This window comes from Myzus persicae, unplaced genomic scaffold (assembly GCF_001856785.1).
Source record: "Myzus persicae strain clone G006 unplaced genomic scaffold, MPER_G0061.0, whole genome shotgun sequence".
NCBI classification, from domain to species: Eukaryota; Metazoa; Arthropoda; class Insecta; order Hemiptera; family Aphididae; genus Myzus; species Myzus persicae.
Window position 1 is genome coordinate 1 of NW_019104177.1, and position 125,817 is coordinate 125,817.

The 125,817-nt window shown below is 30.2% G+C and overlaps 9 protein-coding genes across 16 annotated transcripts; 5 read left to right on the plus strand and 4 right to left on the minus strand.

Moving 5' to 3' along the window:
• The first annotated feature begins 1,162 nt into the window (after nucleotides 1-1,162).
• Nucleotides 1,163-4,399, plus strand: LOC111039635 (CCR4-NOT transcription complex subunit 10-like). Its single transcript, XM_022323225.1, has 12 exons — nucleotides 1,163-1,644; nucleotides 1,723-1,873; nucleotides 1,959-2,152; nucleotides 2,234-2,362; nucleotides 2,438-2,541; nucleotides 2,613-2,764; nucleotides 2,841-3,046; nucleotides 3,111-3,223; nucleotides 3,288-3,551; nucleotides 3,646-3,889; nucleotides 4,131-4,209; nucleotides 4,277-4,399. Exons 1-12 carry the CDS (start codon nucleotides 1,387-1,389, stop codon nucleotides 4,333-4,335), a joined length of 1,953 nt encoding a protein of 650 aa, XP_022178917.1. The 5' UTR covers nucleotides 1,163-1,386; the 3' UTR covers nucleotides 4,336-4,399.
• Nucleotides 4,400-4,608: 209 nt separating this feature from the next.
• Nucleotides 4,609-62,185, minus strand: LOC111039641 (uncharacterized protein CG43427). 4 transcript variants are annotated; one of them, XM_022323238.1, is made up of 15 exons: nucleotides 61,765-62,184; nucleotides 29,452-29,606; nucleotides 28,574-28,719; nucleotides 16,873-17,699; nucleotides 15,135-15,643; nucleotides 13,564-13,677; nucleotides 13,359-13,470; nucleotides 13,149-13,270; nucleotides 12,272-12,425; nucleotides 11,236-11,432; nucleotides 7,192-7,247; nucleotides 6,530-6,638; nucleotides 6,250-6,455; nucleotides 4,792-5,048; nucleotides 4,609-4,691 (listed from the first exon to the last, which is right to left on the minus strand). In XM_022323238.1, the coding sequence occupies exons 2-15, from the start codon at nucleotides 29,596-29,598 to the stop codon at nucleotides 4,669-4,671; spliced, it is 2,979 nt and encodes a 992-aa protein (XP_022178930.1). In that variant the 5' UTR covers nucleotides 29,599-29,606; nucleotides 61,765-62,184; the 3' UTR covers nucleotides 4,609-4,668. The 4 variants fall into 4 exon arrangements, with proteins under 4 accessions (XP_022178930.1, XP_022178927.1, XP_022178929.1 ...); XM_022323235.1 differs by lacking the exon at nucleotides 4,609-4,691 and having other exon boundaries at nucleotides 4,725-5,048; nucleotides 61,765-62,185; XM_022323237.1 differs by lacking the exon at nucleotides 4,609-4,691 and having other exon boundaries at nucleotides 4,725-5,048; nucleotides 16,888-17,699.
• Nucleotides 62,186-66,303: 4,118 nt separating this feature from the next.
• On the minus strand, nucleotides 66,304-79,691 carry LOC111039636 (5'-3' exoribonuclease 1). Of its 2 annotated transcripts, none has more exons than XM_022323227.1 (31): nucleotides 79,575-79,691; nucleotides 79,384-79,515; nucleotides 78,832-79,305; nucleotides 78,569-78,730; nucleotides 77,523-77,643; nucleotides 75,685-75,839; nucleotides 75,537-75,599; nucleotides 75,342-75,466; nucleotides 74,913-75,279; nucleotides 74,715-74,826; nucleotides 73,807-73,985; nucleotides 73,567-73,739; nucleotides 73,371-73,496; nucleotides 72,887-73,007; nucleotides 72,549-72,825; nucleotides 72,340-72,491; nucleotides 72,101-72,273; nucleotides 71,828-72,020; nucleotides 71,649-71,769; nucleotides 71,371-71,585; nucleotides 71,220-71,252; nucleotides 69,712-69,798; nucleotides 68,942-68,995; nucleotides 68,760-68,828; nucleotides 68,623-68,697; nucleotides 68,392-68,556; nucleotides 67,779-67,955; nucleotides 67,134-67,699; nucleotides 66,957-67,075; nucleotides 66,782-66,891; nucleotides 66,304-66,718 (listed from the first exon to the last, which is right to left on the minus strand). In XM_022323227.1, the coding sequence occupies exons 1-31, from the start codon at nucleotides 79,647-79,649 to the stop codon at nucleotides 66,584-66,586; spliced, it is 5,106 nt and encodes a 1,701-aa protein (XP_022178919.1). In that variant the 5' UTR covers nucleotides 79,650-79,691; the 3' UTR covers nucleotides 66,304-66,583. The 2 variants fall into 2 exon arrangements, with proteins under 2 accessions (XP_022178919.1, XP_022178918.1); XM_022323226.1 differs by having other exon boundaries at nucleotides 68,383-68,556.
• Nucleotides 79,692-80,181: 490 nt separating this feature from the next.
• On the plus strand, nucleotides 80,182-82,345 carry LOC111039639 (O-glucosyltransferase rumi homolog). The gene is made up of 6 exons (XM_022323231.1): nucleotides 80,182-80,563; nucleotides 80,685-80,841; nucleotides 80,908-81,109; nucleotides 81,196-81,474; nucleotides 81,545-81,777; nucleotides 81,844-82,345. Exons 1-6 carry the CDS (start codon nucleotides 80,473-80,475, stop codon nucleotides 82,034-82,036), a joined length of 1,155 nt encoding a protein of 384 aa, XP_022178923.1. The 5' UTR covers nucleotides 80,182-80,472; the 3' UTR covers nucleotides 82,037-82,345.
• Nucleotides 82,346-82,610: 265 nt separating this feature from the next.
• On the minus strand, nucleotides 82,611-88,021 carry LOC111039637 (STE20/SPS1-related proline-alanine-rich protein kinase). 3 transcript variants are annotated; one of them, XM_022323229.1, is made up of 10 exons: nucleotides 87,515-88,021; nucleotides 84,885-84,997; nucleotides 84,572-84,822; nucleotides 84,338-84,503; nucleotides 84,000-84,235; nucleotides 83,824-83,938; nucleotides 83,608-83,715; nucleotides 83,426-83,526; nucleotides 82,830-83,016; nucleotides 82,611-82,767 (listed from the first exon to the last, which is right to left on the minus strand). In XM_022323229.1, the coding sequence occupies exons 1-10, from the start codon at nucleotides 87,669-87,671 to the stop codon at nucleotides 82,690-82,692; spliced, it is 1,512 nt and encodes a 503-aa protein (XP_022178921.1). In that variant the 5' UTR covers nucleotides 87,672-88,021; the 3' UTR covers nucleotides 82,611-82,689. The 3 variants fall into 3 exon arrangements, with proteins under 3 accessions (XP_022178921.1, XP_022178920.1, XP_022178922.1); XM_022323228.1 differs by having other exon boundaries at nucleotides 84,329-84,503; nucleotides 87,515-88,016; XM_022323230.1 differs by lacking the exon at nucleotides 82,830-83,016 and having other exon boundaries at nucleotides 82,629-82,767; nucleotides 84,329-84,503; nucleotides 87,515-88,019.
• An 11,128-nt stretch (nucleotides 88,022-99,149) lies between these two features.
• On the plus strand, nucleotides 99,150-103,436 carry LOC111039640 (uncharacterized protein PF11_0213-like). Of its 2 annotated transcripts, XM_022323234.1 has the most exons (3): nucleotides 99,150-99,193; nucleotides 100,458-100,549; nucleotides 101,930-103,436. In XM_022323234.1, the coding sequence occupies exons 1-3, from the start codon at nucleotides 99,188-99,190 to the stop codon at nucleotides 103,398-103,400; spliced, it is 1,569 nt and encodes a 522-aa protein (XP_022178926.1). In that variant the 5' UTR covers nucleotides 99,150-99,187; the 3' UTR covers nucleotides 103,401-103,436. The 2 variants fall into 2 exon arrangements, with proteins under 2 accessions (XP_022178926.1, XP_022178924.1); XM_022323232.1 differs by lacking the exon at nucleotides 99,150-99,193 and having other exon boundaries at nucleotides 100,285-100,549.
• Nucleotides 103,437-107,737: 4,301 nt separating this feature from the next.
• Nucleotides 107,738-113,107, plus strand: LOC111039633 (D-3-phosphoglycerate dehydrogenase). The gene is made up of 8 exons (XM_022323223.1): nucleotides 107,738-107,995; nucleotides 108,968-109,131; nucleotides 111,011-111,076; nucleotides 111,970-112,123; nucleotides 112,193-112,325; nucleotides 112,390-112,496; nucleotides 112,567-112,707; nucleotides 112,873-113,107. Exons 1-8 carry the CDS (start codon nucleotides 107,852-107,854, stop codon nucleotides 112,969-112,971), a joined length of 1,008 nt encoding a protein of 335 aa, XP_022178915.1. The 5' UTR covers nucleotides 107,738-107,851; the 3' UTR covers nucleotides 112,972-113,107.
• Nucleotides 113,108-113,228: 121 nt separating this feature from the next.
• LOC111039632 lies at nucleotides 113,229-121,715 on the plus strand. The gene is made up of 13 exons (XM_022323222.1): nucleotides 113,229-113,453; nucleotides 113,558-113,680; nucleotides 113,793-113,956; nucleotides 115,302-115,499; nucleotides 116,025-116,143; nucleotides 116,415-116,605; nucleotides 118,392-118,602; nucleotides 119,935-120,188; nucleotides 120,274-120,528; nucleotides 120,581-120,725; nucleotides 120,787-120,938; nucleotides 120,998-121,165; nucleotides 121,268-121,715. Exons 1-13 carry the CDS (start codon nucleotides 113,342-113,344, stop codon nucleotides 121,645-121,647), a joined length of 2,472 nt encoding a protein of 823 aa, XP_022178914.1. The 5' UTR covers nucleotides 113,229-113,341; the 3' UTR covers nucleotides 121,648-121,715.
• A 17-nt stretch (nucleotides 121,716-121,732) lies between these two features.
• On the minus strand, nucleotides 121,733-125,377 carry LOC111039634 (U2 snRNP component IST3-like). The gene is made up of 3 exons (XM_022323224.1): nucleotides 125,174-125,377; nucleotides 122,524-122,676; nucleotides 121,733-122,451 (listed from the first exon to the last, which is right to left on the minus strand). Exons 1-3 carry the CDS (start codon nucleotides 125,185-125,187, stop codon nucleotides 121,770-121,772), a joined length of 849 nt encoding a protein of 282 aa, XP_022178916.1. The 5' UTR covers nucleotides 125,188-125,377; the 3' UTR covers nucleotides 121,733-121,769.
• Between the last annotated feature and the right edge of the window lie 440 nt (nucleotides 125,378-125,817).

Consider the following 125,817-nt stretch of genomic DNA (forward strand, 5'->3'; position numbering starts at 1 on the left):
CAATGTCTATAGAATAAATGCTATATATTATTCTATATATCTGTGACTCTATTATGACAATTATACGGGACAGTCAATGATAACAAACTTCGACACGGCTTTCCGAAATCGTAGTGGTTGCCTATCCGGCTATCGTGTAAATAAGTTGCCTATATAAATTCCTATTTCTACTCAAATATCCCTCCTTTATTCGAAATACTGTTTCGAGAATTACTTTCGAAATAACCTAAATTATTAATTGAATAATTATACAAAAAATCTGAGCTAATAATAAATACTTTATGCATGATTTTGTGTTTTTTCTTTTAATTATGGTGGGGAGGATGGTATTGTTTATATTGTTTATTATTTATATCTTTCGATATTTATTATTTTGTTATTAATATCTCTTTATGATTATTTTACTACAAACATTTTATATTTGAAGTGTTTTGTTTTGTATACTAACCATTATAAAATGACTTCACACAAGAGTTCTTCTTTTTGGAATTGTAAAAACAACAGCAGGAAAAATCCGGAATTAACATTTCACAAATTTCCTACAAATGATCAATTGAGTTAAATTTTTTGATAGTTAAGTTTTGAATCCATTAATATGTAATTGTGACTTATCTTCAATGACATTACCAATGTCGCGAAGACGTAGAGTAACTAACATTAAGTTTAAAGGTTAATACAAAACAATTACTTTATAAGTAGTTTATAGTAATTGAATCAACTTTTATTGAAAGAAACTTATATATAAGGATAATTATTTTACTATAACAATTCTTTGTTACTTTTTTCCCCAATACGGCAATACATTTAAGAATTAATTGTATTTATCGTAATTTTGGGTCTATCACAATTTTAAAGGTCATGGTTTTATTAAAAAAAAATAGCAAATATAACATAACAATTCTGTGAGGTTAGGTGTAGTGGTGTTGACTGTTGAGTATGTATCTGTATTAGCTTGAGTGTTGTGAATATTAATAAACGATGTCAGCAGAGGAGTAGTATTGTTCACACAGAGCATCATCCTCTGCTGTCGGTTTAAACACTTTAAACAGAAAAAAAAGGCGCCTGGCAGAATATGTATAGGCAACTACTACGATTGTGCGGGGCATATTTACGTCGTGTTTCTTATCATACACTGTCCCGTATTGTCATATAGTCATCGAGAGAGATAAACAATACAATAATATTGTTTATCTATCTCGTTGTATAGAGTATTTGGATTTATTCAGGAATTTGAAACGTTTGAAACGTTTGATAAAAATTACACTATCGACCGTTTTTATACTTAAATTAAGTTCCGAAGTAACACGACAACGTTGCGTTGTACTGCTTTGTAGTGAGTGTGTACATTTTTTACATAGTACCTATAGCTACACAACAAGCGAAAGAATGTCCGACAAACAGGAACCGAGCAGTAAAGGGACCGCGGCCAATATAACAGACCAAGAACGTGATTGGGCTCAGCAAGCATTGGCTGAATATGAAAAAAAAAATTACAAATCTTGCTTAGAACATTTGCAGCGAATTGAAGATTCGAGGCCCAACGATCCCAAGGTACTGCTCAATAAGGCCATTGTTGAGTTCTACGAAAACGGCCTGTGCACGGCCGACAAGTTTCAAAAGTCGTTTATAGATGTCTGTAAGCAGGTAATTTGCACTATCATATGACTATTTAATTGGTTTAAGTTGGCTCGTTTTCTTTTTCAATCATGCCATTGTTTACAGGTGGAATTAAATTTAGAGCGGTTGGATTCTTTAGAAGATGTTGAAAACTGTATTTACTATTATAACTATGCCGTGTTTTTGTACCATTTGAAACACTACACCAAAGCACTGGCTATGATAAACAAAGTCTACTCATTTATAGAATCTCTAGGTAATTATTTATTGCACGCGATATTTAATTATTGTGCGCATATAATAATCAATATAATATTTTGTTAATTTTGAATTTGTTATAGAGGAAAGTTTGGCTCATAAAGTATGCCTACTAATAGTGCAATTACATATAGATACTAACAAACCTGCAGAAGCACTGAAATTGATTACATACATTGAAAGTCAATTCGTATCAACAGATAATGCCACTAATATATTGACTGGTAGTGCAGATCAAGGGGGTCCTATACACACTGAAACTGAAAAAACAGAAAAAGTATAGTATACATTAATATTACAGGGTTATTTATTAATCCAATTTTCAAATAATGATGTCTTAATTTTTCCGATTTTTTAGAAAGCTAATTTAGATGCTGCTACTGATGCATTTAGAGTCAGTCTCATTCAGTATCGAGTCAGGTGTTTAATGGAGCTAAATTTATTTGATGAGTGTAGTCAACAGTTAAATACAATCAAAGATAAACAAGTAAAGTATTCGCTTACTATATTTATAAACAAGTAAAACAGTTTTGTTTATACATTTTCTTGTATACTTTTCCAGGACTCGACAACAATGTTTTTAATAGGAAAATTAGAATACCTCCGTGGCAATCATAAAGAAGCACTGGAAATTTTAAAAGGAATCCCTGTGAAGGACGACTTTTTGTAAGGATATTTGACATTATAGATTTTAATCTAATTATACTGTTTATCAATCATCAATGTTTCTGTTATAGAGAGACTGGAGAGTCTTCTTCAGTTTTAATAAACAACAACGTAGCTTGCTTGTACCATTACGCGAAAAAACCTACCTTGTCATTCACATCTATTTACAAAGCAATTGTTCAACACCAAAAGAACATCTTTGATGTAACAAAACCTAATCAAGGTATGGAGTAAAACCATTTGTAAATCGTATAAATGATAAACTATTTATTCAATGATGAATTTTGGATTTTGAGTAGCTGAAGGTAGTCTATCGGGTCAGCCACTTCATATAATTAGTGCGAGCATTAAAACTGAGCTTATGTTCAACTTGGGCATAAGTCTCTTACATGCTCGAAAACCCGAAGAAGCATTTGACTGTCTAATTGAAGCTGTACAAACTTATCACATGAATCCAAGGCTATGGTTAAGATTAGCAGAATGTTGTATTATGACTCACAAAAAAGTAAATAGACATGCTTACATTAAACCATTAAGTATGGCAATGCATGTGTATATTTTTATTTTAGAGCAACGACAGAGACTTTGATTTCAAGAAACCTTATATTGAAGGTGTTGTTGGCTCTGGTAAACACAGGAAAATTATTTTGAAATCACAGTTGTTTCCAGACACAAAGTACAGGTAAGTTTAAAACAAATTGAGTGTTTTAAAATTGTTGAATTTAATTATTTTTCAAACTTAACAGTTGCGAAGCAGTTTCTGCATCCATTCCAATGCCTAGTCTCGAATTTGGCTCATTGTGTGTTCGTAATGCAGTTTTATTACTTCAAAATGAAACTATTGACTGTTCACCTTCACACACACCCATCAATACATTAGACAAAGACTATCTTTTTGGCTGCATTCAATCAGCTGGAGCATATATAGCCTTATGTCTAGGAGATCCAGTGGTTGCATTAAAGTATTCACAAGAGTTACTTAAGTCTGACAAAATCAATAAAGTTCATAAGTAAGTTAGCCAGTTTTATATGATTTTATTATTGTCTGTTTAAAATAACACGTAAGCCTGTTACATTACAATTTATAATATTTTTTGTTTGTAGATTTTTAGGCCATTTGTATGCAGCTGAAGCACTGATATTGTCAGATAAACCAAATGAAGCAATAGATATGCTAAAAGAGTCCAATGCTTTTGATGATATTGAACCTGAAATACACGAACAGCTTAAAATTGAACAATGGAAACCGGACAAACAGAAATCTGCCAAGGCTGTTCTTTATTATAACTTAGCGGTAGCACTGACATTAAGAGGCGATCTTGATAAAGCTGGAGAATTACTTAAACAAGTAAGACCACTACTAAAATTCTGTTTCCCATTTTCTAATCAAATTACAGTATATGGAGAATGCCATATTTTAATATAAATTATTTCTAATAAATGTCACTTGAAATACATGTAAAACAGTTCAATTACATAAATGTACCAAACAATTAAAAATGTTTTGTTTTTAAAAATCTGGCATTTTGAATATAATCTATTTAAATATTATTATTTTATTGACTAATATAATATTATGGCCCTTTCAGATATGGCTGTCAAAAATTGAACATGTTTCAGTACCTGTTCACGTTGTCATATTGGCTCTATACATTCACTTACGATTAGGTAAGAAAATTCAAAACTGTTCAAAGTTAATTCTTGTTCTTCAATATTTTCTTAATATCTGTTTCAGGCCAAAAAGAAATTGCAATAACCCTAATAAAACAAAATTGCCCTCAAGCAAAACGATAGGTAAAATAAAATTTTTAATTACTATTTAACTGTATTATATTATTACTAATAACAACAATAATATACTTGCATTTATTATATTTTATTTTATATATGTAAGTATATGATAGTATAGATATCAATAAAAATTGAAAAAATAAATTGTTTACATTACTTAAAAAAAAAAAAAAACACAACAACAACAAAATACAATTTTACTCTCTCTCTCTCCTTCTATCTCTTTATAACATCATAAAATATTATATTATTATACATAAATAAAATATTTTTTAAAGATTTAACACTTGAATTCGCATTTTATATGTTTTAATACTATTTCACTTAACGTATATCCTATACGCAACTGAATTTTACTCCTGCAAACACATCAATGGCAAAATATTATAATCACGGTGACCACTTGATTACTGGATAATTAAAAGTAGGTGTGATTAACATTTAACAAACAAGACGTACCATCATCACTCGAAAAACAATTGTGACAATGCAACTTTTTGTTCCTGACTCGTACGTCAGTCCCCATTAAGCCGTCGCCCAATTGCACGCAACAGACGCAACACTTGAAGCACTCAATATGATAAAACAACTGCAGGCTCTCAATTATCATGGCGGCACCACGACCCAGTTCCACTGAACAGTGCGAACACTTCTTTTTGCCACTGACGCTCAACATTGATTCTTGTGGAGCAGCGTCGCTGGTGATGTGATCGTGTCTATAAGAGTCGCACCCAACAGAATTCATAATAAATATAGGTGTTTTAATGTCTTTTTAGAGACAAAAGTAGGCTGTATACATTATGTTAAGGGCCCTTGTGTATTTTTGAGGATAAATTTAGAAATCTATTTTTTTTTTTTTAATAAATATTTGATATGTTAAATTATAAATATTTATTTTAATATTAATTTTAAGCTTTATATTTTTACGAGATTTTTCTTTGTAAATGTGATAATATACTTATTTTTAGCTCAAAAGCTCAAAAAAGATTGTGGACAAAGACCTAAATTGAAGATGGGCAGTTTTAGAAATTTTTAATTAAAACCCTTCATTTTTGGACAAATCAAATTTAATTTAACTTCTATAATATAAAATAAACTTGAATTTACTATTTAGCATAAATATTTAATGAACATATAAAAAAAATTGAAATTCCAGAAGGGCCTGGTAGAGTGTATTTATTCCTAAAAGTATGTACACTTGGTTATCTATTTAACGCAAGACACTCAATGTCAAAGAAAACACTTACGTTATTGAAAATATTCATTTTACATAGTTGTAAGTTGTTATAAAACATTTTTGAGAAAAAAAATTATATTTTTACAATTTTTTTTATCATTTTTTAAAGTTTTTTCATCTTTATAATAACAGCATATCTTTTAAGTTTCAGAATTTCAAGTAGAATATTATTCTGAATATTTTTAATCATAACAATCAAATTTTGGAAAAGTAATTTATTAATTCTTACTTATAAGTACCTATTTAAAGTTTAGATAGAATAGTGGACCAATATTTTGCGGGTTACCCCTTACCAATCCACACCACTCATCTAAACTTAACTCATAAACTACTCGTCCAAAGTCAGATCAAAAACAAAATATAATAAATAGGTTATATTGGAATAAAATATTCTAAATTACATGCTGCTTTGAAATCAGCAATTTAAAATTCATGTTGTCACAAAAAGCGAAAAAATGTAAAAATGATAGTAAAAAAAAAATTATATTTAGAAAAATGTTGTTTTTACTAACAACCGAAATTTATATAAAAAAAATATATTTTTTCAAAGACTTTAATAGTCTCTGAAGTAATAAGTGTCATACACATAGACCTTATACTAAGACCTACTACTCAGTATAAGGTCTATGGTCTTACGTCAAATGGATCACCTGGTATTGTCGGGATTAAACTGAAATCACCTGTGAAAATCGTTGAATGACAAACGATCTTGCACGCGCTGAGTCAGGGTGTTAATGACTGAGTCGGGCAGAGGTTTTTTATTGTGCGCCGGTGGTGGAGGAGGCGGAAGAGACGGTCTGGTACGCGAACGCGGTTGGTTTGACGCTATTGCGCCGGGCGGCACTTGACGGTTACACCGGTCAACCAAACGGCGGTGTTCTGCTTCCTAAAAACAAAGTAACAATAGAATATATTTGTACCAAGAGTGCATTTGGTGTGGAGAGCTTGGGTTCGACTTACTTGAATTAGCCAGTGTTGGTAGTTATATTTTTCCGGCTGGCTGTTAATCGGCTTTCTTTTGGCGTAGACGCTCTGTTGGGTCGGTCTGGGACAGCCGTTCTGAGAAGACCTGAAATCAGAAATACCATATTACGATGATTCCCTATGTCCAATAGATTCGATCCAATCTGGCAATCTGTATAATATTATAATGAATATAGTGATTAGGTTTACTATTATGAGAATTTCAAGCGTACGGGCGTGCGGTGGTCCTAGGTATGTACGATCACGCGACACACAACAAGTGTGATCACCGAATTGTGATTCATAAATTAAACATCCACCGTACTTCAAAAGTATATTCAGATGGGACAATATATGACTGCAGCGCGCGCGTGTGAAATTATATACTTATTTTTTCGAGTACCTCGGTATCAAGTACTAACTCGTTTTTCGTTTGAATCGTGAGCGTGTTGGCCGTTTGTTTTTAGTACGAGGCAAACACCGAACACAAGGCATCAAACGTATAGGTTGCACATAGTGTTCTGTACGCAACGTGGCTTTATACATGTATATCGTGTTCGCGCCGTTTAACAAGTTAAAGTATTAAGTAATGAAATCTCTAGGTATTAAATTAATAACAAGTAAAAACACTAGAAAAACAATACGAAAATCATACGCACCAAGTGAAATCTTCGGGTTGATGGTGTTGACTGGTGCTGTGGACGGGCTGCTGTTGCTGTAAACGCATAAATGTGACAGCGATTAATGATTAAGTAAATATATTTTGCATTTTAAATCGTAGGTATAAAAATATATAATATATGTAGGTACACAATACTATACACAAGTATGTGCAGTGGGTCTAATAACCCAAGTGGCCGAGTATACCTACTTGAGTCGTTGGCTTTGTTGAATACCTATCTCCAGTGAAATTAATTTTATTTGTACCGGATAAGACGAAAGATTAACAGGTTAAGCGCCACGTAGGGTCTGTTGACCTTTCATTCGACTTGTCAAAACTATTCTTATCAAATTCAGTAGGTTTGTCAAAATAATTTTTTACATTTCACCGAAAAGGAAGACAATTATCACTTTTTATCACATATTAACTATTTATTAAATTTTTTACCTGAATTGAATGCACGCATAAAAAATGTGATGGATCTTAGAACCCTACGTGGCGTTAATGACAAGTGTAGGGTCATTAGATCCTTTATTCAATTTTTAGTGCTATATACAATTATGTAAAAATACAATATTTAACTTTTGGAATAATTACACATTCATACATCAGATATAATAAATAATAATAGGAACTTTTTATTTTGAAAAAATTAAATAACATAATATATGAATTATAAAATAATGTAAATTATATAACCAAATGGTTATAACTGTAAAGAATATCTACAATACATTTTTGTGTTTTTTTATAAAGCAATCTCTACACATTTGTAGTTTACATCCTTCACAATAAGTAAATACTTTTCTTGTTTTGTTTTGAGCTTCTAATCTACCAAGATTTTCCGACTTCTGCGCATAACACGGCTTACACATTCTTTTTTGTCATGTTGTAACTAGTGAGTGTTTTAAGCCTGGTGAAATAGGTTGAGGAACATTTGGTTTATATAGTAACTGCTTGATAATTTCTTCTTTGAAAGTAGTTATTGTAATGGATTTATTTTTGGTAACAGACTTAAATAAAGATAATGCATTGACCGATGATGTGGATAGAAGAATATCAAAGGCAACTTTTTTATACCATTTGATAGTTTTCTTCAAAGGTGTACTGTAAGATGACATTTGATCAGAACGGTCTATGTACGATTTTCCAGTATTATAATCCTCGACAACGAGTGGCTTTTTTATTATCTTGTTCCTTTTTTGTATTTCTATAATTTGGTCAGAGTGTTTGGTGGTGATTAATAAAATGTCACGTTTATCCCGCCATTTAAGAATAACTACATTGTTGTTGCTCTGTGAAGCGATTATCTCTCCTTTTTTTAATTTTTTTTTAACTACATTCTCCGGGTTATTTTTACGATTGGCTCTCAGAGTTCCCACTAAATGTGTATTTTCTTGGTTAAGTTTTTCAGCCAACTTAACACTCGAATACCAATTGTCAGTATACAAGGTTCGTCCAAAGTTAAGATACGGCTCCATCAACTTTAATACAATTTTATAAGATACGTCAGTTTCTCTTACTACTTCTTTTCCAGCATAAATGTTATAACGCAAAGTATAAAAATCTTTCGAACATAGTTTGAATATCTTAATTCCATAACGATGTTTTTTGTTTTTAAGATATTGTCTAAAGACTAATCGTCCTATAAAAGGAACCACACTTTCGTCAATACACACTTTGTCTTCAGGAATGTACCATTTATTGAAATTGGCTACTAACATATCGACTAGGTGTTGTACTTTGCTTAGTCTACCGTGCTCAATAATTTCATTATTTCCACAATGAAACATTCCTAGAATCAACTCAAATCTATTACGACTCATTATTTCTGGAACTCTAGTTTTATAAAGAAAATCTGTTCTCCAATAATCTCTTAAACTAGGCATATTCACTAATCCCATCCATATAATAAGTCCTAAAAAGTTTCTCATCTCGGTACGGTCAATAGGAGTCCATTTTTTCAAACGAGAACATTTTGATAATAAACGTGAATTTATTATTTGGTGTGCATAACGATTGGTCTCAGAAACTAGAAAATCTAGTACATCTTCATCAAAAAATAAAGTATAAAAATCTATTGGAGCGCAATCTTTCATAGAATCAGTGATATCAGGATTGATACCAACGTCTAAATTAAGGGGGTTGTAAGGTATTATATTTAGATTACCAGTTACTGGTCCCCATGTAATTTCATTGCTCGGCGTATTAGCATCATCTTCAAACTCATCGGCTGTGAGTTGAGCATTTTCGTCAATATCATTTTCAATATCATCATTGTCACAATTCCCTATATATTGTTCTTCGTTGTGCAGTTGGTTTGGGAAATAATCCGGATCAATATCGGAATCATCGACATATATTTTACAAATAAATATATTTTATTTTATTTTACTATATTTTTAAACAGTACAATGATTATATTATTTCTTACCTCATCCTCACTATCATCTGAATCAAACTCAAAGTCACTGTTATTCAGCCAATTAAATATACGTTCGTCCATTTTAAATGTCGATCACGCAGCACTTTCATCAACCGACTGTGTTGTATACTTGTATCGTAATATTATAATTTGTTTACCACATATTTATCACAGTAATAAATATCATGATTAATGATTATTATTATTAAAACGGACGAATTAATAGTGCGATTACAAATCGATAACGATAGAAATTTTCCAAACATATTCTATTTATACATTTGCCCATATAATTTCAACGCCTGAGTATTTCAATGAAACATTTTACAAACTTACCCTACAGGCCACGCTCTGTTTGAATTCCATAAGAAAACGTGTAAAATGAAGGTTTTGGAGACCCTACGCGGCGACAAAGACAAGTACTGCATGACGGGCTTCAAAACCCTACGTGGCGCTATTTACAAGTTACATCGACGGGTCAATAGACCCTACATGGCGCTATATTCAAAACTTAATTTTTTGGCTTGGCGCAGACAAAAACTGATGACTTACAAAATAAAATTCAATTTATGAATATTTGAAAAAAAAACAAATTATTGCAAGCTATAATAAATTATAATAACTGTCGTAGGTGGAGACTATAGAAAATATTTTTTGAGGGCCTCTGCCTGTGCAGTAAGTATACTATTGAGTATATCAATATACTTAGGTAGTAACTTTATAATATGAGGATGAGGACAATTTACAATAATTTATCTAATAATATTAATACTTTTACTGTAAATACTTGCATATAATATACGTGTAGTCACATAGATCAAGTTCATGTTCTTAAATCATTATAAGACGACGAAGTCACTTTATACCACTATACGTTTTCTAGTAAAAATCTATATGTAATATGTATAAATGTTATTGGTTTTTTTTTTATTATTAAGAGAGAAAATTGTATATTAGTATTTTAGCGCGTTTTGTGATTTGATGACTCACCTGGGTGGGTCGACCTTGGTAAGAGAATTCAACCAAATAATTGTTTTTTTTTTTTTTGGTGACACTGGGGATGTGCAATGTGTACCTACCTATCAACTGTCAAAACGTGCAGTTGAGTTATTATTTGATAAGTATTAAGACTGTAGCTTATTATATCATTATTAGTAATAATTACTGTATTAGATTAATGACTTCTTAGTCTTTAATTTTTAATTTACCTAAATTCCAAATAAAATAACTAAAAATACTTAGTGTTTTATGTGTTTCTACGTGCTTATTGAGCATATTTTAAATGGTCAATTTATAAAACTGAAAAATGTATTAATATTGTGTAAGTTGAATACATTTTTTGTTTCCATCAAATATTCACAACGTATTACGAGTTGATAATAAACTTCTGGCAGATGTAGGAATCATAATAAGAGAGTTTCGCACACGGCACACATAAGGGCTTATCTATTACTCGTAACGCGCATCACCTTAATATGGTGTTTAGGGCGTTTGCTAAAAGCCCAACAGTCGTTATACAATTTATAATTTAGGATAAGTCAAAGTGATACGTGGACAATTTTCAAAACCGTCGGGAAAAGTACCAAGTGTACCAAAATATTATCAAACGGTGCTCACCTCCAAGTTTGGCATGGACTGAGTGAGGTCCAGTGCCGGTGGTTGCGGTCCAGCATTCGCGACCGAGGCAGTTGACGAGATGTCCTGCATGGAGTGACGAGTAGGCGGTGGCAACCAGTGTGCCGATCCGACCCGAGCGCACTCTTGATTGTTCAGATCCTCTTCAAGTTCTTTTAACTTTTTCACTAGTTTTTCGCCTACAGAAACCAAACAATATTAATATGTTAAGTCACGTTGAATATAATATTCCTCTTCTATAACTCAATATTCCAGTGGGCAGCGATTATAATAATATGACATGCGTAGGTTAGGTCAGGCAGTCCTATTGGTTATAGATTTAGTGAATTCAGGTCAAAATATTCTGTAGGTATTAAAATATCCAACCTGTAAAAATCCAGGGTTAAAAAACTAACGCGTAGCTCGAAAAATCCAACCAATAATCAAATATGGGAAATAGCTGTTTTAAAAATAATTTTAACAACAATTTATTACATTATTTGAGTATGATTGTCAAATGTTTATAGTATATTATGTTATTATTTTGGGGCCGTTGCCGATTATATCATTTATATTTTAGTTCCCACCTTAATTATAATACTTTTCCATTAAATTATACTGCCCGAATGCCCGATACCTAGTTATAGGAGGAAGTAAGTACTACGGTTTTTTATAGAAAAAAAATTAATTTAGAGGAGCAACTATCAGGCCTCACACAATGATCAGACTTAGATAACTATTTTTTATACGAAAGAAGAAGAATTTCTACAGGACACATTGAACTGCAACTTTTTATATTTTATTTCTTATAGTGGTATAAAATAATTTTTAAAAGGCTTAAAAAAGTCTTTTTGAAAGACATTAATATAATGTTAAAGATTCAAATATTTAAAAACTGAATATTTTCTTCTAAAAAAAAAAAATAATAACAACCTAACTTGGTTAATTCTATAGGGCAAGACTTGTTATTTCCGTAAAGCGTATTTTTTCCAGATACCATATTTAATACATAAGTCAAGGAGTTTTAACCATCGTTTACCTATGTTATTTTGAGCCGCTTTGTTCTTCAACTGATTACATCGACTCTGCTCTTCCACCTGCAATATGTCCCTCATGTACTGACTGCTCTCGCTGTCGCCACCATCGTCTACGTAGACGTTCTGCGACGGAATGTTGTTAACGTTCTCGTAAATCTGCAAAGACGCAATTTTGTTTAATTAAACAAAAGATCATATTATATGCTACATTATTACTTATAATATGCTACATTATTTTATGAACACAAGTGTCTAGATAACCGTGATTAAGACGTAAAATGTACGACACTCAGTGGCGTGGTTAGGATTTTGCTCTCCCGGGTACACATTTTATTTAATGCTTTCTTCCCTCCCCCCTCAGTTTTTTTATAGTGGCAATCTTTCTCACCCGTACAAAACGTACAACACTTGTGTGAAATTTGATGCTCCCAAAAAATGCTGCCCGGGGCAATCGCCTCTTATTCCCCTCTTAAATACGGCACTGACGACACGATAAAGTATAAGTGTACATATTATATAGCAGGTGCATCATGCAATTTTCAAGTTTCCATTTACTGCAAAGTTCGCAAAACAACGAAATTTGCGTTTTTTTGAAACTTGAAATTGATATTTAATTGGAGATTTCATTGAAATTTTTGCACACGTGATATTTTTAAGAGTAACTTCCCACTTACATATGATAACTTTAAATCAGGAACTTAATCAAAGATTTCTTAGATTATTATTTTAAAAATAAAAATGAATTCTAAGGCTTTTTTTTGTTTTGTTCTATAATGCTATACGGAAACCCCCGAAACATCCTGTACGGCTGTAAAGCACTCAAGTGTATATTGTATATTTCCTGTACTTTATTATGTAATATAAATATAGCACACTAACCCTGGTAGTGTCGTGTGGTTGCCGTTCGGGTTTATTCTGATTGTACAACAGTTTTTCCAGCCGACGTTCCTCCTCCAAGAACGACGTCAAATCGGGCGGTTTTGACTTCAAATTTTCCAAATCTATAACACGTAGTATACACCACAAGCATGAGATACACGGCTAAATGGGATTGTTCACAATTCATCTAAATCATTTCATCAGATTTACCGTGCTCGTAGCTGGCGTTGCCGTTCGTGTATTCTTCCAGGCCAAGGAAACTGGAACGTTTCATCCACATTTCTTTCTTTATGCGTTTGGCCGACTCCAAGCTGTCTACAGCCTGTGCACCAGCACGCAACAATAATACACGGAATTCAGTACCATATATATATGGATATCAAATTATAGGTGATAAATAATGATTAATACTTACGGGTTCTAGCGGTAATTGCACCTGGCCATCGTCGTCTGGATACGCGTCTACGGGTGGTGGAGGTGGTTTCTCTTTGGGGGGTTCCAGTGCGTTGATGGGCGTCAGTTCGAGTACCTGAAGAAGACAAGCACATCGACACAAGTCAAAAGTCTGATTTAATGTACTTAAAAACACCGGACAAAGGAGCGGTTAAGAATTCATTTGATCACAAAAGAAAAAATGTAAAACAATATAAATCACTATCAAGTCTACCTGCGAGATGGCAATTCGAGCGAACACATATATATATATTATATATATATACTTAATGTGTCCGTAAAAATATTGCTGATCTACTATATATAGTATGCTAAATCCTACGAATTTGTGGTTAAAATATAATAATGACAATCGATGGCGGGACATTATCGTTTGCGATCAAATCTCGTAAGCGATCCGTTAAACCACGCGATGCGGTGTATAATAACATGTAATAAACTCGGGTGGCGGTTTTTGTTATATTATATGGTTGCAAAGCACGTACGTCATTACTCATTAGGTATATGAACCTAATATATATATATATATACGTATATTACAATGTTAATCCAGCGGTTTTCCAAACTCTCATGATTCGCGTCTTCCTCATTATAGAAACACGGTCCACACCTTCCATCAATAATATTACATACACAAAAGGTAGAAAAAATTCATAACTATAGTAGTGAACTATAAAATAAAAATATAATTGGTAGGAACATTTCAATTGGATGTATTTTATTTATACAGTTATAGGTACTGTGTATGTCGCGTGTGCCAACAATAAAGAATAAGGAAAGGAAAGAATCGCTCCTATCATAATATCACATTTCCGAAACCTTAAACCCAGACCAACGCAAAGTTAGGACCACTCTAGAACTCGTGCTGAATTCAAAATTTCTCAGCAAAATTTAATATCCATCATAAATTTATAAATCTGCTTCTTCTGACTTTCATTGGGGTGAAGATCGTTGGTTGTAAACCATAACCTAATGCAACCTGCAGTATAGGAATGCCGGGGCAAGTTTGACACACTCTGTACTGCAATATACCGAACCGGTATGCAATATAGTAAGGCTGATGACTGTATTTCAGAATACCGGTATACCGTAATTCAGTAATTACCACTGTTTCGGAAAATACCGTATACATTTATAATATAAATCCGTTCACCTTTTATCTGATATCCTAATACTCGGGATATAAACAACTATTTTTAGGATTCCGATCATTCGAAGAAGGTATTATCTTATCATTTTAGTAATTATTCCCCCACAGCATTGCAAAATATTTTTTTATACAAAAATGAATAATGAAAATATAATTATTAAAATAGATGTACTATTTTCCTGGTCCAGTATAAAGATATCTTACAGGGTTCTTGGTATTTACCATGATATGGTATTTTTCCTAAGTGACTAACGTGATCGGACACCGGTATAGGAAAATTTGAAATACCACCAGCCCTACAGTATAGTGCAGTACTGCAGTGTCAAGTATATAATTCGTACCCAAGATATTATTGTAGGTTACATAGTATAACATAGTCTCACCATATTGTACGTGTCGTCGACGTGCTGTTGGACGACATTCGGCGGCTGCTGCAAAAGCACGGGGCTGGGCTGTAAGTTGGACCGTTCCTCGTCGTCGGCTTGGCTCACGCAACTCGACATGTCCTCGGTGTGCACGCCGCTGTCTTCGGCGCTCAGACACGAACCCGGGTAGTTACCGTCGTCCGGGTCTTCGACCGTGTGACCACACTCCTGGTCCAAACTGTCGATCGAGTGCCTGCTGACCAGATCGGAAAGGGACGAGAGCTGCTGATGGTGACGGATGTGCTGCAGGTGATGGTGATACTCGTCCTCCACCATGCAAACGCGTTCTTTCTCCAGTGCTACTATAGGTTTTTCCTCCTCGGCCATCATCTCCTCCTCCGCCGACGCTGTCGTCGTTTCGTCCTCCACTTCCGAGTCGACCGCCAGACCGCGGTGCTGCAATATTTCTTCTTCGCTACTGTAAGTCACTTCCTGTTCGCTTTGCGGCTCCACAATCTTAGATGGATCTATTCCTTAGAAAAAAAAATACACAGTTAAATAATATACGCACAACACACAATATACATAATATTATATACTATTTATTATGATCAACGTTGAGATTTGAATGCTCTTAAGATTGAATAATCGCAAAAAATAAATTTAATATGTACATTTCTTATAGTTTAAAATTATAATAATAGAAACGAGTCGTGCAATGATGAATTTTTGTAGAGACACTAAAATAGTATAATTATTCTGTATACAAATGTCAATAAATATAAATATGAAAATGATGATCCACGAGTGTTGAATAGTATATATTATATACTATATAATAACGTAAACTATCTTACCACTACCAATGTACCACTATCCAGTATAACATTTTTTATAGCAAATATACCACCTATAACCCTTTATACCATTTGTACCACTTATAATCTATTTTCGCTTCAAGAATAAATTATTGTGAAAAATGTATTAAAAATATGAAAAATGTTCTAAAAAGTTGAATTTATGAAAAAATGCGTAGTGCCATACAACACATTTTAAACTTACGGACAACATAACATTGTGTCATCATATAATATAATATTACAGTAGTATGATATGATATAGATATCGCATTTAAGTACAATACGAGAATGTAATATATAATTTCGACCAAAATGAAAATAAATGTATAAAGTCTTAAAGCTCATCGTTTCAACCAAGTACTGATAATAGATGTTGAATTTCAAACTATCAGATGAAAAACACCTTTTTTGGGTACCTATGTGTATTTTATCACAGTGCGATTGTTAACTTTTCTAAGTACCAAATAACTATTATTACGGAGTTAACAGAAGGACGAATAATAATATGCGAATACATGAAAATCTTTTCATTCACTGCAATGTCATAGTAATTTGTACATAGAATTTATCACATCCATATATATATATATATATATACAATATACGATATACCTATATATTTTTTAGATTGTTTTGTAGGTATATTTACAAAAAATAACGGCATTGGCCCAGAGCAACCAAACAAGCCATAACTAATTATACGAGTAGAATAAACCATTCCCGATTTTCAAAAATCACCGTGAAATTTGTATGAAAGATATGTGTATACTTGCATTACATTTATTATTGTTTATCTTTAAACTAAAAAAATATTAGTTAGGTGCCTATATATTATAAATCCGATAAATATATCTACAATTTATTAAAAATCATGTCACAACACGTGTGTAACGTACGTTTTAAAATCTTACCTCGCAACGGCGACTCGGGCGGAGAAATATCTTCGACCACTTGTTGCAGGGAAACGTCTGTGGTGGTAGCGGCAACACTTGCCGGTGGCGATGGCGTCGGCGACGTTTTGACAGACTTTTTTTTCGCGAGCGATGGTTGTCTAGCCGCGATAGTGTGCTGCACGTCGGCAGCTTTCGTCTCCGAACAAATCTTCTCGAATATCTCTCGGCGTTTACCAATGTCCACCTTGGGCAGTTCACCGGTGGCTGAGGCGTTCAAGTCTCTCGTGGACTGCGATCGGGTCTTGAGCAACATGACTTTCTCCTCGATTTTGGGGGCCGACATCCGACGCCTTATCTCGGCCACGGCGGGCTTACGACATGGCAGCGGCTGCTCTTCGCACTTGGCCACGGAAGTCCGCTTGGACTCGGCGAAATCAACGTAGTCTTTGATAGCCCTGTCGTATCCGTTTTCGGCCACCGCCTGTTCGGTCACCGTTGGAGCGACCGCGGCGATCGTCTGTACCGTCGCCACTCTGACGGCCACAGCCACGGGTTCTTCGGCTCCACGGAACACGTCTTCCTCCTCGTGGTCCTCTTCAGGCAGGTCTTCAGTCCGGCTACCAAACTGGTGCAGGACTCGATCCTTAACACCGCCGTCCGCCGAACGACTGCGATGCTCCTCCGCCACGTGATCCCGATGCACCTCTTCTTCATCGTAGTCGTCGACGCAGTTCTTCTTGCCCGTGCTCAAACCGAGGTCGCTGAGATCGTTACCGTCGTCGTCATCCTGGTACAAGGCGGGCAAACTCCTCAATCGGCCGCTTCTACCCCTGCAGACACAACATATACAATAACCTGATTAGTAAATATACATACGAATGTATGATTAATGAAACATTAACTGTCGATGTATTTTTTAATCGAGACGATTCGACGGATAAAAAATGTGAAATTTCGGCGCAGGGCGTTAACGTTTTAAAGTTGAGTGTTCCCCAAAAAAATATAGGTAATAGCAGGGCGGTCTAAACTCGTTTTGGATATATTATTATCGCATTGGCACGACAGCATATTATTATATTATAATATATTATGTTAACATTCGTCAGTTTCGCGCTCGACGCACGGGGGCTGACCGATTTATACTTATATTATACATGCGTACCTATACTGCTATATTTAATATTATTATGTATGTGCATTCGTATTATGTGTGTATCGTCGTGCGTAGTTGTTATTATTATTATTAGAACGTGAGTCGTTTTGGTTTGTGAACTGCAGTTCTCTCATAATCCTGGATATATCATAATACAACTTTCACCTGGCCAGTTTAATTGGCATCCCATTGTATACAGCACTGCAGCAGCGCATATGTCCCGATGTAGTAATACAACTTTACATAATTCAATTCCCATTATCGTTTTCGTTAGCCTGAATATCGTCGTATTCGTCCGTTGTCGCCACCGTTCGCAGCCCCGATGTCTTTATATTAAATTAGAAAAAAAAGCGCTTCTTTTCTCCCCCCATCAATACATAACACATTGATTGTCACGCCAATTCAAAAGTAATTTGCCACCGACCGCTCGCTATACGCACGAGGCGCCTATACAATATAACAGCTACTGCCTGTATAATATATGTAGGTATATATAATTGATCGCACTTTTTTCGAAAGCGGGGTCATTCATGTACATGGGCATTATATTATTATATTAATACATAATATAAAGGTATACCTACCGTGCGTAAAGACGACGAAATCCGCCAATCAATAGACATATTAGTGGCAATGACTAAGGTGGTAAAGATGTGAAAATATTCGATTATAGTGAAATACTTAGGTATTATACCTATCTACAGCCATCACGTACTGATCTCCAGCCGAGAGCGAATAGTCGCGGATAATGGTGATTTCAGAAGTATTATATGAAGGTGTATGTATAAAGAAAACGCATATTGTATATAATACATATATATATAGAAAGCACCGACCACACTAATTGAACTTATTGACATTATCTGCAGATAGTTAACGCTTAAAAACGGCTACCGGCGATCAACTGTGCTCAACAACTGCGCAGAATTGAGACGTGAAGACATTTTATTAATCTCTCTTCTCAATGTACATATTGTTGAAACATAATATCGCAACCGGAAATATTAAATTTCATGTTTTCGCAGACTCGATGAAACTTTATTTTATAGAAACTTTTCAAACTAAAACGCAATTCTTTCTTCGTGATATTTTAAAAGATTTCAGCGAGTATAAATATTGTTGTTAATCGTAGGTATACTTACACGAGACGATTTTTTTACGTACTCTCCAGTTCCCAACATATCCAATACCATATTTAACGAGACACGTCTGAGCATTGACAAGTTGATAATATACAATAGAAATGGATTCAAAGTCAATTGTTTTCAAAACTTTTGACATAACTATAATTTGCTAACTATAACTGACTGGACAAGTTATTTTTCACTACAATAAATGTATTACGTGAACACATTGTTTTAAACGGGTTTTTAAGTGCATTTAGTAAATAATAATAATATACATGCGGTGGTCGATGTAAGAAAATAATAAATATTGACCCGACAGCGTATAGGTATATACGTCGTCCTTGAAATTGTTTAGTTTTGAAAAGTTCTGTTCGAGTGATATTTTAACGCGTCGAAATCGTGTAAAACGACAATACCCCCCAACACACATCTCGTCCAATGAAAAAATATGTATTGCATGCTAATGGACTAAACTACGTATATAGACTGCATATCCAAACGAGTCACCACCGCTACAGTATTTTGTCGCGTTTCGGTCGATTTTTCCGAGTGATCGGATTAATAATAATAATATTATATACGTCCCGCACTGGTGGAAAGTGTCACGGCCATAGGGCGGACCGAGAGGATTAACTCGCTATATATATATATATATATATATATGTGTGTATTCGAATAATCATTCGGTAACGAGAATATATTATAGGATATACGCGAGGCTCGGAGTTGCGGTGTTTTTCATTATGCGTATATATACGCGTCGGCATAATAATAACGAGCGAGTACAATAATGATAATATTATATACATTCGAATGAGATTGAAAATTAAAAACAAGGCTGTATGTTGTTATTATTATTATTATTTTTTTTTTATCTAGCCGTTCCCGCGTTCGATTTTCGTCGTTGTTGCGCACTGCGGCCGATATAATCGAAATGTTATATGCACTGCACAACGAAAACGAACGACCATTTCGCCATAGGTTTACACAGCCGCAATGCGCGTGTGTGTGCACGGGCCGACGGTTTTCGTCGAGAAAAAAACCGTACGAAAACACAATGGGTGAGAACCAAAAAAAAAAAAAATAAAAGGAAAAAATATATATATAATGCTAATTAATATAATATAGAGACGCGCGCCGGTCAGAAAAATCAGAAAGGAGACGATGATGTGGCGTGTAGAACCGCACGCGATTGACCGTACTATATATTATAATATTACACAAACGCAGGACTCGGAGATCATATCATTACAGGTCGGTGCGGACTAGGTACGTCAATCGTACCAACGATCTCCGAGGTATATAATAGGTGTAATATGTACGTGTAATATATCCGACAACCGTCATTCAAACTAGACGGATTAAACATATAGACGTGACGTTATATAATATAAAAGCGTAAGCGAAATGATTGTGTTTTTCAGTTTTCTAATTTCCATTCACGAGACCACCTATACATATTGTGTGGTACTGACACAGCAGCTGCACCGTGTACCTACTTATATGCAGAACAGCACCGACGACGCCCCCGCAACCAAGTGCGACCCGCCTGGTAATTTAAGGCACGTATAAAGTTTTCAGAATTAAACTCTGATTTTCAGTTTCAATTTTTCAGAAACATTTTTTCGCTTTCCATGTACAAGAAATGTACACGGTTTACCGGAAGATGTTGACGGGTTCTGCAAATAATACAATGGTTGAACGTCACAATATCGGATATCTGAAAAACGAAGTCTGCACGGCCTTCTCCGTTGGGTACGTCGACACTCGACATCGATGCACATACGATCGTGCGAGATGGTTTTTCAGTGCTCCGCGATAGTATATAATGTTATTTGATCGGCAGACATTGTAAATCAAACATATGAAAAATGTAATACAACGCTCAACATACGTTGTTCTCACAGAAATTAAAAAACATCTAAAATACAGTAATAGTTTTTTTTTTTTTTTTTGAAAGCGTTTAAAGTTCAAATCACGAACATTTGCAAATTATTTTGTAGTTAAAAACGTATAGAATTATCGATTTAAGTATAGAGGCTGACACTAACCTCAGAATCGTTTTTCTTGTGCAATATGTTTATCGTTTAAATTTGAATTGAAATTTAACGCATCCATTACTGCGCAGTGACCTACTCGATGACGACAGGTCCCACTCGAAATCTTCGATACAGCTAAGCGACTTCCCCGGTTTTTGTTATTTTGTAAGATACGGCATAATACCGTTACCTAGTCTATCTGTATTATTGCATCATAAAATAATAATAATCATGTAAAATGATTAACTCGCGCGCAAGACCGAACGACGTGATATCATGCCAATAATTCCGTAGTACCTGTGTCTGTATAATTGATATGCGCGAGCTGCCCTTAGGCTTTGGGTCTTCAAGTAATAAGGGAAAAAATTATTTGGAAATCATTTAAAAGCTCAGTATACCTACTTATATATATATGACATAAATTATGCCGAACGTGGTATTATATACACGCGGTAAGGGTCGTGTGTACAATCGAATGTTTTTACTTCATACCAATCTATACGAATGTAATATAGGTGGTAACTACATAATATTATGTGACCCTGGGTACCACCTCTACCCCCTCTAACCTAACCCTGGATTAAAGGGGGGAGGAGACAAGCCGCGCAGCACGGTCCCGAGGCCAACCTTTTTTCAAAAGTTCTGGTATGTTTACCCCACTTGCCGTATACTTGTCCGGTGCCACTATACAACTGGTATTTTAGTAACTGTGCAGATGTTAATAACGCGGAATTAGTGTCCCCGCGACGAAAAAGCAGGTCCGTGCTACAATTTAAAACAATAATGCATCATATTATCATTGAGTAAATATATACATGATATTGTATATATTGTATATATTTTATACAGCACGTTAATAAAGAAGTTTTCAAAGTCAATAGTTCTGGTTTTTAATTTCGATTTTCCTTTAACAGTTTTTCATTTTCGATATCATTCGATTGTAGGGTTGAACGGCAAATGTCGACGGGTCTTGCAATAATAATACTATTACCATCATCATGTCGGATATCCGAAAAACAAAGTCACGGCCTTCATCGTCGGGGACGTCGACGCCGCATAACATGGTACACGATTATATTTCAACGCTCCTCGATAATCTGTATACCCATCCACTGCTGTTATTCGATCGGCAGACAGCACAGGTGCGTGCGTATAATATAATATCATGCCACATCACCGGATGAATGTATATATAATTTGCGAAGAATTTTATAATAGTACTTCGGACGGGAAAAAAATCTATATGTGTACCTATACGTCGTTATATTATATAGTACTGTAATACATATCCCCGAAAGCCGGTGTTTATTGTACCTGTGCGCACATATTATTATTATATTATGTATATTATATTATTTTCGCCGGGTGTGCAATGGCGATTTTTCCACGCCTCTACTGCAGCGATTTCGATTTAGATACTAATATTATTATATTATTATACACGCGTTCAGCAGCAAGTACCCATACGCGTGTATATACATATAGGTATATGTACACACCGGGGCAATAGCGAAAAAAATTCATGCACGGGCAGCACATAATATAACGAAGTATATGGTAGTAGAAAAATTGTTGGGCTCGCCCGAGTGTTCGGTTCGGTCCGCCGATAATAATATTTGCACAATATGCATAAACAATAAGGAGGAAGACGAAATGCACGCGGACGATTGCCATACACGGCCACATAATAATATTATTATGCCTGTTATGCGACACACGACGATATAGCGCAGGATACGTCAGCGGAATTATTGCACCATCGGTCGGGACCATATGGATACGTAGTCTCTCGTTAAATCGTTATACGTCGAAAGATTCTAATCGTGCTACGGACAGACATACTGGTCGGTTTGTATAGTGAGTATATATATATATAGTTCTACGTGAACCCGGATAAAATGATCACATATTATGTTTCAATACGCGGTTTACATTTTGACTTTTGAATCTTTCGGGGAAAAAATTACACGTATTATTGTGCAACGAGTACTCGATTTACTGTTAGCAATTAATCATTCTGTATGATGTATTAACGCGAGCGTGATGTATATAACACTGCGCAATTATTGGAAACTCGGTATAGATAATCATTTTTTTTTTAAGTTCGAAAACACGAGTTTAAACGTTTTTACATTTATGTATTTTTATTGAAAGCTACGGTTTAACCGGTTTAAGGGATCCCATATTATGTCCTGTATAGCATTAAAATATTCTCACTACATCATCGACTATATAGGGTTACTGACTTTCCGATATTGATTAACAAATAGGTGCTGTACGAAAATACTGTATTACTATGTATACAAAGTTCAATTTGTATTTAAATGAGTTGTGCACGAGACTGTGCGATAATTATTTGTGTGTTTTCATATTATATCCACCCTACCCCCCTCCACCACCACCACAACCACCACCACAAAAGACAACCCAAGACGTACTGACCGATTTTTGCGGTAAACTTTCAAGATAAATGATACTTACACAGTTACACTTATATATATATATAGCTAAACCTATTTTACAGGTATCGTCGATAGGTTAAACGCGTTCGTTGACCTCCGAACAATAATACTTAATAATTATTTTTTTAACGAAATTACTGTCCGCGCGAGAGTAAAGATACAAATAGATCAAATTTTTGCACGAATGTAAAATAATAACTACGTTGCCAATTAACCAGATATATGTCGGTTTAATTAATTTATCAATCACGTCCACTGTTCTATACGACTGTAGTGTAGGAATATAACTACCGCCGCAATCGAGTTTTAACGACCTAAAAATCAAATATTATCATTCCATTCGACCTACATAATTTTGAGAATAATTAACTTAAAAATCATTTCTATAAATAATTCGAATAAATCACCGTCGAAATTTAAATAAATCACTATTTACAACAAAAGAAATTGTATTCATTTCATAATACAATATTATGCAAATGAAAATACCGATGTTTGTTCAATCCCATGTACGATTAAGTTGGCATATATAATAACTGGAATATTAAATAACACTCGGAGAATCTGCATTACGAGTATAGGTACACGTATTTTTTTTTTATAAAATGCCATCATAATGACTGGTGTGTAATGTACTTACACATTATGTGACATTGTGACAATAAATATAAGAAATTCTCACAGAATGACGCAATATTTAAAAATCAACAAAAATAATTCTAAACTTGATTTTTGGTAAAGTTTACATTACAAATATATAAGCACTTGTTTGCTTCTACAACCGCTGCACTTATAGTTTTGCTGCTGCTACAGTGATTTAACATGCACAGTGCGTTATCTTAGAACAGCCATAGTGTAGAGATTCTCACGAGAGTCTACTCAACCGGTTTTTTGCGTAAATTTCCAAAACAAAAAAAAAAACATGCCTATACATTTTTCTATACCTAGAACGTACAGTTTTTTTCCTAGTCGTCATTAGCTGTACATTGTCCCAGTTAACAAAAATCACACATTCGATTGTGACCGTTCAGTTATATTACAACGTATATCAATCACACGTTATACGGTTACATTTAGCAGTATAAACATTAAACATATTACATACTTATTGTATAATAATTTATAGATATGTATACATAATATTATTGGAAAATTAAGTCTCAATTAAAAATCACAACCCAACGCCAACGACTGAAATGCAAATGGGACAATCGAGCTATAATTAAAATGGAAACAAAATATTATAATGAGTAAATTAATTAGTATATTATAATGTCTAATATTATTGAAAACCCCATCATTTCGATAGGCTGAAAGAGTGGAAAACAGATATAATAAAGTTACAGCCTGCAGCAGATATAATTTCATATTAAATTTATCCATTTTAATATAGTGTACATTCGTGCGAGAAAATCTCGTAAATAATATTATAAACCAATCTGAAAAAAACCGTCTGACTTGATAGTGATAAAAATTATAAAAAATAAAACGACCTCGAATAAAGTACCTATATGCACATATTTTTGCGACTGGTAATCAATGGAGTTACGATAAAGGTGTTATAGGTGTATATAAAATATAAGCTGGTACCTACATAATATACGAAAACAACAACGACAAAAGTCTAATTTTTTTTTATCGATTACTTATATACTTAATACACTATAATATGTATAAGTACAACAAACAACACACCGTGTTCGTGTATGAAAAATTGTTCATGAAATATTCAAAAGCGAATAGGATCAATAAAATAGTATGATTTCAAATATATAGTTTAACATGAACATGGTAGCAAGTAACAACGGTCGACCTTTAAGAAATATACATGTGTGTGACACCAACATCACTATCGTACACTAAACTATTATATAGTACACGCGTGCATATACGATATACCTAATGGCTAATAATGATATAGATTACATTTTTTATAAACCAAAAATAATTAGTAATTATCATCAAATATCATCCAACTGCAAAATTAGCATAACCTATACCTGATAAAAATATACTAGCTACAAATAAGTACAGTATAGTGAAGAAAATTAAAATTGTATTTTAAATTCTGAACGGAGCAAAGAATGCGTACAATTGGCTTTACAATTATATGCGTGTGTGTGTTTTATTTTAGCCCGGCGTCAACTTTGAGAGCAATAAATCTTCAATCTTTAACTTTGAGCGTGGTTTCTGGTTGGAAATTCGATTTATTTGATATTTTGAAGGGGTCAAAATAAAAAAATTCCCAGTCCCTTTCATAAAAACCGGAAAAACGTAAATATTTGAGCAAAACTAGTTTTTGGATCTTGCATAATCTTGCAAAATGAACTCGAGCACAAGATCGTACGAACTGATATACATATACCTACAATGTACTATTTATCTGTTTAATAGATATTCCGATACTCGGGTGCTGCCCATAAGCTTTTGGTCTTCGAATAACAAGGGAAAAAGTTATTTGGGAATTATATAAACGCTCAGTATAATAATATATAATTTATATCATGTAAAACGCTGTATTACAAGCATAAAATATGGCATATTACACGTAGAAGCAGTCGTATACTAGTGTGTATATGATCGAATATTTTACTACATCCATTCGACTATAATATACAAGTAGGTACCTACATATTGTATGTCCCTGATTTTTGAAGATAGATTTTATAATAACTATATGCGGCTGGTATTTTGATATTTGAGTTAATAACGCGGAATCGGTTTTCCTCGTTTGCGTCAAACGCAAAACAATATTACATTCTACGGGGCCTATCGCCACCTGGACACCTGAATCCTATATTCGAATATCTGATAGTCAGGTAAGTGGGTACTAAAGCTAGATACTAATCGCTCGGTGGTTGTATGCTTGTGTTACACATATAATATCATAATATATCATTATATCGTTTTTCAGACATTTGTATTGTATATTAATTGTATGAACACAATATGAGTTTCGTATGTCTGCGGAGATATAATGTGACGCAACGTTATTTTTCACACTTTTCAAAATGAATAAAAAGTGAATGTAAATGGATCGTTTGCCGACCTGAACACCAAAGTTTAAATCGTTGTACAATACATAACTACTGCTACATATAAATGTTTCAATAAGTCAAACATTTTCAAAAAATATATATATATTTAAGTGTAGGTTATACCCAATAGGTGTACAACATACATGTATTTTATAGAGCATGATAACGTACACAGTATTTATGATATTTGGTATTGAAGTCGGCATTAGCGAAATGTCTAACAAAATCTTAACAACAATTGATTCAGCTAATAATGTTATGAAGGTGTTTGCTTTAAATTTTTGTTCAATGGTTTTAACATAATATTTACTAAATATTTAACCTGTGTATGCGATACCACAATAACCATTAGCTACAATTATTCATGTTTACTTATATAATAGCGGTGTAACCAATGATTCATCGTATATATGTATTACACAATTTTTGAAGAAATTCTCAAAACGAATTGTTAACATAAGACATACCTACCTAAGTTTTAAGTTCTTATATTATTTTAATTAAAATTAAATACAAGCAAATCATATTTACAGTACATAACCAATGCCTGAGAACTTTTCCGGATATTTTTACATTATTAGATCTGAAAGTTAACAAATTTTAATAATAAACAATCATATAAGTATATAACTTTTTTACCGAGATATTTCCAAATAATAATAATATAATCACAGTCAGAAACAAGACGTATTTTAACTATACACCATCCAATAATAATTTAACATATTATTCTCCAACTAAATCTCGCAATTTGTAGGTATACATAAGATATTTGTATTTTCAGTTGTAAAGATTTGAAGAAAAATAATTTTTTAAATCACGTAATTTACACTTGCCTTCAATTATTTAACCACAATATCGCATATAGCTACTAAGTTAATTGAACATGCGAAAACAAATAATTAGGTAGGTACGTATATTTATTTTAAATCTTGGGAATATTGTGTATTGTTCACAACGAAAAGTTAATAAATATAATAATTAAAAAATGTATTACAAACATGTTTATGTTGAAACACAGTTTGCAGTTATGTTGTGAATGTGTTGAGTTCCAATAATATTTGGTTTAAAATAATCATTGAATAAATGTAACATATTATGCATAATACATATAAACCTATACACACATTATACCGAATAACCATTTAAGTCAATTAAGAGCCGATTTATTTTTACGTTTCATTGTATAAAACAATAATAATAATATAATAACCATGAAATAAGTCATCAGAGATAAATAAACCAACAAGACAATAATTTAAAAATACTTTCACTGCGGTTAGGACATTTAATATGAAACAAACCAAAATTGTGAAATAACGCACGTTACTGCATACATTTATATGGTTTAAGCGCATAAAACTTATTTTCGAAGGATACGTTTTTATACATTTCGCATTGCATACAATTATTTTAGATTTTTTATTATATTATTGATCGTCATTTTTTTTTTAATGATTCAATCATATTCTCATTTCAAATTCTAAGGATATTGAATGCTATATCTATTTATAAATATGGCGGTGACTCTTCGATTACTGCAGGTAGAAAATATTACGAAACGAAAACATCAATACATTTGAATGCTGCATGGTATATGAATAATGAATAATATCTAACCTATATTTTTTATGGACACAATATACCTACCTATATATGATTGCGTACGTATGTAGGTACACATAATAATTATGCGAATGTCAATAGATTTAATTTAACGATTTTCAAAAACATTCGTTTGTTTTGTATAAATGTATTTTTTTTTTATACGTCACGTATTAAAAGTAAAATCCTTCGTAAAATCGAATGGGAAGTATGAAATTGCTACATTCAAAAGTGTCGTTTAAGCCCGTGAAATGATGTGACCAGTTATGGCTACCCTTACCTTTCTTGTATCATCTCGTTAAACGTTTTGCTCCTTTTCCGGAACCCATCGTCCAGCCTATCCGTTTCAAATTTCTTCACCTCTACCAATCGCTCGATAATGTGTTCCTGTTGTTTTCTCCGGTTACTTTTCCAATTGTCCAAGTCCTGCGAACAAACATTATATCAGTTTTAATCGTTAAATCAACTTGTACACACTATAGGTATATAATATATATATATCCCGACATCCGTTACGATTCGCGCATCGATAATTATTACAAAACTAGTTGTCATATTACCGCTATTATTATACTGAAGATCTACTGATTCTATCACTTTGATAATATAAAAAAAGGTTAATAGAATTACAAATATAAAACACACAATATTAGTAATATTACCTACTATTCCACAAAAAATTAGGTTATTTACAACACAAGTACTTACTCCAACGAACATATTAACCAACAAAAATAAATTAAATCATTACCATAGAATCATTTGACCTTATAAAACCCGAATATTTTACGAACATTTTTTTAAAGCCAATTCCATCTAAATACTTATTTTCGTTACGAATAACCAGATATTCTTGATTTCTGTTTGATATGTTTACTTTAAGAATAAGATCGTATAATTTAAACGCAACGATCGAGTTTAATAAAATTAATAATGAGTACTTAATATAAATTATATTAACTGAAATTGTTAAAATCTCATTAATATCTAAATAATATATTATTCAATTATCAAAGTATGCACTATGAATATCTAACGAGTTTCGTGATAATTTTTTTTTTTTTTATATATCACTTTTGAAGGTAGCTATTGCAATATATTTTATTGGGCGTATATTACATATAATAACGAATTAATAATATTATAACTGTTGCTCACCGATTGCCATTCGGCATCAAATTCTTTTGGTTTTGGCTTGACGACCACTGCAGCCGTTTTGTTCAGCTGGTCTTGCGCCGAACGATAGAGATCGGACGGTGCCAGCTTGACAAACTGCAGTGGAGCCGGTTTCATAGACGACATCATCGGATCACCTGTAAACACATAATACGACCATATATTATTAATTTCTTACGTAGTTGATATTGCAATTTGTAATCTCTAAACGAAACGCATGCGAGTATGCGACATAATGATACATATACGTATAAAATGTATTATATTATAACAACGGACATTTTAACGCAGAATCCACAAATTTGGATGAAATCAACACTGAGAAAAAAACAGAAAATCATTGAGGCCAGTCCTGTGTATTACGCTTTTTGTACGCTCGAGATAGGTATTGCAGATATACAGGTATTACAATTTACAGGTGGTTAAAATAATATTAATAACAAACAACTATACTAAAATATGTAACTGCAGTTATCGCGAGATATCATTTTCCAAATGTGCAGATAGCAGAACAAACAAGAATAGCTAATCATATTCGCTTCACCATTATACAATTCAGCGTCGATCCCATAAGAGATATATGTACACAACAATGTTCAATAAGCTACAAGGTGATTCGCCAAGCATTAATTATGATGGAGAACTACCCTTTCCCTTCCATTTACCCTTAATAATGCATATTTTATTATAATTCTGATTTTTTATTTAATTTTTAATACGGTTAAGACCAAATTTTTAAATAACTAGATTTTATTTTAGTACTTTTCACAATCCTGCAGTATCGATACAAAACTTTTTTTTAGATTCTGGGCGATAGGTATATGTATGTTCTTTTTTTTTACCGTCAAAGGAAACTTTTTCTAATAAAAAAAAAGCTCCAACCATCAACATCACGGTAGGTTTTTATGTCAGATTCGGTATAATTTTACTTTGGGTGTCAAAAGTAGAAATTTCTCAGTACTTTTTAAAAATAATCGGGGGGGGGAATACGAACCTTTGTTAAAATGGTAATTCTGTAATTAAAATAATCGTTTTGTAACCTCGCTTCCTACAGGACACTCCTTTTATGGTATAAGAAATCCAAGAATTTAAAAATCTGATCCTGGAGGCTGGAGTATACTAAAAATTGCAAAAACAAATTTTTAATAGTTAAGTGAATTATCAAAGAAAAATCGGGTGTGAGGCGGCAACGTTGGTTGAATCATCCTGTATTATTGCGTGCATATAAAACCCGTCCTGCAGGGCCGCCGAATGCACAGTTCAGCATTACCATAGCGGTAGGTATACCTTACCAGGTACATACCTATTATGTAGCCGTGCGCTTATATGCAGACAACAAAAACTCATTGCGCCAAGTCCAAAGCCTTTCTCTATTCCGCGTATGCATATGTACATAATATACGACACGCACCATGCATTGTCTATACATTTACGCACTTCTGAATTATTTTTTTTCCAGGTCATTCCTTGCGAGGTACATAATATAGAGTACCAATGGGAGGTAGATATACCCTGCACATACGACATGTACATGTCATTCGCTTCGGGACACTCGACACGGTGGCCCTATATATGTAGGTACCTATATATATATATTATATAGTATATATATTTATAATATATACCACGACGTATAAGACCACTCGATAAATTTCGTTTGCTACCTCGAGGGCCATCGAATCGACGACCTTGTATATACCGTACACAGTCAACCAGTGCAGCGGGTGGATATATATATATATATGTACACTGTATATACAGTATAAATGTACGCCGTTTAACATGCACGTTCTACCATTTTTTTTTTTATTTCTATTTTTTTTTTTTATTACACACCGTTATTATAATTATCATCTAGACGACTTTTTATTCACACCATCCGAGACGAAGGTACCCATGCACACGGAGGCGCAGGTATATATATATGTACATATAATATTATTATACTCCAGGTGATATATGAATTAAATGATTATTTTTTTTTCTTCAGACCACTTGTATTATATTATTATGATGTAGGAACGTCATATTATGTAGTTCTTTATATTGAAAAAAATTAATAAATTACCACAGTTAACACATTAACACATTCGGTGGGTGTAAAAACGTGAACGTTCCTATAGAATATGTATATGGGGTTTTATTTACCGCGCACGCATATAATATTTATATATATATATATATACATACCAACGTTTAAGACCTCGCTCAGTGTCTTGATTAATTGGATTCAGCTGTTCGTGTTCACATATTATAGAATATACATATTATAATTTATAATATATACGTATAAGCAGTCCGTCAACTGCAGTGCACTGATCACGAGCTGCTCATTTCTCTTTTTTTCAATATACGCACCTAAATTACACATACGACACATAATATACAAGCGTATATTGATGTATAACACAACCTAACGTTAAGACGACGTCCAAACCAGCAACAAATATTAGATAATGTAATGCAATCAACGGTCCCAGAGGTACGCTAAATAGTAAGAAGACCTCAAATCTCTTATTATGAATATTTGTTGCATCGTTGTATAGGGGACGTTTACAATACCTAATCGTTGTGTTAATGTAATGAAAATCTTGCATTTGGCAGGAATGAGTATATAATACATTTTGTGGTAATATTTTGTAATGTTGTATGTATAAGTCCATAACTTGTATACAATAAACACATACATGCAAATAAAGTGACATTTTTTTTTTTTTACATAAAAGTGTTCAGAATAGGAATAAATCGCACGACCACAATGTTACTGATTGATTCAAACTAAATACATTATTTTATAACTTCATATATTTAATCTAAATATTTCAAATTACCGACCTAACTGATTATTTATTTCATAGTTACTATATTTATTATAATATATAGTATAACCAATTAATTTTGAAAATATTTTCTTTATAAAAACGTTTTGGTAAAGGTACTCTTCACATTTTAAAAATCTTTCCGAAAAACGGAAATTTATTCTAGCTTTCAAACTGAGTATTATTAATAAAACACTGTGGATTGCCAAGGTGAATGAATCGAGACAAGATCTAAGTGCCCAACACCCAGTCAGTCACTGCAGTATACTGTCCATACATATTTTCTTTTATTTGCATACTACATTCTACCCAATGAAACATCTTGTAGTAAATTGTATGCTTGATTGAATACAGATGATTTATAATTCAAATCTAGCCGAAGCGCGATAAAACAGATTAGTAAAATTGTTTTAGAAAAAATAGTATTTTACTTGTGTAATATTAATTTTAGATAATTCAGAAACAGTATAACAATTTACAGTGTTTCTTTATTTTTTTTAACACTATGCCTTAAATTTAATTTTTTTTAATATAATATAGGTATTACCTACATTTACTATACACCGTGTACAAATATGCACATACCTGCCATAAAAATGAGTTTCGACAATCATAATAATATGATTGCATTTTAAGATACTGCAAATTGCAATAGGTAAAATATAACTAAAATTAAAATTTAATTATTGGTTATCATTTGATTTAATTTTTGACCATTTAAAATTTATAAAATGAATTATCTCAAAAATAAACCATAAAATCAATTTGTTACCTAAATTTAATTATCGTTCTATAGAGACGTCAATTCGTTCCTATAAAAGGATGACACACGCCCATAAATTGTTTGTAAAAACAGCTGGACATAAATAAGAACCACTCAAAGTACAGTCATAGTTGGGAAACTAAATGTATATACATTACAGAAGGCACTATTAATTGGTATATCGTAGCGTTGTAATTTAATTGATACAATTAATATAAAATAATTACTCAAGTTTAATAAACATAAAAATAACTGGTTTTAAATCAGTTACAACTTTTTTTTGTACCTACAAATGATATAAAAAAAAAAAATTAAACACTACGACACATTAAATATTGTAATATTCTTTATTTTATGTTAAATGGTTTCTGAACTATGAAATTACCCATGATTCGAAGGAAACCATTTTTCTATATAATCTTACAATAGCCAACAATGGGTACCGACATGGAACCACTTGTAAGTCACGTTAAGTTAGTATTTAAATATATAGGTACTTAAGAATTTTAATTTTAATATTTCTTGACATTTCTTTAAAATTGGCTATATGTTCATAAGCACTATAAGCATAAAAAGCAGGTGCGTGGAGTCCTCTAATAAAATTAAAATAACCTTAAAACAAGCTATTTCAGTCAATATTTATTATTTTATAGTTCATATATAAAAAGGATATTAAATCGAAGAAAATATATTCTCATGCGCATTTTTTTTCGCTTTCTCTGTAAATTCATTACGCGATCACTATTAACATAAAGGTAAATATTAATCTTTTAATAATTCCTTAATCAGATGCGTTACATAATGAATAAGTATATACGACATTGCCACGGCTGAGTGGTTCTTTTTCTTCAAGTTTAACCTATATTGAACGTCAATAATAAAAGTGCATCATTTACTAAATTATCTAACTATAATAAAAACTAAAATGTGCATACAAACTTGACATTAATGAGACGTTTTTATAAACATCACAACAACATCTACGTATACTTATTTTATTGCATTAAATTAGCATAAATACTTATAGATAGATCATTTTCATGCCCACAAATTAAACGCACCTAACCCAAAGCCAAACAATGTTTCGTAACGTGAATAACTAATTATATAATATCATGTCAATAATTCATGTTGACGGTGAAAAATAAACAAATAATAATGTTATAGTATAGATAGGAAATATTATGATATAAAAAGTAAATAATAATTATTATAATAATATAGAAATAAAATGTACAAATCCCCGTTAAAATTGATTTATGAAATATTATTAAATAAACACAACGATTTAGAAGATAACGGAATAACTCCCATATTATAATCTGTATCTAAAATATAAAGTATATATCCCTATGATAATAATAATGATTTAACTACAGTCATGCTATACTCCGCGATGTAAATTATAGGTAATTTATGGAACACACCATCAGTTCAAAATATTATTCGAGCATTAATAGGTTTTAGAAAACACCAAAATAAGGTTCTACATAATTTCATTATTTGTATACATTTCATATTTTAATGGATACTCTAAATACGATTTGTCATAATTTTCGAAACTAATGTGAGAAATTGTTTTGTTTTTTTTTTATAACACGATAATAATGGCGTATAATGATTATATTATTACATTAACTTTCGCTTTTTAAAACTATAATGAACCAAAAGCAATGTCAAAAATGTATTTTAGTTTATTCAATATCCGACTTAATTCAAATTCTTCCGTGCGACTCGAGTCATTACGAACTTAGACCTGTGCCGCCAAACCTTAAAACCAGTTCTTACACGCGGGGAACACAATCCATTACTAAGATCGTATCACCAAAAACAAAAATAATACCTATATTAATAAAAGTACCTGTACTAATATATACTGTAGAAATAATGATGTATGTACAAATTAGGTGTTGTATTTTAAACGAGTGTATACATGTGGTCGAAGTTTGTGTGAAACGCACTAATGTTGAAATGTATACAATAATTCGTATAATATAGACATATATAGTGAAGACTGCTTACACAGGTCGTTTTATTATTTTCATTGATGACCGACCTCGTTTCCGAATTTTTAAGGAAATGCACGGAAAAAAGAAAATACTTGGGGCCGGCGTGCCCGTGAAATTATATTAAACGGCCCGTTTAAAACCAATCCAGCTGTGGGCTATATATTCAACAGATTTTATAACATAGCCTAGTTTCCGACAACAAACCGTTTACCAGTTGATTATTATTTTTTTTTTTTATCAGGTTCGCGGTCTTCGCAACGACTTCGCTGCATCGTGACACACGTTGTTAAGTCATAAGCATAACGATGATGGCAACCACTGTATATTATATACTAATATAATATAAAGGACTGAGAGCGAGGAACGAGAAAAGCAAAATCCAATTTAAAAACGAAAAACCTGAGTGTGAATGTATACGGACTGAGCGCATTAGTCGTTATATTCGTCATTGTCAAATCCGGAAGTCGATTTCCACCGGGAAAAAAGTTATGTAAAAAAAAAAAATAATAAAAAAGCAAAATAATAGCTTTTATACGTGAAACGGCAAACGCAATAAATAATAAAAATAACTACAATATATAATATAACATAATAATACATCATAAACTCGTGGAGAACACATTATACGAATGACATGCGATGTGTGTGTGTATGTGTGAGTGTGTGCGCTGTATACATATATATATGTATATAAATTATTAAATGTGTGCGTGTGTAAGAGTTCAATGCGATCGGACGTGTATTACTTATAATACATATAAATTGTATAAATATATGTTGTTGTTGCCGTGTAGTTGACCTTGTCGACGACAAAATGAGAAACCCTGCCAGTGCTACCGTTCCGTTCCGGTGCGATGGGTTTTCGGGTGTTCGCCAATAGGTAGGACGTAGGTATAGGACGTGAAGCCCCGTAGGTCTATGTATACGTATTATACGTGTAGTAATAATAATAATAATAATAATAATTGTAATAATGGTACGAGAAAGGAATGGAAAAGGAAAAAAAAAATACAAAACTATCGAAGAAAAACGGATTCCGCGTGTGTACCGTCGTCATCGTTTCTCGGGGCATCCTTGTCAAAACAACAATAAAATAATATGCGTGCATAAGTATAAAATTTGAATTTCCCAATTGTGTATTATTACTGTACATTATACATAAACACTCGGAAAACGAACGATTTAGCGTATACGCGGACACTATCCCGTTATACACGAATAAGAGCAATAGCGCGTCGCGGTCGGTCTTCTTCAGAGCGGTAGTTCCCCAATGCTGTAAGATTGTTCGATGGAAAATGAAACAAAGTCGATCCTTTTCCTTAAAAATTGCATCGTGCCCAAGTCGGAGCGTGATGGATGTGGCGTTCAAGACGTGTCGTTCAAGGACCGATGGAAAACGAACGGCTGTATTATATACTTTTGCTAATAATAAATAATTACAGGTTTAAGTCGGGTTTCCATTGACCATCGATGCAATTATTATATTTTGAGTCCTATTCGGCGGCACGTAAAACACAATCGTGGGGGATTTGATCGACGACACGATTCAAGCACGTCGGCAAAGTAGGTAAATTCGGTCCATACGGGCATAATATACGGCCATGCAGACCTTGGTCGCAATTATGATTTTCATTTTCGGTTATTGAACGAATCGAATAAAACTGAGGTAACGACTAACGAGTCACATGATCTATCGGGTCGCAAACTGGTACACAACATTGCACGACGCGTGGCGATAGTGTGGAGGTTTATTGTAATACATTTCCAATGCGAATTTAGTTTCCTGAGACACATTGCATAATTTAAGGTGCCTTTGGGCCATGTGTTACTTTTAAATTTGTATTTGCAACATAATAAATAGGTACCTAGTTAAACCTATTATAATATTAGTATCCAAATATGAATTCTGCCAGTAATACATAATGAAATACCTATGGGTATGCCACCTAATATGTTAATATAATTGTAATATTTATGTTATTAATCACGATAAACGTTTTTTTTCTGTTAAATTATAATACATATACATTATACAAACACGTAATGTATTATTAAACTTAGAATGGTTCACCGTAGAAAAACGATGTAGTCATAGATAAAGGATTAAATCCGTTTAACAAGATTAAACACAACAAACACAATATTATAATCTAACTAATATAATAACAGTTCACCTGTTTTAAAAATACGTCAGACATTAGAAAAAAAACATATAGTTTAATTCGAGTTTCCAAAGTAGGTATAATAAAAATAATTACAGAGCTTAAACAACATTTAATAATTATGATAACATTAATTAAGTAACTACGTACCACGTCAACACATAATACGAACAATGATAACTTTTAGTTACAAATATAATTAAATATTAAATCAAACATGATAGATGATGAGCGCTTTGATGCTTAGGTTACTTTATTGGCTAACAATCCAAAATCCAAATCATAGCATAAGTAGCTAGATCTCAGTCCATAATTCGTAAGTAAGTATAATTTAAGTAATTGATAAGTGAAATTCTGAGTTAAGACGTAAATAAATATTACCTATGTACAACAAGTATATAATATATAATATTTATTATTTAATTAGGTTCATATTTTTATTGTATTAAATTAATTCAACAAATAAAAAGTTGTATTAAATCGACTTCGCCTATATAGAGTATTAGGGAACACCAGGTTACTCACGGATTCCTTGTGGTAAGGGAAGAAGCCCTTGCGTGTGAATCCTGTGGTATTGGCCAACAGCACAACTACACAGTACACAAGCTCACAGAACATTTTAACATTTTAAATGAAATGTCACAAATTATATTATACTTATCGCCTTTTTCAACTTAACATAGAATACTCAATACCACTGCACATAGCCAGGCAGTGTTGCCAATTTAGTCATTATAAATCTTTTTTTTCGTGATGTATCTAGTTGTTTATTTTTACAATGGAATTAATGGTAATTTTTTCAGTTTTTTTTAGTTTGATTAGTTCATATTTTTTAGTTTTATTTTTATAAAAAAAAAATATTTACAAGTTCGTCAACATTTTAAACAAGGTGCAACATAAATAAAATATACTGTAGATAGTATAATATGCACTGTGTACTTAATCACGATTGAAGATAAAACATGATATAATATAGTAGGTATTTTTTTTAGCTTTTCGTGCATATTGTACAAATCTACTAGAGTACATTCTCTAAGCCTCTTCGTTCAAGTCCACATGCATAATATCATATATGTGTGCATCTTACTGTACATATTGTTTAAGTTTAAATAAGTTGAATAACGGTTTATTAAACTAATAGTTAAGGCAAATAATGGATAAATTTTAACATCAATACATGAATACATCGTTTATATATTATGTTCTCTCTTTTTCGTCATCATCCACCTACACTTAATACTAATATATTCGTTCAACTGATGCGGTCGCCGATTAGCAGCGTTTATTATTAAAATGATTATGATTTGCAGATTTATATATTTTTACACGACGATTTACATACTTGTTATACTTAAAGTCAATTAGCTAGTGGTGCATATCATATTAATAGTCACATGCGTTGTATATTTATTTTTTATCATTTAAATTTATCAAAATATTACAAACCTTTTACTTTACATCTTTGCATTAACTACATACGTGCAGAAACATAAAAATTCAATAAATATCTATATACTAATACATTTTATTTTAATTGTCAACTACCTATAATATACACACAGGCAACATAGAATGACTTAGAATGTTCTAATCGCTATAAAAACATATAAAATCCACAATGCACATAGATATAATAATATTAGATACCTATATACCATAATAAATTAATATTACATTATTATAGCTACATCGTATCTAACACATTAATCATCTTGCCAAAGATCCTTTTTTGATTTTTCTAATAATTTTTCTAATAACGATGTTTTAATATGTAACTATGATTTAAATTAAATAAACTATTGAAAGAAATTCTATTTAAAATGTCCATTTTGTAACATCCTTCACTTTGCTGTGTAAAAAATTATACTTGAATTACAACTTTGCAGAACATTAACCTCGCAGTCATTATTAAATGAGTTTTTACATTCAATTTTGTTTGTTTATATTATATTCTTTTTATTCAATATATGATGAGTAAAATATAATTTGTAACGGTTGAATTGTTTTTTTTAAGTCATCGAATTCGATTACTTAATATGAATGACTATCAAAATTTGCGACGAACACAGAAATAAGCACGTTTTCAGAAACATTAATTACGATCAAGATGATTTTTATAAACACATATCATCAGTAAATATATAACTAAAGTAAAAAAAAAAATAGACGTTACATACAGATTCTCGATTCTAGGTATTAAATATTGACTCGGTCATTATTTTTTTTATATTTTTATAAAATATAAGCTCGTGTAACAACATTAATAGGAATAAGCTAGTATTATTTTTCAAATTTGTTGCATACACATCGATCATCGTACTTACAATACGCATATCTTACGTGTGACAAACTGACACTCATATTCCGCTATTTTGTCTTTATATAACATACTGACCTGCGTTCATTGTTTCTAATTTTGTCCGTCATACATCGATCATTCTCCGTAGAGGGTAAAAAAACCTAACGGGAAATAAAATGTGTAAAAAAAAAAAGTTAATAATAACGTTCAGAATTCCAAAGAAAAAAATGTCCGTAAATGCAGGAAAAAGTTTATTTTCCAACACACAAGTTGTAGGTACATTATATATATAACAATATAATATATACGTACAGGTCGGAAGTATACATACAACATACATCACAAATCGTCCTTCGCATATATATATATGGGTACACGAAGAATAAATTTCATGCGATATTGGTTTACAATCAATCTATACATTATTATTATTTCTACTCCTCGTCCTGTAGCTATTAATTTTCAATCGACGAAACCCACCATCACGGATTTAAGAACAAGTTTTTTTTTCGCCAATGACCAAGCGCTATATCATTAGGTACGTTATTCGAATTTAATACACAAATAGTGTATGTGAGGGGAGACGCGATAATTCAATACTGCAGCTACGGTTAGACAAACACTGTTATACGCGTATTAATAGTTGACCTTTACTCGTCGCTGTAATTTTTTTACGGATCACAAACACTGACGGTGACTTTTTGTCACAGACTCACAACCCACAGGGCAGCGTCGGTAATGGCAATTCAAATACCACCGTCAGACATGATATAGGAACATAGAAGTATCGAAAAACCATTTGAAACTTTAGTGACAGTCGTCCGAAGAAATGATATAAGGCCTCAGTGTACCTACGACTATAATATACGTAAAATAGCATTATTATACCATAAACAATGAGATATTTATTATACTCGCCAGAGCAGAACTCATATTAGTGGCTAGGGTGGGCCGTGCTTGTGCGGGGCAGCCAAGTATTTAGTTAAACATGATTATATTTGATCGGGAAAGTATGACAACGACCATAATTTAGGACATTTTAAATAATCTACACGAGATACGTGCGAGAGGCATTATGTTGTTTCGCCGGGGGTGACAAAATTATAAATACCTGCAGTCCGGCATTGCTCGCAGACCGCGACTCGTCTACATCCATATGATGTGACTATAATATTATATGTATTTTAATAACAGTATGACTTACGGGGGGAACCCCCACTAATATGGCAAGAAAATAACTGCACGAATTTATTTCCGTTATTGCCTATATATACACAATAATAATACCTCCGCTCACGAACGAACGACATGGCGGGGCCCATGCTTAAAAATCGGAATCGTTAAACATATCGGTCAGCGATGAACACCGTACGTTTCGTGTGTGCCATTCGCCAGAAATTATGAATATTTAAGATACGTACATGCGTGCGCTATAAATCAATGCGTGTTTGGCTCCGCGATGGATGTTTTTTACTTTTCAGAATATGTACCGTTTGTTTGAATAGCAAAATCGTGAAGACCGAAGACCCATCACAACAAGTCATTAAAATAATAACATGACGTAACGTGAAATGTAATATTTTCAACGTATAAAATAAATATACCTGTGCAGGACGCAGGTATTACGTTCATCCGATTGATTACCTTGTATAGGTACATAAAGTTATAATAACTTATAAATAAGGACAGTGTAAACTATATAAATTAAATAAATAAATAAATATTTGACAAAATAATGATAGCCGCGACTTCAACTCTGAAGCGCTATACGTAAAAATATAAGACATTATAATGTATAATATGAAATATACATTTAATTCTTTCAGTACCATAATCTTCTAGATAAATGCATAAAAAAAGATAATTTAATAAACAAACAATGCTCACTTCAAAGTAGCAATAATACTCTACCACTGGCATTTGTATAGTCAAATATGATGTCATGATTATCGAGATAATTGATATAGTAAAATACTGACGTAGGTACTGATGTTTAGTAAGCACTACGTCGTAACCTGTAGGTACAAGACAGTTCATTTTTAGACGTTAAAAGTTCAGAAACCTTAACCCACAGAAACCCTCCCTTGACCTCGTCGTCTCGGGATAACGACTGGACATTTTACGTATTATTATGTATAATATTAATTATTTATTAGTGTCGGCCGCAGATGACATGGCTCAGTATGTTGTACATCATTCAATAATTATATAACAAGGAGATGAAATTCTTTAAACCACAGTAAAATTATCATCGGCTTGTTGCGCCTATAATAAATAGCGTTCGTAGCATATCATCGTCGCAGTGACGTGCGGTGTATATATTATTATTACGATGCGGTCATTTACAAAGAGAAGCGAACATAATAATAATATTATAATATCGTATTCTCCTATTCTGTTATTATTATTCTACCTATATACGCGCGCTGCATAGTTTCACGGGGCGTTTAGTCTCTCTCGCTCGCCGAGTGATTTACGCACTAAAACACCGAAAAAAAAATTACCATTTCACGTGGATATTACCGATGATAATTTACGCTCGCGAGCGCCCGCGCTGCAGGACAATAACGAATTGTGATGATCACTGCTGGGGAAGAGGGGATCCGGGGAAGCAGTCCGCCCGCTATCGTGAAGATTACCCGTGCTGTTTCAGGAGACGCGACTCCTATGGAGCAGCCCCCCCCCTCCCACTGAAGAGTGCGGTCCTCCCGGCGTAATAGTATAATATTATGTTTACCTACCATCGCCGGCGGGCACGCGGTACCTGTACGACGATAAACGACTCCAGAAAAATGCCGTTTCGGCTGCGTACAAATCCACATTACGTGCATAATAATAATAAAATACACCCGGGGAACTGAGGAAGTGTGCTCTTTTCATCGGCCGAGTCCATAATAATAATAATAATAATAACGATTAAAATAATATTACCGACTAAATATAATATAATATAGTAATACAATATACGCCGCGTGTAAATGTATATTATAATAATATTATATACGCACGCGGAGCCGTCTCGCAGCAAACTGCGGCCCGTAATAATAATAATAAATGCTAATAATCGGTTGTAGGAATGACGGAAACACGTCGAACGGTTTGACCCGCATTCCGCGGTCCAGTGGCGATGGCGGCGACGTTGCACTGTGCAGCGCATGTACTATAATATAGTAATAATAATAATAATAATAATAATAATAATATAATAGCAGTGCAAGCCGAAAAAATATTTACGATTTCTCGCACCCGTTTGTCTGGCAGTGGTGATGATGACTGTAGGTGCCGGACGACGGCGGCGGTGGTGGTGGTGGCAGCGGCGACACGACAGAAATACAATGCCAAATATTGTTTATTATTATTGCAGTTATTATATTATTATTATTTATTATCGTCGTGTCGGCGTTTAAACCAGAAAAATCGGTCACCTCCGTCGCACACTTAGTGCGTTGTTCCACCTTCCATACCGATATATGATACACCCGCGCCACCACTACCACCCGCGATCACGCATATAATTCGCGACGTTCCGGTTCTCGATCGTTTTTCGTCCTCATTGTTCCACTGTACACACATTTATATATGTACAGCATTATAATATACGTATTCCTTGCCGCCCGATACACGTTACGGTATAATATTAATGTTTTTATAATATTGTATAATATTAAGCACCTACTATAAATCCATGCACAAGTCCAGCCCATCCAAGGTCCGGGATCCAATTGCTTTATTTTTTTAGCTTGACATAAAATCTAAACAGTGCTATAAAATATATTTATGTCACGTTCTGCGAAGGGAGACCACGTAATAATATTTTTTTTGGAGTTTGGGTTGGAGATGGATCGTTTGATTGCTATTTTTTACTTTATATTATGACGTGTTAATGCTTTTGCTTGAAATTAATAAATTTATCAAATCATTTTTAAGCACTCATATTTTGATTATTTTTGGTGAGTTATAAGTCCCGCGAACCCTGCTGTATAACATATAACTAATAAATAATAATAAAGGTGCTGGGCATTATATATTTATATAAGTACCTACCGATACGAATAGAACACTGTAATATTTCATCATGGCTGCGAGTGTGTGTGCGCACACGATGACGAGTATCATGATCGGAAAAAGTTTTAAAAAAAATCGATAGTCTTACAATATTCGTCTCATAAAATCGCATGTGTACGGCGTGAAAACGGTGGCTAAACCTATGCAAGGCGGGGAGAAATGCGCGCGAGATATTTGCATGGACCGGTAACGGAGCAGCACTACCGTTACCGCGCGGCCAAACTCGCGAGCTCGAGCCGGCGAGCAAGCGATCGAGCGCTCGCCGGGTCACATATACGGCACAACCGGTTTCGTTTCGAGGCCACCAGACGAGGATGTCGTTCGCACTGTCACACATATTTCTCGGGTAACGGCGTGCCGTGCACCATATTCGCGAGTATAATAATATATATATTATATGCACACATTATCTACCCGCGCCACCAAGTCGTATGTATGTGTGTGTGTGTGTGTGTGTGTGTGTGTGTGTGTGTGTGTGTAGGTGTGTGTGTGTATGTGTGTGTAAACTTTATAAGGAAAATAATAATATGTGTATAATATGTTCCTCTATATAGTTCTACACAAGTCAATCACGTCCCTGACCATAGAGAACGATGTACATGTGAAAAAAAAACAAATAATACACTCCGACTTATCCGCATAACGTATTTACGCAATTTCCATCCACACCGACTCCATATAATAATATAATATATGTGTACAGATGTGTACATGTAAAGATTAAAACGCAACAAGTGCGGCTTTCGAGCGATGCGATGACAGTTCTCGCAAGTAAAAACGTGAAAAATTACGTATCGTTTTTTTATCACGAACGACAGTCTTCAAAAGTAAATCTTTTACGTCATAATATAACATAGTGTATTACGCAGGTAAGTAGGTATCTATACATAGATCGGAGATCGCGAGATTGATGTGTATCGTGTGTTGTGTGTATGCCATACGCGTCGTCCGAAACTGACGTTTTACTGCAATATCTCGAACACGTATCGTCAACTAATCTATTCGCTGTCCCATATATAGAATATAAGTTTATAACTTACAAGTTATAACATTACGAATTTACGATATTATCTTATCCTCGATTTATTATTATTCCTGCTAGTAAACTGCACATTCTGAATGTGGTGTTATCGGAGGGTATACGCGGGTACACGTCGAATACCCAGATCCCTATATTTGGGTTTTTGGGCATACCTTTAAGAAAATTAGTCTTTTATGGGTATACGCCGCTTCCAATTTATCATCAGTCAATTCAGTCATATCACCAAACAAAAGTTAAAAATCATAATAATAATATACAAATTAATACAACAATATTTTATTATGACATTAAGTACACTGTCCAAAAATAGCCTCGTACAGATGAAATTCGATTAAATTTTACCCGACTTCAGGGTCTTGCAAAGAAGATTGGAAACTGCCGATCGTGTGTACAATTATGAATTAATGTATAGCAGCGGTTCCCAAACTGTGTACTAAAGTTTCAAAAAGAGATTATAAACCTCTGCTTTATCGTGTATACACCGAATTTAAACCCCTACTCCTTATATACGCTACTGTATATACATATACACATGAAGGGTAAGTGTTTGAATAAAGTAATAAAAGATTATTAAATACTAAATGTAATGATTTTTCTAGACAAGGGAGAAAAATTGTAAAGGTAGGTATAGGTATGTTCGACTTCTTTTAGGTGCGTATAAACATACATTTATTTACCAATACACCACTGCACATTCATATTGCAATCAGCAAGCCTGGGCAAGTTAATGATGATTTTTAACTGAGTTAAGTTAAGTTGATGGAAAACATTTTAAAAAGTCTTAAGTGAATATTATAGTTATCCTAATTTTTTTTTTAACTCAATTAAGTTAAAAGTTATCTGTAAACTTATAATTAACTTAAGTAAAGGAACTTTTTTTTTAATATACAAGCAGCTGGTTATATGGTTTCAATAATAAAAAGTAAATATTCATGCAATCTATATCATTAATAGTAATTTTGTTGTATTCATTGCTTAATTACTCATAAATTAACGAAATTGGATTTGATTAAATGTGACTCGTTATTTATTAAGTTTACATCAATGAAGACCGATTAAGTAAAAAATTAAATTTTAAATAGTCAAGTTAAAAAGTTAAGATTAACTTAACTTTAACTTTTTAACTCGTTTATGCTTAAAGCTTGGCAATCAGCATAGCAGAGGTAATAATTAAATACTATGTCAGTCGAGTACTTATACCCCACAAGACCGAACAGAATAGCAAAGACATAATATATTATATAATATATTTTTATGTACATCATAATATCATAGGTATGCATATTAAACCATACTGTATAAAATATATTATAATCATTACCTCTAATACACCTATAACCAATTATCGTTCAAAATAATAGCAACAGTTCAATATTATGGTAATCAGTGAGGTATGAACTAACAATAGACGACAATAAATCCCATTAAAAAAAACAAGTACTTATAGACGTATACTACTATACTAGTGAAAATGACAAATGATAAATTTAATTATTTCACCAGTTTGCCACTTCAATAGATAAATCACACTTACGGAAGGTCACGGATTTAGTTGAAAATCGTTTCGCCGTATTCACTACAGTCTGTCCATAAATAGAGTGTAGGCTGACAGAAACCATTAATATTCATTGACTTTTTTTAAATCAAAAACATCATTAAATGTATAAGTCATTAATGTTTTATTAAAATGAAAAATAAGTTATAATTGTTAAATCTAAATCTCAATTTAATTGAAACATTAGATTAATCTATACAAAAATACGATGGACAAAATGCATTAATATCAAATGCCACTAAAAAGTAAACACATAATTGATTTGTATCAATAAAGTAAAACCATATCATAATTATATTAATCATTAGTATATTAATACATAGTTTAAATAATTTAGATTTTAAGTATAAATAACATACGAATAGTTTTTAAATAAATTTAAGCTGAGAAATATTAATATAAAAATTTACTTTTTATAGTAAAACTTTTTTAATCCATTATTTGAGACTAGGCGACATGTATGATGTAAAATACAAGTAGATAATACATTTTTAGATTTTACCAGATATATAATTACCAGTAACAATGTGAAAGTAATCAGTAGGACGCGGATTAAAAGGTTCTATAAAAACAAGAAAAAAGCCTTAAAAAATAATATTTAATCCATAAATAATATTATAACATTTAAAAAATGTATTTAAAACTAGCATACTTTTAATAATAATGATTCAAACGTTTTTATAATTGTGCATGTTTTGGTTTAGATACAACTCATAAATGAAACGATAAAAATATGTACTGCAAGTAACGACAATTTCGTTTGTCAGAACGTTGTGCAACCGCTGCTATTTTTGTCTGGTCTATATTAGGTAAAGTTTGCTTGTAAATCAATGTTTTAAGACATATTTTCATAAAAATATGCAATTTGCATTCAAAACCACCTCTCTCCACTAGATATCAGTAAAAATTCATCACAGCACTAAATAATCTTAGGTACCTCGTACCTATAACAATATTATATAATTATGCAGCAGGAAATCAAATAAAACTTGAAACATTCTAATTAATACTAGGTATATTTAAAAATAATAATACAGTGGTCGCCGCTTATTGGACTCACGGTTAATTGACTCATTCGCATATTAGACTCAAAACGGTTGGTCCCGATTCGCACGGTTAGGTTAGGTTAGGTTTTTGAGTCATTCGCCTTATTGACTCATTCGGTTAATTGACTCAAATTGTCGGGTCCCAAAGTGAGTCCAATAAGCGGCGACTACTGTATTATTTTATTTAATCCAAGTTCATGTACCAATAATAATTTGATTCTATAGTTGTATTATTAATTCAAGTTACAATTCCTGTAGCAAATAGTTAAGTATTTTATTTAAATCAAGCTTTTAAGGTTATAACTTAAGTATTTGCTTGAATGCATTATGATACGAGTACGATTACCCTAACAAGGTACCTAATAATTGGTTACCGTGTAAACTATTTATTTTAAATATATGAGAAAATGAATTAATAATTAATATATAGGTTGGTATATATATCTTTTATAATTTATAACTTATTCATTATAAATTATGATACCCATAAGTTTTTACTACTCCTCCATACAGCCGTCGTTTATTGATTTGCATTTACAAATTCTGCCAAAATAGCGTAATATATATAGTATACATAAAACTACTCAAATTAAAACTGCAGTTTTAGAGTATTTCATATGATATAGGTATAGACTATAGTTATAAGGTTATGACTTATGATATAGGAAATAAATGATATTGCAATAGTTCAATATTAAAGTTTTACTATATAGTAGGTATAATATTATGACCAAAAAATTTAAAAGGAAAGTAAAACCACAGACACCTCATATTCAGGTTTAAACTAGATATACTGATTGTTATAATTTGTAATATTCGTATCAGCAGAATTATGTATGTATATTGTATATTGTATAATACTATAATATATTAGATTTTATGACAACATTTAGTTTAAATTAAGAAATTATTATACAATTATATGGTACCCAAAACTATAACTCATTCATTACTAAACAATGAAAGACAAACATTATAATATCTTTAATTTGTTTACTATTAGAAAAATATTTGTTCGAAAGTTTCATGGTCATTATTTGTTAGTTGTTACGCAAGTGGATTAAGACTAATATATCTAAACCTAATTCTATTTACAATCATGTAATTAAATTAATTTTTAAAAGGACAAAATAAAAACTATTGTGCAAGTCCAATTTTAAAATTATATTCGTTACACAAGTTATATCACTATTGTTAACTAAAAAAGTTTTTAAATATTTTTTATTAAATAAAAAATGATATGTAAAATTAATAAATTATATTAAACTATAGTTTGTAAATTATACAAACTAAACACGTATCTAGTATATATTACAATATATACATAATATATGATTGTACAGTTTAAAATAATATATAATACATTATATAATTGTATGTTTAATACAATGAATTATGAAACTTTCGTGGAAGAAGAGCACTATACCACCGTAGCTCATAATAAAAGCATTTGACTTAACACAAAAAATACACATGTACGTTTCTATTGTGACGTCAATAGCCTATTTTGACAATATTCTACTCAGAAAATAAATTGAATACAGCTATGAATCAAAATTAAGTTAATATATAAATATATGGTCAGCAGATCTAAACTTATAGATCGTTCGGCTAAATTACATAATTCAATTCGTTTTGTGCCAATTTATTTTATCACATTCGTTAGAATTATATGCAATAATTTGCAATTCATTCAACTAGTTTTATATACGAAAATAAGTGACCAACGCCTAACTAGTTAGTACTTACAAGATCGTAACGGCAAGTCACCCTGGTCTAAATTTCCAGCACATAAAATTTACTTATTTTTAAAGACGGATTAAACCGCATTGCGTTAGACGACGGCAGCATTATCTTCTCCGTTCAAATGGATTTTATTAAAACAAACATCATTTCTGGAATGTGTCAAATCTACTCGAATTTCACGTATATTTACAACCACGCGCGTTCGAGTATGAAACGCGACAAATTTCACCGTACAGAAAAAATTAGACCGGTACATCGCGTGTGCCTGTTTATGTGTTGGATATATAACAATATATATATTATACATAGCTGTGGTTTTTATTGTTGTCCTCGTTTGGGTTCGTTCAGACGACTTATTAAGTGTATCAATGTTATGTATAAAGTATAAACAAAGAACGATGCCAATGCTATAGCTAATCCAAGGAGCGTAATAATATGCAATTATATTATGCAGCCTCAAAAGCAAACCCGAAACCGTGCCGGTCAGAGTTCCAAAAGCTTAGGATTGCGGTCACACAGGTACCGACGACGACGATCGACGGTATGCACATGTCGTAATTATATTATTATATTATTATAAAGAAGAAGCTTTTTTCCGATAATATTTGGCGCCTCTATAATCGCCGCAGCAGCCGTCGTTGTCGTCGCTACCGTATATAATATACCATACGAGATGCAGAGTATACCGAACACAATACATGCACACACACGCATATAACAAGGACGACAACAACGTACATCACAACAATGATAATAATAATGATGATGATGATGATGATAATAACTTGGACGACGGCGAAGGTGTGTAGATCGATATTTTCGATTAGTAGCCATGTCAATTGGCCGTCGACCCGTCTCCGCGATAATGTGCCGTGATGTGAACGTGACATGTGCTCTGCGTTCCGTCGAAATAATCCTCCTCCGGTTATTGGTCTTTTTCTCTCTTTCAAATAATATACACTTATAGTTTATACATATACTACAGTCTACGGGCATACACGTGTATTATTTCGTTATTAAAACTGTGTTCTCCTCCATAACGAATATTTGTGTTCGGGACGTGGCCAAAAAATATTTTGTAAGGCACAAAACGTGATGATTATTATTATTATTATTGTTGTTGTTGTTGTTGTTTGTCATATGACGGCGGTGGATTCTCCTGTACATTATTTTTATTTTTTTTTATTCGTATTGCTTTCGCCGCAACCAAAGAACTTATAAATAACTCCAAAACGATCTACGATGCTGCTGAACGTACCGAATGATGATGACACGGATCGGTGATAGAGAAAATTCATCAGTTCGACGAAACCGAGTAATATATAATATATAATATTATAGCCTTATAGTTCTACAATTTTTTATGATGCGTGAGTAAAGTTATTGCAAGACTTAGAAGACAGACTTATAGCTTGTTTAGATGTGCTGGACTTATTAACTTCTGGTTGGTCCCGGCTTACACAGTGTATGCGGAAAACTTGATCGCACCCACACACAATAAGAGGTGTGCCGCTAATCGCCACTGACGCAAACGTATTTAAAAATTTAAATACATAAATATTTATTTATTTTTAAAATAACACTTAAGGGGTAACCTGAGTAATTGACAGCTATATAAAACAGAAATGCATAATAGTTTGTCTCTTTAATCGAACACGCTGGATATCTATACATAATATTCTATATTTTATTGTATGAGTAATAATTATTGTGTAAGATGCTTCAAGCGTATTCTTTTATAAATTATAATGGTTACCGGGTTCCATACAAATTTTTTTTCACGTCGTTATAATTATGTTCTATTTAACCAAATAAATTTAACAATATAGAATATCTTGATCAACGCGGTTGTTGACGAAAAAAATGCATTATGACAAGTATTATGTGAACCACATCAATTATTTAAAAATTCTATTTCATATTACAATCAGCATCTAATGACTAATAGGAGTAACTGTAATAATAAACACCAAAGTAGGAAACTTTACAACACTACATGTATATTGTAGTACATTTTAGTTTATACTTCATGAAAGTAATTTCATACAAAATAGGATGGTCTTACTTTAGACACGATTATAACGAATATAACACATTATTAATACTTTTTTATTTTATATATAAACATTATATATTTATCCAAAAAAATATAATAGTTACACTGAAACATTATAAACTATAATGTAATACATTATAAGCATACATTTCAGCATAAAAATATAATGAACAATATCTCACAATAAAAATAAAAAGATTTAATGAGAAATAAAAAGAGTTGTATATTTTAATAAATTAATATTGAATCCGGGTTCATTAAGTATTATTTTTTTATGGTAGTCAGTGGGTGGCATAAGTGCATAACTCATAATAATGAATATTATATAAATTATATGACTATATGAGTATAATCCATATTATGACTCAATGACTCATCACTTCATCAGTCATAATAAGAAAATTAAAAAATATATTATTTTATATAATTTGGAAATAGAATGGAGAACATTAGGTAGTTACAATTAATTATTACTTATTAGTTTAAAAATAATTGTTATTATATATATATAAAACATATTCGATAAAATATGTATTCACTATTGTGTTTATCACCTAATTATTCATCTTTAATGAAACATGTATTATTATATGATATAATCGATAGGTACCACTTTGTACCATTTATTTCGTGATAATGATTTATGCCATAATGACATAGTATTATGCTTTTAAGTTTATACAAAATGTAATAATTTTGTATAATTTATATATTTTTAGCTCAATAAATATAAGCAGTAATAATAAAACAAATTTACGTAATTTATCCTTTTAAACTGAATATTTTTATAATAAAATGTAAAAAAAAGTTAAAAATTAAAAAATTTACTTGAACAAAATTTAACTTCCATTCAACTAATTAAGTACTTACACCGAATCGTAGAATCATACAAAAAAAAAGGAAATACAGTTTTTTAAACGAATTATTTATTTTTTTACTTCTGTAAGCAATTATTTTACACCCAAAAATATAATTATTATTTTTTAAAAGCTCTAATTACGAAGGGTGAGTGCAATTTGTTCATTGAATAATATCAATAAATAATATCCGACTTGGTAAGGCACGATGTCTTAGCAGTTTGTTACAAGACGTGTTCTGAGGTCAAGAATCGGCCAGTGTCACAAGTTCCCAGATGGGTGACTACTAAATGGGTTTTAGTGACAAATCTTTGTCACATATACACAAGTTCTAACCGTCTGTACTCTCACTACAGTTACAAACCAACTAACTAACATTCAGGCTAATGACCACAGACGTTAAAGCCTCAACTCAATAAAAAAAATAATATAGTCTGTAGGTCTTAAACCCTAACACTCTAAAACACACAGATTTTATCCACGTGTATCTATACTATTTCTAATTACGCCACTGCAGTAACCATACCATATACAAAATACTAAAACTAAATATATAGTAAATTATATAGATATGAAAGATGGCGTTTGTTTTTAGTGTATATCAAACTATCGACTATCGAGCAACAATATATAGATGTTCTATTAGATACAAAACCGGTATCCAGTACTCACTAATTATTTTTTTTTCAAATCAATTTTGTTTATGAGGTATGGCTGTTCGTTTTTAATATTATATCTTCGATAACTAATACCTGCCATATTATACTTTTTGGATCTGTTTACAAATAAGTATTAAGTAACTACATTACAAAATCATATTACACTATTATAATATATAAACACAAAGACGTTTTGTATAGAAAATATTTACCACTAAAAATATCAATAAGTCGTAAAAAATAATTAAATTTGTTCAACGAAGAATAAAATGATAAGATACTAAAATCCATTTCATTATTCGAATATGAAAACGTAATCGACTAATAGGTTTATGGTTTCTGATCAAAAGTTTTAGTTCAGCCGACACAATTTTTTTATCTCGTGGAGACAACGGATCAGTTATTAGTTACTTAGCCACAGTGCTTACGAATACTACACGTCTACACGTCTATAATATGCATTACTAACCCCGTTTACCACGATAATAATTTATGCAATATAAACTGCTGAACTCGAAAACCACCACGAAACCAACCACCGGCTTGGAAAAATGTTATAGTAGGTGGGTAATAGGTATTGTGTACCCAACACGCTTTACAGCTATTCGAGCGAGCAGATGCATACCGCGAGTATTATGGTAATTTCGTAATCTGTTTTAGACGAATGAAAGATTATATTCCGTTTTCCTATAGTAACAATACTATAGACATAAAGTCCACGACAACAACGTTAACAGTCAGTCAGTGCCTATAATGGTATATACGGCCAAAACGGCAAAACACCAAACCGAAATGATAATAATATAGTATAAAATAAATATATAATAATAAAACAGCACAAGACCGGATAAGTCATTGACGCCCTTCGTTCCGCTCTTATTATCCGAGCGCGAGAGAAAAACAGTAAGTATATAATATAATACATTTATAGGTATAGGTTTCTCCATTGCTGAAAACTGATACGTCTAACGAAATATTCACGTACTCACTATACATGTCTACTTTAACACAAAGCACAAGTAGGAGCATCATAGGAGTTAACAAAGGGATTCACATAATCGGTAACCGGTAAAAAAAATGACAAGTAAAAATCATGAAACTTATAATTTTTAAGACATTACATCTTATGAGAAAATGTTAAATAGATTACTTGCACAAGGACACGATAATAGATAATAAACCTATGAGCTATGTGCTAATCTAGTATCAATTAGATAATTTTGGCATTTATCAAATTTCAATTTGTATGTACCTGTATAGTTCAAATAATTTGGAATTTGAGTATTACTTTACTAGAATATAAGTTTTACATTAATGGTTTTTGTATACTATGTGATATTTATACATTTAAAATAACATAAATAAGATATTTGTGATTTAAATAAAAATTTAATCACCTTGAATAGTTTTCAAACATTTTGAGAGACTTAAATGAATTATATAAGTATAACCACATTCTGTGTCGTTTTTATTCTAGATTCCACATAATCACATAGGTAAATTTAACTTTTATAACATCCTATTCGACAAAGGCCAAATGGTAATATAATATTGTAACACTAAATTATAATTTATACCCTTATGATTTAAGATCATACCAATAAACCATATTAGACAAACCACTGCAAATTCCAGAAATAACTAGCGCGTGGGTCCCTAATGTTATGAACACTGCTGGAAGGTCGCACGAGGCATATCAGATCTGTCAACGGACACCTCGACATTTTATTATTAAAATATTATCATGCACGAGCGTTCGGCGGTCGGATGGGGGCGAGGTCGACGTGATGGAAATCTCGAGTTTACGCGTCATGAAAGGTTTTCGTCGGACCACGCGGATTATTCATAAAATATAAACCAGTGTGGCTGTGTGCCTGTGTACACAATAATAGTACCTAACACAATATTATACTGGCGATTATTTCGGCCTGTCCCAGTAAACGACGATTTTGTCGCCCAAGGTTGACATAAGTCTCTGACGCATATAGTGTTAAAAATGAATTACAATAATTATTGTTTAGGTACTATAAAGTGCGTATACATAGTGTTATACATTATACAAGTGTAGGACCGCAGGTATATCATGTTATCATTATGTTAATCGTACCTACGTATTTTCTCTGCGAGTTGTGATTTTTATTTTTCATACACAGTCCTCCCTCCGCCCACGAACGTTCTCGCGGCATTGTGACATAACTATATACAGGGCAAAAAGTAGCTTGCCAGATGTCGGCGTGCGGCGGCGGCGATGGCGGCGTCGTCTATGCGACGTAGACGACGTCCAGCCGCAGCGACTGACTATATACACACTTATATTATACTATTATGTATATACTTATGTAGACGCGCGGAACACGGCACACGCAAACGGCACCGCGCGCGACGGTATTATTAAAACTGGATTGGTATTTTTTTTCCTCTTTTTATTTTATTTTTAACTCCCTCTTTCCCTTCGGCAATACACACATACACACACACACACACACGCCAAAGATAAGACCGACCGGAGAGCACCTATTTTATCCGACCGACTGCGCAGCCTCTTCTCACTCGCTCACTCACTCCCTCTCTCTCACCTCCGTCTTTCGTCGAACGCTCGACCTGAATGTTTCCCGACAGTCTTTGTTTCCCAAATGCCATCAGGATTGTATTACACAACAACGCGCGAACGTCGCAGCCACCGCCGCCCGGGTGCGAGATAATAATAATTATCCTGTTTGTCTTACGGGCGTTGGTGTCTATATAATAATGCGACTCGACTATATGGTTTACACTCTGATACACGGCACGCCGATCAGCACACATCGCCGCGTTACCGTTGTCGTTCTTGTTTCTGTTATTTTTTATTGTTGTTGTTGTTGTTGATGTTGTTATTATTGTTGTTGTTGTTGTTGTTATACCGAGCCGCTCTCGGTGCATGTATAGTGGCATACATGTATAGTTCATGTCTAGTAGCCAGTAGGTACTGGCAAGTGGTAGGCACGGTTTACATGTTGGATATTAAATATACCGTCATAATAATAATAACAATAATAATAATAAATATTATCACGATGACGAGTGATAAAACGGAAATGTTACTCGTGTACCTAGTTTTATAAAAACGATAATATTCGACCGGTGAAGCCAAGCCGCCGAGATTTTAAGAAAGTATAATATTATATACTGTATCTCCTCGAGTGTCATTATACGATATCAAGTCTACAAACAACGATAACGTTATACGGACGTTGAGAAATTATAAAAAATTTATTTAATTTTCAAGATTCAAATAAACTACAGAATTCAGATAGGTTATCTCTAGACGATCGTCACGAGTAACAATAGGGACATTAAAACAATGAAAAAGCCCCGAAAAATACTTTCACCTTTACGAACTAGCCATTATCAACAAATCATATAAATTCTTTGAGTTGCAACTTTTTTTTTTCGACACTCTTAAATCTTAATGCATTTATTATTTAGGAACAAACAGAATTCATAAGAATGCAAATATATTAAATATTTTATAGGTGCCTAAATTGAACGGAAAATTACGTATAGATAGTTTGCTTTAAATGCTCTCAAAAATTACAACCAGTTACTCGAAATGTCAATACAATTTTTATAATATGCTAACAACAATATACTAACCAATTAACATGAGCTTAACATTTTATACATATCGAAGAAGTATTAACTATACATTATTTAAACAACTGTTAAATGTTTGTTTTTAATTTATAAATTATAATAATATTAATTACGGCTATTTTTTTAGATTTATATTTTATTAAAACAAATACATCTAGGGTTATAAAGAATTGAACAATATAGGTATCTTATACTAATATTATAATATTGTACTACTTATGACTAATGACTAAAACGTTATTATCTACGATAATCTTTATATACTATTCAAATAAAAATGAATTCTGAAGTATTGTACTAATTTCTGAATTTTTTTTATAACTTTATTAAAATATAAAGTTTGAAGAAGTTGTATACGTCCAGTAAATATAAATTGTAATATATTGAAGTAATCGAGTACCTATTACCTACCTAATTAGTCATAAAATATCAACTGTGAACCTAGTTACTAGGTTATAGCAGTTATGGCCTATTGCGGAAATCCTCAGAGACTCAGAAACTTGTACAACATAACACCTGCTGATGATATAACCATTCAATATTTGACATTATCTTAGGCCTGAGCGAAACAAGAAATGTGTACCTATATTAGTTTTACAATGTTTTTTTTTTTTTGTGGTTGCATTTTAGTATCACGGAGAAATTTAGATTAAATTTTCTTTTTTCTTCAATATTGAGGGTGGTTTATGGTAAACAATATTTTGATCTAATTGGTACTCCGGGGTCAAAAGTAGGGAATTAAGGGTTTGCTATGTTTGCTCATTTTGACAATCGGGGAAAGGGCATACTTATATTATGCACACGTCTTGTTTTCGACAAACTTGGTTTTATTTTAGGTGATCCAAAAAGGAATAAATAATGATCGTGAAGACTCCTCATTACATTTTCACGAAATACTCAATGATCAGTATACATCATTATTATTATTTTATAATATATACGGTATAATTTTCACAATATTTTGTTCTTTTTGAGTTATTTATTGAGTTTGAAATATTGTAAATTTTTTTATGCTTTTTAGATTGAAGTTGATAAAATTGCAGTTGTTTCTGAATTTTCAATCACAAAAGCTTGAAAATTCAATAAAAGATTCCATTTAAGTCATAAGTTGTTTTTATAAACTATACATAACATAGTCTCAAGTTTTTTTCCACATAAACATTTTTAACTGCAAATGTTGATTTAAACAAAATTGAATATTTTAACAAAAAATAAACAAATAATAAATAAAGCCTTAAGTCATATTGTTGTAATTTAAAATATATTTATCGTAAACTTGAAATTTTTCATCATAACATATTCATATATCATATATTATCTTTAAACAATGATATTTTAAAAATATTAAGATTAATTTTGGGTTATTTAATACAACAAACCAATATTCACACTATTCTCGGGTAGGTATGTAGAGTACTTCCTATAAGTTGTATTCAATATTTCGTCAAAAATTACATCAACTTACCAAATTAAGAAAATATTCATTCATGATATAATATGATACAAGATTTATATGTAAGACTATTCTTAGAAATAGATGTTGATCCACCCGTCTCCTTCATTTTATTTATCGTACTTATTATTTAATGAATTATCGTTGTATTCAAATTTAACACATCCGATAAGTACAGTGACCTACTCAATAACGATAGATACCCTCAAAACCTATTGACTAGCCACTAAACAGCAAAAAGAGTTACCTGTTTTTTATCATCCAGTTATACCTCTATATAGGTATTCTGCCGAACGAGGAACACGCCGACGAAAATCGATTATTCTGTGCATCCCCATCACGTGATGCCCTGGTGGAACCGGTCTCGATAACAGGGTATCGAGTGTGGTTGCGCAGAATCGGCGTGTTCTCCTGCTGGCAAAAGTATACTAACTGGTGGGGTATTTCAAGACTAGCTGAAACTTGAAAGATGTTTTCAGTTTGCGGAATGATCCGTCAAAAGACAGACACACATTAAAAAGATTGTTTTAAAATGTATTGTTTTTTTTATCTATTGCGGTTGAAATAAGGAGATTTAATAGTTATTAATCATATAGTTTTCTAGTTAATTTATTTTATACATGTATTCGGTTTAAATTTAAAATTTAAAATTTTTTTACACATTATATAAAAAATTTAAAAATACTTTATGCATTATATTATACAAGTATAAACAAAATAGTTATAACGCTTAGCTGATAGTAAATGTATTTACTATATTATTGTTAAAATGCACCTGAAGCTAATATTTATGAATTGAGTGATCTTTTAATGAACACCAGAATTATTTTTAAAAAACTGATAAGACCATGAATTGCACATAGGTACAAGCGTCAACAAATATTAAGTAGGAAAGCATTATTTACTAAAGTATTTTATAATAAACTAAACAAGTTAGATAAAATACCATGTACTTAAATGACTTAACCATTTGATATAACCACGTAAGATAAATTTAATACTAAATATAAGTAATTTAGCTCACATAAATATATTACCTCAACTCTCAAGTCTATGTAAAAAAACGGATAAAATTAATTAATTGATTAGGCTGGTTTCCTTATAGTTGAACTATTTCATTTATTTATGATGTCTTTTCCTTTAAATAATTTTTCATGATGCCATTTTTAACTAATAAAAGTATTTAAATAAGTAATACCTATATTAACATCATCATCATATAATAATGCTGTACCTTAAACTGATCATTCTCAGTGGTAAAAACATGTCTACACACTTAAAAGTGGTAAAACATTATTATTTTTTGTGTATATTTAACTCAATAAGATCAAATAGGTCAATAGGTTGAATATTTTATTGTGTCTATAAATATAGTACAAATATAAATATTTTGTGAAAATGTTACGTACATACGGTTATTTCATTCTGCATTACAACAAGAAAAAAATTATGTTATGTTGTATGGATGCCCCTTACCTATTATTTTAATTTCTCTCGACTCCCATAATTATGAATATTATGGTTGAAAAATTCTTTGTGAAATATCAAACCATTCCGCCAAAATGTATTATTGAATTTGTTGATTATTCTTAATGTCAAGAACTCGAAGAGTTTTGATATAAATTATAGTTTTAATTAGAATAAATTTCCATAAAAAATAAATATTAAAATCGGTAATTATTTATATATATATTACAAAAACAATACAAATGGTTATGTACATAATTAAAACGAATACGGTTAATAGATGTAATAAAAAAATTGAATAATATTATAAAATAAAGATAACTGTTTAATGTTAAAATATGAAAGAAAATTAAAAAAGGTTCATTACTTTTATATTATGTACTCGTATATTATGAAATTCATGTTTCCGCGATTCCTCGTGACTTTCTATTTAAATATACGTGTAATAAGTTTTAAAAAATTTACCTAATACCTTTTTTTGATTATCTAATATAAGTTAACTATTCAAGTAAAAATTGCAATATCTTAAGCTTTGGATTAAACTTTAAACACGATTTCTAGTAATGAATCAAACTGTAACTGTTAACTGATATATTTTGTTGTACAAGAGTTGTTGAAAAGACATTATGAAGGATCGAGTGGATCTTTTAAGTTGCTATAGTTATCATATGGGTTATAATGAATAATAATAGCAAAACTCATCAGTCATCACGAATTGTAACACAATATAACACGGAGATTAGTTAATTAAAGAAGATACCTGGGGATAATATGCTGGCTTTTTATACTATAAGAATCTTAATGTGTTTATAATGACCATTTGGTTTCATTCTTATTTCTAAACCATTAATTCGCATTTGTTAATATTTTAAAATAAAATTACTAATAGTCAATAGATATACATTGACAGTTAGCTTATGATTATATTTATAAATTTATTGAGTTATCAAATACCAATAAATCGCCCATAATAGGTACTTACAGATTATTAAATATTATAGATAATAATTAATAAGTGATAAAATAAAAATATTTTTTGATGTCCGCTTTCTAACTTTTTGGCGTTTAATTGTTTTCTAACTAAACTCTCACCATTAACAATATCTTTTTGGACAAACACCAAATACATAATTGGAAGACAATAATTGTCAATAACAATAATGTCAAAAACTTTCCATTCTTTAGAGATACTGAACGAAATATTAATGTTGTTACCTACTGAACATAAATGCAGGCAATACAGCAGTTTAATAAGGATAATATCAAATAAAATCTTGTCATTTTATCAATTTATATTATAGGTATATTTATCTATACAGATGTATGCATTTTGAGCTTCTTTGAATGTGAAATGTAATCATAAATTTGTGGACAATTTAAACAGTATTAATTTCAAATTGAAAATTTTTAAACCATTCAAAACACCTTTTATGCTCACATAAAATACCTATAATTAATACATAATGTCATAATATTTACTGTCAATATAGCATAATTTCCCAAATATTATTTAGTTATTGAAACAGATTATATAATGACATGTTTTTAAGAATTTTAAATTTTTAGGTACTAACTTTATAATGTAAATTACTAGGTAATGTTTGTGAAAGACGAAAATACGTGTTAAAAATAGATTTATATTATTACCTACCCAATGTTTTTTAATCGTCAAGTTTATAATATAATTTTAGCCATCATGTAAAAAATCCTTTATGTTAAATAAAATACGATTCGTAATATATTAAATTCACCAAATAACAAACTATTTTTTTTTGTTAAAAATAATCTCTTATTTATTTTTTATTATTATAACTCATAACATGATTAGGTAGTGAAAATGTGAATATAAATAGAAAATAGCTTGTAATTAACAGTAAAATCGTAGATTTCTAAAATGTATTTCTAAATGTACAATACAATTGTAGTTAAAATTAATTAGTGTAGCTATAAACAATCGGAAGTGTGGTATAAATGATTGCGTTTATATAAAATAGTAAATAGGTACCTACTGTATTTTAATTAGATCTATACGAATTCGACATTCGTAAGGACGGAAATCGAAGTAAAAAGGCCTGATTGGTTTTCCATCGATACCTAACTTTCTACGAGTAGGTTTTGCACTATTAACTCTACAACCCTTTCCGTTTAATAATCGGTGATAATTATTTAGTAACTACTAACTAGTAACCACATACTCATTGACTATATGGCACCAGCCACCATTACTGTTTTTGCAGTTTAGACTCTCCACCTTTGTAGCTTCGACGGTTAGTCCTAACCTTTTTACTGCTGGCAATGCTATAATTTCAACCATACTAAGAAATATACCTAAATCTTATGCATTATACAGCAGTTTCCGTCTTTATAATGCCTAAACGGTATTAGTGTGAAGACTGCAATTGGAGACGATTTTTCAAAGAGGGTTGCGATGTGTCAGTACCTTTTCTTATAAATATATTACAGATGGTATTTTATAAACAAGGCCATTTGCGGCATTAGGGTCGGCGACTTTACGATACAGGTATGTAATACAATATGAATAATATGATACTGGAAGAGGTACACAGCATAAAATCGTGCAGATTCAGCGTACTAATGTATGCTAATATCAATATGGTATACCTATACCTATTATAAAAATTATAATATTATAAAACCTAGTACCTTGTGATCAATCGCCCAGCATTTAAATTCCTCGACCGACAGGTGCTGCTGAGTGCTAGGTGTTAGGTGATCTTCGGCGGTTTTTTTGCCAATTCGCATTCGGCTGAACCACTCTGTCTATACCGTGCGCGAGTGTACGGCTGACATTCAATACGATATGTATGCGCGAAATGTATGGAATATATTTTTCATATTATGTAAAATGTGTGTGCATTAAACAAAATATAACAATAACAAAAAATTAAGTAAACGGCGATAAAATTCGGAACGAAAAGTGACTAAGAGGACACGAAAAATCGCGGATTTAACGAAGAGAAAGAAGGTTTTACATGACGGTAACGAGAAGACTACGACCAACAACGCGTTCGTCGGGACACTGTGCCACAACAAACAACAAAAACAAACACGCACGACGCACCGGTGTGCCGCCCGGATGAGAGACCAGAAGATTCTTGGAGTGGCGCACGCAGACGCGGTTTGTTGTGGGAACGGCGAGCTCCCTCTAGCGGACACTTCCCGAACGTTGCGCGCGAAACAATTTGGAAACGTCCAATAACAGCACCGATCTATTAATTTATAATTTTTAACATAATTTTATTAGTGATTTATGGCAATTACTAATTGGTTATCATGTTATACTAATATATGTTATTCGTCAAAATATATTTAAATACTATGTACTATAGTTAATAGCTGAGTTGGCTAATATTTCAGAAAACAGAATTAAGTTTTTATTAAAGCAAGTAGTAACCAAGTGGTAATATTAAACCTTAATTTACGAGCTTATGACTTTGGAATTTGGATGATGGTAATAAGACAAGTGATAACTGATATTACTTTGATATAAAAGTATATTGTGTGGCAAGGGCTGGAAGTGAGCTATTTCAGTCTCGGGCGACGTGTGGGGCACGAACCACACATACTATTCTTCGCCATGCCACTGCCTTCATCGATCATAGCAAAGGTAATGCGGGTATCTATGCAACAATCAGGCTATCCTACTAAAACAATTTCATGAAAGATAATTGATGTATAAGGAAGAATATAAAATGTAGGTACCTAACCAAAAGTTTATGTTTTGTTAGGACCGTAGTATAGATTTCAGTGTCTGAATAGGCAGGGCATACACCCAGCACTTTTCGGGATTTTCGCTTTGCCACCCGCTGAATCAAAAAAAGTCACTTTCCAACTTTTTAACCATCGTCGAAAACTATACTTTCGATGCGAAAATTCTGGATAAAAACTATTTTACCTGCTAACATATATTGTGTGTAGAACTTAAAGTGTCGGTCACATAGGTACTCATATGGGTTTTCGTATTTACAGCTCTGAGCTCAATATCGATTTCGACGTTAGATTGGGTCGTCGTATTTTAGCACATATAGGTAGGTACCTATTTTCAATTTGTTTGTGCTTATAAATAATGTTTTCAGTAATGTTTTTATCATTTTACACAGTCAACACATCGACAGATTGTAGGTCGTAGTCGCAGTTGTCGTGTATTATAAGCTATTTATATACTTACGTAATTTTCTTTTACTTCCTCATGATGCTCGCCAGGTAAAAACTATCTACAGTAGATACTAGGGTAAAATCTATCTGTAGGTTCATAAGACTTATGTTATTAATAACTATACGAATAAAACGCTTTTTAAGATTAGGCTTGTCCCAGCACTCCACAGAACCATTTGAAATGCGAGATAATCAGAGTGCGTTTCGTTTTTTAAAGGACAGTAGGACAACAAATTTGCATGTTCTAGTTTTTACTTCAAGTACTCATTTCAAATATTGATCATATATATATATATATATACAATTAGAAATATAAAAAATAATTAAATCGACTCTAGCTAATACATGTACCAATCCAAATGGCCACACAAATCACAGGAAAACAAAATGGAAGTACATATAAGAAAATTGAATTTTTGATCAACAAACTTCAGAATAATTTAATTTCAAAACTGGGTTTTGTAAAAAAAAAATGGCATTGTAGACACTAGTCTGTTGAAAAATGAGTAAAATGTATACATAATACATATATTTTAATAATAAGTACATTAATTCTAACTTAAAATGATTAGATGTGTGACCGAATTAAAATATACGAGTGTGCCAAGATACACTTAGGGTTAATGCCAGGCTGATTAGCATCCTCGTAGTGCACCTAAGGTAATTCTCAGGTCTAAATCTACTTAGACGCACTCGGTCCACGTCAAAATGGAGGAGTACGATTGCGCGAGTCTTAAATTTTTGGGTACACGATTGAGCAGTGCCGGAATAACAAAGAACATATTTTTAACACTTCAAAGGCGTACGACTGCGCGTGAAATTTGAAGCGACGATGTTAAGCAAATTTCAATTACTTAGCAATTATTTTTAATTTTTAAAAACATTAAGGTACAAATACATCCGTTCAGAAAGTAATTGGAAAAAATTTACTCAAATACTTTACAATAATGTAGCTTAAATTTTGATTTATAGATAAATCAATATTCTCAAAAAAATACCCGCTGAATAACTTGAAGTGAAAACAGGGGGTTCCTATTTGAAAAACGGAAGTTTGTATTGTCACTTGATTATCCTTCAGAGGTACAAAAAAATCTTAAGGTTTCGAAAATATATAGTCTTATATTGAACCTATTAAAAATTGCGAAAATCAGGATTTCAGTATTTACATAATTAAAGCATAAAAATAGATTTCATATCCCCCCTTTGGCTTATTTTTGTCCGATAAAATATGTATGATGAAGCAATGAATGTATAAAGTGGTCAAAAATTCACATCTCCCCTTTCATAAAAGCTGAGCACGCCACTCCTATAGGTGGTAGGCCCTGCAATTAGCTGTTATTAAGACTTACTGTCGAATCCAGAAGGCTGGAGGATTATCCTTTTAAGGAGTATAGAATTAACAGGCTAACTCCGCTTCAAAAAACGTCCAGAAAAGAATCACGCGATTAAATGATTCCGCTGTAGTGCAGTCAGATCGCAGTTGCTACTTTAACCAATATACCTAGTACCTACCTCTACCTGCTGGTGTCTGTGTATATTATACGGTACACCTACTGACTACAACTAATTATTATTATAAATAATTTAATTAAAATAGAAGACAAACGGTTTTTTTTTAATTTTAGAGCTAATAAATATAAAAATCATACTTTGGGTAAATTTTGGTGAAACCTTTGTTGACGGGAAAACAATCCGAATAATGGATGTGAGCCGTTTGGGACGCACTGTGCAGCTACTGTGATGTTGACACAGTACATCAGTTAGTACTTAGTAGGTACCATACTATCATACAGTATAAAACATAGGTATATACGTTGCGGTCCGCACCAAACTTTTTCTCGCCAGCAGAAATAAAATATCAAAATAATTAATACATTTATAATTTAAACCTACCGTTAAGACTTAGAAATGGATTTAGTAATAACTTGTAATGATTTACGCAGTAGGTACGCATTACGCACTAATTTGATGTATGGCAGGAGAGTGTTCACAGGTGGTAATGAGGGTGTCATACCGCCCCCCCCCCCCTTGTCTTATTTTTTTGATATTAAATATATATATATATGATAAAGCACTAAACCAATTAATCTAGAATGTATATATAATGTAATTTGGGAAGTCAAAAACGCATCCCTCCTTCCAAAAAAACTGAGCACGCCACTGGTAAACCTAAATTGACCCCTTTCATAATTGTATCGCCATTGTCCACTGAACACTTCAGTGCTATTGTCAACGTGACTTGATTTTGTAGATAATATTTTGAGATTGAGAATGTCTATTACATGGTATCTAGGTATTAAGTAGTAAGTATGTAAGTTTAATATACCTGATACTTCTACTCTCTACAGTCTACACACCTACTCCTTATTCGGTATTCTTATAATTTCAATATAAAGACTAATGACTTTTAATTTATTGGAAGCAACTCATAATAGATATGAGTAGGTGTACGTCAGTACTACATACCTACATACGACATACTTATAATATTATAGCTCAATAGCTATGTAACATTTTAATAAAAAACATGGTTGTACTGAATACACAAAAATGATAAACCATAAAACTCAACAATTTCATCTGTAGTAGTCTCAAGTGCATACAAATCAATGTATGGCAAATAATAATTTTTAACAAGAAGTTAATAAGATTCATATAACTCTAATTTTCTAATACCTTTGTTTTGCATATCAAATTCTTAAACAAAAGTTAATAGCTTAATTTAACCATAATCAATAGACAAAATGAATTAAATTAACTAACCAGTTTCCTAAGATGTGATAAAAGTAAAATGTGGTTTTTTCTTCTATAATGGAAACATAAATAAGTTATTCATTTAAGTATTTAACTTAATGCCAAAGCTTGCACTATTAATACTATTTGGCATATATTGATATATTTGATATAGAACTGTTACAAAAGAAAATCATTTAAAAATTAATTTCATGTGAGATTTCTTTCACGCTTTTTATTTTCAATATTTACACAAAAAAACTTGTTTTACATATTTTTCAGATTACTAAAAAAAATTAAAAAAATTACACATCAAGTTTAAAATAATGATGAACTCAATAATACAATCTTAAAATAATCTATACAAAAAAAAAACAAATTAAAATGCTTAATATCAATCTAATTTTCCAGGGTAAGAAAATGCTGGCCAATTTTTAAAATTAAATTTAGTAAATATATTAAAATACCCAATCAATGTATGTTTTACCTAAAAATAAACTACAATTTAAAATTACTTTCCACTTTATGAATATATTTGAAAATAAGATTAGTATATTAAGTAAAAAACGAGCATTTATTGTTGTGAAAAGTTAAAATTTGCAGCTACTTTTACTTTACGATTGGATGTGGACTGGTCATTAGCTGCTGATGTAAATGCACTCGAAGGACTTGGAATCATTACTCTGTTACTTGACATGTACTGTTCATTCTTAAAAATTATTTTATATTTACATTGAATGTACTAAAATGGATATATTTTTTTGATTATTACCATTGGCATATCATTTGGCGTTGTTGACACATATTGCTGATAGTTCATGTTTTGTTGAGGTTGTTGATAAGTGTTTGGGATAGTATTCATTACATATTCATTATTTAATACTGAAAATAAATAAAATCATTAAGAACAAAAATGCGTTAAAATAACATATTTCAAATTAGTTTACAATTTCTGTTGGTAGGTTGCCAATGAACAGGTGGTTGTGGTAATTGAGATGGATTTACCAAACTTGTGAAAACTGGTACTGCTTTGGAATATTGTAATTCTTGCTGATAGTTGAAAAACCTTTAAGAAATGGTTGGATATAATCAAGAATATATATTTCTAAAATTAGGAAACATACTGTTGCTGTTGAAGTGGGAAACCAATAGGATTCTGCTGTCTATACATTTGTTGTGGATATGGTATTTGAAATGACTGTTGAGCAGGAACTGAAAATCCAGGTGGAAACTGTTGAAATGGTGGTCGGAAGTGTTGTGAGGAATGCTCAAAATATTGGGGCACTTGTGGATAGGGCTGTTGCTGTTGTGGTTGCTGGTGCTGTTGTAATTGTGGTTGCTGGTGCTGCTGTAATTGAGGTTGCTGGTGCTGCTGTAATTGGGGTTGCTGGTGCTGCTGTAATTGTGGTTGCTGGTGCTGCTGTAATTGTGGTTGCGGCTGTTGAATTTGTTGTTGTTGTTGTTGCTGCTGCTGCTGCTGCTGCTGATGTAACTGTTGAGGTGGCTGATAAGAAGATTGAGACTGAAAAGAAGTTATCCAATTCATAAACACATTGGATGGTGCTTGTTGAGGAGGCACAACTCTTCGATCTGATTTTGGAGGCTTGTTCTGAGTAGAGTGTTCATTATTTTTATTAGCATCCATTTGTTGAACAATAACCAATGCACGAGAAGCAACTTCTTCAGATGCCTATATAAATTATCAGAAATAATAGAAAAATATATTTCATTATTATTTAATAATTATGAATAGCGAAAAATCTACAAACCTCAATATATGAATGTTTTGGTTCACCACGTATTGTAACACCATTTGGTAAAATCACTTCTGCACAATACATTTTAAAACCATTATCATCTACTAGATTTAAAAAACTATACTTTGGAAGACTATAACCTTTCTGTATATAATACTTTTCTAATGCCAAAACCATTGGAGACTTTTCCTATAAAATATTAGTTATATATGTTATATTGAAGTAAAATTATAGGTATAATGTATGAAACTACTTTACTGTACAGTTTTTTTCTAAAATTTTTTTCTGCAAACGACTGTAGTTTGTATGTTAAAAAAAATAGTGAATTCAGAATTTTTCAGAAACTTTAAGTTATTATGCTGCACCCATTTTAAGATTGTCGTATTTACAATTGAACATAACAGAATTAAAGGATGTTTTCAATTTAAACTGACCGAGCAAACGAGTTATCTCAACAGATCTATATGAATTGTTAGGATAAGTTAGTTAGTGACAAAAAACTTCAAATGGCTAAACATTAAAACTTAGTTTCCAAGAAATTCTTACTTCACCAATGAGCATTATTTTTTTTTTACGATTTTTGGTAAAGTAGTTTAGTTTCAAAGTTTTAACATACATTAGTTACTTGAACTGTGCTTTCCATTGAGCTGTTGAGTTTTGGAATTACATTTGCATTAACTTGTTCATTAGTATTGTAATTAGAACATTGAAGTTCTACCGTTTTTAGTTCATGAAGTGAAGTTTTTGGTAAATAATTTACTGGTTTATTAGAATAATATTCTGGTTCAATCTAAAAAAAATTTTTAAAAATGAACAGAGTTAGCAAAAAAGTGTAAAATATTGAATTTATTATTACTTCATTTTGAGCTGGAACAAAATTATCTTCTGGTTGGATTTTCAACATTTTCTTTAATGCTATTGTTTTAAATTCCTAATAAAATATAAAAAATAATATTACAATTATTGACATATATTTTAAAACTAAATACTAACACATGCTTCAGCATTCAATTGTATTTTGATGGAATTATTATTAATATGCTGTTCATCATTAGCTGTTTCCTAAAATATTTAAATAAATATGCATAAAAATCAAATATAAAATAAAAATGTTAATTTTGTTAATATTTTCTTTCAACAATTAATATAAAGTATGTATATAGAAGAAACCTTACCGTAGGCGTTTGGAAAATTTTATTTATTTTGTTTAGACTCTGAGATTCTTTTTTCTATAAAAATTAAAAATATTACACATTAAAATAAAATAATTGGATAATTTATTTAATTAAGAGGATGATGTACCCGCCCACATGTGTTATCTCTGTCTTTACTTGCATAAAATAACAAATCTACATATACTTACCTTAGTTTAGCAAATGTAAATAATACAGAGTTTGTAGAGGATAATATAACTAAGCTTTAGCATAGTTTTTTAATTTTAATTTTATTATGAATTATAAATACTTGAATAATTACAAATTTCAAATTCATACAACTCCTTTAAAAAAAAACATGAATAAAACTATCTTTGAGCGCAATTTAAATTTTCTTCTACAAATTTGATAATATATAAATTTTCTCTAATATTTATATTCATATTTGCAATGTTACACTTAATAGGACAGAGGCATAACATCCTGGTACAATGTTCTCTTAAGTATTAAGTTAAATATATGATTAATTTGTTTGAGCTATTTTAAATCATTTAAACCGAATGCTAACATTAAAAAAAGTATTATTAATTAAAATCCTATAGTTTGGTACTATTAGAATTTCATTTTCTATTAATTTGTAATAATACCACATACTTTTATTTTAAAGAGTACAAGTTAAAAACAAAGTAATCAACACTCTTTCATTCATTATATATTATGTTGTTGTATGCTCAACATATTTCTAGAATTTATTTATTTTATAAAAAAAAAAGTAATTGATTAAACTTTACTTGTTGACGTCGCCATGATTCTTTTGGAGCTAATGTGATTTTTTCATCTCGAGATTTAAGTTTGATTTCTGATCCATTACTATTTGACTATTTAAAAAAATGTAATAATTAATAAATATATCCATACAAATGTAAGAAATAAACAGTAAAATTCTACATAGCAGATATCATTGGGACAGAAAAAAATGACTTATTTGATAAGTAAAATGTTTTATTATTTATAAGAGAAAATTAATGTCAATGTGCTTGTATAAAAAAATACATATTTTATACTGGCAGTAGTAACCAACCTATAAGTAGTAATAACAACAACTACACTGTTACGGATGGATCTAGAGGGGCAAGTACCCTTCTGTTCACAAAAAATATATAACATATATATTATATGTATTAGATATTTTCTATATTACCCTTCGTACAGAAATTATGGATTCGCCCTTGTACACTGTTGAAATAACATTAACAGTAGGCAGTTATAACTAAAAATTATAAAAATTAACACAATTCTACTATGTTTAATGGTAGACTGTTACTCATGGCTTTTGAACAAATAAGGTGTCAATAATGAACACATTACAGATAAATATGTCATCAATTAATTTAATCTTAATTTCCATTTGTTTATTAAAATGTTTATATTTTATTTGTATCAATTGTGTAGTGTGGGTTAGGGTATACAAATTATTTAAAAAATGTAATAGTCATACATTGTTCATTTTAGTGAGGTGTTAAGTACTCTAAACTAATTCATTTGAATATGTAATCGAGCTAAAGGAGATTGAAATTGCTAACGAGTACATACAGTTTTTCCTAGTTGTCACTATTTTTTTGATTCATATAAAATTAAAAATATTGATAAAACAAAAATCAAATAGATAAAAATTAATTTAATTTAAATTTTAGGAGCTGGGTAAATAAAACTATGTTTAGGTACACTTAAAATAATGTTATAACTTATGAGCACTGTTGTTCACTAAAAAATGGAAATATATAAACTATATAGTATTAAGACAGCGTCCCATCACCAAATGTTGCCCCGACATACAAAGTAGCATATTCATATTCGGCAAAACCAATTTTGTGTCGTAAGCTTTAATATTAGAGTAAATTAACCAATATTAAACTATAAACTAAAAAAGAAGTATATTATTTGTGATTTTACATCAGTTTTGTATGATTTTAAAATTCTTATTGAGTTATTACCATTGTTAAATTGAAATATTTTAACCTTATACACATTTAAAAATGGAAATATTATTTTTTTTAACAGGCATATCAACATCGATAATGTTCTAACACTTAAGCATTAAAATAAGTAAATAGTTAATTCACTCAAATATTAAGCTTAACAACACAAAATTAGTTTTTCTGAATACAAATGTTGCAAATTATGTTTGCATGACAGCTACAATTATTGTATGTGTTGTGCATATTTTTAAAAGGTTAGGATAGGTTAGATTAGACATTTCAATGTAATGCACTACAAAAATATAAAAAGTAAAACTAACCTGCAAATGTTCCCATATACTCAATTGGGTGTTCTTAAAATAAAAATTATATCAATTATTAACAAACATTATGTTAAATGGCAAATGGTAAGAAATTTTAAATCACAGTGACTGATCAATTTTTACTCTAAACAATAAAAAAATAACAAACCTGTTTCTCTGAATTATGAGTCTGATTTACTGTCTTTTTTACACTTAAGGGTTTATACAACCCATTGCGTATGGCGTGTGACAAGTTTATGAATGACATTCTACACAATTTATACCCACGGTTTGTAGAACCACCAAATGATACAGAATTTGGAAACTCCTTATCAAATATAACACTGTATACAACTTCGGTATCAATATTTGATTTAGAAATACCTAAATAAAAAACAGTTCATTCACTTACATCGTTAATTATAAGATAAAACACAAAATACTCACTGACTACTGTGCCTTTGAAACCAAGAGGAACTTGATATGAAGATCTAATACACACTATACGGTCTAATACCCGCGTGTCTGCTCCTTCATCAGCTTTTAATTTGTCTAGCTTAGTTATTGGCTATAAGATAAATTAAATAATAATAAACTGCTTCATTATACTATTAAAATTAATTTACTTTAAAAAGATTTTGTGATTTCACACTTAATGTCACAGTTTTTTTGTGTTTTTTGTTTTCTGCGATAAATTGATCCATATATTTTTCCACAGCAGCTACTTTAGATGGTTCCATTGATCCACAGGTTTGCTTATCTTTAGTTAATGAACGAATTTCACTAAGCCATTTTTTTAGATCATCTAATTTTTGTTTTCTGTAAAACCAATTAAAAATTATATTTGTACCATTTTAATAAAATAAAATTAGGTTAATTATCAGACTTAAAAGACAAACCTTGTACTTGGATCTGGAAACATATCTTCAGACTTATAAGTATCCTTGGAACTTTCTGTACTCAATAAAACATTTATTAACTCTGGAAATCTTTGAATATACTCTCCCAACAAATCTATTGTTTTTTGTGAATACATCCAAACATTATCAAATTTTTTTGTAAATCCAACAACCTACAAAATAAGAATTTTAATGAATACATTTAACAATACATATTAATTAATAACTATAATTAATACTTCTTCATTTCGTTTATTTGATTTAAGGTTCATTCCAATATTCATTCTTTTTTCATTCCTATCTTCATAAGTCTCAACTGCTAAAAATATTGTTCCAGTAATCTTAGCAAGTAAATGTGAATTGATTGAGAGTTTAGATGCTGCAGTATTAGCTAAAGAAGAAAATGTTTCTTTAAATGTTTCAAAATAAAAGCTTCTTTCTAATTTACCATAAAAAAGTTCTGTAGAAACGGATTCAAGGCATTCTTTCAAATCATGAACATAGGGTTCTGGTTCAAGTATTATATTAATTTTAACCCTTGAAGATATAAAACCACCAAGTACATCTGCTTGGCAACCATAAAATGGAGCATCGAGGACAAACACTTTACTTCCAAGAGGAAAATATTCTTCCAGAGAAAAATAACTATCTTTCAAACTAGGATCAATTACTTCCAAGCCAGGCACAGATGTTTGATAGGCAATTGTTGTTGGGATTTCATTCCACTGTTTAAAAATTTAAAAATGTATAATACTTCAAAGACTGGTTTAATAATAAAATACATACAACTTTTATGAGATCGACTCCACTTCCATCTTGTCTTGGCACGTATTTGGTTCCTTTTAAAGTTTGACCACGCAATAATACATGAGTCTTACCAATCTCAATACCACGTGTTGTAATAAACCTGTTTCATAAATAATGTCATCAATTTTCTATTGGTTTTATTCATGAACCCTGATTTTTGAGAAGCAAGCCGAACAATAGAATATTTTGTTAATTTATATGAACTCAAATCTAAACCAAACTTAACATTTTTCTAATTTTGAATTTTGAATTCAAGGCTTTTTAGAAAATAATAATAAGGTTCAAATACATTTCAAAATAAACTTTACAACCCTCTAATAAATAATAAATATAATTTTTTTAATGTTAGATTTCTGATTATTAAATGTTGATAGCCAAACTATTAGATATATTGTTCGGTTTGAATTTAAAAATCAAAAAAGTTCATAACATAATTTAATCAATATAACTATTAATTACTAACATCTTAGCGATGCCTTGGGCAAGCAGATTAAACTCTTGTATATCTGTTTCACTCATTTCTCGTATTATCAATTGTTCATCCTCATTAAATGATAATTTAACTGTTGTATTTGAAACAGCTGTAACCCTAATAATGTTTAAAACATGTAAGTTGTCTACAAGTTTACAATGCTCAAACTTCAAAAAATTACACTCACTTAATTTCTTCAAGGTGAGGCCAATTTACATAGAGTGTATTTCCAAGCAATTCCTTAGCAATGTGTTGTATACTTTCAGTATCATTTTCATCTTTACTATCAATTTTTATAATCATATTTTCACCCAAACTAGGCGATTGAAATACTTTTACATTACGTCTTTGTAATTGAGCCTATTATAATAAAAAATATATATATTAGCTATAATTGCATTGAAATTAAATATTAATTTAAATTAACTGTAATTGGAATAAGATGAAGTGATGGAAATCCGACATGATAAACATCCATTTGTACGCCTGGATATAAACCTTTAATTAGGTCACCTATGTCAACAAAAATATCTTCACGATTTATAGCTATTTTCTCGGCATGACTATCTTCAATTGATGGAAAATATTTTGAAATTGAACCAGTGCCTAAACAATAGTAAATTTAATATGAAAAAAATACATCAAATTTGATTTAATTAATAATGTATAGTGTAACAAAAAGACCTGGCAAATTAAATACCTATTGTTAAAATCAATAATAAAATCTTTTTCAAATGCAATGTATTGATTTGTGTAAAACATAAAATTTTTAATTCAGAAAATAAAAACATTTTAATCTGATTTAAATTTCAAAATAGCCAATCTATAATTCTGGTTTTAAAAAAACTTGATGTGAATCAAGTGATTTATTTTTTATGATTTTTAAGGTCAATTTTTTATTGAAGACTCATTAATTATTTTTTTATAAACATATTTAGACAAGTACCAATTAAAAAATTCTCATCAGATACTTTAAAAAGCTTTTACTTTTTGAATTTAAAAAGTTTTTTATCAACTTTCTTTAACAATAATAATGAGATTCAAAAAAAATTGTAAAAATAAACTACAGGACTGCAATTTATGTTTTTACAATCAAATTTTTTCTGAAAACAAGATTAAGAAATTGGCCATTTTCAAATATTCAAAACAAATTTGTATCAAATCTAAATTTTTTATTTTTAGTTATAAAAAATAAAAATAAAAATGATTTACTTTAAGTGTAACGCATGCGCCTGTAAATGGTATACATTTTATTTTTAAATATTGATTAGAACAAAAGCTGATCAAGAACTGGTCAGGCTTTTCTGTTACACCTAATATATTACATTCACATACCAAGACTTTTCTTTGTGTACTTAAAAAGATGCATTGGACCATGAGTATTTCTATTTTTCTCATCTGCTGTTAATTTATGTTCAACCATTTTCATAGACTTAATTAAAGTTTCCTAAATGAAGAGAATTTAATTTTTAGTGAATTATTTACATAATTTATAATTTTTATAAAATATATTTTAAAACAAATTATGTTTACTTCATCAATGAAAGGGATAAGTACAACAGCTTCCCATTCATGTTGTTTGCCATTAAGATCAGTTTCAAATTTTTCAGGATAATATAATCTAATTGGACTAGCTTCTTCAGTCATTAAATCTTGAAGAGGTTTAGGTAACAGTTCTTTACTAAGTGATGGCAATACTGCTAATAGCTGTTCAAATGGCAAAAATGGTTGACCCAAGTCAAAGTCTATTTTAAGATTTTCAAAACCCTTAATGTCGGATATATATGGGGCATAATGATGTGGATAATACCAAGCCCATGAACAACAACCATTATAATAATAATTTAGATTCCATTGCAACGCCCTGATATATCCTTCAGCTTGTGAACGCATTACATCACTTAAATAAATAAATAAAATTAACTTTTGTATACGTTTAAACAAAAATTAAATCAATCTTACTCTGTAACAACATTATAATCAAGTTTATTTTTATAATAATTTTCTTTATGCAAATTAAATTCAGCCATTATGGATTCATCTTCAGTTTCTTCAAACTCATCTTCATCATCATCATCACTCAATAGCTAACATTATATTTTATTAATAATGTAATAATAAAACTATAAATAAAAACAAATAGATGAAAATGCTTACTATTCTATCTGTGTCTTTTATTAAAGCAGCTAATTCATCTTTGTATGCAGGATCATTATTAACCTAAAAATAATGTGTTTTAATTATTAAAAAAATACAACAAATTATTAATTTCATAAATTTAATAATTAACATAAAATAAACCAACTTTATTAGAAGTTGTAGTATTTGCAGTACGTTTCCCTTCTAAGAATTTTATATCAGCATAAGTATCTCGGAATTGATCATAATCAAAATTAGCCAAAGTTTCCATAAATTTTTGAAACCGTTTTAGATTTAATGTTCCTTGTTCATTCAAATAACCTAAAAAAGTTTAATTACACTTTCGGCTCTAAATTATTCTAAAATATATTTAAATGATAAAAATATAATAACTTTTATAAATATTAATCATTGTTAAATAAATATATTCATTGCTCTGTTCAAACTCTAAAATATTTGAAAAATGGTCAAGTATTTATATTTAACAAGCATTTAAACTTTATGGTAGAAATGTTATTAAGGCTGTTGAAAACAAACTATTTTTAAGGGGTTGGATTTAGGCAATATCCTTAACCATCGTGAGTGATGTGACTCTGTGAGATTAGGGTGGATCAGTTTCCTGAATGCTTTAGGTATTTCAAGATTAACTACATCTAAGATTCTTGAAAATCGGTGAAGTGCATAGCTACAGTCACACGCGACTATATTTAGCAATCAAAAAAGTTTCAACACAAAAGTCCTAAAAAGCGGTACAAAAATTCACCCAGTTCCAAAAGACCGATTTTAATTTCGAAAACATATTTGAATTTCTTATTCTATTTCCTAGGTTATGTAGGAAGTGGATTTTTGATTTGTTGTATTGGTTAATTGGTATAGTACAAAATGAATTTTTTTTTCAAAATTCTTTTTTATTTTAGTGCTGCTAAAAGAAAAAATTCATTTCCTACATAACACAGACAAGAAGACATCACTAGAGATGAAATTCAAATATTTTTCAAAATTGAAATTGGACTTCTGGAAGTACAGTAAAACCCTATTAGTCCAGGCTTAACTTAATCTGGACAACCGTTTATAACACATAAATTACACTACTTTATGCCGTAGATTTAAATAAACATGAACATGAGTTCTACAAATTTCCCATTAATGCAGGTTATCGCGATTAAATATTAATTATCAATTACTATTGTCATTAACGTTATCCAATTATTATCCATATGTATTTGATTCAACTAGCAATATTATATTAAATACACATATATCTGCTGTTAAAGATATCAAACCTTCAACTTTGATTAACTCACAGAAAAAACTTATAATAAATGAAGAAGTTAGACCAGATACTACGGTAGTACGGTTGAATTGAAAACAGAGGATTTCCACAACATTATCCACCAAGGAAGAGAAAATTCAGCTACACCGTAAGACGATGAGTTGTGGCTAAAATCAGATGAATATGATCTAAGTTGTCATATTTTAACAGAGAAGGAGATTGTAGAAAGTGTGACAGCTACAGAAAGCTCTAAACGGATGAATATCATCAGGAGGAAGCAGATGATAATGTCCACCCCTAAGCCAAAACTTGGTGAAATTAAAGATCATCTAAACATTGTCGTTAAATACGTTGAAGATAACCATGATGAAAACATACATGCGTATTATGAGTATCTGTGACTTAATTAAAGAATTCACCATGAAAGGAAGACAACCAAAGATTTTTTTCAAACCAGTAAGCGTGTTAAGTGTGAATAATGAACGGCGTGCCTTAATACTATATGTATGTATGTGTAATGATTATAATTTCATTATTTAGTATTTTGTTTGTACAAGTTAGAGTGCTAAAATGATTCTTTACTAAACACACAAAAAAAAAAAAATACCTAGCTAATGGCATATTGAATAAAAAATCAATTGTTGAATATAAATATAACCTATTTATTAAATTATACATTTGTCAACTTTAAAGAAAAGAAAATAATATATTATAATATAGTACAAAATTACCTTCAACTTTAGGAAGAATATCCATATAAACTCTGTATAATATTGGCAAGGCTCCTTTTGAAATATGAAGATCAGGTAGATGTGGAATAAAATCATTACCAACTAGAAAACCCATCAATACCTAAAAAGAACCATAGGCAAAATTAGATGCAAACATTTATGTAGCTAATAAGTGATTTTTTTTTATTTTAAAATCAGAACTAAAGTTTTTTTAAATATAAATTGTATTTACAACATTTCTCAATGTACATAAAACTGAAATTTGAAGAGTAATTTCTAAGCTTATATTCAAAAGATAATTCTTAATGAAGGGTTTAATTAGAATATAAAATATATGTCAAATATAGTCTAGTACTAATTAATTATTATACTTACTAATTTTTATAATATTATATTATAAATAACTATCATTTTAAAATCATGGTAGCCCCCATATTTTTAAAACCCTGATAGCATGAACATTTTCTTAGAACACCATTTTAATAAGTCAGATATTTAAGTTTAAATTTTATATAGGTACATTGAAATTTACAAAAAAATGATCTGCTTAACAACTAAAGAAACATTAAGAAATGGTAGTTCTGAATTAAAATTAATGAGTTTACACTATCCTATAAAATAAATCTTAAAAATTTTATCTAAAAGTGAACTTTAAATAAATGTATTATTAATAGATAAATGTGGGGTAAGCATGCTTGGTGAATCACCCTGTAAAACATAACTACCAACATCAATTAAAATGTTATGATACCTCTTACTAAAAACTCCTAAGCATCACAGTTAGTTTTGTACCAAAAATCATTGAAGTACTAAAAATAATTTTAAAAATTTGATACCTAAAATCAAGTTTGTTGGAAACTAGTATTTAAAAAATAATAATTGGTGTTAATAAAGATTTGGCTATATGTTATTCTATTTATAGTACAATGATTTCTAATTAATACCTATTAAATTTAATATTGTTAAGAATATTATAATGAAAAGTTATTACACCTACTACATAATATATCAATTAATATTATTCATTAGATATATACAACATTTACCCAATCATCAATAATGGACTCCAAATTAAATTCAAAAGGTAAAGTCTCTTTGAGTTCTTGAAATTCTAATCCAAGATAATCCCTCATTAATGATAAATGCAAAAGATAAAATTGTGTTTCATCCACCGATGTTTCTTTTTTTGCTTTACGTCCAAATTTGACCTATTATACAATACAATGAACATGGTATATATTAGTATATAATATTTATAACTAAAAAGTTGATATTTTAAAAGTATATATTTTTAAGTTTAAAGAATTACCTCTTCCCTGAGCAATGAAAAGTATGGTTCATGTGTACACAGTCCCAACATGATTAAATCTGCATCCAAACCATAGAGACAATGTCTCGTATGAGGGTTATATCCAGGGCGAGACTTCATATATCTAATGTAATCCATAATTTTATGTTCACCCTCACCAGGTACCTGGTGTCCAGATAATATCACCTGAACCTTGGTCCACAATGGATCGTTGGACATTTTATCGGCAACAAAGTATTCAAGCTCAGTTTGCAAACGTACCATAAATGGAGTACCTGGTGTGATACAATTAGAATCAAAGCGTTCTTCTGAAGGCAACGTTTCACCTCGAGAAATCGCTTCTTTCGTTTGTTCTGCAGCCGTATGGGCTGATCGAAAACGTCGGCCACGTTGTTGATTCATCTTTGCTCGAGGAGCAACACCATCAATAGCCATAAAGAACAATTTTTGTGGTTGAATCATTTGGAATAATACCTAAATACAAAAAAAAAACACCAAACGATAGCACAGATATCATGATATGACTATTGACTATATTAGTTATTATTGAACCTCCAAATAGTGAAAAATATTTTTAACAATAGTCTCTTCTGTTATACGAAAATGTGGATCATCGTCATTTGGATGCGAACAGTTGTGAATAATACCATTCATATCTAAGTACAGATTATCAAACTCTGGGATCTGCAACATATTAAAAAGTCAATAAAAGTAATTTATGATAAGTTTTAAGACACTAATACCTGATAGTCTTTAACAAGCTCACTGAGGCAAGGATAGCGCTCACTCATATAACGGAAGAACTTGGGTACACCCATGATTAATAAAACTCTTTAAAACTTAATTCAAAAACTTTTGTTTGATAAAAAATATTAACTGTTTTTTACGAAACTTATTAAATAAATAAAACTGAAATGCCTAATGCTTATAGACTTTTGTAGTCTTGTCTTGCAAAAATATAAACATTAAACACTAAGCAGTAGTAAAATACGAGAAGGACATGACTGTAGCAGGCATGACGGTTAACTATTTTGTTATGACAGTACAGATCCGTAAGGTGTACAATACTACAAAAAACAGTCGGACTGTCGGAGTTGGACTACGGGGTACAGACTTAGGAGTTAGGAGTCGAGAGTTGGGAGTCGGTTGTCCACACTCCACAACTTACTGTTCAGACGTTCAGGAATCAGGATTAAACTGATTAAAGCCAACAGACAACTTTACTACGGTCACATATACCATTAGAACCACAGGTCAACAAATTGTAAACATAACCTTAAATATTATTTCAAACTGATAACTATTTGATAATAACGATATTTTTTCTTTTGGAATTTTTAGTTTTGCGTTACCTTTATTTAATGGTTTTTGAAAGTTTTTATTTTTAAATCGAGTTCTAAATAATAAATATTTATTTTGTTTACTAGATGAAAATAAATTTAGTAATCTAAACCTATTGGTTATTTATCAAGCGATGAAAAATGTCATTTAATTTAATTTGGTTTAATGACCTTAGTAATACAATACTTTTTAAAAATAGGACTTGAAAAATTATCCATAAAAGGATACACCGTGAATGAAAAATAAAATATTTCATAGAATTTCTCTTTTCTATTTAAATGAATATATGTTATTTAAATTATGTACACTTTGTACATTGTTTTATTTTATTTATTCAATGTTATTGTATGCCAAAATGACCATGGCCATTCCAAAACAATGTATGACAAATGTGAGTATTAATTTGTTTTTAATACTTAGTTTTATTTATATTTGCTTAATAATAAAGGTTGATTACTTTCTAAATAGTCATTAATTTATTATTCAATTGCTGTTCTTGTACATTTATTCAGTATCCAACCAAATTATTAGCAAAATTAACAAAGCTAAAAATGAATACACTCCTTGTGAAACAAAGAATGGAACATGTTTTTTTCCAAACATCTTGAAAGATCTAGAGCCATTTAAAGATGGTATTACCCATGAAATGATAACTGCAGCAGCAGACAAGTAATGTACAATTGTCAATTACATTTGTAATTTTTACTCAATGATTATTTTTAATTTTATTTCTAGAGGAACTCGATATATGATTTTTAATCATGACTTATACAGAGAAACAAAGTGTATGTTTCCAGCCCGTTGTGAGGGTATTGAACATTTTTTAAGTAAAATTCAGCTAAATACTCCAGACGTAGAGTTCATTTTGAATACACGAGATTGGCCCCAAATAATAAAACATTATGGTGATCCTAAACCGGTATTTTCTTTTAGCAAGGTGAGAGTACTAGTTTTTTTTATTATTTAATTGAATTAAAATTATGCTGTCAATTAATTAAATAAATTGATTAATATGTTTCCTAGACAGATGATTATGCAGATATAATGTATCCTGCATGGTCTTTTTGGAGTGGAGGGCCAGCAATTAAACTGCATCCATCAGGACTTGGCCGATGGGATTCTCTGAGAAAATCTATTTTGAAACAATCTGAGCAATGGCCATGGAAAAATAAACATTCTAAAGGGTTTTTCCGAGGTTCAAGAACTAGTGAACAACGTGATTCGCTCATACTTTTATCGAGAAATGAACCAGAACTAGTGGATGCAGCATATACAAAAAATCAAGCCTGGAAATCTGATAAGGTACACAAAGTATCTATCTAATACTCCAACGATAATAATGATTTTTTTTTATAATATATTATATTTATAGGATACACTTTTTGCTCCACCTGCAGATGAAATATCATTAGAAGACCATTGTCAATATAAGTACTTGTTTAATTTCCGAGGTGTGGCAGCTAGTTTTCGTTTCAAACATCTTTTCTTGTGTAAAAGTCTTGTTTTTCATGTTGGAGAAGAGTGGAAGGAGTTTTTCTATCAATTTATGAAGCCTTGGTATCATTATGTCCCAATAAATCCAAATGCATCCGAAAAAGATATTAAGTAATTTAAATAATATAAAATATATTTTCAATTCTTAAGAATTTATTCTATCTCTTTTTGTTTCAGAAATATTTTAGTATTTTTCAAAGAGCATGACGATTTAGCCAAAGAAATTTCAGAACGGGGTTATAGATTTATCAGAACCCATTTAAGAATGAAAGATATAACATGGTATTGGGAAACACTGCTACATGAATATGCCAAATTATTGAAATACAAACCAAAACTAGACAATGAACTTAACCCAGTTAATAGGTGATCTACAGGGTATAAAGTTTTTTTTCAATTTTTCAACTATACGAACAGAATATATACCGTAACAATTTTGAAAATTTATAAAGACTGCTGTATTTAACAAAATTGTATTTATTTTACAAATCACAAATAAGTATTATTAATTTAAATTTTAAAAAAATATTTCATTAAAATCAGTTTATTATGATTTGTACTGCTGTTTACTGTTTTCTGTTTTGATAGTTATTGAAGTAATGCTTGAAATATTTTACAAACATAAAAAAAAAAAATATTATTGAATTGAAAACAGTGGCTATTTTGATTAACGCCTATTGGGAAACTTTTAATATAAAAAAAATGTTTATGATAAAAGTAAAAACATAATAAACAGCATAATAATGAAACAAATTTATTTGGAATTAAGTAACGACTATAAAAAAATGTGGTACACTGGAACACAATTCACTAAACACACAAGCATGTTGTTGCTAAAGCATATAATATCTTTATTCAAAATCTGAACTAAGATTCTATGTACAAAAATAAATAAATATATTATTTAAAAATATATATATATATATATTTATATATATACATACAAAATTTTATTTAAGACATACAGAGTTAAATTTTTTAGTGGCACAACAGATGAATATAAGTCATTTGGTAACTATGATTTCAATCTGCATAAGACAGTTGGGCATAACCAACTAGCATTTTCTCATCAGGTGTTTCATCACTGTTGCAGCCGGATACCTAATTGATAAATAATTGTATTACAATTTCATGCCATAGTAAAATATAAAATGCATACTTACAAGAGCAAAAGTAACTGGTCTATCGCGAGTTTGATTACCTATCAGAACACGTAAATTCATAGCTATTACATCGGCATCTCTGCCATCTACCAATCCAGCTCCCACTAATTCAGTAGAAATACCATCAGGAGTGTCATTTCCCAATAAGAACTCGAATCGAATATCATTAAGTTCACGATTGGAGTTTCTAAATATATATAATATATATTAAGATATATTATGTGTAGTTATTAAAAAATTATAATATCTAACAGTATGTATTTTTAAATTTAATACAACTGTTGAATTTTATAGAAATGTTTATTTAAATATTATAAATAGATTTTGGCACTTAGAAGATCAATATTTGTATTACTTGTTTATGTTTTTTTTTTCAAGTTAGTATGATCAATATCCAAAACAAATATGAAATCAACTCTATCTAAATTAATTAAGGGCAATTATGTAAGATTTTAAATCTTATTTCCCACTTGTATTTAATTAATTATCAGTCCATATTAATGTATATTATTATTTCTTATGAAATATCAAGAAGTGCATACAAATGTTTTGCATTAAGTTAAAATGTAATTCATTAAAAAAAAATCAAAACAAACCTCATTCGTAGAACAAGATTTAAGTGTTCATCACCACTTTCATGTTCACTATCAGATGATTGAGGGACCTCAAGTAATTTATTTAGTGGTTTTTCTTGACACTAAAATAATAGCACAAAACAGTTGTTAAGTTAGTAGTGTTATTTATACTATACAATTAATATTCTAATAAGTTTTTTTACTTCATCATCTGATGACTGTCCGTCGCATTCTTCTTCAGATGACCATGTCCATTCCCCAGTTATTGTTCTATGTAATCTGCCAGATGTACCGGGTTGTCTTTTTGATGCCTATCACAAACAAATGATTTTATTTAGAACTTTAAAATTAACATTTTGTATTAATGCATAAATACAAAAGTACATAAAAGAATCCTTCTTTTTAAGTATAAAATCTACCTTTTGTACTCTAGTTTCTAAACTAGGACCAATAGCAATTAAAGTTGATTGAAGGTACTTTTTATCTTTGGCTTTCTTAAAAATTGGATGTTTGAGAAGTTCAGTAGCTGTAGGTCTGAATACAAAACATAATCAAATACTAAAAATGTATCTAGCAAAAGAAGAAATGAAAATACCTTTTAGTTGGATCCTTCTGCAAACAATCGGTAATTAGTTTTCGAAAAGTTTTGCCATAAGCTTTGTACTGATCTTTTTGATCAGCGCCAGTATCTAATGTAGGTGGATCATTCTGAAGTGTCAACATAAGAACCTTCATTGGTGGATACTTGTGATATGGTGCTGTTCCAGTAGCTAACTCAATGGCTGTAATTCCCAATGACCAAATGTCTGCTTTGAAGTCATATCCGTGGTCCTAATGTATTTTTGGTCGGACAATTTAGAGTTTCGAGCTTAGAGATCGGTGTTTACCGATTGCATTAATTTTAGTTAAATGTTTTGCTTTTACCGTGTGTACCTGTTCCATGACTTCCGGAGCCATCCAGCAAGGTGTGCCAACAAATGTGTGTCGAACCTTCTGACGATTAGTATCATAACCAGTCGTTAACCATGCACTCACTCCAAAATCAGCTATTTGAACTGTTCCATCTTCACCCAGAAGAATGTTGCCAGCCTTTATATCTCTATAGATATATGAATAAAAAATGATTATAAATTCCTTGTGTATATATAGCCAATTAAGAGAGAGTACCTATGAATTTGACTATTAGAATGGAAATATTCCAAGCCCTTCAAAACTTCTCTTAGGACAGTTGCAATAGTAGCTTCATCAAGAACACCATGACGACAATCACTTGTGCGCATTTTATGTTTAAGTATGTCGAGTAATGATCCCCCTTCTAGCAAACGTAATACTAACCATAATTCATCACCAACTACAAAACTAGTATGATATGTAACAACATTTTCATGCTGGCACCATGACATAGCTTGTATTTCTTTCTATAAAGTATGAAAAAAAATTATAATAATTATTAACTATTGATTAAAATATAAAAAATTACTGTTAATTCGTCCATGCTGGTATTCCATTTTTCTAAATTTATTTTCTTGATGGCACATTTTTCTTGACGAGGTTTGCAAAAAGCACCATGAACAGTAGCGGTTGCACCGACGCCTAAAATATTAACATTTATTTATTAACATAATTCGTATCTTCAAAACATAGCAATAAGCATAATTAATTAATATTGTAATTAAATGTCATGGCAGAAAATACTTAAATATTTACCTAAATTAGAATCTGTATTGCATAATATTCAAAATATTAATGTAAAAATGTGTATTATTTTTAATAAATTGGTCACAGGGAATGGTTATAATAAACTATTTATATAATTATATTATAATGTACCGATGCTTTTAACCTTATTGTATTATGAATATTGATGTATTTTTATAACAAAAATTAATACTTTAATAAGTTCATGAGTTGCATTACTTTGTAAATACATACTACTATTAAAAACATTAGTACACGGTCAAGCTATGTTTTAAATATTAGTCCTAACATTTTTTCACTGAAAAAGTTGAAAAAGTTTTTCTTACAATGTACCATTACTCAATATATAAAAAACTATAAGCAAAATAACATAACCCTATAGATAGAACAAAAATTTATTTTTATATTTTATTTTAACTTTCAGTTAGACATATTGATAATTATTATTACTATTATTATTATTGTATACCTACAAGTATCAAATAAAAACTTTTGGTTAAATCATTTATTTAATAGATTATTGCAAACTAAAGTATAGAATACTATATTAGTATATTAAAAATATCAAAATACTTATTTTATACTGAAACTGCTTATAATTCTCGACATAATGTGTTTAATTTATCTATTTTTTTATACACTTATGCATCAGTTTCATAATTTATATTCATACAAAATTTACCCAACACTGGTACAGATTTATATTTTTAAATTAAAGAACAACATTGAGATTCAATTTTACTAGTCAAAAGTACTAATTTATATGATCAATATTGTTTGGCACGGTTAATCTAAAGCCTCAAAAATAGCACTGTAGTGCACATTATTATACAACGATATTTTTTTGTATAAAATGTTTACTAATGTTTACTCAATGTTCAACAATATATACTAAAATGCTAAATTAATATGATGGCATCAATGATTCATTATTTACTTTTACAATATGAAAACTTGAATTCATTAAACGTCTGATAGGGAGGCACTTGAATATTTTTATTAAATAACTCTTGTCTTTATTGACAAGATTAATTATACACAATTTAATTTTGTTTTCTACAACCTAAAGTGAGGCGAACATTTGAAAATAAGAGTATTTCTGAGGTTAGTTAGGTATATATTATTAAATGTAACCTACAAACATTTTTTCTTTGTTATTTACTCTTGTTATAAAATTGTTACTAATATCATAGTAAATAATACTATAGTCTATAGATAGATACCACACACAAAACGGTTTTATATTATAGATTTATAATATTGGTTTTGTAAATGTTTAGATGGGGATTTTAAAAAAAAAATATAGTTTTAGTCTTATTAACTTTTTTGTATCCCCATAATTTTATTAAATTTTTAATTTATTACTTAATTAATTAAAAATAATAAGCAAATTGTGGGTTTATTTAATTTTGTTAACAACATAGAACCAGACAAATTTTAATTTTATCCCATATAGATTGTAGGTACTTATATAATGCACTATACAATACAATATACAGGGTGTAACAGAAAGATATGACAAATATTATATATATCATATATCAGATATGTCTGATATATCTTTCTGTCATGTATTTCGCGACACCTTAAAAGTTGCGAAATGTTTAATGAGCGTGTTCATCAATTTGATAGTTTAGATAAGGAATAATATTCAATGGTGCAAAAATAAAAATAAAACGATTTTCAACCACCCAATAGTACTAACTGTCCAACTATAATGATCAATAGCAATTCAACAGGACAAGTTGAATGTTGACCTAATGGAAAAACCTGATATCTCACAGAACAATTCGAAAGAATGAATTGTCTTATAATTATTTATTATTATTGTGGTTGACGGTAATCGGTAGGTAATGATATCACATAAGACTATAGTTGTATACTACTCGATTAGTGACGATAATTTAACCGTCTGTGAGATAGGTACGAAAGTACACGATTATGGGTTTGGGGGGGGGGGACAGAGTAGTGAAGCGAGTTCGAGTTGACGGAGCAGATTGAACAAGACACCATTGAGGTATCTGTAGAAATCGTGCGACAAAATGAAAACGATCGTTCGGATGCCGATTTCGGTGCGATCACAGTCTCGAACCCGTTTGCTGGGTTAATAAACCGCAAAACAATAATAATAATAATCATTTATTAATTTTAGAAATCGTCACGATATAACCTAAAAAACAATTTAAATCGAAAATATATGACGATAGCGACCGGTGTCGGCGAGAGGGGAGCTGCAGGCCAGGTGTTGTACGGCGGCGTACACCGGTCACCGGGTCTCCCAGGTAGACATCGGCAGACGACGCGCCAGTAACGCGTCAAGAATCAGGATCGCAGGGATTAGCCGGTGTTGAGACCAGACACCACCAACAGCTGAATATTAAAACTATGTGATAAGAATACAAGCGAGATTACCAATGACTTCGCGGAGTTCGTAACTGTCTCGGGTGTTCGGCCAGACGATAGAAGCCGCGGCGGCAGCCGAAGAAGCGGCGGTTGCCGTCAAAGGCGCGCTATCCGCGGCTGTGGCATTGGTGCTGGTGGTGGTGGTCGTCGACGACAGCGCCGCCATTTTACCGCTGGCTGGCACTACAACGTGCCGGCGCTGTTGATGATCCGGTAGGATTCCCGACGACGCCGACCGAACAGGCGCAATGGCATTTTACAACTGCACTGCGGCGGACGGCAAAGTACTGGCGGCGGACGGCAAAGTACTGGCGGCGGACGGCAATGCACTGGCGGCGGCGGCGGCTATCGCCGCTCGGTCGTGTGTGGTTGCGGTGATATCGACGGCGGCGGTCGACGTCGTTCCAACTCAGTTGGCGCGCGCACGCAACGCAGGCGGCGACGGCATCGTCGGTTGACGCGCGCGCGTTTATAAATAATATACGATATTATTTAATATACATACACACGTATATTATCATATACATACACTGGCGATAACAGTGTCCTAATATATATATATATATGTGAAATGTGTGTGCGTATTATTCAAATATGTATATATGTATTCCCGTCTCCCGAGCAGTGTTATACGCGCGCGAAACGTAAACCCGGCCGTTCCGCGTTCGGATATTCTCTGGATCTCTGCTGATCGCCGGCCGTGTGGCACTGTGGCGCGAGGAGTGTAATGAATAAACAACGCTCCGCCCGTGCGCGCGTGAAATGTGAATAATAATTACGTGTCGCGACGCGCGCGCACGCGTGTACATATAATAGTATTAGAATAATATAGTAATAACTGAAATAGTTAAATACTTAAATGTACAATCGGTGGCCCGGTGCAATACTCCATCTACGCGCGTGCGTTGTCGTTTTTACTCGTTGCACACTTGCACCACCAGCCACCACCTACCGTCACCTACCACCACCGACGCCCGCAACACGGTCCACCGACCACACTCTACGAGTACACTGTAAAGCACGGTTATAGAGCATAGATAGCCGTGCTGTAGAGTGGTGAGCGGCCAACGCAAACGTGACGGCGATTGTCTGGCGACGACGAGTAAAAAATACTGAAAAAAACGTGTCACACCGGTGGCCGGTCTTGTGCCGGCGACGCGCGCGGTGGTGGCGGCCGCCCGATTCCGCCGTCCACGGTTATTGCAGTCGCGCCGCTCTGGCGCTCTCCCACGCGACGGCACCACCACCGCCAACGCGCGTTTTAATTATTTGTACGCGTTCGTGTTCAATTTGTCGTAATTCGTTTTGCGCGCGCACGATGAGTCGTTTTTGACAATTTTATCGTGTTCTTGATAAATCCAATCCAATTTAACGGGCCGCGGGCGTGTAATTTATTATTTCGTTTAACACGAAACGCGCTGCAATAATAATAGTGTAATAACATTTATAACAATTTTACAATTATATAATACTATACTGCTGAACACATCGACACGTGATAATGATAGATAATGTATTAACTATTAATGCACAATAACATTAGTTATTACTTATTACCTCGGTTGGTGCGTTTTCGACATTTTCCAAAACACACCTATATAAAGGCCTCTTATTTCTTATAATATTTAAACAGTATATTATTGCAGTATATTATGCATGTGTGCTAATGCGTAATATTATATTGTATTATATAATAGTTAATAATAACAATGGTACCTGCAACGCAATATTATATTTACGACTAATTTGAATCTCGCCTATCTCGTTAGTCGGTTGTGTTTGTGACTTGTGTTCGAACCCAAAAGTAGGTGGGTGGACAACAAAATATATTAAGCACGTATAAGATACACAGAGAACAGATGACAGTATATTATTCCATTAACTATAGGCGGGAAATAATGTATATTAATATTATGTAGGTATAAGAAAATAGCCAATAGAAAACACCTTCAGTACCTATATGGCAATATGCCTATATAATATATATTATGTATGATACTTTAAATGCGCATTTATATTTTAAATTTGCATACATAACAAAACTTGGTAGGATGTGTTGTCTCCGTCTTACAAGTGAGAAACATGGCAAATGTACTTCTATCATTTAGCTTCATGCTTTGGGACCCATCCACTGATTTTGATCGTAACATGATGAAAAGGGTCGAAAGAAAATCCCTTTGTCATGCTGCTTATAAATTTAATGTTATCTGTCCACCTCACAATTACACACCAATCCAACGTCTTTTTTCCTTAGAAAGTCTCGCAGATCATCATCGTAACTCTGCACATGTATCCTATCTATCTAATATACTTTTCTCTAAAATTGACAGCCCTGAATCACTATTTCGTGTTTCGTTCAATGCAGGGTGCTACACTATCATCCGTTCCATTCCATATTCCGTTCTCATCCTCAAACTAATATACTGAACTCTCCGATCATCTGCCCAATGCATTATAATGCGCATTTCCTATACCGTCCCTTCTTTCTCCCTCTAAAATTTCAGCCTAGTTTCCATTAAGCATTTTATCTTTCTTATAATCATTACTAAAGGGAAGGGTTCATCCTGTAATGTAAAATAAAATTTAAAAAACTATTTTTCAGTAATTTCAGTAATTTTCAATTCTTATATTATTAAACTTGCAGGTGAAAACATTGAATGTGATTTTTCGGAATTTTTTTTCGATATTTTAATTTTTATACTTGTATAGCTTACAAGCACAATTAATATATAAATATTACAATTTTAAAAGTCTCATTATTCTCTTTAAAATTGAAATATCGAAAAAACAAATCCGTCAAATCACAGAAATGTTTGCTATCTGTTTATTCATTCTTACATTAAAATTTAAAACTAACTAAGGTAAACGGGAAAATCTGGACGTAAATGTAATGCATATCGAACGTCGCACTTGTAAGACAGAGACAACACATGTAGGTATGATTATTTAGATATGAGTAACCACTAATCAGTAATGTCCATATTTTAGTATTTTACTATTATAATGTTTAAATTAAAATTAATTATAGTAATTATTGATTCTTGATTAATAATACAATGTCTTATCCTTATGGACCAAATATGTATATATGTGTAACACATTTACGTTATAGAAATTAAAATAAGATAAAAATGAAAAGTAAAAAAATACATTTATTGCTTATGTTAACTGACATATATGTATCTATATTCTATGCTCTTACTTATGTTTGAAATTTGAGAAAAATTTGGACGTAAACTGTTTTAATATCTATACTTAAATTAGTTAAGTATCTTTGATAGATCTAACTATTTCAACAAAATTATGACCTGTATGCAAATGATTTTTAAACTGTTGTACAAGTTTATATTTTTGTTGATGACTTTGTCAGATACTACCTACAATATTAGTAAAGCAAAATTAAATTAATTTTTGATTTGATCGTTTACTCCAAAATAATTATGAATGTACCTTGGTCACTGCGTTAATTACTAAGAAATTGTATTGCCATTTATAAGTACTGAGTAAATAATAAATATAGGTACGTGGTTAGCAGCTATTCTATATCTATAATATACTATAGTCCACATATGCCTGTACAGATTATAAGTATTATATACTAAATTATATTATATTTTTATTTTATACTGATATTATTCTATTTAAAAAAAGGTAAGTAATGAATAATTGCATTATTTACTAACTCATATTTTATAAATTAACGATTAATTATATAGTAACTCTAGACACGTCTGATTTATAGTTTATAATAGGTGAAAATGAGAAATATATAATTATATAAATATTTTGTAAAATTATTTCTGCAGTTCAGCGCATATGATCCTACTGCGTACCTATAATAATAATATTCATAGACTTTGTAACAATTTATTGTTTACATTTTATTTAAAATCCATTTGTTGGTATACTATATTATTTTAATTACAATTATTAATAACCACTAAAAGAGTTAAAAGGTTGCCGTAATGGCGTATACCATTATAGCTGAATGTAGCTACACTGATTCAGAATACAGTTGTAGTCAGTAGCCAGTAGGTATAATACATTACAATTATATTATTATACTATCCAGTCTCCAGATATCCTACAGTTTTATCTGTTTTCTATACATTATTTTATGCACATGTATATATAATATATATGTATGATGTATATAGAATGACGGAATCTATTTTATATTATATTTATATACCTAACCTATATAATAAGTTTGTGTTATGTAGGTATATTATGACGGTTATTCCTTTTTCTAAAAAACCAGCAAGTCAGTTTAAGATTGAATATTTATAATAGGTACTAGAATTTATATAAGTTTCTCTTACGGTTTTATCCTAAATCGTATATTATAGAAACTAGAAAGTGTCAATTAGTAATTACTATTAAAGTTATTTAGATAACAGTTACTGATGTCGAACGATGAACGTATTAATATAATTATTATTATGAGCATAGCCCATATCCGTATTCCACATAATATTATAATGTATAATAGTAAATTCATTGGGTAGTATACTATATTATTTACACATCACACATAATATTATTTTAATATTATATCCTATTCAACCTACTATGACTACCTACTGAATATTAATAATATAATATGACTAATGCTATTATAATAAGTAATAACTTTACATTATTATAGTTTAATATTGAATAGATACAATTTAAATTATAATTTACTATGTTGTCCGAGTGACTGAGTCCAAATAAATAGTGTGATTTTAACATTTATAATATTAAATAGTATAATAGGTACCTATACGGCTATACCTATACAGTATACATGTACCAAATGCAGGCATGTTAGCCTTGAGCACAAACTTCTGACACATTTCATGAAAATTTAAATGACTTGCATTTAGTTTGGTTATTTAAAATGTAGACTATAATATGCCTATATATGTTTGTATCCATAATTTTCTATTCTATTTTTATTTACTTTTCAATAGTATTTTTCTAGTAGTTCATTTAAAGACTTTCGATTATTGAAGAAAAACTACACATGGAGAAAGAATGTGGACTTAAACAGGTTGTACAATAGATCCAGCTTACATGATTTCCTTAAATCAAAAAGGTTGGAATGGGCTGAACATATTACATAAATTATATATATTGGCGTGTCACATGACGCAAAGGGGAGGGGAATAAACTATTATTTGCTAGGAAGCCGAATAACAAAAAGGCAAGATAGGAAGATCTGGTCAAAGTTGAATGGACTAGACAAATGACAAATTATATAAAAAGAAGAAGCAACAGATCCAGAGTGTTGAAAATCTTTGGGGAAACATATGAAAGGCATATAGAAAAATAAAATTATTATAATACGAGTATTATTATTTATTCTATACATTATTATTTATTGTTATTAACTATAATAAGTTAATATCACGTATACCATATAGAACATCATCAGTCTTAATTTTTTTCAAAATATCATTGTGGATGTTAATAATATTATATATATGCAGTAGCAAAAAGTTTCAAGTGTCCACGATTCACAAATATAATTTTTTAAATTATAACAAAATAATTTAAATGGTTACTTCCGTTGAAATATCCAAGTTATAGGAAAAACCATGGCAGCTTATAATTTACCATGGTTAAAATAATATACTGTGAAAATTATTACTGGCTGTGTCCGGCCAATCAAGATACGGAGTGGCTCCTAGTCCTTTCGAATATAACCCCTCCAGCAATTCAAAAACATCTCGCTACTTAAAAAATGTTATAGAAAATCAATAGCTCAACAGACCTCCCAGTTTATATGACATAAATAAGTAAATAACACACCCAATATAAAGATTAAAATCGAGACATCTGATTTTGTCCAAAGCATGTAATAACGCTGACAAAGTGGAATATGTTGAAAAGTGCGATATATATAATATATATGTGCATAAAACATGATGAATATCGAATATGAAGTACCTATCTAATATCGATGGCTGCAGTAGGTACACACTTATGTATGATTAATTATTTTATGACGCGACGTAGTTGAATTTAGAATATATGATATGATGATTATTTTTTAATTATTGTGGACATTATGAATTATGATATATCAATGTACGTGGGTTTGATATTAAATGATAATTTATTAATTTTTATTTTTAAGAGCATTTTTAGTTCTAGCATTTTTTTTTAAATCGAATCGATTCAAAACATTAATATTTACACAAATTCAGTACGACAGAGTACTTTCAAATTTGAGTTGGTACATACATTAATAAAAACATACATAAACTGTAGTAGTAGTAGTGGCCGAAGTGAGGGTGGAGTGGCGGAATACGGTGGGATGGTGCCCTTACACTTTTTATAACTTACATTTTCCATTCCTTCACTTATTTTGACAACAATTATACATCCCCTTATAGTCATATACCTACAAATGTTAACAATTTATATTGGTGTTTTTCATGAAAAATTTTATTTTACGATGGTTTTCTAAATAAGTTCAACAATAGTCCATAATACAATAAACAATAGTGTTTATTAATATTATAAATATTAATACTTTTTTGATAAGAAACAATTACTTATATTTGTTTGATCGTTTAAAGTTTAAATTGGGTTGCATACTTGTATAACAACTAGTCAACTAGATCTAATAAATATAATTAATTAAAATGTAATTTTTACAATTTTATGATGATATAATAAGATAGGTAATATTTTATCTTTTCTATTGTAGAGTTCAAAGTTACAACATTTAAAATTCATTTCACGAAAGTTAGTAATTATAATAAATACAATTTGTATTTAAAGAACGTTAAGGTTTTTTTAAATTTTTTTATTGATACTTTCTACATAGATAATGGTATGACGGCATAAAGCACATCACTGTTAGTATTTATAAGTTGTATGTACATAAATTTAATATTTGTTATGTTTTAAATTCAAATTATATTTAAATGTAGGTACTTAATACTTAAGTAGGTATATAAACCTATAGTTATATATATAAGAAAATTGGACACCAAACTAACAAAAGAAAATTATATGTGTCTTACGATGTCTATTAATAAAATTGTATAATAAAAAATGAATACAAGTTAAACTCAACCCCCGTTTGAACCATATATGAGAACTATATAGGTACATCAAGGGTATCCCTCCACTTATATAATATAATACTATTATAGTTAACATAATATCGTATCTACATTCAGACATTCTACGTATTATAGAACATATAAGTACGTATGTTATTTGAAACTGTAGACAAAACATTAAATAGTGGAAATAAACAAATATATGAACTATGATTATTTAAAAAGTAAAAACCACTAGACAATGATTACCTATTACTTTATTAGGTATGTGCAATGTGCATCGACAATTGACAACATAGTTTACTAAAGTAGATACCTAGTGAGATGTGAATGGAATGTAATAGAATATTTGTAATGGTATTATTTTTAGAACATGCAATGCATTTTATAGTTTTCAGTCTTTAGGTGGGGCCCTGTATCTTCCCCTCATAAATTAAAACCACTGCTACACTGCATAAAGTACAGTATGATGTTATCCATGTATAATATATTTATATTTTTTCATTGCTTAAGTTTTGAGCATCATCGTCGCCGGTGTCTAGTGATTTATTATACTAGATGAATAGTCCAGTGATGTATTTAGAATGTTTTAAGAGGGGCACCAATAAAATATTAATTACATTAAATCACAAATTACTATTTGAAAAAAAAAATTAAGTTTAAAACAAAATAAATGTAGTATTGATCCTAAAATTATTAATTATAAACTAAAATTTATAGTTTCGCGTCCGCTTATTGATACGTTATTATAACAGTACCTATAACGGTAAAGGTATTTAAAAAAAAATTGATTCTAAACGAGAATCTAATCATGGTACTTGAGCATACTCTAATGATTACTAAATTATATTTTCTTCTAAGGACACTCTACAGTCTACACTATGACTATGCTAATAATAATATTATTACAATAATTATTACCATAGTATATTGTAAAAATATTATGGTCTTACGCTACGGATACACGCGGCGTGCCACATAGGCACATCGCAATGGTCGTCAGTACGCCATGTACGCATACCCGTCGCCGTGTGATTGTGTGAAATGAGAAGAAACGAGGTAAATTAATATTATTAGGCATTTGTGTACTACAATCTAGTATCTACAATACTATACACGTCTACCTACATAAATTAAAATATAATGTCCTTATTTAGTTGGTATTTCGTTATCAAATCATTTATCGATTCTATCATATCCACCGTTAATAGCGTATTGCCAATAAACGACATAATATTAGTATGATTATTATTAATTAGTAAATATGTTACACCTCACACAGTGTAACGCCTTATGCTTTACCTATTAGCAGTAGTACTTATGCCTTACACTTACAGTTGTAAGTTGTAACTCAGTAGCTCCCTTAGGGCTTAGAGTAGTATTGACATACAGTTCAACAGTTTTGTGTCATGGTTTATTCATAATAATATTAATAAGTAATAACATTTTAATCTTTAATAATTTATACTTTATGGCTTTAAAGACTAAAGACGCACATAAAAATGTCTTAGGAGTGTGCAGTAGGGCATTATTGTTTCTCACCGAAATTGTATTTAAATAACTCATTGGTAGCGCGTGAGAGTAAACGTCAATATACTTACCATTAAATGCAGAAACTATGTAGAATTATTTGTTTGAACCAAATTAAATTATGTTCCACAATCTACTAAATTTTTTTCTTGCAGGGAAATTATTTCCCACTAGCCTATAAAGAGTCAAATACTAAATAGATATTATTATTGTTCCTAGATTATAATCATACCTATAATAGCAGTAGGTACTTGGTAATAGTCACAGAAATTGAATCGGTGGTCGCGATTTCGTAATGTTTAGATTTTTCAGAGATACCTAACGAATAGCAAAAATAGAAAATACAAAAATAGTAATAATAATATAATTACTGTCCATCTTTCACCGATGCAGGTTCTACCGGTGACCCCGGTTATTTTCAGAACGATCTTCTCCAAGGACCCTGTAAAACTTTCGGAATGCGAACATGCGATTGGCCAACGCCCTTCAACCACAACCCGGTAGGCGCGATGGTCTATACCCATCTATGGACTATGGACCAAGTTCCAATAAGCTCTTCTATTTTATGTCTCGTCATCTCTTTTCTTCACCACTCTTGAATAGTATTGACCACTGTCCGTCGTCGTCTCAGCGTCTCACTCGTTAAAACGTCTTTTGTCTTTTTCGTCCACCTTTCACACAACCATCTTGGGTTTGAAATTTGCATAATACTCAATATTATTATTATTCGTATACTGACTCTGCGATAAATTGCACTAACATGTCCAACGAAAATCAACTGCACACTAAAGTCGGGTGGTGTGCAAACGATCAGAAACAATCGATGATACCATTGCCTGTAAGTATAATGTAGACGACCGTTTTATTTACATAGGTACCTAATACCTAGCGGGCTAGTCACGATATGTAGTTTTTTTAATTATTTTAATGAGACTCTTTTATAATAATGTATACCTACTATTATTAATTTGTTTTCTGTTAGTAGGAATAATACACTGTACTAGTAATATACTATTTTCCAAAAATATTGCATGTATAATACAAAATTTCAAATATATTATTATAACCAGTTATTAATTTATAATTCTCTACCGATGTGCAGCAGAATTATGTGAATAGATTTGTAGTGAGCAGATTAAAATTAGTAAAATATTTTTTAAATTACCATAGTGTATAAAAATGCATAATATTAGTGATGAAAAAAAAGTCTACAGCTTTAATACATTTTTTGAATTAAAAGAAAAATCTCTAAAAAGTAAAAAGTCATTATTATTTTTCGTTAAAGATTTAGATATGTCAAAATTTAAACTTAAAATTAATGTAAAAAAACATTGTCTCTATACCTATAGTATTTTTTATATATTTCAACTACTTCAAGAACAATTGATGAAGAATCTTGTACAACATTTTTAAACTATTTTACCAAAAAAACAAACATTTTATAATTAAAAAAAAATTGTATCATGTCTATATAATTGTATATATTGTATATGATAATATAAATATTTTGTAAAACGAAAAGTTGCGTTTTTCAAGTGATTAGATACCTTAAAATTATCATTTTAAATTGACATATTATTTCAATTATTTTGTTTTCTAGGAAAAATGTTTTCTCTTTTAAGATCCATATTTGGAACATTATACGTAATAAGTAATAAATAACAGTAACACTTTAACAAGTTCGTGTTTCTTATATGTTCGCGCAATACTGATATTTGTGCCATAATTATTATGTTTAGGCTAATATTCGACTACTTATTCGTAATATAATGTAAGAATACTAATAATTGCTCCTGTGAATTTTCGTGAATGTGGGGTCTTCGCTATAAACAGAGGTTAAAATAGGCGTTTACAGTCTTGAGTCTTAGTCCGTCTCTTCATATGTATTAGTCTGTAGTGGGTATTACATTATGAATTATGATATAATATATCATACTGTATTATAATAATGTTATATATTGTATACTTATACTATAGTATACTAGGCCTCAAATAAGAGTAACATCAAGCGGCCGGCATTTGCTCAAGACTGCGGCAATGGACGTGGGTGGTGTGGCTAAAAATTAATGATATTCATCGCAAAGTGCCTCGCTCTCTGAAGCGTCATTTTATTTTTGTCATTATTAATATTATTATTATTATTATGTTGAGTACCTATGACCTATACCTATACTTTAAAACAATGTTCACAACAGCAATTATGAACAGCGGGCCGTGGAGACTAGATCTAATTTTCTTGTCCTCGACTGCATAATAGAACAATAAACAGATGTCTTTCATGGCTTACTAATTAGTAATATAATGTATTAAAAATTAAAATGTAGTAAAAGCTAACTAATTAACTAGATACCTTCATATTTAACACTTATGTATGCGCATAAATGATTGATTGAGCATTTGAAGTTATTCGTTAAGTATAGTTACGGCTTGTATAACTGTTAGTGCCGATAGTAGCCAGTAGGTTAACAAGTAATAGTAACAGCTAGGTACCTATTCTCGATAGGTAGGAGCGTACTTAGGATTTTAACGGGGAGAGAGATATTCAAAACTAGAATTTAGATTCAAAATTCTTAGAACCCCTATAGGTTCTATATGTATAGATATGTATATTAAATAAGTATAGACTGTAACCATGAAGTCATGTATAGATACATCGTATTATCAAATACTTTTAATTATAAAACACTTTTTAATTTATAATTTGCTAAAACGAGATATAATAATTTACAGTCAGAATCTTATAATTAAAAATACAAATACAAAAACGTACTTAATAATTACTAACTGAAAACCATTATACTATATAAACGTCTATACAGACTTACTTTAGTTAAGCGTTTGCTATTAATGTTCATGAATTATTCAACAATTTCTTTTATAGAAAATAAATTAATAATATTACAGTACTACTATATGCATGATCAATGATAATAATATATATTATATATATATATATAATATGTATATAAATATATATATATGTACGTGTATAGTGGGGGCGTGGGGCTCTTTATAATCTTCTTAAAAAAAGAAATATATATTATAGTTCTATTACTTGCATTAGAAACATTACGTAAATATATTGAAGGCAATGAAGGTATGGAAGATTTATTTAAACCACTAGGTACTTTAGAAAATAGAATTGAGAACAATGTTTTAAATAAACAAAAACAATTAACTTTACACCAATTTTTTAAAAATGATAATAATATGTAAGTAGGAATGTAAGAAAACATTTTTTTAATTTTTTTAATGTATAATACTTAATTTAAAAATAAACATACTTTTTAAAAGTTTTTGATAACTCGAAATTTTTAGTAAGTCGAATTTTTTTTTTCCCCCTTGAACTTCGAGTTACCGAGAGTCGACTGTATTTTCATTTTTTTCTAATGTTGGGTGTTGGGTCTCATAAACAATCATACCTATTATACCTACTAAATATTTAATGAATCAAAAGTGAGCTGATATAGTCACTAGACCGGTGTCCCACTTGTGGAAAATTTATCCGCGGATTCCGCGGATATTATTAAAACATGTTGTTTTAAATACATGTGAATATATTAGAGCTGACAAAAAAATTTTGCGGCGTGTTTCAAAACTGCAGAACGTTTGCTGCGAATATCCGCATGTATAGCACCGACCTTAAGCATGATTTAACGACTCATAACTTTTTACATTGTTAAATCACTAAATGAGACCTGGACTGTTTTCATATTCCTATGCAAGGCCGTAGCCAGGGCCCAGGGGGGGGGGGAAACCTTTAGGGTTTCTTTAGGATTTTTTTTGAAATAAGATTTAATTATTTTTTAAATAAAGATTAATTTAATTTAAATTATATTTTTATATGTTCATATTTTATTTTAAAAAATAACATATTTATACTCACCCCCTCCCCCTAAATATATTTTTGGCTACGGCCTTGTTCCTATGCCCCAAACTTGGCCACATGATTAGTTAATTAAATAATACAATTTCTGGTACTTATAATCTATATATGTAAATGTATTACCATTGATAAATAAATAAATACTATAGTATAGTATAGTACTAAAGTATTTATAATCAATCGTATTTCCTATATGGCTATACCTACATTTTAAAAAATTCCTACGAAAAAAAATTTTGTTCTTGTATAATTTATTTATTTTTTTGGGTGGGGGGGGGGAAAGGTAGAAATATGTTAAATAAATAGCCGTATTTCACAACTTGTACATAACATAATAACTTATAACTAATAAATGTAGGTAATATAACATACCTATGATATGCTGACTTATACAGTATCACTGTCACAGTGTCATACCACGTTCAATAAAATCACTGTAATACCATTTTTAAGGGTTATTTATTTATTTTTACAGGTACGTAAAAATGTTAGAAACTCAAGAGTCAAATTGAGTCCAATATCAGAAACGTCACAAAGTTCTTCAAAAATAATGAATCGAGATATAAGGTACTGTAAAATTGTATAAGATCCTCAATTGAAATATGGTTTTTATTTATCATAAAAATGATTAGTACCTACCTTTAATGATAAATAAAATATTTAGGTAGTTATTAAAGCCCAGATTAATATGTACCTATACGGCTATACATGATTTAATTTGCATAAATTAAATATTTAAACCGGTTTATAGAGTTAAAATTTAAAGTACCAACCATTATGGCTATATATATTTATATTATAAGAATTAAACAAGTATATTCATTTGAAAAATACATACATTTCCCTCAGGTCATCTTTTCAATAATTACAAAGATTATTCTCCCTCATCAATGATCACTTTCCCAAGTAAATTTAGAAAATAAAATTAAACAAATTATTATAACAGGTTTGATATTTGTTAAACACTCAATATAAAATTTGAATTTAAGAAAGTAAAATTATTAATAATGTCTACCTATACACTTTAATAGATCTTGCAATACAAGTATTTCACTGGTTTGTACCTATCATTCGTCAGTCATCAGTCGTATTTTCTTTATAATAATGATAGTAATACGCAACACCAAACAGCTTTACTATCCTACTTAAACGTTAAAATTAAATGTTTTTTTTTTTGTAATTAAGGCCTTTAAGGCCATTATACGATTCTATACTAACCTTTACCATCTGTCAAGATTTCTTGCTATTTGTATTATCATCCCACAGTCCACACCATAACATATGAACTGGGGTGCATTTTCCATACACCATAACATTTTAAAAATATTTTAACTCATTTTGAGCTATGATGTATTTATGTAGGCATATGAAATTTTTGATTATTATTAGTTTTTTTTAAATTAATATCAATAAAAAAATTTTTGCTCTGTCAAAAAACTTGAAAAAGTTCCTCGTAAGTTGTTGATAGTGGAAATTAAAAAAAAAAAGTTAATCCACAATAATTTTTTATAAGCTTCTATAATTCAAATATTGACAGAAATCGTAAAATTCACGAAAATTTGAAAATTATTTTGAGTTTAAACTTCATAATAATTTAAATTTAAATCCAAGATTTGAAAAATTAATACAGGATTTCCCATAAGTTTGTTTACCTTTATCAAGAAAAAAAAAGTCTACTGAAAAAACAAATTTTATTTTGATGATCCTTTGAACTACAAATTTTTACAACATTGGATATTAACTAGATTTCTCATTGCATTTAATTCCCCTTATTTTGTTGTAATTACAAAACGAATAACCGTAGATATTTAAAATTTGTATAAAATTATTATTTTATTATTTCCTATTCTTGAAAATCTTTTTGAACAGTTTGATTTGTTTTAAAATATGTTTTAATATTTAATTAACAATTTAAATTAAAAATTTTTTTTAAAAATTTTTTTCTAGAAAAATAGAATCGATGATTTATCAGAAAGAACAACCAATAGTTCCATCAAATTTAAAAATTTCAAAAGAAGTAACTATAACCAGTATAAACCATACCAATGATACAGATAATAACATAATATTAAAGTTAAAAAAATTACCTGGTATAACTATAGATTTAGTTAAGTCTGAACCAGTTTTTAAAGTTCCTGAATCTCCCATACTTAAAACAAATAAGGATAAAAAAAATATCTCTACACAAAATAAATTAAAAGTTCTTTTTGAAAAAAAAGGATTGTCAGTAAGAAGAGATGATAATATAGAAGCTAAACATAATTTGTTATCTCATAATAATATAAACATCTTAAACACAAATTTAAATTCAAGAAAAACTTTAAGACAAAAACCAAAACAAACATGTAATAGTATTTCATTGCTAACAAGGAGTTCAGATAAAGGAATTTTAAAGAATCCAGAAATTTCATTTAAAAAATATTCAGTTTCTGAAAAAGAAAATGTACAAAGAACTAGTTCTCCGAAAAAACTTTCAAAAAAAATACAAAGTTCTTCTAAAATTAAATCTAAAAGTTCTGAAACTATACAAATGGTAGAAGAAACATCAAATAATTGTAAGATTTTATACAAAGAAGTTAACCCAGCAGAAAAGGTATCAAATGATTGTAATATTTCCTCTAAAGAAGTGAAAACAATTTCAGATAAGGATATAATTATAAATAACATACAACTTAAAACCAATGAACTGGTTAATGAAAATTATATGCTTATGGATTTATCAACTGATGGTAAAATAAACATTGTTCATCCATATTTTCCTTTAGATTTTATCGATGGTAGTGTTCCGGAGTATGATAATTTTTTATCAGGAATTAGTAAATCTTCTAAAGACAGCAGTAGTCTTTTGGAAACTTCTCAAAATGACACTGAAAAAGGATCGATAGTAAATAAAGAAGAGTTGTATAATTTTTCAGATTTTCTCGGTTGTATCAACACTTCATTAAATATTAATGAATCTGATGACATTCATTCTAAGTTAGCATCTCAATCCATTAACAATGATAATCCATTGGATAATATTAAAGACAATCAACTATACACAATCAATAAAAGTAAAGAAAATATGATTGAAAAATTTGAAGATGAACAAAGCCATAATTCCAACTTTTATTTTTATAACCATACTTCAAAAAAACCATCCCTTCAACATAATGATATGAAACAAATGATGGACAAATCCATTTTACTAGAAGACAGTCAATTATCAGGAAAAATGACAAGCTATTATTGTGATAGCTCCATAGAAAATATGCCCGAAAATAAAAACAACTTACAAGATTTCAAAATACCTATACTACCAAATAATATTAAAAACTCATCAAATTTAAACTCTAATGAAAATGAAAATGGTACTAAAAGAAAGTATTCTCAAAATGATTTGTCAATGTGTGAAAAACTAAAAAAACAAAAGATATAATTTTTTTTGTCTTAATTAACAGCTTATTTATAAAAGTTATTAGTTGGAACAACTATAATACTTATATTTCTGTACTTAATATAATTTTTTTTAGGTAAAAATTAAAATGTTGAATTGTATTTAAACACTTTATTTAAATCAATTTTTATTTCAAGTTTACCTATTTTTTTATCTAAAATAAATTATATTGAGTACAGAAGTCTAAGTATTATAGTTGTTCCAACTAATAACTTTTATATTTACAGATATAATATATTATACATATTTAAAATTTTGAAATGTATTTAAACACTATATTTAAATCAATTTTTTTTCAAACTTTCCTATTTTTTTACCTAAAATAAATTAGTATTTAATTATATAATATATTGTCAAATATGTAATATCTATTAACATTAATTAGGATATAGGTATAGATATTTTAATTTGCTTAATTGTCTTATCGATAGAACAATAGATACATGCTTTTAAAATAGTTATGTTATTCTATAAAAATTTAATTTACATTTTGATTCGGAAATAAATTTCTTAAATTGTGTTATTAAAATGTCAGTATATTTTAATATTTTTTTTTATTTAAAAGCTTTTTATTTACATTTTTCTATACCTGTTGTGAAATCATTTTTCCAACTAATAATAATTTATTAACAAATAGAGTATTACATTAATTATTAGGATATAGTTAATTAAATTTACATAATTTTCTTTAATCAATGAAACAATACAGTGTCATGCTTATCAAATATTTATTACATATGAATTATGATTATACATACAAATATAATTTTTTTTTGCTCATACAATATAATTTAAATGTCAATATATAATATTATTTTATATAATTATATCTTATATAATATATTATAATATATAGTAATAATATACATAAAGATTATAAATGTAGTACTGTAGTAGGTATATTATAATTTATTATACTTTCAATATATACCTTATTATAACCATGTATATTTTGTATCATGTATGTAAATATGTTTTTTTTATGGAACAATGTAATTAATTTTTATAATAACATACATTAACATTTTTTGTCATTAGGTATTATATTTTCATTTTAGGTATTAGAGAATCTAAGGAAATTTATAGTTTGCTCCAACATCTACTAATAACTAGTAAGGATAAGGGCTATGAATGTGTGGAGTAAATATATATTAAAAAAATTTTAAAATACTCATAAACCTAAAATGTGTGAAAACGGATTTTTTTAAACTTTTAAACAAAACTATGCAATACACAAAAGTACAAGTTATCGATAAAAATTAATTTATAAGACCTCTTGGACCTTTGGCAAGTTATATTATGTTATTATAATATTTTATTGCTATTCTTAATTGATATTAACTTTGCTGACGACAAGGCGCATCTAGCGATCCATTCCGACCCCGAAATAGTCTCAAACCTCGTACAAAATCATCTCAATCTCTTATCAACCTGGTATAAAGACTGGGGAATAAAAATCAACGAAACAAAATCCATCCATTGTACATTCACATTAAGACAAATAGTCTGCCCTCCCATCTACCTCAACAATGTACCTCTCCCAACCACTCAAAATGTCCGATACCTAGGTCTACATTTAGACCACAGGTTAACTTGGGCAATTCACACCCACAACAAAAGACTTGCCTTAAATAATCGCTCTCGCCAATTACGTTATCTCCTCACATCACAACACATCAACTTAAAAAACAAGCTACTATTATACAAACTCCTACTCAAACCGATCTGGACATATGGTATCCAACTCTGGGGTGCAGCCAAAAAGTCCAACTTAAACAAAATTCAAATCTTCCAATTAAAATGTCTCCGTCAAATAACCAAAGCTCCCTACTATGTATTCAACGACACTCTACATAAAGATCTAGCCATTCCAACAGTCCAAAACGTCGCAAAAACTTTCTACAAACGCACACACTCCAAGTTCCACAGCCATCGTAATCCCCTGATTTTCGAGCTATCTACCAACGCTATTCCTGGTGACCCCAGAAGGCGTCTAAAACGTACATGGTGTCGTGACCTACTAATCTAAAATTGTTTATACCTCTACCTCCCCTCAATTTTGTAATCCCACCCCCTCTTACTAGCAAATTAAAATCCTAGCCTAAAATCCTAACCTTAAGTGCCTCCAATGGGCGGCTTCTTATCTTTAGCTACTCAAGCCATGTCACCTCCATCAATGCACTTATTGTAAAACAACATTTAGAGATTGTGTATTTTTAAATAAACGATAAAAAAAAAATATTAACTTTAATTTAATTATTAATTAATATAAATGGTATTTTTATTCAACAACTAATCGCAAACACGGTCTTAGCAAGACCGCGAGCGTCGAGCACGATTGTCAACAATATTCTATCCTTTCCATAATCTAAAATATATTACTATAAACTATTTATCTCATTTGTCAGTAGTTGTAATCACTAATATTGTATTTTATAAATTTATAATGTGATCAGTCACGCACTCAGGCATAGACCTTAAACAAATATACAAGAATTTACTGGGTATAACAACAGCATTACGAGCGGCGCACATCTCACAGTGATGTGGGCTGTCTTGACGACAAAATTCTATTATCTATGTATATATCTTATCGTACTACCCCGCACTACCGTGATTGAACTCTAGATTCTCCAAATAAAAACTATTATTTAAAATAAGAACAATATTACCTATCTATTCGAAATTGAAGGAGATATTCAGACATTCAGTTATACCAAATAATATGATGAATCTTCAAAAAAGTACATTTAGTCAATGTACACTCATGACGCATGTGACGACTTAAGATAGAAAAAAAAAACATTTTCATTAAATTCTCTGCGTTGTTCGATTTCAGTCATAAATCATAATCTAGCCAAGTGTAGGCAGCTAGACAAAAAAATATTTATGTGTGATAAATATAAGTTCTATTGTAATCAAAATACTTTATTCTTAAAGTTTTATTTTCTTAATCTTCAAATTTAAAAATTTAGAACACTAATGCAATTACTAGTATTATTTCATACTTCTTGGAAAAACCGAAAAATGTTAAAGAAAATCATTACGAAGTATTATTAATATGTTAACATCGCTTTAAAAGTTATAATTACAATTCCAAATTATTTTAATAGGATGCTACCCAAGCGTTTGTTGTCTCCGTCTTATCAATGTACGATATGACGAAATTTTACGAAATGTTCGTTCATTAGTTTAGTTCCAATAGTGTGGTATTAGTTTTTATATTAGAGTGAATTTAGTAATTTACCTAGTATCAAACTTTTAGGTGAGAACATTATCTGTAATTACTGATTAAGCGTCGTTGAATATTTGATATTTTTATTTTCAAGCAAGATACTATGGTATGTGAAATATCACAAATTAAAAATGCTCAAATCTCGCTTGAAAATGAAAATATCAAAAACCGTCTATGCTATAGCATCGGTAATTTTTTTAGCTAAAAGTTCGACAACAGGTGAATTTTCTCTCATATCAAAAGGGGTGATACAACTCAATTGCGCTAACGATTTTTTTTGGGACTCGTTAGCGTACATTAACTATAGCAAAAGTCTAACAAAATCTAAAGGAATATAGGTATCAAAAACTGATTTGCACGGAATAGAACCACTCGGACTGTAGTTAAGGCTAAGTAGCCACATTTTCACACTTTAAAGAAGAGAACATATTTTACTGTGCAACGTTGTTGTTATTTTTAATAGATTTTGCTGTGTTATACATTTGTAAGACTGAGACAACACATGCGGGTGTAGCGTCCTTCTTCTTAAAAGCAAAATAGTAGTGCATCATTGTAATTCAGTTAGACGATTCAAGTGTTTTATATAATATTTAGGTAGGTATATAGTTTTAAAAATATAAGAAACATTTTTTTGAAGTGGGTTCTGAAAAAAAAAATGATTGGTTAATTCTTTATCTGTAATGATTATACACTGTTATATGTCTATAATAATTATTAATATTACTATAATCATTTCTTCAATAATCCTTCCTATGGTGCCATGTACGATATATGCATATATAATATATACATATATATATCGCAATAAAATAATTATTACACTTGGGTCAAAGACCAAACCAATAGAAAAAAAAAGATTATATTTAACGAAAGTGATTAATGATTATAAAAAGAAACGAGTTCAAATCTAAGACTGGCAAATAATTATTAATTAGTATCTATATTAATTTTCATAGTACAATAATATAATGTCTAATATACATCGATAAGAATTAAGAAATACCAATTGAAATTGCTTGATCATCAAAAATTGCCGTCTGCAGTGGTTAGAACCACCCGCCACTCGTGTCGTCCAAAACCAGTTCAACCACTTTATTGTTCACTCTCGTGACTCGGATACAACAGTGAACACTGAACACTAAACAGTACATTCAGACATTCATTACAACACTCTTGTCTCATACACTCGTCTGCAAACATGTCCAGTCCACGTGTGTCCATAAAAAAGGTACTCATCAGCGATGCTTGTGATCCTTCTTGTGCTACACTTCTTGAAAAAAATGGTATTGAAGTTCAATCAAAATACAAATTGCCAACTGATGCTCTTATAGCAGAGTTAAAGGTAATATTTGAATTTTTTATAGTTTATACGTCTATAATACCATTATAATAACTATATTAAATATTTATGTCGTGCCGTACATTATAATTAGCAATCACTAAACATTAAATTAATTAATACTGAACATCTTTGAGGTAATTGCCCCTTAAACATATGTTAAATATTCAATTTTCCATGGAACCCGGCATAAGTATAAAATATGTAAATTTAAAGTAAACATCTTGTGTCTTATTATATTATTATGTCATACCTACTGCATTTATGTTGGTATAGGTATTCAAATATTTTTTTCTAGTTTTAAATCTTTAGGTAGTTAGGTTTTACCGGCAGTCTATTATTTTATTCTGTTTGGAGTACCAGTTCTCAAATTATGGTGGAATTTCAGTATTTCACTTGAAATAAATATTTTGACATTTCTAATAGATCTATTTTTAGTCATTTGTGGTGAGCAACTGATCTCTGTATATTCATTGGTAGTATAAAAAATGTTTAAGATTATCTGGTTTAGACTTGTGTATTGAAGAAATTTACTGTGTAGAGGTTTTCTGTTGCTTTCTGCATAGTTTGCATGGTGGTCTTTCTATGGTCTAGGCTTAAACTGGTGACAGTACTCATCAGCAAATAGTGCTGTCTTATTATACTCTGACCAGTGAGACTACATGCTTTGGCCTTCCAAAAATCTATGTTTTGTGCATCCCCCATGCGACACCCTGCATAGAAGAACTGATCTCGATAACAGGGTGGCGAGTGGGTTTTGCATAAAATAGTTATGATCCCTCACTGGACAGAGTGTACACTATACAGTCTGTCATATTATTATTTATACAATTTACCAATAATATTTATTTGCATAATTATAATTTGTATTAAACTCAAGTGTTAAGTAGTTAGAAAAATGTTTTAGAACAAAAATTAATATAAAAAACAGTAGGTACAGAAAATAATTTGCTTCAAATAAATTTATTTCCTCAGGCTGGATCGTATGATGGATTAGTTGTCCGTTCAGATACAAAAGTAACTAAGGCAGTAATTGAAGCTGGAGCCCAGTATGGCCTTAAAGTTATTGGTAGAGCTGGAACAGGTGTTGACAATATTGATTTAGACTCAGCAACTAATGCAGGAATACTAGTCCTTAAGTAAGTTCAAAGTTGTATAATCTTCATATAGTTATTTTTTCAATGATTGAATACTTTTTTTATTATATTAAGTTGACACCACTTAGTCAGTTGAAGGCACCGTGGTATAATAATAACCAAATATATTCAATTTTTTTAAATTTTGGAGACATCACAATTTTACTAAATATTGGTAAATGACCCAATAAGAATGTTGTATTGTTCCATTTGTAAGAATAAGATTCATTAGTTAAATACATTTCTTTTGGTACCCATGAGTATGCATACTATATTTATATTTATAGTTAAAATAAACCATATCATTATTAATAATTGCAATAAAAAGTTACATCCAATTCTGATTTTTGATATAACTGGTTATTGCATTCAACTTGTAAGCTAATAATGTGATAGTTATCCTAAGGCTTGTGGTATTTCAAATGTATCTGGTATCTGGTATCAATGGTATTATCAATAATAAAGTTTTTCTAGTAATTACTAATTACCTAGACATGGTATTTTTGATAATTACTGAATCAATGTTTACTGATATTCTACAATCCTGAAAATACGTAATAGTTAACGTAATACAATTATTTTTTACTATGTAAATAAAAAATATAATGTATATTATTTAGACTTTACGGATGTATCTAGTTATAATGATCAAATACAATTTTAAATAATTTTTGAAACTAACTGTTTATTAATGATAAAGCAAAACTGGTTATTGTACTGGTTGAATAATAAATAAAACTAACAAAAAGTAGTTTTGCTTTTTTTATATGGATACTTAGGGAAAGTACTGATCAATCAAACTTTAGAACTTTTACCAACCTAAATTCAATTGAATTGGTCTAGAACAGTTAAGTTTACCAATGAACATACCAAAATGTAGTTTGCCCCATTTAGTTTAACTCCGCATCTCACTCGCTTATATGCGCCTACATTTGTGTACAGACTACCGATTTCATACAATTTATGATCATTTCATTTCTTTATTAAATAAAGATTGGCAATTAAAATTTATCTGCTATTGACTTAATACATACCACTTAAATTAGTTACACAAATATGCTTACAAGCTATTACATAAAAACATATTTAATAATCTCAATAGTATATTTTTAAGTGGTTTATTCATATCTAATTTTAGATAAAATGTAGCTATATTTCTGATGTTAATTGTTGTGATTTTTTTCAAGAATTCGAATTAAGTAATTAAAAAGATTATAAGAGATACAAATTAACGTAATATCATGCTTTGGCCTTTAGCAGATAAAAATGTAATTTATAATTTCAACATACCTATCTAAAGTGTTTAATGTACCCAATTGAAGTGTTAATTTTTATTAATCACAATCTATCACATACTTATTAATATTTGTTCAGTATTTGATTACTAATAAAATTATTACTTTAACTTGATGATTTATGATTTTATCATATTTTAGGTTATCAAATTAAAAATTAAAATATGATTTAAATGTATCATCTATAAAGGTTTTTATTGAGTGGAATAATTTTAACAATTATATATTACTATTACTTAATAATATATTTTAGATTTGTCAATGTTATTTTTTGAGTAACAAGTTAATAATAAGTAATTTAAATCAGTTAATACATTTTCCGAAAAATTGGAACTATGCATCCAATATAATTGTTTACAATTTAGAATAAGTATAAACATGTAGGGGTGGGAGGGGGTAGTATAAGATTATCCTTTTTTTCTTTAAATTATATTTATACTTACATTTTTGAAAAATATCATCGTATAGTTAAATTTAAACTGTAATTATACTGTATGAAAAAAAATGTGTTATTCAAATCTTTTTCAGTATCTGTCTCCTTTATGTATATAATAATTATAGATCTAATTTAATCATTTTTATTGTAGTACGCCTGGTGGAAATTCAAATAGTGCTTGTGAACTGACATGCTCATTAATATTGTCGTTGGCTCGGTAAGTTTAAATCTTAAATTATATTTTAAAATAATTTTTTTTTAAGTTTACATTGTTTATTGAATATTAAAGTTATTAATCAGTTATCTCGGTTTAAAATATACTGTTACATATTCTATTCCTTGAAACTGAAACTTAATGTTAGTTGTTACTTGTTAGATCATATTAACCTCGTAACCTACAGGCAGTAAAAAAAAAAAGAATTCAACATTTTTTTTAACTGGTTATATTTTTAAACTATCCTTTATTCGAAACATGTATGGTCATCATAATATATGATATAATTAGTATTGAAGTACGTCAATAAAATAACATCAGTAACTGTGATTAAAAATCCGAAACATGTTCTTTATATTTTGAGATGATTCATATGTTAGAACATTTTATTTTATTTTTTTTAGACATATTTAACACATATTAATACATTTATACAATTTTAAAAATAATCCAATTTTATTTTAAAATATTATATGCTAAAAAATTTTAATTTTAATTACAATTGATAGAGGTTATATTATATTATTTTATCTACAAGTATCAATCAGTACTCATATAATTTATATTATGTTGATTTATTTAAAACAATAAAAGCTAATAAATAATAATTTTAATAAAAATAATATGCGCTTGAATTTTATTTTACATAAAATTAACTTATTTCTATGTCTAATGTACATTATCTAGAACTGAAAAATCGTTTTTAAAATTGTGGGGCTCATAAAGTTATTTGTTTCATGGGTGAGGGATCCCAACACGTATCCTAAGGTATGGGGCTCTGTCCTCTGTATCATATAAAAGTTACAGACAACATTAATAATTGCACAATACCTATCTCTATTATTCACCTAACATTGAAATGAAATGAAATGTACCTATTTAATGTTTATATTTAGAAATGTACCTCAAGGATGTCAATCTTTAAAAGAAGGAAGATGGGATAGAAAGATTTATATGGGAACTGAAATCAAAGAAAAAACTATTGGTATACTTGGTTTAGGTAGAATTGGTCGTGAAGTAGCTTATAGAATGCAAGCATTTGGTATGAAGGTATGTCAATAATGGACAATAGTAATTTTTAAAATTAAATAACTTAGAATTTGTGATTTTTATATTTAGACTGTAGGATACGATCCATTTATCAACAAAGAAGCTGCAGCAAAATTTGGTGTGGAATTATTAACTTTAGAACAGATTTGGCCTATTGCTGATTATATTACTATACACACACCTTTGATTGAACAAACAAGAAGTACTTTTACTAAACGTTTAAACTGGTAAATAAATTACATTAAACATTTTTTTTGTCAAACTAGATCTGATCAATGATGATGTATTCAATAAATGTAAAAAGGGAGTGAAAATTATTAATGTAGCCAGAGGTGGCATTGTGGATGAAGCTGCACTTTTAAGAGCTTTGAATGTGAGTATAATAATGGTATTTTTAATTTTAATTGTATACAATTGGTGTTAATATCTGCTTAAATAAATAGAATGAAAAATGTGGTGGTGCCGGATTGGATGTTTTAACAGAAGAACCACCAAAAAGTTCTGAACTTAAAACTCTTATTTCACATCCAAAAGTTATTGCCACTCCTCATTTGGGAGCTTCCACTCTTGAAGCACAAGTTAAAGTAAATTGAGCAATTTTAACATTTACATCATATAATTATTATATTTATTAACTGATTCTTAGTATATTTTTTGTCATAAAATTATCAAATTTGAATGAGAAAAATATTACCGATCAAAACATTTTGAATTTGTAATCATAAAATTAATATTGTGTATTATTTCAGGTTGCTGAAGAAGTTGCACAACAATTTATTGCGTTAACTAATCCAAGCAGTAATTACTCCTTAAGCGGATTGGTCAATAAATTAAAGAATGGAGCATAAAGAAATTTTTAATGTTAACACTGTTATTATTGTAACAACTAATTTAATTATTATAACTATGAAATCATAGTTGTTTTATTATACATACAATATTTACATTAAATCTACTATCATAATAAACGACTCATTTAATAGACTTTATTTTAGTTATCTTAATTAACTTCAGTATATTGTAAATCATGATATCACAGTTTATGTAAAAACAAACAATGGAACAATAGCATATTAGTATGTACCTATATAAAATATTAAATCATGAGAGATAAGTTTCTTTAAACATGTCCATGTTTTTCCTCAAAAATCATCCATCCTTATTTCCAAAACATATTAGTACTTATTCATTGCTCCAAAGTCTTCGGGTTCAAAAAAAATGCCTGTTAAAAAAGAAACTGAAGATGGTCCAATACAGAGATTTTGTAAAAAGTGTAATATTAATTATAATCTTATTATGTTAAAAATTACATTATTTCTAATGTATGGAGGTAAGTCTAGACTAGTTAAATATGATAATATGAACCTCTATATAGTAAGTATATAAATTTTTTTAATTATGATTTTATTTTTATAAATAAAATTTACTTTTTAGCAACATCGTCATTAATTCCATATTTAACTATTCACATGCAAAGCATTGGTTTGTCTGTTGAAGAGATTGCAATTGTTTATCTGGCATTGCCATTGACTACTTTTTTAGCTCCACCTGTTTCAGGTACTTATTTATAATCATACCAAGTGATAAATATTATGTACTAAATTGTGAATTTTAAAATTGTTCATAACAATTTACTATAATTCTTGTATTTTATAAAACATGGATTTAGGATTTCTGGTTGATAAATTTGGTCATTATAAACCAGTTTTATTTATATCACTGGCATTAAATGCTATATTTCATCATTCCTTGATATTAATACCTCAAATGGAAACACCTGGAGCAATACCATCAGCATATGTAATGAGACATCCAGAATCTGGAAAAGTTGATGTAATTAAAAATTAAAATCTTATAAACTAAAAAAATTAATCTAAACTAGATATTGTGCTTTAAAAATATAAATACATTAGTGTTTTTTCGTTATGTTCAATAATTGTAAACTGTACCTCCTAAATAAGATCTACAACAAAAATTTTTATTATTAATATTGATCATACTTTATGTACAAGTAAATATAACTACAAATATAATAAATAAATATATTAAATTAAAGTTGGCAATTTGAAAGTATTAAGATTTAAGAGACTAAATAGCCGTTAGTCTTAGTTATAAATGCTTAGGTAGTACCTACCTACATATTGAACATTTATCTAATTTAAATTTCTTTTTCGATAATAGCCTTATTAGTTAATGCATTTGATACCTACATGTATTAAGATTATGTATAATATTCTTTTTATATATTTGAACAGTACTCTTTGACCTTACAGTCGTTACTTAAAATATAATTAAATATATAAATGATAAATAGACTATAGACATAAGTCAGTACAAAAACCATATAGATACATATCACAATTTAAATATCCACCGTCAAATATTGAACACTGTCCTGCAGATTAGATTAATGCAGTAAAATGAAGAATAAAAAAAGACATCTAATACTGCAATACTTACTCTCTGTCCTTATAAAATAATATGCAGAATTGCTGCAATCGGGATTAAAAATACATAATTGGTGACAATTCGAGATTAGCAAAAACAGTAATTACCATGCAGGTATTACTTAGTAAGTGTGTATCTTCTATTTCATATGCCGCGTTTTTCCTTGAAATTTTCTCATAATCCATATTTATGGCACTTTTTGTTTAGAAATCTGGTTGTTATTAAGCTGTATCTTATAATTCAATTTTTGGTTATTATCTACTACTCTGCTGAATATGTTTGGGATCTTGCATTTTTGCTGCAATGTTCCTATCTAATGACTAATAGGTACCTAGTATACATTTCCATTGTATTTACGGCATTGCTGTATTGGTATAATAATATTATATTAGAATAATTATATTTGCCCAAGTAAAAAGTTGCAAATAATTATATTTAAGGAATCAAAATATGTTGATGAAAAAGAAGTTGAAATTAACATGTATTGATGTATATCAATATATTGTTCTATTGAATTCATCAATTATATTATCTTTCTAAATATGTATTTTGCAATAAAATATATTGTATTTTATTTTTAGAAAACTTACTTCATTCCTCCTTAGCAGGGCAATACAATATTGATGACGATAGGTATATGTTTTTAATGCACAATACATATACACTGGCTATACCAAATAAGAGCTATAAATGAAAGAGCTATTTGTTTTATAAATACATTTTGTATTAGGTTTGGTGGAGTCCTTGTCCAAGTAGAGAATGTCCAGAAGCCGAAGAAATCAATTTAGTTTTAGATGAGTGTGATGATCATTGTTTGTTGAGAGATTATACTGTACCGCGTGATGAAAATAAAGGAGTCACAAAAATTGAACAAAGTATTGCTGTTAGACCGCCGACTTTTATCACTGGACTTACAAATCCTCAACAAGTATTGAAATAAATATTAATATTATAATAATTTATATTTAACATAATTAGGTTAACTGAATATTTTCAGATTTTGCTAATTTTTATTTTATTGATTATTACAAACAAGGCTACCTATATTACTGGCATTTCAAAAAAATATTATAATTATAATTACTTAGCTATTAAGGATTATGTATGACAAAGCAATAGTACGGAGTAGGTAGACTCTAGGCAAACCTATTATGCCTACTTCATTAAAGTAAAAGTTAAATCATATTTTAGAAGATAACTTGATGTACGTGTAGCTGTGTAGTGGTGTAGGTACCTACGAATAGGTACCTATAATAATATTGCGGACTATAGAGTAGGTAGTTCTACCTAATTAGTTTTAATTAAGTTAAATTTACAACTATAAATGGATGCAAAATTAGAGTATCTATACAATTGAAAATCTCTACGGTTTTACATATATATTAGTATAATATAGAAAGCTTATTACGAATACCTATATAAATTTGTTTAATTTGTGGTTTTCACTATACAGCAACAACTTCCAAATTGTATAGTACCGCCAGTAAACAATCACCAACCAGGAATAGACGACCCGGACTTATATTTTATTTACGAAAAAACTAAACAAGCTAAAAATGTGACTAAACAAATGTGAGTAGTCTAGACATCAGTCATCAAATAATTTTATTGCTCAGGACTGAGGTAGGAACCTAAATAAATAAATACAAAATGACATTCCGGAGGTAGGAGTGTTGCAGTACATATACCTACCTATAACAGTATAACCTATATAATAATTAATAGGTAAACCTAATATTGTATCATTTTTTGAAAACTGTAAAATAGTAGGTTCCTACCTACCCAACAGATAAAAACAAATTGGCAATGATTTTGATTCTATTTGTCAATTGACATTTCACAGCATAAAGAAACCCGAACCAAAGAAAAATAAAGTAAGAATGGGCGTTTTATTGAATAACGAAACTGTAAAAGAAATCGCCAACATCGGGGCCGGATTAAACAACATCAACGATACGTCTAGCAAAAAAGAAGCCACCGTGTTTGTGGTGTTGGACATGCACCCGGGTCTTATGAATCCAACTGAAACATTAGGTAGGTACTAGATACAGATATAGTTAGTCGGTACCATTGATTTTAGAATATACATTATTTATACATTATTATTATAATTTTTATTCTAAAATCAATGTCGGTACTACTGGTACGGGGAATAGTAAACTCCTACAAATGTAGATAATCTCCTATATAGATATAAGATATAGTATTAATTCCTACAAAAGATAGTGTTGACTCCTATAAAATATTTTTATTTTTTTTTATTATTTTTTTAATTGAAAACAATCTATGCTCTAGGCATAATAAGAATATATGCTACAAGTAATTTTACGTGTATAGGGTGAGGGAAGTAACCATCCAGTGATCGCACTTCTTTTTGCTTATTTATAATTTATATATAGGTCTTATAAATATCTTATTTTTTCGTTAATCATTAAGAAGATCCTGAAGATCTCTGCACCAGTTTCTTTTTAGACGTCGTGGTGGGTTTCCAGGAATCGTGTGAGTTGCTAGTCCAGATATAAGAGGGTTTGGGTAAGAGGGCAGTTTATGGAAGAAATGTTTATAGAACGTTTTGGCTTCTTCGTGTATAGTTTTAATTTTTAAGTCGGAGAGTATAGCAAAATTTGAAATATAAGGTGGGGGCATTGGTGATGGAGCGGTAATGCTGAGGAATAATGTGCTGTATGTATGGCTATTTTTATCAGGAAGCAAAGCAAAAAGCCAAAAACTAATGGTATATAATTTTGATTCTTAAAACCATGAATCGTAAATAACTGCCAAAAATATTTCGTACAATAATTAAACGTACCGTGTAATAATATTTTTTCGTTAGAACAGAGAAATTTTAAATTTTTTATACAAGAAAATATTATTATATCTTCATCATTTGATAAAACAAATTGTTCAAAGCGGTTTGTTTTTAATGTTTTTATATCCATTACATTTATAGTATCATGAACTTCGTCGATACTTCTAGGCAAAGGGGGCAAAATAGATTTACATGTATTATACACATTTCGTGTAATATATGAAGATCAGTTGTATTTAAATTATTTTCATTGTGAACATTTTTAATTTCAGTAGAAATAAACTTGCTGGGTTTTTCTACAATATTGTCTTCATTTACTTTCCTTTTCAGTAAATTATTTACTTCTCGACGATTCAATGTAGCATCTTCGTCATAATTGTGAATTAGATCTAAATTTTTTTTCAATAATTTCTTCATCGGTATTATTTGTGTACATTTTACATTGGCACTTATTAGTTATTAGTAATACAACGCCAAGTTTTTTGACCACTTTTTGCAGTGTAGTGTAAACAAATTTATATTTATCAACCATTAAATATTAATAGCTTTTTACCATTCTGAATGTACGTGAATTCCATTGCTGTTGTTGGTTTATAAAAATGTGTAATGTACGACTATACAAACTATATGATTAACTTTGCGACACGTTGCGATAGTTTTTGCTTTCTTGATATTTCGCAACACTTAGCAACTCGGACCCTCAGTAATTCAAAATAGTTCATGAGTGCCACCAAAATTTGAATAGTAGAGAGTCGACTGTCGTAGGTGTATTATATTGTACTATAATATCAGAATAGTAGAATACGTACTTACTTAACGACTCAGAATAATTTATTCTCTGGACTCGTAGCCCGTAGTTTTATATGCAAACCCGTAGTTTCCTGTTGAAGTCCGTAGAGATGACAGCCCTATCTGATTAGTGATTATGTGTTATATTCAAATCATACCTATTTATCTATATAACATATCATATTCTGGTTCTATCGTCTGACTATGACGTGTATTATATAGGAATGGAGCTACCCGAACTCGATCAAGATGAACAAGTAACAGATTTCCGTCAACATTTTTCGTCGGACATGTTGGTTTCGTCTGGAGTAAATTTTTCGGCTCTTCTCGATCATGATTTACGATGTGGTGGCAGAGTGCTGGCTACAAACTTAACGTACAACAAATTAAAAGAGCTCGCTGCGGATTGTATGCTCCAAAAATGTATTTTCAGGTATACCTGTCTACACTGGTATTATTATTATATATTATTATAGGTATAAAGGTATCCACGTACATAAGTTCGGTTAAAGAACATTTTTCCTGTGGCCCACACATATACTGGCAGTGGCGTATGCAGGATTGTTCAATGTGGGAGGGGGGGGGGGGTGCTTGCATAAAAATTAATTACAATTTGATTTCGACTTTGTCCAGTCTAATATTTTCAGACGTTTGGATAAGGTATTTGAATATCATCAACTTCAATGGAGGTTTTAAGAAGCAAATTGGAGGGTTGATAGTCTTGGGAGGTCTATAAAGAAGTTTAAGGAAGTTTAAGGTTAGGTATACGGCGTATATGAGTGTATTAAATGAAAAAAAATTACTTTACAGGAAAAACTCTCACATCTTGTTTATAAGTCGAATTTTGATAATTTATTTTTTATTTGAAAGACGAGAACTTTTTCTAGGTCGGGTCAGAGCCCGAATTTTCGTTTTACTTTAAATAGTGCTGGAAAAATACGATTGAAAAATAACAAATATTATACATTATTTAAATAGGTACATAATTTACCCAACCTGTTCTCTTATTTTAAATTTTAAAAGAATTAACGGAATCTGAATATTCTACAAGGCGTAATAGTTTTTCCTGTAAGACACATTTTTGTACTAAAATGCAACAGCTTCGACACCTTTAATTATTAACTCGTTTAAATTTAAAAAATGTGTTGCTAATCAAATTGACTTATTATTGTATATAAAAGCGGGGCCCGGGGAGTGGGCCCCGCTCACCCTGCCATAGAGACGGCCCTGATTTAACCTACTTATATTATTGATTTACCAAAAACAATGCCAATAAAATGTACAATATTTTAAACCAACACACAGTCTCCGATCAGAATCAATTTTGGTAAGTAATGGTATATGGTTGAATTAAAATGTAATAGTAATCTGTGCTCCACTCGAAACTTACTGTACAGCAAAGCCGCAGATACCCCCCTGTCACATTTTTTTTTATGTTGACTATGCCTAATCCGGCAAGACTTACCTATATAAATTTATGTTCTTGTTAACTAGATGACGATAATTGGAACTTGATAAATATTTTAAAAATGTAATAACTAATTACAATATAGCCATATGGGAATGAGGAGGGCCTCCCCTCTGCGTACGCCAGTATAAACCAGCTTTTAAATATTTTGACTTGGTTTACGAATATAACCAAAAAGTACACCGCTTATATGAAATCCCTAATTTTAGAACTTATTCGTCGTACCTATCCATCATTCCGGGTTTTGGTTTTCATTATAATATACCACCAAGTAATAAAAATATTTTTTTAATATAGGACAGGTGGACCTGAACGATGTCCACCCGAGTACAAACCCTCAAACGAAAAAGTGTTTTGGATTTATTTTGGCCTACGATTTATTGGTACCACTATGTTAGCAGCATCAGTTACAGTAATGGATCCTATTGCTTTAAGTCTAATTCAAAGGTATGGCGGACAGTTCGGAAGAGAAAGGTTATTTTCTACTGTAGGCATGGCATTATTCTCTCCACTCACCGGTTGGCTAATTGATTCTATGAGTTTAAAAAAAGGTATTCAATAAGTTAATCATTATAAATAATATTAACAACTTAAATTTAAAATATAAAACGTGTAATGAATGTTGTCAAATATTAGGTTACACGGATTATTCATCTGCGTTCTACACTTATGATATTCTTCTTGTTTTGTCAATGGTAACATTATTAATGATGCCGGTAGGCATTAAAATGCCTGCAGACCATATATTAAAGGACATGCTAAGACTTTTAAAATTGCCACATGTAACGGCATTTATTTTTTTTTTGTTCATGCTTGGAAATTGTTGGGGATTTATAGAGTCATATTTATTTTTGTACCTTAAAGAATTGGGCGCTTCTAATTATTTATTAGGTGAGTTTATATGTAAAAAAAAAGAGTTGAAATTATAAAACCAAATTTATAGGAATTACAGTGTCTGTGGCAACAATTAGTAGTATTCCATTTTTGTATGGTGCAGAAAAAATATCAAAAAAAATTGGACATGTCAATATCATTGTCATAGCCTTTTTTTCACATGCAGCTCGATTAATGGGTTATTCGTTTATTGAGTAAGGTCACATCGAATATTTATAAAATACTTAACTTATAGTATGTAATATTTTATTGCAGAGATCCATGGTGGGTGTTTCCATTTGAAGCTATTGAATCTTTGGCAGTTCATTTAATGTGGGTAGCTGCTGCAACTTATTGTGCTTTACTTGCACCTAAAAATCTTTTAGCAACACTTATTGGTGTTATTGGAATGTCCCACTTCAGTCTTGGTAAATAATACCATTTTTTTTACAACCATTAAAACTGAAAATGTTTAAAAATGTTTAAGGTCGTGGAAGTGGAAGTTTTATTGGAGGACTTTTAATTGGATCCTATGGAACAAGACAATCTTTTAGATTAATGGGATTACTAGGAATTTTAAGTGGTACTGTGTATGGTCTATTACATTGCATGTGGCTTCACAAGTTTGAAGATCAAACTAATACTGAGAAATCTGGTTAGTTTTATTGATTTTAACTGATAGTATTTGTGTCATGGGTGTATTAATTATATAATACAAAATATAAATAGAATTATTTTTGTTTGTTTTTTAATCTAGAACCATCAGAAGTAGAGTCTTTAAAAGGAGTTGAAGAAAACAATAAGGAAGATTTGTCTGATTTAGAAGCAGAGGCTAGACGTTTAAGCTTAATGATTAAATTTAACCATCGTGGATCTTTAGCATCATTGGATAAAGAACTACTACCAGCAACTAAGTCCCAGAGCGATCTTAGAAGTGCATCGTTGCAACTCCCTAAAGTTGACTTATTGAAGTCTACTCTTGAACTTAATTACTTACATAAAAAAGCTAATGTGAAAAAAACAATTTTAAAAAAAGAAGACAGTTGTGCGTCAACTCCACAAGCTAATAGAAAGTCACTGATAATTCAAACTACAATGGAAGAAACTAATAATTTTGAAAACAGCGAAGAAAATTAAAGAATAAATAAATATATAGTTGTTAAATGAAATAAAAAAATCTTGGTTTTGACATAAACTTACATTATATTTACATAGAATTTTTATAAATTTTTTGTTTTTTTATAATTCTTGTCATCTTTTTAATAATTTTTTCTTTTATTCTTATCATCATAATATTCATAATCCTTGGTATTATATTCTTTTCTGTTGTCTCTGAACTTCTTTCTATCTCTTTCACTTAATTTATCTCTACTACTGTGCTCTTTAGATGATTTAGTTTTAGAATCCTTCTCTTGACTTTGACTGTGTCTAGATCGTTTATTACTTTTCTCTCTATTACAAGATATATCTTGTTCACTTTTGCTATGTTTTTTTCTATATTTTTCTCTTGACCTTTCTCTTTGATCACTACGGTGCCTTTTCTTATCTTTAGATTTTTTTATTTTTTTATTACTTTCACATTCTGGACTTCTAATTATTTCTGGAGTGCAGACTTCTCGTTTGATTTCTGGAGTTCTATATGTTCTTTGAAATTGTGGAGAATTTATTTCCTCTTTTATTTCCTCTTTTATTTCTGTTTTAACCTGGAAATCATCTTCTATTTTTTCAGTTTTAATTTTACTAGTAGGTTCTGAGTTCTTTGGTGGTTTGTAATCTTTAACATGATCAACACGTAATATTCGACCTAGTACACGTGTACCATTGAAGTTATCTACTGCTAATATTGTGCTTCTTTGGTCTTCATAGCATACAAAACAATATCCTTTCTGTTTGCCAGTATCTTTATCCCGTACCAAATTTAGGTTAGTGATTTCTCCATATCTAAAATTAAAAACAATTCATTAATTTTTCAATAATTTTATGCGATTAGTAAATTATACAAAATTCAATTACTGAGAAAATATAGACATAACATCGCCTTCAGAAAGGTCAAAAGGTAATCCTCCAACAAATATCCATGCACTGGATTTATATTCATCATGCCATGAACTTTTAGGTAGTCGTTGCAATTCTTGTTCACTAAGTTTTTTCACATTTCTCATATTTCTGAAGGAATAAAATACATGAATAAACTTAAAATATATAATGAATACTACATTAAACAGTACCTATGTAAAATAATATTGATATTATAATATTATTTAATTAATGTTAATATAGTAGACTTAAATTAAATACTGAATATTTTAACTTTTAAATAAATATATGATGAGAAAAGGAAATATATTTTTGAATTTTTTTTCTATACATATATTTTAATAAGATCTGTTTTAACAGCTGTACATATCATACGCAAATGGTTTTTATTGGTGCATGACTTTCGATTTACACTAAATCACCAATCAAACATTGTATACATGTTGTACATGCAAAATTGAAACAGATCTTATAAATTATAATACTATGAAATATGAACATTGTGATGAAATAAAATATTTTAAAATTATTTCTGTTTTATACCTACAGATATATGTATAATTATATAGGTACATAATTAGGTTTATTATGGATTTATAAGTAAATCCATATACTTATTAAAATAACACAAATTTTAGTTCATAAACTTTGGATATTTTTAACATTTTTTAGTAAATTACCTGTTTACACTTGTAACTGAATGATACATACTTTTGTTTTAAGTTAATATTTTTGATATAATTTTGTAAAATGAAATGTAATAATAATTATAATTATATAGTAATAATTATTATTTAGTTGTAATATTGTAATAAGAACTATTTTTCCATTTTTAAAATACACTTTTTTAGGGTGTATTTTTATTAGTAAGCCAAACAGCAACGAATAATGATCTAAATTGACATTTTTTAATAATAATCATAGGTAGGTACCTACCTACATAGTTATTGTTTACTGGTAATATTTTATGACCTGAAATAGTATTCTAAGGAAAATCGTATACATTAAAAGATTAGTTACATAGTTTTCAAATAAGTTCTACCTGAACTACTTAATATAACCAAACAATGTTTATTTAAATTTTTTATTTTGGAGTTTGGACCTCAACTGTATACAGCAACAGTGACCCTGAATTCCAAACAAATAATATAGGTGCAGAAGTAGAAATGTTGTATATGTTACGGGCAAAGTGGAAAATTCGGACAATGTATACAGTGACTGGGCATTGTATACAATGTCCGAGGTAAATTGTGAAGTATTTATACAAATAATTTGCATAATATTATTATACCTAATCAATGATATTATATACTTATTTAATTATACTCGTTTATATGGTTATTTATATAAGAGTATTACAATTTTTTTTTAATTAATTAAATTTTAAATGTATTTAAAGGAAATGAAATAAAATATTATGTGCATAATGTTCAGTTATATGATATTATACATGAAGTTCATTTCTTAATTGGACATGGAGGTAGAAATAGAATGGAACACGAGATTAATAAAAAGTACAAAAATATAACTAGAGATGTAATAATGTTATACTTAAATAATTGCGAATCATGTAAAAATAAGGGAAGTACAGCTAAAAAAAGGTTGGTTGTAAAACCAATCATATCTTCTGAAATGAATTCTCGCTGTCAAATTGACTTGATCGATATGCAACCATAATCAGATGGCGATTATAAGTTCATATTAGTTTATCAGGATCATTTAACAAAATATATTATGCAGATTATTTGTATAAATACTACACAATTTACATTGCCCAATATACCTCGGACATTGTATACATTGTCCGAATTTTCCACTTTGCCCGTAACATATAATATATACTTATCAGAAATACCATAGTTGTAATACCAGATTATGCCTATGAGTGATATAGTCTCATATGTTATGCTAACTCATGTCATAAACATTAATACATACTTAAGTTTGAAATATTTTAAGTTTTAATACCTAGAACAAAATGTATAGATAATAAGATTAAACAAAAAAAATTTTAGTTATAATTATAAAACAGACAGACTTTGGGAAGGGGAATTTCAGGAAGCTAAGCCCACTCAAAAGTTTTGAATACAGGTCTTAGATCCCCTGGCTCTTACAACTATAAAGTGCATGATATATACGTATCTAATAATTGTCATAATTGTAAAATTAATTTTCAATAATTTGGAACGATAATAAATTTAATATTTAACTTCCGCAGTCTTTCACATCATGCCATCTGGGTTGCGATGAAAAATAAATGATATTATTTAATTTTTAACTACCAATTTATATTGTTATGTTATTAACAAAAATATGAGCAGATATGAAATAAGTTCTAATTCAAATAATTGAATGACTTTATAATTATAATAAATTTGACTTAACATTTTTTAATATTGGATTTGGTTATTTAGGTACCCGTTTTATCCTTGTGACCTCACTACTAATTTAGTTACCTATCTATCTTGATAATTTATTACGTTTTATAAGTAATAATACACTTATCTTACTGTGTAGGAAGAACTATTGCAATTAGAAAATAAAACGTAAAGCGTAAATGTATAATACTACCATACTAGGTATGTATATTGTGTAAGAAACGATAGTTTAAAAACGTTGTACTTACGTTAACGGATTCATTTTTAAAGTTGTTGTGTTCTTGAGTACTTTAGTTTGTAACTATAATTAATTATTAATAACTAATAAGTATTGAGTATTAAGACCTTAAGTTTATCTTCATTTAGTTCATTTTAAATAACAATTAATAAATATACAAGCGTCTAGCGACAGGGAATCCGAATGGCTGCAAGATGGCCGACTTCGTTATCATGATCCGTTATCACCAATTTTGTTATCACTTTATTTAAAAAAAATATATTTCTTTCCATTACCTTGTTTAGTTATTTCCAACAAAGTTGTATAATTTATTATAAACTCTATATAGGTACTAATTCGAAATTCCAAGTCCATCTCATTTTAAATATTCACCAAGTAAAATGAACTCAGTACATCCAGTACTTCTTAAAATATTTGTGTTTGAGTTTTTACTAATCGTTAAAAAATTTGCCTGTTTGTCACCACTCCCATTTTGTCCAACACTTTATTTAAAAACAATACATTGTACATGATGATGGAGCTGGCCAGCAAGGATCTATCATTCCTATTCTCAATTATTATTATTTAATTGTATTTGTATTATAAATGCATTGTAATTCTATTATTATTTTGTTTTCAATGTTAATTTCAACTAAAGAAATTTAGTGTTTTCAT

Excerpts from the sequence above, each read along its gene's own strand:
- LOC111039634 (XM_022323224.1), bottom strand. Across the intron at positions 122,452-122,523 it reads GTTATGTCTATATTTTCTCA|ATATGGAGAAATCACTAACC; the intron begins GTAATTGAATTT and ends TTTTAATTTTAG.
- LOC111039641 (XM_022323235.1), bottom strand. The coding sequence starts at position 29,598 with ATGATGTCGTCTATGAAACCGGCTCCACTGCAGTTTGTCAAGCTGGCA. Across the intron at positions 11,433-12,271 it reads AGCGGCTCAAAATAACATAG|GCGAAAAACTAGTGAAAAAG; the intron begins GTAAACGATGGT and ends TGGTTTCTGTAG. Across the intron at positions 6,456-6,529 it reads ACCAACACTGGCTAATTCAA|GAAGCAGAACACCGCCGTTT; the intron begins GTAAGTCGAACC and ends CTTTGTTTTTAG.
- LOC111039637 (XM_022323228.1), bottom strand. The coding sequence starts at position 87,671 with ATGGCGGCGCTGTCGTCGACGACCACCACCACCAGCACCAATGCCACA. Across the intron at positions 84,998-87,514 it reads CGAACTCCGCGAAGTCATTG|GCGTCGGTGCAACCGCTACT; the intron begins GTAATCTCGCTT and ends TTAATATTTTAG. Across the intron at positions 83,017-83,425 it reads AATCTTGTTCTACGAATGAG|AAACTCCAATCGTGAACTTA; the intron begins GTTTGTTTTGAT and ends ATATATATTTAG.
- LOC111039633 (XM_022323223.1), top strand. The coding sequence starts at position 107,852 with ATGTCCAGTCCACGTGTGTCCATAAAAAAGGTACTCATCAGCGATGCT. Across the intron at positions 111,077-111,969 it reads TTAATATTGTCGTTGGCTCG|AAATGTACCTCAAGGATGTC; the intron begins GTAAGTTTAAAT and ends GTTTATATTTAG. Across the intron at positions 112,326-112,389 it reads TTTGATTGAACAAACAAGAA|ATCTGATCAATGATGATGTA; the intron begins GTACTTTTACTA and ends TTGTCAAACTAG.
- LOC111039639 (XM_022323231.1), top strand. The coding sequence starts at position 80,473 with ATGTACACTTTGTACATTGTTTTATTTTATTTATTCAATGTTATTGTA. Across the intron at positions 80,564-80,684 it reads CAAAACAATGTATGACAAAT|TATCCAACCAAATTATTAGC; the intron begins GTGAGTATTAAT and ends ACATTTATTCAG. Across the intron at positions 81,110-81,195 it reads CGGTATTTTCTTTTAGCAAG|ACAGATGATTATGCAGATAT; the intron begins GTGAGAGTACTA and ends TATGTTTCCTAG.
- LOC111039636 (XM_022323226.1), bottom strand. The coding sequence starts at position 79,649 with ATGGGTGTACCCAAGTTCTTCCGTTATATGAGTGAGCGCTATCCTTGC. Across the intron at positions 73,986-74,714 it reads GTACACAAAGAAAAGTCTTG|GCACTGGTTCAATTTCAAAA; the intron begins GTATGTGAATGT and ends ACTATTGTTTAG. Across the intron at positions 66,719-66,781 it reads CGCCAAATGATATGCCAATG|AATGAACAGTACATGTCAAG; the intron begins GTAATAATCAAA and ends ATAATTTTTAAG.
- LOC111039635 (XM_022323225.1), top strand. The coding sequence starts at position 1,387 with ATGTCCGACAAACAGGAACCGAGCAGTAAAGGGACCGCGGCCAATATA. Across the intron at positions 2,153-2,233 it reads AAACTGAAAAAACAGAAAAA|AAAGCTAATTTAGATGCTGC; the intron begins GTATAGTATACA and ends CCGATTTTTTAG. Across the intron at positions 2,542-2,612 it reads CCTGTGAAGGACGACTTTTT|AGAGACTGGAGAGTCTTCTT; the intron begins GTAAGGATATTT and ends TTTCTGTTATAG.
- LOC111039632 (XM_022323222.1), top strand. The coding sequence starts at position 113,342 with ATGCCTGTTAAAAAAGAAACTGAAGATGGTCCAATACAGAGATTTTGT. Across the intron at positions 120,529-120,580 it reads CGCTTCTAATTATTTATTAG|GAATTACAGTGTCTGTGGCA; the intron begins GTGAGTTTATAT and ends CCAAATTTATAG. Across the intron at positions 120,939-120,997 it reads AATGTCCCACTTCAGTCTTG|GTCGTGGAAGTGGAAGTTTT; the intron begins GTAAATAATACC and ends AAAATGTTTAAG.
- LOC111039640 (XM_022323232.1), top strand. The coding sequence starts at position 100,362 with ATGCTGACTTATACAGTATCACTGTCACAGTGTCATACCACGTTCAAT. Across the intron at positions 100,550-101,929 it reads ATAATGAATCGAGATATAAG|AAAAATAGAATCGATGATTT; the intron begins GTACTGTAAAAT and ends ATTTTTTTCTAG.